This window comes from Schistocerca gregaria, chromosome 2 (assembly GCF_023897955.1).
Source record: "Schistocerca gregaria isolate iqSchGreg1 chromosome 2, iqSchGreg1.2, whole genome shotgun sequence".
NCBI classification, from domain to species: domain Eukaryota; kingdom Metazoa; phylum Arthropoda; class Insecta; order Orthoptera; family Acrididae; genus Schistocerca; species Schistocerca gregaria.
The window spans coordinates 463,675,938-463,820,116 of record NC_064921.1 but is presented as its reverse complement, the minus strand read 5'-3'; the positions used below and the strand labels follow the sequence as shown (position 1 = coordinate 463,820,116).

Genomic DNA, 144,179 nt, shown 5'->3' with positions numbered 1-144,179 from the left:
TGCTCAGAGCAATTCGATCCATTTGAAGCCTTGGTAATGCTTAGGCTATACACAACACATACCTTAATGCGTGTTGCATCTTAACTTTCAACCGATGGTTTCCGCTACTTTCGTTCAACTATCGTATTCTATATCTAGTACGTCATAATACGTAAGAAATTAGTGGTTTCTACGCGGTTAAAATACAGTGGCGTGTCCAAAAATGACTTAACTCAAGTAATTTAGTCCAAATTTCTTAGTGTTCACTTGTCATCTTCTCAATTAAGAAAAAATACTTAAAAAGAATTATATTCAAATAACAGAAGACAAAATTTTTTTAACATATATGGATGGCACATTTCACATCTATTACATGCTATGAAACATGTAACTTCAGAATTACGTGGATTATGTATGCAAGTAGGAAATGAGTTTATTATCTAGTCTGTAAAGACGAGAAAAAACAGTATGGAATATCAATTCCAGCACGATTTGCGTTTCCAAATTGTTTATATTGCTTACATATATTTCTAAACAGCTTAATCATCCTTTCCACTATGCAGGAAGCATACTCACTAAATTCAACCACCTCTAGCAAAGGAAACTGTTCTCTTCACCTATTTTAGCAAGGCGCGTAAGACACAATGCTTCACGATCTGGTACTACATTCTTCCCTCGCTGGTAGTAAAGTTAATAATTATTCCTTGTAAAAATGAAAAAAGAAAAATATGGAGAGAGAAGAAACTTTCTAGACATTATGGTGACTAAGCCTTTGCAAATTTCCTAAAGTATCTTATATTTTAACAAAATTAGTATACAATACGTGTTTCTGATGCACACTAGAGAAAAAAAATCCTCTCGACTACGAAAACTATCTAAATATTCCCTTTGCACCTGATGTGAGTTAGTTCCTGGCAACAAGAAGCAGCTGTGTCAATACCAAGAGATCAGATGGGAGGCCAGCACTAAGCAAAGAAGAAAAATCTGGAAGGCAGGAGGAACATAGAGAATGATTACAGGAGGGAAATTAACATATAGGAAATATTAGAGAAAAGAAATAGTAAGTAAGTAAAAGTAAATTGGGAGATATGATGCTACAAGAAGAATTTGACAAAATACTGAAATACCTGAGTCGAAACAAGGCCACTGTAATTATATGAATTTCCTTCAGAATTATTAAGACCCTTGGCGCAGCCAGCCATAACATCACAATTCCACCTGGTGTGGAGGATACAGGGGGGTGGCGGGGGGCAAATAAAAGTGTCCCCCAGAACAGGGTGTCCCAGGTACAAAGGAACACAACAGAGAAAGGAAATACAGCAAACATGACTATAGCAGATGTTAAAAGTGAACACCATTCATCTCTTGGCATTTTTGAACCCACGTCACAAGTTGCTGACGGCGGATCGAAGCTGGACTGCTGGAATTGCTGCAGTATCATTCGAATGTTTTCCTGCGGTTCTTGAAGACTGTGAGCGTTATTGCGATACACCTTAGACTTGACGGCTTCCCACACTAAGCAATCGCACAGTAACAAACCAGATGACCTGCGTGGCGAGCTACGACCGCGACCAGACTGAACTCTGCTAACGACTCTTTCAGACTTATGTTGTGTAAATGTGCTCTAAGATTCGGCCAGTGGGATGCGTAGTTGCTCCATTTTGTTGGAAATAACTGTAGGTCATTTCCTCCTCCATTAATGCTGCCACAAGTGGTTTCAAAGTGTTGAACATGTAACGCACCGAAGTACGGACCACTTTTATTTGCCCCACCTTCTACATGTGACAGCCTAAATACCCTCAATCTTCAAGAAGAATGTAACGGTTCTTACTTGGAAAGAATGTAGGAGCTGACAATATTACCGATGTGTCAGTTTAATGTGTCATGCTTGTAGAATAGTTACACGAATTGTTTACAAGTGAGAATGAAATATCTGATAGAAACTGATCTCTGGGAAGGTTAATTTGGGCTCCGGAGAAACATAGAAATAGGTTAGACAATACTGTCCCTATGACTATACGTTTCAACTTAACAAATTTCTTCCCAGGTTCGATTACCGGCGGGGTCAGGGATTTTCTCTGCCTCGTGATGGCTGGGTGTTGTGTGTTGTCCTTAGGTTAGTTAGGTTTAAGTAGTTCTAAGTTCTACGGGACTGATGACCATAGATGTTAAGTCCCATAGTGCTCAGAGCCTTTTGAACCATTTTTAACAAATTTCTAAGAATTCGCCCCAGAGGTGATCGTAGTAACACCATGTGAATTCACACAAATGGACACGGCAAGAAACTCCAATCAGCATGCTGTCGTACTATTTTACGAAATACAGGTATAGCACACATCATAATAAAATACTACGAACTAAAGTATTTATGTAATGAATGAAGAGGTTCATATAAAAACCGGATAGTTGGCTGACGGCTAACAAGGACATTGTAGTTTATTGCCTCTAAAAAAAGGCTTTTGTCATCAGTACCGTGAATCAGTTTGTGGAAAGTGACACAAGGAGCGGAACTACGGCGAGATCAGTAACGAAAAAAATATCCGCTGATAATTCTCGTTCTCTGAGGCAAGCTAAACACGACAAAGACACGTACAACCCAAGCACTTCAGCAGTGGCGGCAGGGTTTATTTGAGGAGGCATCTCCTCCAAGAGTGTGTGGCTCTGAAACGTGCTTCCTTGCTGACCACAAGACTAGTCTTCATTCTTGTAGTGTTGAATTCAGTTTCGCCACCAGTGGGGTTGACAACTGCTAGAGGGCCGTTGGTGCTGCAGTGCTTCTACCCAACTCACGTCACACGTTGTAATGGGATTTAAGTCGAAGGACCGGGCAGGCAAGACCAATCTCCTCTCGTTCGAAGCCCTACTCCATGTGCACAGTTCGATGTGGTAGTGCATTGTCACCAACAGAAAAGAAATCAGGGCTGAACGCACCCCAGAAAAGACGCACAGGGGAAGGGAGTACACTGTCAAAATAACGTTTACCAGAGAACGTAACGTGTTCAAAGATCTGAAGGCCAGTATGACCATCCAAACAGCAAAAAATCATGCTTCACAAAGTTCCTGGGTGCACTGCGTCTTCCACTTCTCCAAATATGAGAAAATATCCACTTCTGTCGAACAGAGCCGTTTTAATGAACCAGTGTTATGGTGTGATGAGGCATAATCTTGCATGGGCTTATCGACCTCCATAACTTTGAGAACAGTAGACTCAGCAGTCATCGTTATTGCGACACTGTAGTCCTCCACCATGTGAATCATGTTAGGTTGCGTTCAGCCCTGATTCCGTTTTTATGGTGACAGTGTGCGAACGTATCGAACAGCTCAGCTGGAGGAGTTCTTAAACCGAGATGATATTAGGCGAATGTGCTGGCCTGCACGTTCCCCCAACGTGCATCCCACCGAGCACGTGTAGGATCATTGGGGGAGAGATATTGCAGCAGGTCCACATGGACCAACGACCATCTAGTAGCAGTCAACTGTGTTGGTGGAGAAATGGAGCGCCTGTCACCAGAACTTCTTACCAAAGTTGTGGCTAGCATGGGAGCACGCACCAAAACATGTACTAAAATCCGTGGTAATCACACAGCCCGTTAATGACAGTATCCTGTCTTCTGTAATATCCAGGGAGTAGTCATGAATCGCTGTGGCTTCAGTGTAATTATTATCTTTGAATATGTTATTTGGCAGTTAAACACCCTGCGAAAGTTACTTTCGTCTTTAAGTTTTGCACATCAGTGTAGATATGAGTATTAACATGTACAACAAAACTGGAACCTTATAATATTGCTGTCGGCGTCACACAGCAAGACTCTCCAGATTTTATAATAAATGTTTAAAATCTTATCTATAATATTTCTCAAGTTTCTTATATTTCATAATTTTGAAAATTTAAAAATTGATCAGGTATATCGGTCACAAATTATAAGAACCACGACTCTTCGGAAGTTATGTTTTGGGCAAAGTACGAAGATCCAAATTAGTTTCCTTGTGGCAATCCGATCTAATAAGAGATTCCATTTTTAAGCCCCAGGACAAGCATACAGGTTATCGTCATGTCTACTGTAGTTACCGGATGGTTTTGCAGGCTGCTCCCACCAGACCACTTTGTGGATCTAATAGGGAAATAACTTCGACACCGGCGCAAATGAATAATTCACATCTTATGGGGTGCAAAAGACAATATGAGTACTAAATCAGAGGAAAGAAACATGTGAAGTACATGACTTTGTGAGTGATTTGAGTTCTTCTACGGTGTTGTTACACATTAATTGTTGAACAGCCCTTCACGCAACCTGATTTATCTGCTAACTGTTCTAATACACAATCGCTGGCTAGATGTTAACATTAGTAGCATCGTGCTGTAGCGATGTATTTTTACTGGATGTGTTCTGAGATCTGGAGGTGCTGTGAGTGATGTGTAGGTGATATCCCTTGATGACGTCCGTGGCAGCACTCATCAAAACAGCACTCATCAAAACAGCGAGCTCTGCAGAAAGTGGAGTTAGCCAAAGTGTGCTGGTGTGATTATTAGATATAACGTCTCCCACAAACATGTGACCACTGCGCTGTTCGCCACGTGTAGTCGCAAAGACACCGTTAATATCGCAAAATGTACCATATAAATACAACAGAGTGTGTGTATTGTATATGTCGCGGATCTCATCCCGGAGCCTTGGATCGATTTCAGTGAAATTTGGCGCATAAACAGCAGGCATCACAAAAATCGGCAGTGTGGGGTTTGTAACCACCTATCATCAATAGCACCAGAAACATTTTTCCAACTTTGAGACATAATAGCTGGCCTGTATGGCAGGCATATTTTGTAGAAGAATATCAGCTGCGTAACTGACCTGGTTCGCAGGGCAGCCTACATGTCCAGAGCAAGAAACGGTTTCGCAGCCGCAACATATAGGCTGCCCTGCAGAACAAGCAGGCTTTGTTGGAGTAATTTGGCATGTCATATCGACCTGCTTAGTATGACATGTTCAAGAAATGGTTTCCATTTCACAAACGTGGATGTTGAACTGCAGAATAGGAGTTTTGTGTGGCAGCCCAGAAGTAGGGATGGATAGAGCGAAAGTGAGGCAGGAGGGGATAGATCTCAGCTTTGTTCTCGTGATTATTGTGATCCTGCCATAGATTTTCATGTTTCAGAATGGTTACCTGCAGCCCAGAGAGTTGCCGCTGAGCAGCCGTTGCCAGTGTCTGGCATTAACAGACAACCGCGATGGAGGTTGACCCTGGAGCATCTATGAAGTCACTGCCATAGCTGCAGAATCCGTTGCTGCTCTAAGAGGCAATAGGTAAGGTAATCGAGCCTGCATCAGGTGTACCACATTGGGCGCCCTCAGTAGGGCCAGTTCTGTATCCACCTGTGCCGTTGGTTGCAGGTCCTTCCTCCAGTTCCTTGGTATATGTTCCGACAGTTCCCAAGGGAATGTTGGGGCGCGGGTTTGGGGTTACCATCTTCCATCATGCCGCATCCAAATGCATCAGCAGCATCATCGCACAGACCTCTCGCACGTTGTTGTCCTAGCCTACACTACGCGATAATGGTGAGAATATCGGAGTGTGGGTGGGGGTGGTGGGAGGATAGCGATATTGGCAGTATCGTCGTCGATGCACATAGCGCGCCGAGCTGGGCTCTCATCCCCGTGTTAGATGACAGATTTTTATCTCCCGACAGCTCACCGTCTCTAATGCTTGGAGCCACGATGCCACCAGAGGTCACCTTCTGTGCATCATTCACTGCATTCAAGTGTTCCATGAGCAAGTGCTTCGACTCCGCACCCTGCAAGACTTCCAAGGAGAATAAACTATTTTAGCATGTCCTACTAATCTTAAGAACTAGCCAGTGATAGTATCTTATAATTTATAGTAAGTAAAACACTTTGTATTAATGACAATTCAATTATTGTTTGCTCACAGAAGCACTCAAGGATCACAGAATTAAAAAATCTATGTATTTCACGTGTTTCAACTTATACGTATTGTAAGAAAATGTCTTAACCTTTCGTTCAATTCAGTGATGTCTGATGTGTTAAGCTATCTCGTAAACCAAGAACACAACCGATTTTGGGCTCAATACTCGCAATAAAATGGTTACTTTTCATCCGCTGAAACATTATCAGCTCGTCATGCCACTTATGTCTGGTGGAATGCTCGATAGTCTTAGAAACTATACTTATACGAGTGGCGGTTGTTCTGGTGGACATGGCCGACAGAACAGACACCACTCAAATATATACATTTTATTAAATTAATCCAAAGCAGCCAATCAGTTGCAGCAGAACACAGTTTCATTTATCTTTGAGTGTGGTTTTAAAGGATGTAAACCCGTCTTCTTCGGAAACAGATGTAACGTTAGGAAGACGGGCTTATATCAGTCGAAACAATGGTCCAAAATTGATTGAAACCACTTCTTGTTACAAATTGTTGGCTGCTTTGTATTCATTTACTGATGCCTAACCGTTGTTGAAGCGCAGCCATGTCCAATATACAGATTTCAGTAAGAGCGTTACGACTTCTTGACGTTTGTTTCATTGCGGATGTACTAATATCGTCTGGACAACTTTAATAACCAACAGTTTGTGAGTGAGTAGTTAATGGACTAGGGATGCTGCTTTAACTTGGAAATGGACGGTGTCCCGATATCCGAAGCGTTTATGGCTACCGCTCATGAGAATTGCTAAAGCCTGATTCGAGCCCCAGTTTAGCACAAATTTTCAACTTTCGCCACAGCTTTACGCAATGCCCTGCGCGGCTGGAAGTAAGAAATTTCCACCCGTTCCCTCACTTTCCTTCCTCATTCTCTACTTTTTACGAATGCTCACAGAAAAATATCGCCGGGAGCGGAAGGTCTACCTACTCAGTTACAGAATGTGGAGGCATAGATAGTCAGCTATCATGTTCGCCGAACTGCTACAGGGAAGGCGTGTACCTTTCATTTTTACCAAAGGCCTCGCAGTTTTAATTCCCCCAAACTCCAGACACTCGTCAACCAAGATTTTCGACTATAATACTACTGATTGCTTTTTTGAACTGCAAGCTCGTACTGTAACTCTAGGAAGACGTTCCTTAAGGCCAGTTGCTTGGGCCGACACAGACAAGTGCCGTGCCAGATCGCTCCGTGATAAATATATAACGAGCAGTGAGATGAAGAAGGAGAGGAGTTGTGGACGCTATAAAATGGAGTGCGAAATGGAGAAACGGGAAAATTTCAAAAATATTCTTCTGTTTGAGTTCAGTAGAGATGTGAGAACAGCGCGGGAAGACAGAATCACCTGCGTCAGGTGTGGAAATAACGACATTGGAGGAGCAGGACAAAGAAATGGTTTTCTTGTTTTAACGAGAATCATTTGACATTAGTGACTGTCCACGTTCAGGAAGACCTTCAGGGTTTGATACAGATCGTTTAAGTGCATTAATCCACAATGATACAATTCAGTGTATTCGAGAACTGGCTAACGTGATTAACTGTGGTCATTTCTCCAACAGGCGACATTTGTATGCAATAGGAAAGGCTCAAAAATCAAGTGCATGGGTACTGCATGCCCTAAGCCAAAATCACAAACATCAGCTATTGGCCGTATGGGAATCTCTTCTTGCTCCCTGTCAGTTGGCTCGTGACAACATCGATCATTCCTATCCTGTGTTGTTGCTGGTGTCGGGAAGTGGTGTTTTTATTCCAAAATAAGGAGACAAAAGGAATGGTTGAGTCCAAACAAACCAGCAATTCCTCGTACACCTTTGTGCGCCCATAAAAGACAATTTTATGCATCTGGTTGATAAACGACGCTATGGTGTACTACGAGTTGCTTCCCCTAGCTGTAATCTTCAGTGCTGATATTTATTGTCAACAAATGAGTTGGCTTGCAGGCGCAGTCCGAGAACTACGACCAGGAAGACTGCGTGAAGTGATGCTACTTCACGACAACGTCCGCCCACATTATGCTAGACTGACAATAAATGCTGTACACGAGTTGGGTTGGGAAGTCATTCCGCACCCACCTTATTCACCTGAACTTAAGCCCTCAGATTTTCACCTTTTTCGCTCTCTATCGAACAGTCTCCAAGGAACTTCGTTGCGCTCCGAACACGGCTCGACGAGTTCTTCCCCTCAAAAGCACTTTATTTTAACAGTTCCAAAGTCGTAAAGTTACTCTGGAGTTGGCAGACTGCTGGAAGTAATGAAGGAGACTGTATTATTGACGACTAAAGTCCCTGTCATTGTACCTGTAATGTTTACTAAAGCTACATTAAAACGCTACAACCTTATGAACCTACCTGGTTATTCTTCCACACTGAAGTATTAGAACTAGAATTTTCGAGTTCTATCTCTCTCAAACGGCTACAAAATAGCGTCGCTACCAAACTATAATCAAGTATCTAGGTAATAAGTGATGAACATTTTTGTAAACCTCAGTGCCATGTTGAACCTCACGGCTGATTTCCCCACCTCTGGGAGTCATTCCGCATGGAGTGTCGCACTGGAGCTGCAAGACGACGGACGACGCTGTCACCTTGACTACCGGAAGTGTCGCCGTGGTTGAGCTGGTCGCCAGCACGGAATGCAGTGTGGTTTTTCAGCTGCAGCAAGGGAAACCAGTAACGTCTTCTAGAAGCCAGCACAGTCTCGGCGGTTCAGAAGGTGGATGAACGTGCAGCGTGTCGCCAGGAGATGGACTGGCAAGGCGACCTAGTTGTTCTCAGTGGTGGGCTGGTTCAAATGGCTCTGAGCACTATGGGACTTAACTTCAGAGATCATCAGTCCCCTTGAAATTAGAACTACCTAAACCTAACTAACCTAAGAACATCACACACATCCATGCCCAAGGCAGGATTCGAACCTGCGACCGTATCGGTCGCATGGTTCCAGACTGTAGCGCCTAGAACCGCTCGGCCACAGCGGTCGGCTGGTAGACTGGGTTTGAAGCTGTTGGAATCAGCTTCTCCACCGAGAACAACGAGCGAGCTCTAGACAGGGCCGAGAACGAGGGCCTCGAGGAACAGGTGTAGAGTGGTACTATCATCCAGGCATCATTACGGGTTGCACAGAGCACGGCTAATGTGTAAACACAACTGTCTGTAGGAGGTTTGGTGTCTTTTCCCGCACGGAAGGACCGCTATCTCATTGATGGAGCAGAAACAGGCTTCTGCATGGGAAACATGAGCACTGCCTCAGTGCTTATGGCAGCTGATGGTTTCACGCTTGTAGTTTTATGGGTGACACAGTGCACTGTGTGTATGCAAATGGTGCATTAGGTGTGTTTGCTAGTCAAAGTCTCTTCAGATAAGTCAGTGATTGTTGTGTGACAAGTTGTGGGTCACGACAGAAAGAAAAAAACCGAGTGTGCGCACTGTGATTAAGAAGAGTTTTACTTGTCAACTACACTCTGTGATTGTTGTTAATTGTATTAATACCAGAGTATTTTGTAGAAACCACGCCGTATGCGTGACTACAGAGAAGTTATCTTCTTACCTGTTCTGTACCAATTACCAGTTGTATGTTCAAAAGATGGCTCTGAGCACTATGGGACTTAAATTCTGACGTCATCAGTTCCCTAGAAATTAGGACTACTTAAATCTAACTAACCTAAGGCCATCACACACATCAATACCCGAGGCAGGATTCGAACCTGCAAGCGTAGCCGACGCGCGGTTCCAAACTGTAGCGCCTAGAACCGTTCGGCCACTCCAGCTGTCTCCCACACAAAGCAATCGCACAGTAACAAACCAGATGACCTGGATGGCCAGCTAGGACCGCGACGAGACTGAACTCTGCTAAAAGTTGCATGTGTTGTTGTATAAGCTTTTATTAGTATATACACTGACAGAGAAAAATCGCAACACTAAAAATTAATTACTGTAGAGTAATGAAATTTCAGTAATACATTTATCTGTTTGAAGTATTTAAGTGATTAACATCTCCAGATCATAGGTTAATGCAAGCGCGAGATAAGACATTGCAGATGTGAAATAGTGGTACATTACACACTGGTGTATCCACCAAGATACTGAATGGAAGCGTACAAACGTGTATGAATTGTGCAGGTGCCGGACATCAGTTTGTGCAATCGAGTACCAGGCCTGTTGCGTGCGGTAAGTCCTATTTGCAAATGAGGCTGGAGATGTCATCTGATGATGTCCCCTATGTGATCGATTAGAGACAGATCTGCCGATCGAGCAAGCCAATGTCGAATCTCTGCAGAACACGTCAAATTATAACAGTGGTATGTGGGCGAGCGTCATCCTAGTGGAAACCACTCCCTGGAATGTTGTTTACGAATGGCAGCACAACAGCTCCAATCATCAGATTGACGTTCAAATTCGCATTCAGGACCTCACTAGAGGCCCTCACCAGCCGTCACTGGTATCGAGGGAACTCTAACTTTCATCAGAAAATTTAACAGGCCTCCATCTTGCCCTCCCCTGTGTTCTCGCTTGACACCACTGACGTCGCAAAGGATGGTGGTTTGGGGGCAATGGAATGCACGCTACGGGGCGTCTGTCTCGATTTCCTTGAAGTAACCGGTTTGTACCAGTTCGCTGTGGTGCTGTGGTGCCAACTGCTGCTCATTGAGGATTCTTGCTGCAGATGCATTACGATGCGCCAGACTCATACGCCGTACACCATGATCTTCCCCCTGGATAGTGTCGCATGGCTGTCTAGAGCCCAAACTTCTTGGACCGTACATTCTCGTGACCACCGGCGACAGCAATCATGTGAAACGTCCCCTTAGAAAATTATTACAAGACTGTGCTTTAACTGAAACACAATATTTTTGGCGCAACGCAATCTGACTTTCAATAATCCCTACAAAAGAATGGCCCTGATTGACATTAACCTATACCTTTCACAAATCACTTACCTCACCAAAAATCTTCGTTACTCGAACTACTGCAATACAGCGAGCACCACTACTGCCAACTAAATAAAAGATTCAAACTACTGAAGGCACTAAGTACTGATAGGTATAGTTAGCGAATGAAAGATTTTAATAGAGAACAAACAATGTATTTACCTTAATAGTCATAATATATATAGCAGTTCATGACATCCAGTCTTACAAATTTCAAAACTCCGGCATCTCTCTCCTCACGTCCAACACTGCTGGCGGCTCACCTCCAACTGCGCAACGCTACGCGCTGTTAGCATCCAGCTGCCGCTGCTCAACACTACAATGGCAGACAACAATGCAAACTAAACACAGACTGCGCACGGCACAGCCAGTGATTTTTCATACAGAGCGCTACGTGGCGGCGGCGTTACCAATAAAAAAAACCTAAACAGCTTACTTACACATGTATTCCTCAAGTCTTGGGCAGTGTTGCAGAAAGAATACCCAGAATCTTGTAGCCTTGTTACAGGACCTCGTTGGAACTCTGTGAGGTGTTCATGGATATCACCTCACCACGTCCAATCTCAAAGGTAACCAATCATCACTTGTATTTAAAGCATTCCTGATTTCCATCGTCTTAGTGGCGCTACTATCGTGATTCAAATGCGACTGTCGAAAAATTTGAATAGACGGATGTGTTAACATGCCTATTAACTTTTGATTATGTCGCACTACTTCGTCTTGGTGTTACTATTATCTTTCGTTGGCGTATGTACAGACGCTTTGGTAGAAAGTTTAGTGTATCCTCTTATGGTAGCTATCTGATAAAAGCAGTCGTGGCAGACGAATGCGTATTTGTGTGTCACGATCCTCATTAAGCGTAAAAGTTGTTTTGTCATGTAATGTTTTACTGCTAAATTTATCTCTGATATGGCAACTGGGCGTGGCCGAGGGCCAGACATTGTAGATTATTAGCGTTGTTGCACAGTTATGTATATTAGAGAAAAGGCTAAATTTTATACTTTTATTTGACGGAAGGGGAGCCCGAAATCAACTCCACTTAAATCCTATTTTACATTTCCATCACTCTATACTACAAGAGGCGAGCAGAGAGTTCAAATTTGAGGGCATTGCTGCAGCATACATGCGACCTAGTGCGACTCCGATACGAGTACATAAGCACCAATATGCAGACACGAGATTAGAGTGGTTGAAACCAGGTTGGTACGTACTCAGGTACAGTAAGGTTAAGATTGTGGATGGGGCCGTAAACAGTTACTGTACGTTGCACAATCAAACACACAACTTTATTTTTCTAAGAACCACTTATTTACACATTGCTTTAAAAGATCACAACTAAACAACATGGCTGAAGGACTAGTTAAAGGAAACTTGTAATGATTTCTGGGCTGAAGGTCCAAAACCACACTTAAAACAATAACAGCTGATAAAATCAAAGCAATTAAAAATAAGTCAACTTTGAAAAAAAAACATGCAACTGAAAACAGTTAGTGGATGAAGGCCTACACTACACGTCTGGAGGACAGCTATAATTAAAACACATTACTAAACAATTTTTCTAATCAATAAATTTCATTTTAAATTTACAACAGAACGGCCGAAAGCCTAATTAAAGAAATATTAACTTATTGCACGGATGAAGGCCACAAACAAATCTGAAGGCCCGAACAACCAGTCAGACAAGCAATTTAAAATAAACCACTTCCTTCTTATAAAAAAGTTCCTTTAAAGAATGCACATGGCTGAAGGCCTTATTGAAAGGGGTTCACGTAAATCTTGGACTGAAGGCCACACATAACACATCGAACAACTAACGGCGTAGGACCTGGATTACAAACAATTTTAGGTAGAACAAATTTTAAGGAAAATTAAAAACAAAATCAATCTTCAAAATTTTAATTTAACACGGCTGAAGGCCTTTAAGTAAAATTTAAAAAGAATTGAATTACTACACAGGCAAAGGCCTCACGAAATATATCAACTAAAATGAAAATCACAGTATAAAACAAACAGAACAAGTGGTGCTCAGAAGTGTTCCAAGGGTTGGCCTGAGAAGGTGGCTCAAACGTAAGGTGAGGTGAGAGAGGTAGCCAAGAGTTGAAATTAAGTAATCCGATGGCAACCACAACTAGGGACGGCCCAGTTGCCATCCAACAATTTAACCAATTTCCTTCTGTCCAACCAATGGCACAACTATGGAAAATATCGGCCGAGGACGAGGGTACGAACAGCAATACATCTTCAGAAACTGGCGTATAGAAACAGACAATGGAACAATAACCACTCTAAGCAAAATATGAACCAAACAACGTAAAGGGTGTTGAACTACACTCCGTGCCGGACAGCGTCAACACGATGAGGAAAGGTGTACTACCGGAAAACTACGCTGACGACCAGGCAGGTAAACAGGACGTTAACGGCCACAGGGCAAAAAATACCGCTGGTGCACTTCACTGGTAAGTAACAGTCAATTTAATAATTATTAATCACAGTATAGGCAGATGTCTGCAAGATTTCGCTGACTCCAATACATCTTACATTGCTGCTAGCCTTAATGGCCCAGGGTTCAACAGCCCGCAAATGAACGAAGAGATGCCATAATAGTCGAGATTTCATAACGGGTTATCTGATCACTCAACTTTAGCGTCCAGGTTGGGTGGGCAACGAACTTTGTCGCTCTCTCAGCTAGCGCCTCACGATCCGACAGCATGTGCACGCCGCCAGGGGTCCTGGCCCACTCTGTGGAAACTTCCTCGCTGCGCTGTCCCAACGAACTGCCTACCACACACATCACCACGACTCGGAAATACTAGCGGTCACAGCAAATATAGTACGACAGTACAAGTATGGATAAGCGCTGCTGCTGCTGCAACTCAAGGAGGCAAGCGACCAACTTCATTATGCCAGTAAGTAAGAAGAAACAAGATGCCACTCGATGTGACAAAATGCAAACGAACAAACAGCATGAACGCGAGCTGCACACGGCTCAGTGGTATTTGTGACTTTCGGAAATGCATGCAATAAATGTAGAATCGTGAACTATGGCTAAGTTATTACCAAATTTATGTAAACAATATCAACGAGCAATCGTTTAATAACGGCATGATGAAATTTTTTTACATCAAAGAGATATGCAAATTAATTAAATTGTTCAATTAATTATACCCAACCCCAAACTTACCCCACCCTCGGATTATGTCAAACTGGCAAGTGGCTCCGCCCCACCCCTTCCCCCACCTGCCTATTGGCGGGAATTTCGAATTTTGGTTGGAATTTCGAATATTGGCGAGAAATTCAAACTATGGAGGGAGTTTCTAAAATGGCAGGAATTTCTTTGTCCTAAAGCTTTGCTGACATCCATCCACACCCCATCCCCAGGAATTGGTAGGAAATCAAAAAGGGTGAGTGAGCTACCTTGGATTAACAGCATTCGCCCCCCCTCTCCCCCTGCCCACCCATCAACACAGGGAAATTGTCCAAATGCAGGAGGGGAAGGTTAGGTTAGTATAACTTATTTATTTTTAGTGGAGATCTGAAGTAAAGATCAGTCCTAATTCCATAATTAATCATAAAGGTCAGGCCTAATTATACATCTATATGCATAGGACTACACAAGGAGTGCCTAAGATAGCAATACAGCTCAAAGACTGACGATGCCGTACAACTGGTGTTATCCAGCTGGGAAAAATTCACAACACCCAAAATCATTAGTGGACGTACTCAAATTCTACATACACTGATCCTTTCACCTACAATCTGGCGGGAAAATGGATGGATTGGAAACTATTATCTTTATTTTTGGAGGGAATTATGTTCAACTGATGAGATCTTGGTGTTGGACAGAGAGGAGTTTAATGAGTGTATTAGCTGTGAGCATACAGTTGAGGACTGTCTATAGCTGTTTGATGTCATACCTACTGCTGCATTGATTGAGAAACATCCTGCAGACATGTCCTCGAAATTCAGAAAGGCCAACACACACTACCACAACTGTTTGAAAATGCTTCAGTGTTCTAATGATACATCAAAATTGTGAAAAAAAAACAGCACTCAAAACGGTGGGTCATAATGCGACACGTGTAGTGGTAAATGTGAAAAATTATTCTGATAACCCAACTACCGCAAAAACCAATGCAGAATTGATCACGCCAGGAGAAGGGTGCTTGTGTTCTCTTCCACAAGTGGTCACAAACTAAACGGCTTATACCCAGTCTTTCCTCCCCCTACCACTTCTCATCCCTCCCTTTCTACAACGCAGGTAGGGATACAGAACTCTTCTAATCTATTGTTGATGATCCGATAGGGTATCAATCTGGTAACAGAGATATACTGTCTTCAGTTTGCGGAAATCAGTCTCAACTAGACAAAAGACAAATACAGGACGCTTCTCCACGCGCCATTACAAGTATTTAACAGAAAGATTGGCCCAGTCTCGAACAACAACGAATTTTCGGAGAACTCTCCTGATCACTTTCTCATCCGTCACCAACTGCTGTCGCTGAGTGCACAGCCTCCATCCTGCCACTGTGCAATCTGCCCCAGCGGGCAGGTGTACCCAGCGCTGGTTGGAGGTCCAAAGTGTCCAGGCAGTCAGTGCTACCGATTCCGACATACACAACAGGCCAAGACAATTGCTGGCCACGGAAGAAAGCGAGACAAATTACAGCTACTCTGACCATGAGCTACTTGTCTAAAAGGCAGGAAATATGACACATAGCCAGATATCTTTTATCTTGAATTTCGAGAAACGTATTCAGGTTTTTATGTACGTGCTCACACACACACACACACACACACACACACACACACACACACACACACACGAACACACACAATTAATAAATTTCGAGGTTTGCTTCTTATGTTGCTTGATGAATATCCAGACGATATTACAATTCCACACATATGTTGGTCAATATTTCGTGAGGGATACATGCTTTTCCTTTCTCATCCGTTTTCTGACACGTTTCATGCGGCCTACCACGAATTCTTTTCCTATGCTATAGCGTCAGCAATTCAGAGCCTTAATGCTGCAATATCTTTTTCGTAAACCTGGTCCTTGACATGATCCCAAAGGAAGAAATCCAGGGCTGTTCTGTCCGGCGGTCGCGGAGACCAGTTGATGGGACCACCCCGCCCGAACCATCTTCCCAGACACGTTGTATCCAAATGGATACAAGCACCTGACCCCCAGTAAGGTGGAGCACCAAATTGTTGGAAAATTAACTTGAGAATATTCTGAATCTGTGTCACAAGAAATAAATGCATATATCATGATAGCTGTTTCACTGAAGGAGAAATTCTATGATATTATTGAGCATAAGACCGTACTACACGTTCAACTTAGAGCTGTCTCTGACGGCATAAAGACAGCTTGGAATATCTTGAACTCCTAGATCCTAGCACTGTCTAGGTTGAAAACACTTTTCTCATGAAATGTGGCCTCATCTGAGAAAGGGACACGTTTCAAATAGTCATCATCTCCCTCAGTCTCAGCCAGCGTGGCAGCAGCCAGGTCATAATGAGCACTGTAATCTATTGCTTTGATGGAATGCACGATGTTGACTTTTGTACACTGGTGAAAGAAGTTTTTTATGTAGGATGAGGTGCACTGGCAGCTCGGAATCGGCAGCACACGTAAACCTTTGCGGAACGACCTCTTGTGACTCCTCAGTCAGGCGTCTCTCACTGTCTGATCTCTCTGCGCATTCGGTGCAGGCCTACCTGTTCTAGAGAGAACACGGGCACTCCGGTTTTCTTAAACTACGCGAACACATTTTGATACTTTAAACATCTGGTGGCAGTCAGTATTATGCCATCTTGAATTTTCTATTGACTGTTTCTCGTGATGCCAGAGGACACATTGAGCTTTCTCCTCGTTTGAGCATATCTTGTTTGCAAATGTTATCCGATTCCCGTGCTTTTACCTCAATGGGCCTTTTACCAAATCAAATGACAGTAAGAATGTATGAAAAAAAGATATGAATATCTTACATGCAATAATAGATAAAAAGTATTTGTCTATGTGTGCCTTATGTGCCTTATGGATAGGATGTTTCACTGCTGTGCACGGACGCAGGAGGAGCTGGCCACTGTTCGTGAACAGCTAAACGTATTGATGGCCACGGTCAGCTGTCTTCAGGCTGCTGCCTTGGAGTGTGGTGGAAGTGGGGAGTCTGGTGCGTCCATGGCATACCCCAGATGTTACATGCTTCACCCACTATCCCTGCTGTCGAGACATCTTCGCGGGTACCGGGCGCGGTTCACGGCGCACGAGGCGGAGGGTCAATGTGGAGGCTGGCCGTGTGGCATCGCTCGCTCTGCCTGTGAGTGGACATGTGCCTGCTCCTTCAGCAAGGTCCGAGCAGGCACACGGGGGGAGGGGTTTATTAGTCACTGGGAGCTCCAACATTAGGCGGATGATGGAGCCCCTTAGGGAAACAGTTGAAAGGTCGGAGAAGAAGGCTTCACTCTGTCTGCTTGCCGGGGGGTTTCATCAGAGATGTGGAGGAGGCCCTGCCGGCGGCGATAGAGAGCGCTGGGTGTACCCGACTGCAAACTGTTGCTCATGTCGGCACCAATGACTCCTGCCGTCTGGGTTCAGAGGTCATCCTTAGTTCATACATTCGGTTGACGGAGTTGGTGAAGGCGGAAAGCCTCGCTCGCGGGGTGGAGTCTGAGCTAACTATTTGTAGTATCGTTTCCAGAACCGATCGGGGTCCTCTGGTTTGGAACCGAGTGGAAGGCTTAAACCAGAGGCTCAGACGATTCTGCGGAGATCTGGGGTGCAAATTTCTCGACATCCGCTATCGGGTGGAGAAATATATGGTCCCCCTGAATAGGTCAAGCGTGCACTAGACGCAAGAAGCGGCTACAGGGGGGTAGCGGAGTACGTGTGCAGTCCACATGGTTTTTTTTTAGGTTAGTGAATTACCTCCCCCGGCCCGACAAGACGCCTCCTGAGACGCGGCGAGATAGGAGTAGGCAAAATACAACAGGCAATTACAACATTAATGTGCTAATAGTAAACTGCAGGAGTGTCTATAGAAAGGTCCCAGAACTGCTCTCATTAATAAACGGTCACAATGCCCACATAATACTAGGGACAGAAAGTTGGCTGAAACCAGATGCAAACAGTAACGAAATTCTAAACTCAGATTGAATGTGTACCGCAGAGACAGTCTGGACAGCGGGAGTGGAGTAGTATCGAAGGAAATTGATGGAGATCCGAAAAGTGAAATAATTTGGGTGAAGGTCAGGTTTACAGCAGGCTCAGACATGGTAATTGGATGTATCTATAGGCTCCCTGGTTCAGCAGCTGTTGTGGATGAGCACTTGAAGGATAATTTGTAAAATATTTCGAGTAGATTTCCCCACCATGTTATAGTTCTGGTTGGAGATTTTAATTTGCCGGATATAGACTGGGAGACTCAAAAGGTTCATAACGGGTGGCAGGGACAAAGATTCCAGTGACATTTTTTAAAGTGCTTTATCTGAAAACTACCTCGAGCAGTTATGCAGAGAACCAACTCGTGGCGATAACGTATTGGACCTGGTGACAAACAGGCCCGAACTATTTGAAAGAGTTAACGCAGAACAGGGAATCAGCGATCATAAAGCGGTTACTGCATCGATGATTTCAGCCGTAAATAGAAATATTTAAAAAAGTAGGAAGATTTTTCTGTTTAGCAATAGCAAAAGTGACAAAAAAGCAGATTTCAGATTACCTGACGGCTCAACACAAAAGTTTTGTCCCAGATACTGTTGAAGATCAGTGGACAACGTTCAAAACCATCGTACAATATGCGTTAGATGAGTATGTGCCAAGCAAGATCGTAAGAGATGGAAAAGAGGCACCGTGGTACAACAACTGAGTTAGAAAACTGCTGCGGAAGCAAAGGGAACTTCAAAGCAAACATAAACATAGCCAAAGCCTTGCGGACAAACAAAAATTACGAGAAGCGAAATGTGTTGTTAGGAGTGGTATGCGAGAGGCGTTCAATGAATTCGAAAGTAAAGTTCTATGTACTGATTTGGCAGAAAATCCTAAGAAACACTGGTCTTATGTCAAAGCAGTAGGTGGATCAAAACAAAATGTTCAGACACTCTGTGAGCAAAATGGTCCTGAAACAGAGGATAACAGACTAAAGGCCGAAATACTAAATGTCTTTCTCCAAAGCTGTTTCACAAAATAAGACTGCACTGTAGTTCTTTCTCTAGATTGTCGCACAGATGACAAATGGTAGATATCGATATAGACGACAGAGGGATAGAGATACAATTAAAATCGCTCAAAAGAGGAAAGGCCACTGGATGTGATGGGATACCAGTTCGATTTTACACAGAGTACGCGAAGGAACTTGCCCCCCTGCTTGCAGCGGTGTACCGTAGGTCCTAGAAGAGCGTAGCGTTCCAAAGGATTGGAAAAGGGCACAGGTCACTCCCGTTTTCAAGAAGGGACGTCGAACAGATGTGCAGAACTATAGACCTTTATTTCTAACGTCGATCAGTTGTAGAATTTTGGAACAAGTATTATGTTCGAGTATAATGACTTTTCCGGAGACAAGAAAATTTCTCTCTAGGAATCAGCATGGGTTTCTAAAAAGACGATCGTGTGAAACGCAGCTCGCGCTATTCGTCCACGAGACTCAGAGGGCCATAGACACGGGTTCACTAGCAGGTGCCGTGTTTCTTGACTTCCGCAAGGCGTTCGATGCAGTTTCCCACAGTCGTTTAATGAACAAAATAAGAGCATATGGACTATCAGACCAATTGTGTAATTGGATTGAAGAGTTCCTAGGTAACAGAACGCAGCATTTCATTCTCAATGGAGAGAAGTCTTCTGAAGTAAGAGTGATTTCAGGTGTGCCGCTGGGGAATGTCGTAGGACAGTTACCATTCACAATATACATAAATGGCCGTGTGGATGACATCGGAAGTTCACTGAGGCTTTTTGCGGATGATGCTGTAGTATATCGAGAGGTTGAAAAATGGAAAATTGAACTGAAATGCAGGAGGATCTGCAGCGAATTGACACATGGTGAAGGGAATGGCATTTGAATCTCAATGTAGACAAGTGTGATGTGCTGCGAATGCATAGAAAGAAAGATCCATTATCATTTAGCTACTGGAAGCACTTAATTCGATAAATTATCTGGGAGTACTCATTAGGGGTGCTTTAAAATGGAATGATCATATAAAATTGGTCGTCTGTAAAGCAGGTGCCAGACTGAGGTTCAATGGAAGAATTCTAAGGAAATGCAATCCGAAAACAAAGGAAGTAGGTTACAATACGCTTGTTCGCCCACTGCTTGAATACTGCTCAGCAGTGTGGGATCAGTACCAGGTATGTTTGATAGAAGAGATAGGGAAGATCCAACGGAGAGCAGCGCGCTTCCTTACAGGATTATTTAGTAATCGCGAAAGCGTTATGGAAATGATAGATAAACTCCAGTGGAAGACTCTGCAGGAGAGACGCTCAGTAGCTCGGTACGGGCTTTTGTTGAAGTTTCGAGAACATACCTTCACCGAGGATTCAAGCAGTATATTGCTCCCTCCTACGTATATCCCGCGAAGAGACCATGAGGATAAAATTAGAGATTAGAGCCCACACAGAGGCTTACCGACAATCCCTCTTTCCACGAACAATACGAGACTGGAATAGGAGGGAGAACCGATAGAGGTACTCAAGGTGGATGTAGATGTAGATATGTGTGTTTGTAGTCGGGGAAAAATTTACGGAGCATCTCGTATATGATTGCGTTCTCGGAATTGACAATAGGAAACTGGACAAAAAGTACATTATGTCTGTAATAGTGCTATGGGGGTGCGTGGCAACAAGAAAAGAAACGAATGTTACATTTTAGTACCTCTTCCCAAGGCAGTTGCTAACTGAACGTTTTACATGCACGCTGCGTGATTGCAAGTTGATCTGATTAACTGGTTACAGTAATATTCACATTAGCAGATTAATTCCTGAAAACTAATAATCGTAATTCTGGCCGAGAGATGGTAATTGGGAAGCCGCGCCCGGCAGCAGCACACGCGTGATTTAAACGGTGCCGAGTACCGCGCTGGAGAACCATGAGGGTGCAGGGAGGGGAAGGAGACGGGTCACATAAAGTTCGCCGCTGCAGAGTGGATTAACAGCAGCTAAGGGACCGGCACAGAGTTATCCACTCATCTGGCAAGTGGACGCAGTCGCAGCACCGATTCTTGCTCAACATGTAATGAAATGGATGACACCCTGAGAGAGGAGGCCTATTACTAGAATTAATATAGCAGGGAAACAAACTGCGACGGCCTTGTGGCAACAACCAGCATTAACTGACATGCTGAAAGCAATGCAGAGATTAAAATTATGATTGTTTCAGTAGCGATCTTGTAATTTTTTATTGTATTTTTGAGCATCAGGTCACACAATCGCTAAAATATTAGGAAATTAAATCAGAAAATGAACTAAGCTTTATGCAGAAATCCACGCACTTCATGGATACTAGGAGCCTTTAAAACGTACATTGAGGTGACGAAATTCGTGCAACACCTCCTAACATCGGAACGGACCCCCCTTTGTCCTGCATAGTGCGGCAACTCGACGATGGAACTCCTTAATAGAAATTACGAACCATCCTGCCCTTTTAGCCGTCCATAATTGTGAAGTTGTTGCCGGTGTAGGATTTGAAGCACGAACTTACCTCTCCTTTATGTTCCATAAATGTTCTATGGGATTCATCTCGGGCCAACTAGATGTCCAAGTCATCTGCGCGAATTCTCCAGAATGCAGTTTTAACCAATCGTGAGCAATTGTGACCCGACGACATGGTGCCTTATCATTCATAAAAATTCCATAGTATTTTAGAAACGTGAAGTCCATGGTTGGCGGCAAATAGTCTCCAGTCAGCACCATAATGGGGAAACCATCACTTTGCACAGTACCTTGTTGACAACTTGGGTCCCTGTCTTCCTGGAGTCTGCGCCGCTCTCGAACCCTAACATCAGCTCTTGAGTCGGGACATATCTGACCAGATCGCCGTTTTACAGTCGGATAAGGTCCAACACATATGGTGACCAGTCTCGGAGAGGCGTAGCACGCGATGTCTTGGTTGTGCCTCAACGAAAGGCACTCTCATCTGTCATCTTCTGCCATTGGCCACTACCACAAAAATTCACCGCACTGCCCTAATGAAGAAGTCGGTCGTGCGTCCCACACTGATTTCTGCTGTTATCTCAGACAGTGTTGCTTGTGTGTTACCACTGGCAACTGTACGCAAACGCCGCTGCTCCCTGTCCGTAAGTGAAGGCTGTCGGCCACTGCGTTGCCACTGGAGAAAACCAATGCCCGAAATTTGGTATTCTCAGCACACTCGTGACGCTATGGACCTCGGAATATTGTATTCCCCAACTATTTCCGAAATGGACTGACCCGTGTTTCTAGCCCTAACTGCCAGTCCGTCCTAGAATCTATTAATTCCTATCATGCAGCGATAATCACGTCTGAAACCTTTTAACATGAACCACTTGAGTACTTATGACAGTTCGGCCAATACATTGCCTTTTTAGACATTTTGCACGTGGTACTACCGCCATCTGTAATGTGCATATCGCTGTCCCATGACTATTGTCACCTCAATGCTGTGCTTATCATGGCAGACCAAGTGACTTTAATTGAATGCTGCACTACAGTTCAAAGTGGGGCAGACGAAGGAGACTACTCTTCGTGAAGTCACTGTAAACAACGACCGGACCCTTCCACCAATCTTTCAGTTCCTCGGTGATAGGAATCCGCTCCTTAACCACAAACCCAGTCGAGAACGACTAAGTAATCGTCCTCGTAGTTGAGAAGTCGGATTCCTCCCAGATATTCTTTCACATTTCCCAAAAGATGGAAATCGGCTGGTGAAAGTTCTAGACTTCCCGAGCCACATCACCCAAATTGGTGGCAACATTTCAGTATCACTGGACATGACAATACGTATACCGCCACAGTTTCAGCGTGAAGGTTTGTGCTATCTGGAGTCGTGCCATCCCTCTGTAGTACGTTTCCAGTTGCCCCGGCGTTTCACTTTTTAACAAGTTCATTTTGAGATACCTGTTATCCGCAACAGATGAGAAGTTCGTCCGCGAGAAACCGGGAAAAGTGCTCTCGTCCACAATACGCTATTCATGTTGCACGGTAAACTTAGCGTCGGACGATATGCGTAACTTATTTTGTGAAGTTCCTGAACATGTTCCGGGTTTGCTGGAACTAAAGGCTTCAGTTGACTACGTAACAAAGGAAACTTTTTAACTCTTAAACCACAAATACAAGATTAAAAATACTTACCATTTCAAACTAAAAATTTAAAGTAGTAAAAATTATTTAATTACATGTATCCATATTGTAGACGTGCCGTAGAAGTAGGACACATGACGTCTGCATCCAGACGAGAACAGCAAGTAGCCAATAATGGCTGGAGGTAGGAATTTTACAGAAAAATACCAGTATGAAGGAGCGCTAAATCAAACAACGTGTTGACAAGTTCAAACTAGAAGAAAAAAGGACAACAACAAAAAGCAAGGTGTGCAAAAAGGAAGGAGAGACAGAATAATAGACCTAAAGATAGCTGAAAGAAAGCTTTGTCACAGTAATCTCTTCAATCATTAATTTTTTTAGTTACTGAAATTTTCACGTCTTCTACACTTGCATCTGCATTCATACTTCACAAGTCCCCGAATGGTACGTGAAGGAGGGTATCTTGTACCACCACTAATCACTGCCTTTTCTATTCATGTTCCATTCACAAATAGAGCAAGGGGAAATCGGCTGTCGATACGCCTCCATACGAGTCCAAATTTATCGTATCTTATCTTAGAGGTAATAAGGCGAAATAGTCTTTGGCAGTAGTAGAATCGTTCAGCAATAAGCTTCGAATGCCGATTCTCTAACTATTCTCAGTAGGGGTCGGCAAAAAGGACGTGGTCGTCCCTCCAAGGCTCCCTTCTTGAGTTGGGGAAACATCTCCGTCATACTCGCATATTGATCAAACCTACCGGAAACGAATCTAGTAGTAGACTTCTGTGTTTCTTTCTACGTCTTCCTTCCATCTGATCTTGCTGAGATCCGACGTACTCTAGCAGTATTCAAGATGGGTCGCACTAGTGCTGTACATGGGGTCTCCTTTATCGACGACCACACTTTAAAAAAGTTCTCCAACTAAACCGAAGCTTACGTGCTCTTTCCATGTCATACAGCTTTACAAAATTAGGCCAAGATATTTAATCGTCGTGACTGTGTCAAGCATAAGGCTACTAATCCTTTATTCGAACATTGTATGGATTGTTTTTTCTCCTCACCTGCATTAACTTAGCCGGCCACTGTGGCCGAGCGTTTCTAGGCGCTTGAGTCTGGAACCGCGTGACCGCTACGGTCGCAGGTCCGTATCCTGCCTCGGGCATAGATGTGTGTGACGTCCTTAGGTTAGTTATGTTTAAGTAGTTCTAAGCTCTAGGGGACTGATGACCTCAGATGTTAGTCCCATAGTGCTCAGAGCCATTTGACCCAATTTTTCATTAACTTAAACTATCAACATTTAGAATAAGCTGACATTCATCACTTCAATTACAACTGTTTTCTAATCAGAACGACACTATCACCCAACCTTGGGGTACTCCTGATGATACCATTGTCTCTGATGAAGACTCGCCGTTGAGGACACTGTACTGGGATATGATACTTAAGAAGTCTTCTGGTCACTCACGTATCTGCGAACAGTTTTCGTTGTGCTATAGATTCATTAACAATTTGAAATGGGGCACCGTGCCGAACGTTTTTCGGAAACCTAGGAATATGGAATCTGCCTGCTGTTCTTCGTCCATGGTTCGCACGATATCATGTGAGAAAAGGGCGACTTGAGTTTCGCACGAACGATGCCTTCTAATTGTATCCCAAACGTCATCATGTAGGAATATAATGACATACATCGAGGTAGTTATAAATCCTCCCTACTGTATGATCTCAAACTTTTGAATAAACACAAAAGACAGTTTTATTACTATCTAGGTTAAAATGTCTTCTATACCAGATATTACATTACCTTCGCAGTTGGCCAGTGCATAATATGGATAGACACCTAATTTTATACACGTCTCCCTTGAGCATGTATTGTTTCTTTACTTCACATTTAATTTTGAACCATGTTGTCAGTACGAAAGACTTATTCTTCGTGTAGAAGTGCAGCCACTTTTGATGGCAGATCAGGTTGTGTCCTTCAGTGTTGCAGTGGATATGGAGTCAGCAATACACGGGTAAGTTTTCCTTTATTCATTGACTAATAAACGCCATACACCAATACACTGGCAGTTGCCAAGGAGTGGTACGTGTCTCAAAGATGGTTTGTTATACAGCCGCATTCCAATACTGAATACATTTTCAAACAGTGCGCTCGCCCGCGCGCGCGCGCGCGCGCGTGTGTGTGTTTGTGTGTGTGTATGTGTGTGTGTGTGCAGTTTTCTTTTTTGTTTTTGTTTATCATCTATCTATTACGTCCTTTTCGATATTAGAGTCGACATATCGACGGATAGTGGCGAACCGTATGAGCATGCTTTCACTGAAGCATTACAAAGGGTTTACCCACGCGATTTCAGGCACAATTACTGTTAGCTGAAAGCCCCTTACTGGGTAAATAATATATTTCTTTTCTGAAATGCAGATCTTTTCTGATTGTTTACGACTCTGAAGAATCTTTTTTATGTTGGAGTTATAAACATCGATGCTGAAGGTACGGCCCCAGTTGTGGATGCAAATGAAAATGAGTACAGCCGACATTTTGCCGCGAAAGGCAAAGGTCCTGAGTTCGATTCTCGGTCCATCAAATAGTTTTAACCTGCCAGGATGTTTCAACATTTTCTTTGTTTAGAGCCCGTGCATATGCATATGTGTCCATTCATTATCTAACATTCATTTTCGTACTTTTTCGTTTCGAGATTGTGTATATGAATGCATGTTCATTCATTGTTTAGTGAGTTACTTTTCATACGTGTTGAATGAGGTTGACGAGCATTTCGCAGAGGTAGATCTACTGTTAGCACTGTCACCATCACTACCATTAGCGTACTTAGCTGAAGATATACCACGCAAGTACTAATATTTTCTTCTATACGTATAATACTGAATGTGGATTCTCTATTTCATAATTCATTCTGAATGTAGGATCCTACATTTCAGAAATGCTTCACAGTTTGAGGGAGCAGTTAAATGCTGTGGCTTAAGCTGAATGGGTACCAGAACAGAAGAATTCTCCCACAGATGACCGTCGATGTAAGTACTATTTGGTTCAAATGGCTCCGAGTAGTATGGGACTTAACATCTTAGGTCATCGGTCCCCTAGAACTTAGAACTACTTAAACCTAACTAACCTAAGAACGTCACACACATCCATCCCCAAGGCAGGATTCGAACCTGCGACCGTAGCAGTCCCACGGTTCAGGACTGCAGCGCCTAGAACCGCACGGCCACCGCGGCCGGCGCATGTACTATTTGTTTTACTGTTCTTTTTCTCAGTAATTTGTATGTATTATGTACATGATTTCACATATTTTATGTATTAATTGAATGTGTTGTAGCCTATACACGGGAAGAAAAATAGATAGCTCCAAAAATGAAGCAAAAGGAGGGTCCACAGCCAACGAGGCAAATATAACTCAAATAATGGAAAATGGTGCGTGTGAAGAAAACTTAAAATTTAAGGACGAACTAAAATTTTTAAAAATGTCTAAGAAAGACTGAAATGCGTGCGAGAGTACTAATGGCAGAATGTGGTGACTAATAAAAAACGGAAATATTTTTCATTCCTTTCACAGTCAAAGGATTCGTTTTCTCTTATATTCCAGTTAAACTCCAGTATCGTGAAGGCTAAATCCCCCTCTTTTAGTCGATATAAAAAGAAGAAAGATAAGCAGTTTTCTTCTTTTATTAAAAAATGTATTTCATGCTTAAGGATTCTTGTTATTCACTAAAATCCCTCCAAACTCCACCATTTCCCGCTATAGAAAATGCTGTGTGTTAGTTTGTGTGTGTGTGTATCTGTGTATTTCTAATATAACTCTTTCTTCTTTTATATGCAAATCTGAAATTTCTGAAGGTGACATCTGAAGAAAAGCTCTCAAACACAATACGTATCAGTCTACATATGCAATGATTGTGTGTGCGTTGGTTTATATGATGCTACTGGCACACATTTTTATAATCTTTTTACAGTGACAGAACAAATGAGCTCCAACCACTCACCACTACTACCACCACCACCACCATCACCAGCACCACAACCAACGCTGGTTGGCATTGACATAACCCTACACCTAGCTGTTCATTTCACCCATATAGAGCCCAAAGTCTTCAGGGGCCAGTAATATCGAAGACGACCAACAGCAGAAGCTCCTCAACCTTTCCTGCTAGAAATAATGTCAATCAGAATAATCAGTTACACCAGCGTAACGCCACAGTAGTATGAGGGCCGTTTAGAGATGGGATGTTGAATGCCTGTATCGAAATTCTGATTGGGAATTTAGATCTGATCATGGCCTTACATGCTTAGCAAAGTGTTTGGGAATGTGGGGTCTTAAAATATTGAGTGATACGCAATATCCTATAATTAAGGGTTCCATTCAGTTGTTTTCTGAATTCAACATGACAGCTGGAGAAGGCGAACTTGTAAGTAGAGCCATCAGTCTGCAGAGGTTAAATAAGGTGATAGAGAAACTCACAGCTTGCTCACTGGTGTGATTAGTCAGTAATGAATCAGATTTAGGTTAGGTTTTTTTATTGCAGGAAGGAAAGACCGTAAAAGCCCTATTTCACATCCTATGGTAAAATTTTCACTCACATGTTTCTGATCCCATGGGTGGAGGCTCCTTACATATTGAATATTCAAAAGGTATTGTCAGTAAAAAGACTGTTATTAATGTGTGGAATACAGAGACTGCCCGTCTTCCGAGAGAAATAATCTGCTCCGCCTATAGTGTATGCATCAGTTTAATTTGAGAAAGACTGAAATTTATAGACATTATGTTTTAGCATTATGTTTTCTCGTAAGGTTTCATGATATTACAGATTTGAGAGGCAACGCCCCTAATTTTCAATTAAGGCATACAGCGCGAAGAAGAAAGGCAATTCCGCGAATATGCAAAGTAGCATGAAAAACAAATTTATCTTTTTACTCATATTGGACAGTTCGAAACAGGAGCATTGATTGATTAAAAACATGTCCAAAATAATTTCTTCTCAGTTTTCTTAAGATGGGCATAGATATATTTGTAGTAGGTCTATGAACCCATTATATACTGACGATCATTTGACAGAGCATTTGATCGAATGCTCTAGCCAGTAGCTGGTACTTGTTGATGTGTCTTCAAGGCTAACAGTTCCTTGAAGTCTGATATCCTTCAACACTATTGTAGCCGATGCCAAAATTGAACGCCTACTCATAGCTGTGGTGGGCCGTGAATAACCCCACACCTCTCATACAGTTCTCAAAGAATCACAAAAACTGTTCAGTGCATCATCTCTTGTTGTGTGCTTGTGTGATTGAACCCTTAGTCTTCATACATCGGAGAAAAAATATAAACATAAAATAAAAATAAAAAAATAAAAATAAAGAATTAAAAATTGCGCTCTAAGTTTACAGCACTTACACACACACACAGACAGACACACACACACACACACACACACAGAGAGAGAGAGAGAGACAGAGAGAGAGAGAGAGAGAGAGAGAGGATGTGATTTATCACAGTGAGGTTTCTCTAGTTGTGGAAAATGTGGAAAAGTTTAACAAATCTGTTAACAGTTTTATTTGTGAGCCGTCACTAGCAAATTCCTGTGGAAGAAACGTGCTTAATCCATGACTGGCTAATTTCATGGGCCAGCCCACAACTCACACAACTAAAAATATAGTTTCCCTCATTACATACCACTTTTCTTCATAATTTGCATGGACATGAGGCTCATTTAATCACTGAGCTACTGGAAGATTTGAAACTGCACAACGCACAGGTTAATGTCATAATTGTGAGAGCTGATAATTTCTTTTGATTTTCTAAGAGTATCACTGGCGATATAATGCTGCAATTCCTGAACTGGTTCAAAATTATGCAGACACTGTTTCAAAACTTGCTGTATCTGTGGATCAGTAGAACATGCGTCTTACATGTGTTGCATATCCCGATGATGTGAAGTATCAGCTTATTATGTGCAACGAGATATTACTATGTGAATATATGGATTCTGTGGAGAAACTCAACGAAACTATGCTACCTGATACACCTAATAATCTAGGAAACTTACTAACAAATGCTGAATATATACTTGTGGTGAGTGTTTCGCTGGAATTTTATATCGTACTCTTAGGAAAATATGCTAGGCTTTAAAAGGACACTACTGTACACTTCCTAGCAGAGGTTTTCGAAAAATTCTGGAGTGTGTGATTGATGATATATGATTTGGACCCTACAATTAACTGCACCACACCATGGATGTGGGATACAGTGTTCAAGGACACAAAGGTCGAACACGAATTTTTAACTGATTTCTAGGACTTTTTAAATGCATGCATAGAGAATGCAAGGTTTGATCGATAGGAAGTGATAAGGCACCACCCCAGTGCATTCGACATATTTAGATATCCGACTGACAGACTTTACATAAGAAAACTAGGAAACATTCAGAATGATTTAGGTTATTGGCTTGATGAAAGATGAAGCAAATGGATCACACATTGTAGAGTATGTAGATCTATGATCGAAAATATACACATACTGCACACAAGAAGCTCTTAAACACAATACACAATAGACCTAGAACAGTCTAATGGAGTGAGTCGTTCAACCAGTAGAAGTTAACGATTACCAAAAGTGTTTACCTGCTGGTATCTGTGCACCACACATAGTGTGGCGGATTAGTTTTCTACCTAAGAGTGGTTTACTCAGTCAGAGAATTAAGAACTGGACTGTCATGTCATGAAGGTAAGTGCTTTCTTTGTGATGATGAAATTTAAACTCTGCCATACTTGTACTATTTACTTGAGTACATGAGAAGTATGAATGTCTTGTGTGTGTGTACACGTAAGTTTTCATGAACCTATAGTATATATGGCATGCTTACAGTATATGGAAATGTTTATGTTTGGTAGAAAACAGTTAGATATGGAATGCATTCTGTTCATGTGAATGACTAGTGTTTTACAAATGTTCAGATGTGAGTGAAATCTAATGGGACTTAACTGGTAAGGTCATCAGTCCCTAAGCTTACACACTACTTAACCTAAATTCTCCTAAGGACAGATGTACACATCCATGCCCGAGGGAAGACTCGAACCTCCGCCTGTATCAGCCACTCAGTCCATGACTGCAGCGCCTGAGACCGCTCGGCTAATCCCGCGCGCCAGTGTTTTACATGGAAAAGAGCTACATTTAGAACGCATTCAATTCACATGAATGGCTAGTGTTTCCATATATTTTTGTTGCTGTCTCTATAGATAGTAGATTGTTTTCTTGCTCCTCGTCGCTCAACTGAAGTACTTTCTCAGCATTAATTACAAAAAGACGTTATGCTGTGCTGAGTAGACTACATGACTGCATACTTAGGTGTTATAACTTATTTTCAGGTACATAGTATACATTTCTGAATTATGAGTGTCTAACGTTATTTGTTGTCAGTGTTTGAGACTGTGTACATTTTAAGTGTAGTGATAAAATGTACTGCCTGTGAATGATGTTTGTCAGTCTGACGTCACACATTGACATCTTTGATAATATAAATGTATAGGTATTTCGACAAAATGTGATGTATGTGAGCAATTAATTTTTTACAAATTCTAGTACAAAAGTTCATCTTCTTATAGTTTGCTTACTATATATTTACTTCATAAATCTTAATACATCTACACTCCATCATGTCGAGTAATATGGTTGCACATCGCTACTTTTATTTAAAAAATTGATCTGCGTGCAACGAATGTTGAGAAAAGAAGAGGGTAGTTATATTGTTTAACAAATTCCGTCCCTATTCTTACTTTGTCTTTTTCCCGCATTCGTTATATCTGTGTGATACTTACATGATCTGGTGAGGTACATCCATTACCCAGTGTTAAAGGTTGCTATAAAATCCCTCTATTTCATGTTGGAAATCAGCAATTTTCGAATAAAACCTGAATTGAACTTTGAAAATTTTAATTTTTCTGTAAATACTGTTTATTTTTTGGGTTAGAGAGAGGGGGATAACTCCTTTGAACAAAAATGTTCCGTAGGTTACTGCGCATCCCTTTATATACCCTCACTCAGTTTCCAGACGGTACACAGCTTCTGCTTTATAGAGGAATCGAGTAAGACACTGATTGCATACACAAAGTGATCGAAATTAGGTATCACGCAGTAGGTAAGCAAAACACCTAACAAACAGATAAGGCAGTTACGATCTTAACTGACCGAGGCTACTACGTAACGCCCCGTAGTCTACACCGTCCGAACAGGCCAATGGTAAGGACCTACCGCCGTCTCTTCCTCAGCCGATAGGCGTGTCTGGGTGCGGATACAGAGTGGCGTGTGTCTCTCCTGGCCTCTGTCAGCTTTCGTAACTAGAGCCGCTACTTCTCAGTCAAGTAGCTTCTGAACTGGACTCAGTAGGAGTGAGTGCACCCCGCTTACCAACAGCGCTAGGCAGACCCGGAAAGTCACCCATCCTAGTGCTAGACAAGGCCGACAGCGATTAACTGCGGTGATCTGACGGGAACCGGTGTTACCACTGTGACAACGCTGTTGGTACCATAGTCAAAGCTAACTTATTACATACAGCCTATGGTGTGCTATGGTAGCTTTGCAACTCTAGTAGTTGCAGTAGTAGTGCGTTTCAAAAGCCAAGTGGGCTGACCTGTGTTCAGCAGACACTTAGAAAGTAACAAACAATTGTGCACTCGGAAAAATACGGTGTGCGATGTGATTTAGACTGCAGACTTTTCTAAGGTATATAGCTTAAGACTGGTCTCTTTGTTTAATACGGTATTGTGATAATAAGTTCAACGAATTTTAGGAGCACGTGAGCTACTGCAAGGTAACTAGCTAGCCGTAGAAGCCTGACTCAATTTGCTCTGACCACTTCACGGTACATCACGTGGAGCCAGTGCAACGCAAAGCCAGAAAGTGTAGGTGAGATATACGGACAGTTCGCACCGTACCCGGCACCGTACTTTTGCCACAGGACGGGACGCGACACACTCATCAGGGCCGGCGCGGCATAATGTAAATCCGGCGCGGTTCATTTCCATTAATTGGGTTATGGAGCAGTGGGGGGCGGCTGGTGCATCTGGATGCGGGAGCGCGACCCGGCCCGGGCCCGCCGCGTGATTAGAGAGCGCCGCGGCCCCTTTCATCGCCTCGTTGGGATTCCGGCTGTAGCCCGTCTTTTATTTATTGCCGCACTGATCACAGACGCCGTGCCCCACCTGCCGGGTGGCCAGCGAGCGCCGACTCGCAAGCTCCTCGTACAGCACGCAGGCCAGTCGCGTATTGTCTTCGTGAGGCTGTTCTACTTGTAGACGATGGAAATGTTTACGCAGTCGTTGCCACAACCGTGCCGTGTGAGCACACTGTGGCGTGATTCAATTTCGATAGATGCCTCTGGCTGGCAGCATCACTGACAGTGGTAGAGTAAAGCCGAGTATCCGTTGCCAGAGGGAAGAGCGGTGACTATTAGAACCATTTAAGAGCAACCGCAGGGGAGGTTACTTCCTCTGAGTCATCGGTTGTCAAGCGGGTAGTAAGCGCCGTGACGTTATCGCTGTTAAGATCTTGGCTGGCTGCTGCCTTTTGAATGTTAATCACAGCGGGTTCGTGATATGCTTTGTCGGCCGGCTCATTGGAGATATACCAATGTGGATTTTATTTTGGTTTGCTGCCTGAGCACCTATTTGTACCTATATTGGGGTCATTCGGAAGAAGTCTATGTCCACTGTGGCCACTGTCAGCCAGTTACAATGGACTGAACTCTAGGGTGACGGGTGGATATGCTCAATCAACTGCAGCCATTGGTGAGGGGTGTGTATTGTGTATTGAACTGGGGAGTCAGAAACGACGGAGAGGCTTCGTCCCAGGGTAGCCCTCAGTGGTGCACAAGACCACAACAGGCCACAGCAGTCCACCCACCCTATCGCCGCCCCTCACCGAACCCAGTGTTACCACACGAGTGTGATGCCAAATGTTTGCGTGGTAGAGTAATTATGGTGTGCTCCGTACGTGGAGACAATTTTTGCGCAGTAGTCGCCGACATAGTGTAACTGATAATAAGGGGAACCAGCCCGCATTCTGCGAGGCAGATGGAAAACCGCCTTAAAAACCATCCACAGGCTGGCAGACACAACGGATCTCGATTCAAACCCGCCGTACGGGTTTGTACTGGGGACCGGGACGCGTTCCCGCTGGGTAAGCAGCGCGTGAGACCTCTCGGCTAGCCGGGCAGTCTTGGTGAGGGGTTCTTGTCTCAAGTTCCTACTTCCTGTAAATTACGGTGAGCGTTCAGTTAACCTCCCAACCCTTATAGCTTACGTGTGAGAAGACTGTTCTATTACATACCATTCTTGTTATCGAACGTCGTCTGTAAAGCAGTTTTTCTAAACTTTCGAAGTAATCTCACTCAAGTCCTTTACTGTGTGTTTTAGAATATTAAACTGGTAGCCTCTTGCAAGGATTTGGCGGCGCTAACTGGTCTTATCTAAATGAAACAGTACATAGCGTAATTTCAGCCCATGGTTCGCTATTCTTCAGTATTTTTTGATATTATAACTTTCTCTAAAATTTGTAACCAGTTACTTACATGTTACAGCGTAGTTTGAGTACATATGTGATTTCCATTATGAACTCTGCTTAAACTGTTTTCAGTAAAACAAAGAGCCTAAAGCGTTTGCTCTCTCTACTAACAGTCTTAAATGACAGCCTAAAAACTCAGCTCACCAACCAAGTTGAGTCTTCTTCATAAACAGAAGGAAGAAGTTCTGGCCCCACATGGCAGCAACTGATACTATTTTAAGTGTCATCAGCCTGTGTAGTTGGATTGACTTTTTTGCCCCAATTAACAGCAATGTTTTATTTTCCAGTGAATTCTGGATGTTATATGCATGTTTAGCATTTCTGAAGGTTGCTAAAGCTAAAATATTGAATGTACTGTTAAACGCCAAGTTGTTGTTGTTGTTGTTGTTGTTGTCTTCAGTCCTGAGACTGGTTTGATGCAGCTCTCCATGCTACTCTATCCTGTGCAAGCTGCTTCATCTCCCAGTACCTACTGCAACCTACATCCTTTTGAATCTGCTTAGTGTACTCATTTCTCGGTCTCCCTCTACGATTTTTACCCTCCACACTGCCCTCCAATGCTAAATTGGTGATCCCTTGATGCCTCAAAACATGTCCTACCAACCGATCCCTTCTTCTAGTCAAGTTGTGCCACAAACTTCTCTTCTCCCCAATCCTATTCAATACCTCCTCATTAGTTACGTGCTCTATCCACCTTATCTTCAGTATTCTTCTGTAGCACCACATTTCGAAAGCTTCTATTCTCTTCTTGTCCAAATTAGTTATCGTCCATGTTTCACTTCCATACATGGCTACACTCCAAACAAATACTTTCAGAAACGACTTCCTGATACATAAATCGATATTCGATGTTAACAAATTTCTCTTCTTCAGAAACGCTTCCCTTGCCATTGCCAGTCTACATTTTATATCCTCTCTACTTCGACCATCATCAGTTATTTTACTTCCTAAATAGCAAAACTCCTTTACTACTTTAAGTGTCTCATTTCCTAATCTAATTCCCTCAGCATCACCCGATTTAATTTGACTACATTCCATTATTCTCGTTTTGCTTTTGTTAATGTTCATCTTATATCCTCCTTTCAAGACACTGTCCATTCCATTCAACTGCTCTTCCAAGTCCTTTGCCGTCTCTGACAGAATTACAATGTCATCGGCGAATCTCAAAGTTTTTACTTCGTCTCCATGAATTTTAATACCTACTCCAAATTTTTCTTTCGTTTCCTTTACTGCTTGCTCATTATACAGATTGAATAACATCGGGGAGAGGCTACAACCCTGTCTCACTCCTTTCCCAACCACTGCTTCCCTTTCATGCCCCTCGACTCTTATGACTGCCATCTGGTTTCTGTACAAATTATAAATAGCCTTTCGCTCCCTGTATTTTACCCCTGCCACCTTTAGAATTTGAAAAAGAGTATTCCAGTCAACATTGTCAAAAGCTTTCTCTAAGTCTACAAATGCTAGAAACGTAGGTTTGCCTTTTCTTAATCTTTCTTCTAAGATAAGTCGTAAGGTCAGTATTGCCTCGCGTGTTCCAACATTTCGACGGAATCCAAACTGATCCTCCCCGAGGTCTGCATCTACCAGTTTTTCCATTCGTCTGTAAAGAATTCGCGTTAGTATTTTGCAGCCGTGGCTTATTAAACTGATAGTTCGGTAATTTTCACATCTGTCAGCACCTGCTTTCTTTGGGATTGGAATTATTATATTCTTCTTGAAGTCTGAGGGTATTTCGCTTGTCTCATACATCTTGCTCACCAGCTGATAGAGTTTTGTCAGGACTGGTTGTCCCAAGGCCGTCAGTAGTTCTAATGGAATGTTGTCTACTCCGGGGGCCTTGTTTCGACTCAGGTCTTTCAGTGCTCTGTCAAACTCTTCACGCAGTATCGTATCTCCCATTTCGTCTTCATCTACATCCTCTTCCATTTCCATAATATTGTCCTCAAGTACATCGCCCTTGTATAAACCTTCTATATACTCCTTCCACCTTTCTGCCTTCCCTTCTTTGCTTAGAACTGGGCTGCCATCTGAGCTCTTGATATTCATACACATGGTTCTCTTCTCTTCAAAGGTCTCTTTAATTTTCCTGTAGGCCGTATCTATCTTACCCCTAGTGAGATAAGCTTCTTTGCACTTCCTGTCGATCTCATTTTTGAGACGTTTGTATTCCTTTTTGCCTGCTTCATTTACTGCATTTTTATATTTTCTCTACTTTCATCAATTAAATTCAATATTTCTTCTGTTACCCAAGGATTTCTAGCAGCCCTCGTCTTTGTACCTACTTTATCCTCTGCTGCCTTCACTACTACATCCCTCAGAGCTACCCATTCTTCTTCTACTGTATTTTTTCCCCCTATTCCTGTCAATTGTTCCCTTATGCTCTCCCTGAAACTCTGTACAACCTCTGGTTCTTTCAGTTTATCCAGGTCCCATCTCCTTAATTTCCCACATTTTTGCAGTTTTTTCAGTTTTAATCTACAGGTCATAACCAATAGATTGTGGTCAGAGTCCACATCTGCCCCTGGAAATGTCTTACAACTTAAAACCTGGTTCCTAAATCTCTGTCTTACCATTATATAATCTATCTGATACCTTTTAGTATCTCCAGGGTTCTTCCACGTATACAACCTTCTTTCATGATTCTTAAACCAAGTGTTAGCTACGATTAAGTTGTTCTCTGTGCAAAACTCTACTAGGCGGCTTCCTCTTTCATTTCTTAGCCCCAATCCATATTCACCTACTATGTTTCCTTCTCTCCCTTTTCCTACACTCGAATTCCAGTCACCCATTACTATTAAATTTTCGTCTCCCTTCACTATCTGAATAATTTCTTTTATTTCATCGTACATTTCTTCAATTTCTTCATCATCTGCAGAGCTAGTTGGCATATAAACTTGTACTACTGTAGTAGGTGTGGGCTTCGTATCTATCTTGGCCACAATAATGCCTTCACTATGCTGTTTGTAGTAGCTTACCCGCATTCCTATTTTCCTATTCATTATTAAACCTACTCCTGCATTACCCCTATTTGATTTTGTGTTTATAACCCTGTAGTCACCTGACCAGCAGTCTTGTTCCTCCTGCCACCGAACTTCACTAATTCCCACTATATCTAACTTTAACCTATCCATTTCCCTTTTTAAATTTTCTAACCTACCTGCCCGATTAAGGGATCTGACATTCCACGCTCCGATCCTTAGAACGCCAGTTTTCTTTCTCCTGATATGTTAGTCTCACGAAAAATCTGTATCTTAAGGCTCGGATTTATTGTGAAGATTTCAGAAAATTTTCCTTACCATATTTTATTGAATTAGTTTATTGCTATTTTAGAGGTTTTACATATTGTAAATTGTCGTCCGTACAAAAGAAAAAGTGATGCTAAATAAAATAGTGATGGTAGTTGCTTACTCTTTTTGCAACGTTTTGATGTGTCAATTAAATCAAGGCACATTATCCTACCACTCCAACCAACTTCGTACCGCGTTTGGACTACGTTCGTGGCACCTACGCGTAGTGAAACTGACAGACGACAATTAATACTGACAGAAACTGAAATACTCTATGCGTGAAAAGACCTCTGTAAACGATCAGTCTGTTCATCTTCACTAGTCTCTGAAATAATTTGACGATCACCTCTGTCTAACGTTTTTGTCAAACATAGACTTCGTTTGACCTGAGAGATTTTTTCACTGACGGCTGATTTGAAAAAGTGTCGGACCGTCTTTGGACTGTTGTTTGGACGCGACATTTAGCAAGACAGAATTTCACAGTTTTGGCTCAAATGGTTCAAATGGCTCAGAGCACTATGCGACTTAACTTCTGAGGTCATCAGTCGCCTAGAACTTAGAACTAATTAAACCTAACTAACTTAAGGACATCACACACATCCATGCCCGAGGCAGGATTCGAACCTGCAACCGTAGCGGTCGCTCGACTCCAGACTGTAGCGCCTAGAACTGATCGGCCACTACGGCCGGCCACAGTTTTGGAAACGAAGATCAAAGGACTATGTAAAACAGGGAAGGTATTGCGTCTTTCGCAGACATATTACATAGAAATATGTTCAAAAGGAAATACGACCGGCAGTGCAGCATAATAAAAAGGAAATCCAGTCTCCGGTTCGTACAAGGAAGATGTACACGAGGTGACAACAGTCATAGGCCACCTACAAATATCGCGTCGGACCTCCTTTTGCACTGCGTAGTGTAGCAGCTTCACATGCCATGGCCTCAACAAGTCACTCGAAGTCCCCTGTAGCCGTACTACCTGTATGACAGTCAGTGATTGTGATGTGTTGTAGGTGCAGGATTTTTTGTATGAACAAGCATAAAAATGTAATCCGTAAATGGATTCCAGTGGACTCCAAGTAGCCGAACATAACCATTTCCAGTCAAAGACGGGTTCAGTTGGACCAGAGTAGCCAGCCAAATCCAAGTAAACGGAGCATACACCTTTATGGAGACGTCACCAGTTTGCACAGTGCGTTGTTGACAACTGCGGTACATGGCTTCGTGGGATCTGTACCGCACTCTAACCCAACCATCAGCTCTTACAGTCTTAAATCGGGACCCATTTGACCAGCCCACTGTAGTCTGGAGCCCAACCGATATGGTCACGGGCCCAGGAGAGGCGCTGCAGGCGATGTCATTTCCCACTGATCGTCTGCCGTAATAGCCCATTAATGCCACATTTTGTCGCACTGTTGTAATAGATAGGTTGGTCACGTGTCCCACATTGATTTCTGCAGCTATTTCAAGCAGTGTTGCTTGCTTTTGATCACTGACAACTCTACAAAAACGCCGCTGCTGTCGGTCATTAAGTGGAGGGCGTCAGCACTGCATTGTCCGTGGAGGGATGTAATACCTGAAATTTGGTATTCTCGGCACACTCTCTACACTGTGGATCTTGGAACACCGAATTCTCTAATGATTTCCGAAGTGGAATGCCCCACGCATCTAGCTCAAAGTAGCACAGCGCACTCAAAGTCTGTTAATCCGCGTCTTGTGGCAATTATCATGTCGAAAACCTTTTCCCATGAACCACATGAGTACAAACGTTAGCTCTGCCAATGCACAACCCTCTTGTATCACAAGTATGCCTCCATCTGTAAATGTGCGTATCTCTATCCCATGACTTCGTCACCTCAGTATATATATTCGCATGTTCTGGTACTTCAGTAAAATTACTTTTTCAAGGGTACAGTTATCTCTCAGTTTCACATAATGCCTCTACCAGAATCATTCTTTCTTCTTTACACTCCGCATTGCCAGATATTCCCGCTAGTATCTAAATACTTCATGACGGCGTCAAACTGCTTCAAATATGAGGTTAAATTTCACAAATTATTTTCGTTCGTATGCGCACTTGTTCGACAGACCTACGTCAGCAGGTCGTGGTGTTGTGGTTTGCATTACTGACTTTCAGTCACGCACCCCAACTGCGATTACCTGCCGGGTCGGGGGCTTTATCCGATACGAACTCTGTGTGTATGTGTTGCTGTCTGTGTGATGTGGTGTGGTATATATATATATATATATATATATATATATATATATATATATATATATATATATATATATATATATATATATATGTATATGTGTGTGTGTGTGTGTGTGTGTGTGTGTGTGTGTGTGTGTGTGTGTGTGTGTATTGTCCTCATCTTCGGATTAGATTAGATTCAGTTTTCGTTCTATAGACTCAAAAATGAGATGACTCTCGTGGGTGTGAACATCTCAGAAAGTATAACACAGAAACAGAGAACATTTTAATATTGTCAGAATATATGAATACATCACACTAAACTGGAGCTACTAATATTTAGAGAATAATACACTGTCAGAGTTATTCACTCTTAACTACTTTATCATACACAAAATCCTAATCTTCACTGTTGTGACCAAGTGCTGTTAAAACTGAAATCTAACAGACTTTTTTATTTAAGCTGGTATAACAGTCGTTGTTAACGTATTCATCTACAGAGTGGAAGCAGTTACCGACCAAAATCTCTTTCAAATTCTGTTTGAACTGCACTTTATCTTAATCCAAGCTTTTAGTTGTTGGTGTCAATTTATTGAAACTGTGTGTTCCTGAATGTTAGACCCCTTTTTGACCAAGGTAAGTGATTTTAGATCTGTATGTACATTGTTCAGGTGGTTCAAATGCCTCTGAGCACTATCTACTATTCAGTCCCCGTTCATCTACATGACTACTCTGCAATTCACATTTAAGTGCTTGGCAGAGGACTTAACATCTGAGGTAATCAGTCCCCTAGATCTTACAACTACTTAAACCTAACCTATGGACATCACAAACATCCATGCCCGAGGCAGGATTCGAAACTGCGACCGTAGCAGTCACGCAGTTCATGACTGAAGCGCCTAGAAGCAATGTGCCTCCGCGGCCGGATGTAGATTGTACTTGTTGGTAGTACTGATATTATGTACTGGTATATTGGTTGGAAATAGAGGCATATTATTTGCAAAAAATTTCATTAAGGAACAATTAGACTGAGAAGAAGCGCTTAGAATGCTGTGTTCCTTCAACAGGTTTCCACATGATGTTCTTGAATTTACATTACAAATAAGTCTTACTACAAGCTTTTGCACTATAAAAACTTCTGCTCACTATGACACATTACCCCAGAATAAGAACCTATATGATATAATAAATTGAAAGTAAGCAAAATGTGCAAGTTTTTCTATATTTATATCTCCTACATCTGACACCATTCGCGTTGGAAATACAGACTTATTCCGGCACTTCAACAGTTCCTAATTGATTTTGTTATCGAGTTGTAGTCCCAGAAATTAACACTGTCAATCTCTTCTGTCTGCACGTCTTCACATGGTATGCATGTTGTGGGAAACCTGTTACAGGTTCTGAAATGCATATAGTGATTCTTTCCAAAGTTTAATAACAGCCATTTCTACATCTGTATTTGACTTGCTTGTTATTGCAATGTAGGATATATTATCTGCAAACAAAACGAACTTAGCCTCTGGAAATTAATTGACGAGGGGCCATTAATGTATACAAGATAAAACGATGCTTATTCTACAGGTATTTACCAACGATACCCTTTGTTTCTTGTTAGTTACGTAAGTCTAAGACCTTTTTGCAGCATTGCTGGTAACCGCGTAGTATTCTAATTTACTAAAGAGAATGCTGTGATCCACACAGTCAAAGGCTTTTGACAGGTAACACAAAATGCCAATAGACTCTAATTTTTTATCTAATGAATGGAGTACAGTCTCATTCATTTCATCATCACCGACGCGGAAGTCGCCAAAGTTGCGTCAAATAAAAAGGCTTGCACGAGAAAAAGATCCCATTCCAAATATGCCATATATAATTTTTATTATTATTACATTCCCATGGATAGCAAACAGCAAATTCGAAAAACGAACGTTTCCAGAAGGCTTTAGTAAATACTAATCGATGCCTGTGAAACTTCCTTACATCCCTTCCGCGGAAATTCCCTGGCATTGCGTAAATCTCACCTGTGACCGCGATCAAGATCCTCGCCATTCTGGAGCCCAAGAAAAGTTACGAGGCCTACTGCCAAGGAGATCAGATAAGAAACGTTCACTGCAATCCTGATTAAATTTCTGCACCTTTCCGGTATTAGAAACAGCCTCAGTAACAGTTCGAACCTCGCTTTTTAGCTGGGAGGTGAGAGTTTTGATTGTTTACATAAACGGTAACCTAAATGTAAATATCTCTAAGCCGTCATATGCTCTTTTACATCACATTCACTTTGTTTGCGCTGAGCAACATAAAGATGACACATTAGGAGCCAAGAAATGCAAAATCAGGCAAGATATCTATTATTTCTCAACCAAGACTGTTTGTATTCTTAAATAATTTGAAACTGGTTATTGTACCACGGTACCACAATGGAATGGAATGACGTTTATAAAATAATGATCTTTCCAACAGTGTCAAACTTATGCCACCTTTTAACCATCAGAGTGAACTAGAGAAACACCACCCATCTAATTATTACAGAGCAGTAATTTTTTGACCGATGATTAATATTGTTTCACAGTCCCTGTCCCCCCCCCCCCCCTTTCTCTCTCTCTCTCAATCTATCTCCCTCACACACAAACTATTGCCATGGTTGTGTTGTATATTCTTTCCATTTCTAAGCTCCTGTAAGTGCCGAATACGCCATATTTAATTAGTTCAGTGTATATTTAATGTACGTGATTAGCCGGCCGGGGTGACTGAGCGGTTCTAGGCGCTACATTCTGGAACCGCGCGACCGCTACGGTCGCAGGTTAGAATCCTCCCTCGGGCCTGGATGTGTGTGACGTCCTTAGGTTGGTTAGGTTTAAATAGTTCTAAGTTCTAGGGGACTGGTGACCTCAAAAGTTAGGTTCCATAGTGCTCAGAGCCATTTCAACCATTTTTACGTGATGTAAATAAAAAGGAGCCAGTGGCCACTGAAAGGAGTTAACACTATACCTTGCGCAATTATCCCAACATGCAAAGTATGTTAGTAAAGTAATGAGACTGACTTTTTTATCTAACCAAGTTTTATTTTCCTTCAGACAACAATATTGCTCCCTTCCAAGTGTTCCCTTCAGCAGATATACACTGGGACAATTGTTGTTTCCAATATTGATGGCAGCGCGGAAAAGTGTCAACTGGTAGGGCCTTTAACAGGTCGATCACATTCTTTTCAGTGTTTTACATAGACCAAAATGTCATCCCTTTATCACTTTTCGAATTTCGAGAAAAGAAAAATGTCAGAAGATCTCAGGTGAAGTGAACAGGCGGCTGTGGCACTGCAGGAATACCTTATGGAATTAAAAAATTCGGTGCTGAAAGTGGCACTGTGACATGGGGCGTCATCGTGACGTAGCATCCACTTGTCTGCTGTGTTCCGTCCCACGCGAGTCACCTTGTCCCTGAGCCTTTAAAGGATACCTTTGTAAAACACTTGGTTGTCAGTTTGTCATGGAGGAAAAAGTTCTATATGCACGGTATAATAAAAAATCTGCATTTGATTCGATCTTTGATTTGTTCATTCGAGCGTTTTTCTGTCAAGGAAGTGTCTCAGTGTGCCACTCGTCACTTTGCCGCTTTGTCTAAGGGTCGTACTAAAATATCCAGGATTCGTCACTTGTGATCGCACGACTGAAACATTCGTGTCCATTAATAACCCTCTCAATAAGATCAACGCACACGTTTCATCGACTCGCTTCTGCTCAGTTGTGAGGTATTTGGGCACCATTTTGGCATGAAACTTCCACACGTGCTAAATTTCGGCCAAAATTTCACGTAAGGTGGAAGCGGTTAACAGGTAACCTAGAAGTCTTATTTTTAAATGTTGGCCTGATCTCACAAAAGCACGCCCAGGTTCGACGTTTTCATTGACTGTTGGAGTGTAATTATTCACATTAGCACTTGCTGTTGTGCAGGTAACATAAAATGTGTATAGTGGACCTTCCCTACCGTTTGCTACCGATAGTCGTACATCAGCTGTTTCCATGATTTGGCAAATTTACTTTATTTTAAACTTTTCGGCTGGAGGACGTTTCAGTCAACATACATGCTAATTAATCCAAGTGACAGGTGTCGTGTGCGCCATCTGACTGCGTACTGCGTAAACGATGTGCCATTTGTTATCGCATTTGAGCTCCGTGTATCGCATTTTTTGAGAAGATTCTGGTCAAAAACAGCATCTGCTTAGGCAAACGTGGGAAACGGCCTAAAAATCACACTAAGGCTTACTGGAGCAGCAAATAATGATCGTATACTCTCTCGTGAGGTTGGGTACGGGACTGGATCACCTCCCCGTCACGCAAGCTAACGCACTGAGCGTTACGCTACAGGAGCACGTGACGTAAAATAATATCTGATAGAGCTTAGGTTGTGGTAAAGTCCCACCGTTTTCAGTTTCTCTAATATCGTGGTCAATGAGGGGTAGACTTTCTCGCGATTACGGATTGAAGTCATAAACTGGGATGTTGCTTAAACACATTAAAATTCCATCTCTATCTGATTATTTTTTACGGAGAAATTTACAATTTAACATAAACTAAGACTGCAGGATATTATCCACAGCATGGGGCAAGGCCCGGCAGTGCGGGTCACTTGAAATAACCCCTTTGAAACCTCCCCTTAGAAAAAATTATGAATGACTATGCTGATAAACCCCTTACGTTATTTGATTTTCAAACAGCTGAGCAAAACTGAACGTACTCAGACATTTCTCCCTTTACTTATCCTGCATCGTCACTAAACTGACACACAATATTTTTAGAGCAACGCAATCTGACTTTCAATAATCCCTACAAAAGAATGGCCCTGATTAACATTAACTTATACCTTTCACGAATCACTTACCTCACAAACATCCTCGTTACTCGAACTACTGCAATAGAACGAGCGCCAATACTGCCAGCTAAATAAAAGTTTCTAACTACTGAAGGGACTAACTACTGATAGGCATAGTTAGCAAATGAAAGATTTCGATAGAGGACATACAATGTGGTTCAAAAATGGCTCTTTGCACTATGGGACTTGACATCTGAGGTCATCAGTCCCATAGAACTTAGAACTACTTAAACCTAACTTACTTAAGGACATCAGACATACCCATGCCCAAAGCAGGATTCGAATCTGCTACCCTAGCGGTCGCGCAGCTCCAGACTGTAGCGCCTAGAACCGCTCGGGCACTCCAGCCGCCAACATTGTATTTACCTCAATAGTGTTCAAAAGTCATAATGTATATACCAGTTCATGACAACCAGTCCTACAAATATACTGTCTCTGATGGACACACGTCCAGAGCATCCGCTCTCAAAACTCCGCCATCTCACTCCCGACATCCACCACTATTGGCGGATCACCTCCAACCGCGCAATTCTATGCGATGTTCACATTCAACTGCCCGACACTACAATAGCGAATATTGCAACAATGCCAACCAGAGACAGACTGCACACAGCACAGTCAGTGATTTTCATACAGAGCGCTACGTGACGTTACCAATATAAAAACCTAAACAGCCTACTTACACCTTTAACATTGTTTTATTGTAGTATAGTTACCAAACACAATACTGAACTAAAATGTCTCTAAATGTGAACATAATGCATAAAATTCTTGTACAAAAGTAATAGCTTTTCCTATACGAAGGCAGCATTTGTAAGGAAAACTGAAGGATTTCAGTTACTGAAGGTAAGCGCTGGTTAATAGTGTGCATTTTAGATCGTCTCATTCTTCGCTGAAGTCGTAGGCTCTTGTTCTTCTTCTTCTTTTTTTTCTTCTTCTTCGGATACATCTTCTCCAAATTGTAAATCGATACCTATATCTGAGGTACTCTCATGACGTGAGTAGTTTGATTCAGACCTCGAATAATAATCAACTAGTTTTTTTATCTTTTCTTTCTTACACTGGTGTAATGTAGTCTAGCGTAGTATCTTACGTCGTTTTATTTCTGTAGCACGCTCATTTCTTTTTTTGGCTCTTCTTTTCTTCTCAGCTGAAAAAGTTTTTTTCCCCTCATTCATCTTCCATTTGTTTTTAATTGGCTGGTTCAAATGGCTCTCAGCGCTATGCGACTTAACGTGTAAGGTCCTAAGTCGCCTAGAAGTTAGAACTAATTAAACCTAACTAACCTAAGGACATCACACACATACATGCCCGAGGCAGGATTCGAAGCTGCGACCGTAGCGGTCGCTCGTGTCTAGACTGTAGCGCCCAGAACCACACGCCACTCTAGCTGCCTGGTTTTAATTGGGTGTCGACTTAAAAAGGATTTCACTTTCTTATCCAGGAAGTTTTCCCTAAATATTTATTTTGGGCAGTGGAATTATATCCTCACGTAACATAATCGTATGCAATATGTTTGAATGCGACCTTTAGTGGCCTTACCGTTGAAGAGTTGTCGTCAAATTTTTGGAGCTGCGGGGGATTTACCCAATACTCCTTAAGCGAATTGCCCAATTTCACCATTTTTTGCAAAGTGCCCCACAGTTTAGTTTGGGAACCAACTGGAACAATTATTTCCAGGCGAAAGTGAAGTTTAAGTCCAGTGCTGTCAATAAGTAATTCGTTTATTCCTCTTTTCAAACCTTATAGTATGCAGTGTTCAAGTAAAACATTAACAAAGTTACATTCAGTAGTTAAAAAGAGAATTATCTGATTTTCTCACCACCGAAACGACCTGCCGGGACAAAGTTTCATGGCACAATAATTTACAATAAGCCAAACCTGCCACCTGGTGGTCTACTCCTGAATCGATGGTATTCAGTTCAAAAATTCAGAACTGGTCTTTACACCACAAGGGTCTTTACCAACACCTACAGTATAAAATGTGAATAGTTTTATAAAGTTTTGTATTTGTTTATCAAGTTAGAATGAATCAATATTTTTTTATCCATTTCTGGCGCATAAACTAATAATCATTGTACAGCTGGTGAGTGACAGTGAGGTAAGAATTACTGTAAAAATTGTATTGTTATCCAGACCGACGTTTATGGCTTTTTTGATGTTCCATATGAGCGAACGTGTGATACAGAAACATTTAAGGAAGCTACTATGAAAGTTATTGGAAATAAATGTTGCAAAAGAAAAGTAACAATGTAATACGACTCCTTCGCTTTTACTCTGATCCACTGAAAACGGCTGAAACACGTTCTGGATACTTCTTAATAGACACCTGCAATCCCAACACAGTGCTCAATTTGTGAGGTTTCCCTCTCATTAGTTTCTCTTCATTTCTGCACTCGGAAGCAAGAAACCGAGCACAGTTTGCACTCTATTACGAGGTGAAGTTTCATCCTGGCGAATTCCGAGAGAGGTGCTCTTCGGGACCCATTTGTCGGGATGTCCTCGGAGGTGGGACGTGATCAGAATGTTGACCACCACCGCAGGGCTCTTGCGCCGAATAATTTGTGTCGTCTTTCCTCCGAGAGACTGCAATTACTTACTTAAGCCTCTTTATTGAGATATTTTTTAATAACTGAAAGGAGACTGGTAATGAATTTTTATGAGCCGTTGGGGGCAGGAATGACAGACCTCTTAGAGATTCCCCGCACGCATTAAAACTTTTATTACGAAACCCCTAACTCTACCGAATACCGTAGTCTGTCATCCACTCACATTTCACGAGTAAAAAATTTCTCGTTAAGGTGGAGCGCAAGTTCTGTAAGAGGATTATGGCTCAGTGAAACGGATAATACACGTGCAGGCTTTTCTAGTATTAGCAGAGTAATATAGTTTACATGTGCAAATTTTACTATGTGTGACCAACCGCATTTATAACACTTTACTTCGAAATGTATTTACCGTACTTGCGTGTTTCAAATAATACCTGTAGAACTTCAAAACGATGTCTTACTAGAAATTTCATCAGAACTACTCCGAGTAAAAGCATCTCCTGAAATTGTAAGTTCCACAGTTAACATGTGTTGTATTACAATTGTTACGTGGAAATTTTTATTTATCTTACACCCAGTTTAGAGTCAGTCGCCCATTTTTGTCGCAAGACAATGTTGCGAAGTGTCTTTTGTTTTTCAGTCACCAGTCCTTCAATTGACATAATGCCTTTCTGTATCCATTCCTACACTGTGTAAAAATTGGCATCTCTTTTCACCTACGTCATCCCTTAAGGCCCGTAACGTGTGATAAAATCCTTCTGATTTTTCACTACATCAAAGATTTCTCCGCCCCCTTGTTTCCTCCTCCAGTGATAAGGTGATTATTCTAGGATGGCGTGGCAAATGGTGGAATAATCTCACTTTCTCAATGAAGTGCTTTTTTCCATTAACAGCATCCTCTGGTACCTCAATGGTTATGTGTTCTCTACATCAATGAAATTATTTTCTAATACAACGCCTAAAATGATTCAAATTTTTGTCACATAGTATGCAAAAAACTGGTGATTTCTCAAACTGAGGAACAAGAAAGAATGGGGTGCTGCAAGGTTCGGTCTTGGGTCCTCTGCTGTTCTTAATATATATTAATGATTTGCCATTCTATATTCACGAAGATGCAAAGCTGGTACTTTTTGCTGATGATACTAGTATAGCTATCACACCCGACAGACAAGAATTAACTGGTGAAATTGTGAACGATGTTTTACAGAAAATCATTAAGTGGTTCTCTGCAAATAGGTTCTCATTAAACTTTGACAAAACACAGTATATACAGTTCCACACAGTAAATGGAATGGCCCCATTAATATATATAGACTTTGATCAGAAATCGGTAACTAACCCTTTCGCGGCTACGGGCATACATGTATGCCCGGCAGTTAGAAGACCAGACGGCTACGGGCGTAGATGTATGCCCAGCCGGCGGGAAGTCCAGGCGGCTACGGGCATACATCTACGCCCGGCAGGCGGGAATACCAGACGGCTAATGGCATACATATACGCCCGGGCTCGGGAACAGGTAAACGTTCACAATAGAGCGGCTGCTGGCTGTTGTCCACTTTTCAGACAACACTTTCATTGTCTGGTCTTCTTTGTAAAGTGAGAAAGCACTTTAGTTTTCCCCTCCCCTGCACACTTTCTGCTTACGAGTCTAACAATCGGCCAGTCCGTTTTTCGCTTCTGGTGAGACGACAGCGTTCGCGTGTGTAGACTTTGCCATGTCGGGACACAGTTTATCGGACAAGGAAATCATGGATATCCTCATGAATAGCAGTGACGAAGATTGTAGTGATACTTCGGAGCTTTCTTCCGATGAAGAGTTGGATGCTCCTGGACTTATTGCTGAATCCTCGGTATCACGAACAGAAGATTCTTCCTCTGAAGACGGAAAAGAAGATAGAGTAAGTGAAACTTCGTCAGGAAAAAGAAAGTATGACTGGACGGAGAATCATCCTGTGACGAAACGACACCGTTTTGTGAACACATTTAGCGGGTTAAAGGTGGACTTCGAAGAGTCAGCAAGTCATTTAGATTTCTTTTTGTACTTCATGTCCATGGAATTTGTTTCTGCCATTTGTACACAGATCAATAATTATTATAAATTTATTACTGAAAAAATGACGACAGTGCCCAGTAGATTAGCACGCTGGAAGCATATAGAGCCATCAGAATTTTATTGTTTCCTAGCATGTTCTCTGCTTATGCCTAGAAGTAAAAAGTTAGAAGTGAATGAATATTGGTCGACAGATTCTTTGCTTCAGACACCAATATTTTCTAACATAATGGCCAGGGACCGGTACAAATTGATTCTGCGTTTATTGCACTTCTGTGACAATTCCACCGCGTCTCAAGATATTCTTGTAAAGATACGTCTCATTGTAGGTCACACAAGAAATAAATTCCGCGAGGCAGTAGTACCCTTTGAAAACCTAGTGATCGACGAAAGTTTGCTACTTTTCAAGGGAAGGCTCCGATTCAAGCAGTACATACCAAATAAACGTAGTCGTTTTGGCATTAAAATTTTCGTCCTTTGTGACGTAGAAACGAATTATATTCTGGATTATATTATCTACACTGGTGCTGCCACGGAAATAGAATCTGGAAATTCTGATTGGGGAAAATCAGGCGATGTTGTTGTGAGTTTGTTATTGCCATACCTCAACAAAGGTCATACCATTTATTTGGACAATTGGTACTCGAGCCCAGAATTATTTCTATGGCTCCACAAAAAATGTACAAACGCCGTCGGAACAGTACGAAAAAACAGGAAACATCTACCACCGTTACCAGACAAGCTGAAAAAAGGGGAAGTACAGTTCAAATCTTGTGGAACATTAATGGCACTAAAATGGATGGACAAGAAAGAAGTGTGGATGCTTTCGACCGTAAATGGACCAGAGTTTGTGGAGACACAGAAGAAAGAACATAGAACAGGCCAAAACAAATTGAAACCCACCTGTGTCGTCAGCTATAATAAGTCAATGGGTGCAGTGGATAAGACAGACATGCTATTATCTTCTGTACAGTGCATCCGAAAGACACTGAAGTGGTACAAGAAAGTATTCTTTCATTTGACTGACTTGTGTGTGCTGAACGCAAAAACTGTTTTTGAAATACAAAAGCAACAGAAGATACCACTAGCGAAATACCACTTGGAGCTAATCCGTCAATTGCTTGACAGATTTCATAGTCAAACGTGTAAAAGTGCGATCCCATGGACAACCAAAGAAGAAAGCCCTTTCCGACTGCAGAATAAAGAGGGACATTATCCAGGGTTCCTCATAGCGACGGAGAAAAAGGAGATTCCCCAGAGACGCTGTGTAGTATGCACTGCTCATTCACAACGAAAAATGACACGCATAAGATGCAAAAAGTGCGATGTGGCTCTCTGCATGGTGCCATGTTTCGAAAATTACCACACGCTAAAGAAATATTAGCACGTTTTAGTAACTTTGTACGTTTCAAATAGATAAAAGTAAAAAATAAAAAAATAAAAATAAAAAGCAGATGATGATGATGAGTCCCATACTCCGTTTACCGAGCGTAGGGGAGCGACGCGGGAGACCCGCGCCGCCATACAAGGCAAGGTCCTAGTGGAGGTGGTTTGCCATTGCCTTCCTCCGACCGTAATGGGGATGATTGATGATGATGATGAAGACGACACAAACACCCAGTCATCACGAGGCAGGTGAAAAATCCCTGACCCCGCCGGGAATCGAACCCGGGACCCCGTGCACGGGAAGCGAGAACGCTACCGCGAGACCACGAGCTGCGGACAAAAAAAAGCAGATAAAAGTAAAAAAAATGGTTTTTAACTCAGCCAGCGGCAGTCCAAAGCCTGCGTCGAAAATGAGGATGGGAAACCATTAAAGTAAACCGTACTGAACGTGACGGGCTGAAAAAGAAGACAGCGAGCTAGAAGAAGGTAGGCGTTTACTATCCAATTTCTTACTGTGGAGAATCGACTTTAGGTTTTAATTACAAACGAAGGCAAGGGCCTATCGCAAAATGAGTTATGCAGATATATTCCTTGTTTAACTTTTAGTCCGATTGCATGACAAAATTAGGTTTTAAATTTCTGTAATTATTATCTATTTAAGACCGTAGTAAGAATATTGTTCGAGATTTGGGCGTTTTCGCTACGCACAACTCTATTTAAAACTATATATCTTGAAATACATTCATGTGATGATAGTGGAATTTTAATATGTTTTAGGCACATACATCGACGGTGTAAATCTCTAGTTAGAGGATTTTGGAATTACTATTAAAAAAGTTCCTATCATTTTTCTAAACCAACCATTTTTCAGCCCATAATAAACATATAACTGAAAGTGTTGGCTATTTTCGAAGCTCTCTTTCGTTGTTATCACAAACTATAACCAAAGTGACCATACAGAGTATAGTGTTTTTTTAAGGCGCTGCTGAACAGTGGTTCTGTGCACGCGGCAACACGCGGGAAGCCTGCGGCGGCCGTAGCCTGCAGCGGCCACAGGGCTGCGACAGTCGCCGCCGGCCAGGCGCGCAGTGCGCTTGTCCCTGTCACCCGGCCAGGCAGGCAGGACGCTCAGCCTTCCAGCCGCGAAAGGGCTAAGGTAGAATATTCAAAATTTCTGGGTGTATGCATTGATGAGAGGTTGAACTGGAAAAAACACACTGAAGGATCTGTTGAAACGTTTGAGTTAAGCTACTTATGCTCTTAGGGTCATTGCAAACTTTGGTGATATCCATCCGAGTAAATTAGCTTACCACGCCTATTTTCATTCTCTGCTTCCTTATGGCATCATATTCCGGGGTAACTCATCATTGAGTAAAAGAGTGTTCATTGCACAAAAGCGTGTAATCAGAATAATTGCTGGAGCTTATCCAAGATCATCATGCAGACACTTATTTAAAGAGCTAGAAGTCTTCACTGTAGCCTCACAATATATATATATATTCACTTACGAAATTTGTTATTAACAATCCGAACGAATTCGAAAGTAATAGCAGTGTATATGGCTACAACACTAGGAGAAAGGATGATCTTCACTACTCAAGGTTAAATCTAACTTTGGCTCAGAAGGGGGTAAATTATGCTGCCACAAAAGTCTTTGATTATTTACCTAATAGAATCAAAAGTTTGACAGATAGACATATAGCATTTAAAAGGAAATTAAAAGAATTTCTTAATGGCAGATTCTTCTACTCATTAGATGAATTTTTGGATGTAGTAAGTGGGTAATTTCCAAACCCCCCCCCAAAAAAATAAAAAAATTAAAAATACTGAGTGTCATGTAATATTTTGTCTAATGTAATATCTTGTATAGACACTTTTTTTTAACGTAACACTTTCCACATCATTACGAAGTGTCGTATTCATGATCTATGGAACAAGTACTAATCTAATATAATCTAATCCAGCTTTCTCAGTATCGAAATTCGCTTTCACACAACTCTCTGCTTCTACTTTCTGTTTCTCAAATATGTTACCTGATTCCATGTCAACCTTCAAAGCCAGAGAACTTCTGCCAGCACACTTATTGACATTTGTGTTAGTGTTGGGCATGAACACATCATCTAACTATCCGCTCTCTGCGCAATTGTCCTCACTCCAAATCATAATTCATATAATCTGCACTGGTGTCTACCTGCATTCTCAAATACAGTTCCATTCTCTCTCTTCTTCTCCAACCACAGCACTTCAGTACACTGAAACCTTATTAATTTTGATACACGGTTGGATATTCGTGTACGCACCTGTAGTCACAAAAATACTGAACATCAGTATTTGACTCTGTACTTTTCACCGTTTACGTTTCTTCGTGCTTTTTATGCAATGCATTTATTACTCTTGAATGCCACAGCCGGATTAACATGTCTACTAATCAAATGGTGACGAAGTTCACTCATCTGTGTCTCACTGACAAAAGATCTTTCAAGTATTCAATACGTGCTCATAAGTCACTGTTACAGAAAGTTTGATTACGAATAAAAGTCCTGTTCTAAGAATTTAGGTCATATTACTTCGCGATGTTGATACCACGCCGTGGCACGACCTGATACCGATATTATCACCACTAATTGCTATCTTGCGGGCTCTTTTCGGTCACAACTACAGATAGAGAAGGTAGTACCACTACGTAACACTTACAGCTGTCACATTACACGCATACAGGGTGTTACAAAAAGGTACGGCCAAACTTTCAGGAAACATTTCTCACACACAAATAAAGAAAAGATGTTATGTGGGCATGTGTCCGGAAAGGCTTAATTTCCATGTTAGAGCTCATTTTAGTTTCGTCTGTGTGTACCGTACTTCCTCGATACGGGATGCTCTACCTGTGCTGCTAGAACATGTGCCTTTACAAGTACGACACAACATGTGGTTCATGCACGATGGAGCTCCTGCACATTTCAGTCGAAGTGTTCGTACACTTCTCAACAACAGATTCGGTGACCGACGGATTGGTACAGGCGGACCAATTCCATGGCCTCCACACTCTCCTGACCTCAACCCTCTTGACTTTCATTTCTGGGGGCATTTGAAAGCTTTTGTCTACGCAACCCTGGTACCAAATGTAGAGACTCTCCGTGCTCGTATTGTGGACGGCAGTGATACAATACGCAATTCTCCAGGGCTGCATCAACGCATCAGGGATTCCATGCGACGGAGGGTGGACGCATGCATCCTCGCTAATGGAGCACAGTTTGAACATTTCCTGTAACAAAGTGTTTGAAGTCACGCTGGTACGTTCTGTCGTTGTGTGTTTCCATCCCATGATTAATGTGATTTGAATAGAAGTAATAAAATGAGCTCTAACATGGTAAGTAAGCGTTTCCGGACACATGTCCACATAACATATTTTCTTTCTTTGTCTGTGAGGAATGTTTCCTGAAAGTTGGGCCGCACCTTTTTGTAGCACCCTGTATATCGCTATGCGATTTTGTTTAATTTTCTGCTACTAGTTCTCGTTATTTTATTTAAAAAATGTTCAAATGTGTGTGAAATCTTAGGGGACCTAAGTGCTAAGGACAAACACACACACCCATGCCAGCGGGAGGACTCGAACCTCCGCCGGGACCAGCCGCACAGTCCATGACTGCAGCGCCTGAGACCGCTCGGCTAATACCGCGCGGCTGTTATTTTATTCAGTGTACTGGACATGCACTGACGTGACGAAAGTCGTGGGATAACAATGTGCACATGAGTCCTGATTACATTTGGTAAGAACTGCTGATCCGGTTCGAGTGTGGCGAACATTACACGAAGCCATAATCCCAAGATGTCAACGATGCACTGTGCAAGCTGCTGATGGCTTCATAGTGGCGTGCGCTGTGTTACCATGAGGTCGTCTGAGTACTGTGGTCCCAGATATAAAAGGGTTGCGTTACTGAAGCTGTCATTTGTACTCAGGTGATTTATGTAAAAGAGTTTATGGCCGCGCGACGGGAATTAACGGACTCTGAATGCAGAGTGTAAGTTAGAGCCAGACACTTGGGACATTCCATTTCGGAAATAATTAGGGAATTTAATATGGCGAGATCCACAGTGTCAAGAGCGTGCCGAGAATACCAAATGTCAAGCATTACCTCTCATCATGGACAACGCAGCGGTCAAGAGCCGCCACTTAACGAGCAGTGACATTGCGTAGATTCCACCGACAGCAGACAAGTTACACTGCGTGGAATAACAGCAGCGATCAGTATGAGATATACAACGAACGTTAGGACAGTGCTGCGAAATTTGGTGCAGACGACCTACACTAGTGCCGTTTCTAACAGCACAACATCGCCTGCAGTGCCTCTCGTGGGCTCGTGACCATGTCATTTAGACCTTATATGACTGGAAAAACCGTGATCTGGTCAGAATAATCCCGATTTCAATTGATGAGAGCCGAATAGCAACCTGTGGTCTAGGGTAGCCGGCACTGTAGCTCAGCGTGTTCGGTCAGAGGATTAGCTACCAGCTCTGTAATAAAAAACTGAGGAATCTACCAACGATGAACGTGAAGGGTGTCAAGGGATGTCCATCCCCAACACCTACAATGGACAGTATCGAACAAAATAAGATTAAAAAATGGTGGGTAGCGTCTTTGATTCATAATCGAAACGTCCGTGGTCCAGGGTTCGAATCCCACCGCTGCTTAAATTTTGATTAATAATCAGCGTTGACGGCCGAAGACTTCCAGCATAAGAAGTCACCCTCATTGTGCCAACGGCCTTGTCAACAGGGCGGAGGAGCGAACAGAGGATCAGGGCACTCTCTTGTCCTAGCTGTGAGAAACTGCCCTAAAGGCAGGAGAACCAGAAACGATCAACGGCATGAGGATGCAAAAGGCAATGGAAACCATTGCATTAAAGACACGTAACGTGTAACCACAGGACATGTGACCTGTGATTGAAGAAGTGTCATAATGATCCCTCCATAGGCAAAAGCTTCCGGAATCGTCCCCCATTCGGATCTCCGGGAGGGGACTGCCAAGGGGGAAGTTACCATGAGAAAAGACTGAATGACCAACAAAAGGATAACGTTCTACGATACGTGGCGTAGAATATCAGCAGAAAATCTGAAAAGGAAAATTCAAAGGCTCAATTTAGACACGGCAGGGGTCAGTGAAGTGAAGTGGAAAGAAGATAAGGATTTCTGGTCGGATGATTATAGGGTAATATCAACATCAGCAGAAAATGGTATAACCGGAGTAGGGTTCGTTATGAATAGGAAGGTAGGGGAGTGCGTTTCTGTGGACAGTTCAGTGACAGGGTCGTTTTTATCACAACGGAGAGCAAATCAACAGCGACAACGGTATCCAGAATGAGATTTTCACTCTGCAGCGGAGTGTGCGCTGATATGAAACTTCCTGGCAGATTAAAACTGTGTGCCCGACCGAGACTCGAACTCGGGACCTTTGCCTTTCGCGGGCAAGTGCTCTACCAACTGAGCTACCGAAGCACGACTCACGTCCGGTACTCACAGCTTTACTTCTGCCAGTATCCGTCTCCTACCTTCCAAACTTTACAGAAGCTCTTCTGTGAAACTTGCAGAACTAGCACTCCTGAAAGAAAGGATACTGCGGAGACATGGCTTAGCCACAGCCTGGGGGATGTTTCCAGAATGAGATTTTCACTCTGCAGCGGAGTGTGCGCTGATATGAAACTTCCTGGCAGATTAAAACTGTGTGCCCGACCGAGACTCGAACTCGGGACCTTTGCCTTTCGCGGGCAAGTGCTCTACCAACTGAGCTACCGAAGCACGACTCACGTCCGGTACTCACAGCTTTACTTCTGCCAGTATCCGTCTCCTACCTTCCAAACTTTACAGAAGCTCTTCTGCGAAACTTGCAGAACTAGCACTCCTGAAAGAAAGGATACTGCGGAGACATGGCTTAGCCACAGCCTGGGGGATGTTTCCAGAATGAAATTTTCACTCTGCAGCGGAGTGTGCGCTGATATGAAACTTCCTGGCAGATTAAAACTGTGTGCCCGACCGAGACTCGAACTCGGGACCTTTGCCTTTCGCGGGCAAGTGCTCTACCAACTGAGCTACCGAAGCACGACTCACGTCCGGTACTCACAGCTTTACTTCTGCCAGTATCCGTCTCCTACCTTCCAAACTTTACAGAAGCTCTTCTGCGAAACTTGCAGAACTAGCACTCCTGAAAGAAAGGATACTGCGGAGACATGGCTTAGCCACAGCCTGGGGGATGTTTCCAGAATGAGATTTTCACTCTGCAGCGGAGTGTGCGCTGATATGAAACTTCCTGGCAGATTAAAACTGTGTGCCCGCGAAAGGCAAAGGTCCCGAGTTCGAGTCTCGGTCGGGCACACAGTTTTAATCTGCCAGGAAGTTTCATATCAGCGCACACTCCGCTGCAGAGTGAAAATCTCATTCTGGAAACATCCCCCAGGCTGTGGCTAAGCCATGTCTCCGCAGTATCCTTTCTTTCAGGAGTGCTAGTTCTGCAAGTTTCGCAGAAGAGCTTCTGTAAAGTTTGGAAGGTAGGAGACGGATACTGGCAGAAGTAAAGCTGTGAGTACCGGACGTGAGTCGTGCTTCGGTAGCTCAGTTGGCAGAGCACTTGCCCGCGAAAGGCAAAGGTCCCGAGTTCGAGTCTCGGTCGGGCACACAGTTTTAATCTGCCAGGAAGTTTCATATCAGCGCACACTCCGCTGCAGAGTGAAAATCTCATTCTGGAAACATCCCCCAGGCTGTGGCTAAGCCATGTCTCCGCAGTATCCTTTCTTTCAGGAGTGCTAGTTCTGCAAGTTTCGCAGAAGAGCTTCTGTAAAGTTTGGAAGGTAGGAAACGGATACTGGCAGAAGTAAAGCTGTGAGTACCGGACGTGAGTCGTGCTTCGGTAGCTCAGTTGGTAGAGCACTTGCCCGCGAAAGGCAAAGGTCTCGAGTTCGAGTCTCGGTCGGGCACACAGTTTTAATCTGCCAGGAAGTTTCAGCGACAACGGTAGTTGAGGTATACATACCGAAGTTGCAAGCTGAAAATGAAGAGATGGAGGAAGTGTATGAGGATATTGATAGGGTAATACAGCATGTAAATGGGGATGAAAGTCTAATAATCATGGGAAACTGGAATGCAGTTGTAGGTGAAGCAGTAGATGAAAGGGTTTCAGGAGAATACAGGCTTAGGACAAGGAATGAGAGAGGAGAAAGACTAATTGAGTTGTGTAACAAGTTTCAGCTAGTAATAGCGAATATCCTATTCAAGAATCACGAGAGAAAGAGGTATACTTCTAAAAGGCAAGGTGATACGGGAAGATTCCAGTTAGACTACATCATGGTCAGACAGAGATTCCGAAGTCAGATACTGGATTGTAAGGCATACCCAGGAACAGACACAGACTCAGATCACAAAATAGTAGTAGTGAAGAATAGGCTAAAGTTTAAGCTATTCATCAGTAAGAATCAATACGCAAAGAAGTGACCTAAGGAATGGAGAGCTATCCTTGAAGTTCTCTAAGGCTATAGATACAGTAATAAGGAATAGCTCAGTAGGCAGTACTGTTGAAGAGGAGAGGACATCTTTAAAACGGGCCATCACAGAAGTTGGAAAGAAAAACATAGGTACAAAGAAGGTAATCGCAGAGAAACCATGGGTAACAAAAGAAATACTTCAGTTGACGGATGAAAGGAGGAAGTACTGTACAGGAACGTTCCGGGAAACTCAGGAATACAAAAACAGAAGTCGCTGAGGAATGAAATAAATGGGAAGCGCAGGGAAGCTAAGACGACATGGTTGCAGGAAAAATGTGAACACATGGAAAAAGAAATGATTGTCATATGGACAGACTCAACTTACAGGAAAGTCAAAACAACCTTCGGTGACATTAAAAGCAAGAATGGTAATATTAAGAGTTCATGGGGAATTCCACTGTCAAATGCAGAGGAGAGAGCGGATAGGTGGAAGGAATACATTGAATGCCTCTATGAGAGGGAAGATTTGTCTAATGTGATAGACGAAGAAACAGGAGTCGATTTAGAAGAGATGGGGGATCCAGTATTAGAATTTAAAGAGCTTTAGAGGACTTGTGACGACTCTTGGCAAGACATTTATAAAATCGTTATAATGTATAAAAATAATAAAAATAAACATTTATTTGCATTTCAATTATTTCATTACTGTATGAAAGGTTGTAGATCATGTATAAAAGGAAATAACAACTTTTCATTTTTATGCTTGTGCTATATTTATGTATTTATATTTCACAAATAACGTCTGTGGTCGGCGAATGTGTGTATCAAAGGAGACAATGATAATTAGAAATAATTACAAAGATGCACATATAATAGCCTATAAATAGTGGAGGTTAACACATTACTGTCTCGGTCTTCTTGTAGCCGTTGAAGTTGTAAGAGCCTGTGACTCCCTCTTGAATGCTTAGGTAGCCTTCATTTGTCCTTTGATCGATAAAGACGCCATTGGAGACCGATATTTGTAAAAGGTGTGTGCTTTCAATGTATGTTGATGTTTTGAACATAGAAATTGTTAAAATTATTACCTGCATTAATTTATTGCTAGCTTGCCCAAGATTTCATTCCAAATTCTTTGCCGTTTTCAGCATATTAGGAATTTTTCGTGACGCAGAGTTATGCAACGATCGCGGGAATCGCTGCCACGGCAAATTCAAATTAAATTGAATGAAAGCAGTATTCCCGCAATCTAGCGAGCAGGTAACGGTACATTAAAATTATCTCTTTCAGCTTCCTGGAGACTTCAGAGGGAAATTGGGGATTTTATTATGCCATTTTCAGGTGGACATGAGCAGCTGCTATTATGTTATCAGTTACGTAAATAATTTATCAGTGATAAAATTTTACTTGTGTGTTGTCAAAGACTGCTGTGCAAAATCTGTTCTGGCTGATAACATAAGAATCAAATATCATCTTTTTTTAGTTTCATGTTATCATGTTAGTCGTGGCTGTTAATAGTGGTCATATATTTAAAAAAATCCACTGCAGCTTTTACGTTTAGTGAACATAACACACTGAAACTTCCGTACAAGTAATCAGAGTATTTTCAGTGCATTCAAGATATGAAAGTAGCGAAGGGCATTTTTATTAAATAATTAGTTACAGTAATTATACCATGTTCCATATCTAACAAGCCAGATCAGTGTTACATAAAAATAGTTTTCAAAATAAAGATCGTACGTCCACAGCAGGAAATCTTTCAGTGTTATGCGTATCCCCATATAATAGATCAAAGTGCATAAAGTGAAAATATTTTCAGCTGCAGAAACTAAGAATGAGAATTGTATTTTATCTGTCGTGCTCGCAACAGTAAGAAATATAAAATTAATTATAATATTACGCCATATACTCTGCACATAAAGTAAAAGTTGTATGCTGTGAGGATTACGTGACAGACTTAAGATCAAATAAGGCAGAAGAGATAGATAACATTCCATCAGAATTTCTAAATTCATTTGGGTAAGTGGCAAACGACTGTTCACGTTGGTGTGCAGAACATATGAGTCCGGCGACATACCATCTGACTTTCGTTAAAGCATCATCCACACAATTCCGAACACGGAAAGAGCTGACACGTGCTAGAATTATCGCAGAATAAGCTTAACAGCTCATGCAACCAAGTTACTTACAAAAATAATATACAGAAGAATGGGAAAGAAAATTGAGGATGCGCCAGATGACCATCAGTTTGGCTTTAGGAAAAGTAAAAGCACCAGAAAGGAAATTCTGTCTTTACGGTTAATAATGGAAGCAAGACTAAAGAAAAATTAAGACCCGTTCATAGGATTTGTTGACCTGGAAAAAACGTTCGACAATATAAGATGGGGCAACATTTTCGAAATTCTGAGAAAAGTGGGGGTAAGTTATAGGGAGAGACAGGCAATATATAGTATGAACAACAGCCAAGAGGGAATAATAAGAGTGGACGACCAAGAACGAAGTGTAAGACAAAGATGTAGCTTTCGCCCCTAGTGATCAATCTGTACGTCGAGGAAGCAATGATGGAAATAAAAGAAAGGTTCAAGACTGGAATTACAATTCAAGGTGAAAGGATACCAATGATACGATTCTCTGATGACATTGCTATCCTGAGTGAAAGTGAAGAATAATTACACGAGAAGCTGAACGGAGTGAACTGCCTAATGAGTACACAGCTTGGACTGAGAGTAAATCGAAGAAAGACGAATATAATGAGAAGTAGTAGGAATGAAAAGAGCGAAAAACTTAACATCAGGATTGATGGTCACGAAGTGGACGATGTTAAGGAATTCTGCAACCTAGGCAGTATAATAACCAATGATGGACGGAGCAAGGAGGAATCAAAAGCAGACTGGCTACGGCAAAAAAGGCATTCCTGCCCAAGAGAAGTCTACTAATTTCAAATATCGGTTTCAATTTGAGGAAGAAATTTCTAAGTAAGTACGTCTTGAGTACAACACTATATAGTAATGAAACATGGACTGTGGGAAAACCCCAACAGAAGGGAATCGAAGCATTTGAGATGTGCTGCTAAAAACTATTGTTGAAAATTAGGTGGAGTGATAATGTAAGGAATGAGGAGTTTCTACGCAGAATCGGAGAGGAAAAATAATATATAGAAAACACTGATAAGGAGAAGGGACAGGACTATAGGACATCTGTTAAGACATGAGGGAATGACTTCGATGGTAGTATAGGGAGCTGTAGAGGGCAAAAACTGTAGAGGGAGACAGACTGGAATACGTTCAGCAAATTGAGGACATAGGTTGCAAGTGATACTCTGAGATCAGGATGTTGGCACAGGAGAGGAATTCGTGGCAGGCCTCATCAAACCAGTCAGCAGACTGATGACTCAAAAAAAAAAAAAAAAAGGAAAAGAAAAAGAAAGCTCCGTTCTCAGTATCGATTGAGGCACTAAACGTCACGCATATTACTCGGGTGACCTTTCTGCATCGCTGACACGGGCTGTGTTTACATCTAGTGGATAAGTACTCTGGTTCCACTAAAGCTATCATTGTCGAGAAATGGTTATGTTCGGCTGCTGGGAGACCATTTTCAGCTATTCATGGACCTCATGTTCCCAAACAACGATGGAACATTTTATGGATGACGATGCTCTATGTCACCGGGCGTCATAGTTCGCCATCGGTTTGAGGTACATTCTGGGCAATTCGTTGGAGTAATTCGGCCACCCAGAGCACTCGACATGAACATTTATGGCACGTGATCGAGAGGCCAGTTCATGCACAAAATCCTGCACCGGCTACACTTTCGCAATTATGAACCGGTATAGAGGCATCATGATTCAATGTTGCTGGAAAGGTCTTCCAACGACTTGTGGTCCACGTTGCACTACGCTGGGGAAAAGTAGATCTGACACGAGATTAGGAGGTATCGTATGGCATTTGTCACCTCAGTGTATATGCCTGGGAAGAAAGCTTCCCGTTTTTCCCGCTGTGAAAGTGCGTCCCCGTGGTGGTTCCAGTTACAGTTTGTCGGCATGAGATGGTCAGTGAGCCTCATTAGGAGGGTCGTGCCCTCCCAGGCAACTGGGCAGTTGGGCTGCAGCCTGCTCTGAGCCCTTGCAGGCAGGGCAGAGGACGCCGGTCCAACACTTCCATAGTTATTGAGCAGTACATTTTTACCTACTCTGTACACGCATTAAATGACTTGTAGGGAAATATGTAGCGAAATCCTTACTGCGTCGCTACTTACTTACTTTGCCAACAGAACTTATGTTATTTAATTGATTCTCATTTGTGGCCTCCTTTGGGCTCGTAAACTTCGAATTAGTGAGCTGCCCAGGTGAGGACATCTTGTTGTGTTTCCTCCACACAGTCTTCCAGATAATCTGGCAACTACACACAGTGTTACCGTCATTTTAAAAATTCACTTGAGCTTTCAAACCTGTTATGTCTCAATTCTACATGAGCAATTACGAGCACATAGTTATCTTCCTCTCTCAGTCTTAACTTCAATTCTCATACCCCTTACTGTCCTAAAGCTGTTCCATAAATACGCGAGCTACAAATAATAAACATAGCCTCTGTAACTATTGTATTCCTAAGCTAATGGTCGCACTGTGAAGATGTTTCGCTATGCACAGTGGCCAAAGTCTGCGATCATTTACTTAAAAATTCAGAAAGAGTGGTTTCACCTACCCCAGGTCTATAACTTGGCTTTATGTGGTTTCATGGTTCCGTGTGGTTATTATTAAAGTGCAGCTACTCACTGAGACCCAGTGTGAGCTGTGACTATTGTACGGCATCGAAACTTGATAAATAGGCTACTCTTTTAATGCGGAATCGATTTACGCCGGAAATAATTAGTTCCAGTTTTCGGCAACCACATCCACAGCATCTCGTCGACGTCTCCAGTGCTCATACTGCACAAATTAATTGTGAAAGCGGCGATCAATAATATCATCATTATGCATTTCTCACTTTCACTTGCTCTGCCCACATCTCGTTCCTAGTCGGTTATATATATAACAAATTTCTATATGGTTCTCTTGTATTCACAGCGCCAGATTTGAACCTGATCACCAAAATTGGAACTAAGTTTTTCCTGCTTAAATGGACTCCGCATTAGCGCATTACAATATCTACCAAGTTGCGCTACCAGACGGTTATCATAGCCCACACAGGACCTTTGTGAATATCTGAATTTTAATTGAAAATACCATCTACGACGGCTAACAGCCTATTATAACACACATATGGTAGCTTTTCCATTATTAATTTTATTTTGTGGAATTTTTCTCTATTTTATTTTGGAGAAGATTTGCTTCCTCTGCACTGATAAAATTAGTGCAGTGGATAATGAACTAGACCTACATTCAGGAAGTTGGTGTTTCACATCCTTCTAGATTTCGACTTTCAGCAAATTTCTTTCCCCTCCAGTCGATGACTTCGTCGTCGATGTGGCATTAAGCCACTATCTTCCTTCTTCGTCTCCATCATAATGATGAGTGCCTTGCTTAGTTAGTTTCTTTCCTGGACAGAAAACCGATTCAGTCTGTCTACTGTATCTACTACAATTGTGAACTACACCTAATTGCTACTGACCTAACAACCAAAAATGGCTCTGAGCACTATAGGTTTTAACTGCTGAGGTAATCAGTCGCCTAGAACTTGGAACTACTTAAACCTAACTATTCTAAGGACATCACACACATCCATTCGGAGGCAGGATTTGAACCTACGACCGCAGCGATCGCGCGGTTCCATACTGTAGCGCCTAGAACCGCTCGGCCACTCCGGCCGGCACCTAACAACCACTCAGCCTAAGTTAAAGCTTACAGCTTTCTTCATTTGTATTCATGTACTGAAATTCGCTTTTCGGCGCACAAATGAAACAATACAGCCAACAAACTTCAAATTTGCTTTGCAGTATCCTTAATTCGGGCCAGTCTTGGTTTTACTTCGACTGTCTCCGCCCGTTCTCGTAATTATTAGTATGATTTTTCTAACATCTCAATCTCCAGTGATACGGAAACCGACTGAGGAATTGGCGGGGATAGTTTTCGTCTGGCAGATAGTCCCACTTGGGAGGATCGTTGTAAGCACATCAGATGGGGATAGACGATGGGCCGCTACAGGAAATAAATAACTGACCAAGCAACTAGCAAGGCAGTTCGTATCCTGTTACCAGAGCATCTGTCCCAGCGATTCGCAAATAAATCTCTTATCTCGCTTTCTGGACATGGAATTTCATTTGCAGCTCTGCTTCATGGTGTTTATTGATGATTGAGATTATTCTAGTCTTATTGTTATATGAGCTCACTTTGCTCCAACGCTTAGATTTGAGTCTCTTCTATGTTTTCGACCAGCGAGTTAGTATCAATTTTAGTAGCCATCCTCGAAGTGGTCCACGGCATTGATCTGTCATATTTTGTCACTCTACCACATAAACATTCGAACATATTATTCAATAATACATTTCAATGATATTTTTCAGGTCTACAAATTCCGTGCAACTTTCTTCGTTCCGAATTAAGTGCAAAACTGAGATTACTTTACAGTCTCGGTTATGTAAGGATATATTGTTTAGTAAACTATTTTAATATTCTAGTCTCATAACGCCTTTAATGCGCAATATATATTATCGTGATTATACTCAACTGTCTCAAAACGCATACCCTGTTGTAAAGATTGTAATGGCCGAAACTTCAAGGAAATTTTCTCTGCGTGGGCTACAACTGTTTATGGGAATTTCGGTTGTCCCTGGCCGATCTTAAGCACAAAATGAGGTTCTCTGGCTATTTCGAGCATCGCGACGACGTCCTAACGACGCTCGGGTGTCATTTACTTACTTAGCGTCGGCAAGTTCTCTCGACATAAACCTTAACCCATTAACGCGCACGGCCCCTTTAATGGCCCACAATTATGCAGCGCGGTATATAATGCGCTTATAGTGGCGGTGCGGGTTGCGTAAATTGCGCAATATCCGTCGCCAGCCGCCTTGAGCGCCAGATTACTGTCCGCTAGTGATTCACGGCGGGCGAACTGCGGGTGGCACGGCGACGACTAACCTGCCGAGTGCAGACGGAGACACGGTCTGGACACTTACGAGGACGCACACCGCTTCTTTTTATTCCGAATCATCAGTCCTCTGACTGGTTTGATGTGCCACTTGACGAAATCCTCTCATCTCAGAACAGGACTTGCAGCCTACATCCTGAGTTATTACACTCCTGGAAATGGAAAAAAGAACACATTGACACCGGTGTGTCAGACAAACCATACTTGCTCCGGACACTGCTAGAAGGCTGTACAAGCAATGATCACACGCACGGCACAGCGGACAAACCAGGAACCGCGGTGTTGGCCGTCGAATGGCGCTAGCTGCGCAGCATTTGTGCACCGACGCCGTCGGTGTCAGCCAGTTTGCCGTGGCATACGGAGCTCCATCGCAGTCTTTAACACTGGTAGCATTCCGCGACAGCGTGGACGTGAACCGTATGTGCAGTTGACGGACTTTGAGCGAGGGCGTATAGTGGGCATGCGAGAGGCCGGGTGGACGTACCGCCGAATTGCTCAACACGTGGGGCGTGAGGTCTCCACAGTACATCGATGTTGTCGCCAGTGGTCGGCGGAAGGTGCACGTGCCCGTAGACCTGGGACCAGACCGCAGCGACGCACGGATGCACGCCAAGACCGTAGGATCCTACGCAGTGCCGTAGGGGACCACACCGCCACTTCCCAGCAAATTAGGGACACTGTTGCTCCTGGGGTATCGGCGAGGACCATTCGCAACCGTCTCAATGAAGCTGGGCTACGGTCCCGCACACCGTTAGGCCGTCTTCCGCTCATGCCCCAACATCGTGCAGCCCGCCTCCAGTGGCGTCGCGACAGTCGTGAATGGAGGGACGAATGGAGACGTGTCGTCTTCAGCGATGAGAGTCGCGTCTGCCTTGGTGCCAATGATGGTCGTATGCGTGTTTGGCGCCGTGCAGGTGAGCGCCACAATCAGGACTGCATACGACCGAGGCACACAGGGCCAACACCCGGCATCATGGTGTGGGGAGCGATCTCCTACACTGGCCGTACACCTCTGGTGATCGTCGAGGGGACACTGAATAGTGCACGCTACATCCAAACCGTCATCGAACCCATCGTTCTACCATTCCTAGACCGGCAAGGGAACTTGCTGTTCCAACAGGAAAATGCACGTCCGCATGTATCCCGTGCCACCCAACGTGCTCTAGAAGGTGTAAGTCAAGTACCCTGGCCAGCAAGATCTGCGGATCTGTCCCCCATTGAGCATGTTTGGGACTGGATGAAGCGTCGTCTCACGCGGTCTGCACGTCCAGCACGAACGCTGGTCAAACTGAGGCGCCAGGTGGAAATGGCATGGCAAGCCGTTCCACAGGACTACATCCAGCATCTCTACGATCGTCTCCATGGGAGAATAGCAGCCTGCATTGCTGAGAAAGGTGGATATACACTGTACTAGTGCCGACATTGTGCATGCTCTGTTGCCTGTGTCTATGTGCCTGTGGTTCTGTCAGTGTGATCATGTGATGTATCTGACCCCAGGAATGTGTCAATAAAGTTTCCCCTTACTGGGACAATGAATTCACGGTGTTCTTATTTCAATTTCCAGGAGTGTAGATGGATGCACTCATAGCTCTAACTTTCCCTACACTTTTTACCCTCTAAAGTTCCCTGTAGGACAAAGGAGTGTCTTCTCTGCTGTCTTAACACAAGTCCTATCATCCTGTCCCTTCGACTTGTCAATGTTTTCCATGTTCCTTACCTTATCAATCCACATGTTTCTCAACACTCATCTGTAACGTCACTTCACAAATGCTTCGATTCTCTCTGTTAGGGGTTTCTCCACAGTCCACGATTCACTACCACACAATTCTGCGCCCTAAACGTATACTCCAGAAATTTTTTCCCAAGGCCTACATTTGATACTATTAGACTTGGTTTGGCCACGAACGTCCTGTTCGCCCATGCTTCTCTAATTTCATGTCATCCTAGATTCCTCCATCATTGGGTTATGTATCTTCAAAGGTTACAGGATTCCGTAAATACCTTGACTTTAAGCTTCTCGTTATTCTCATTTCTGGTACTGCTCATTATTTTCGTCTCTCTTCGGTTTTCTCTCAATCCATATTCTGTACTTATTACAATATGCACCACATTCGACAGGTCTGAAATAATTCCTCACTTTCATCAAGTACATCAATGCCATCAGCGAATCTTATCGTCAACATTCTATCCCCTTAAACTTTAATCCCAGTCCTGAATCTTTCCTCTATGCGTGTACAGATTAAACAGTAGGGGCGAACGACTTAATTACCTGTCATAAAACCTCTTCAATGCGAGCATTTCGTTCTTAGCCTTCTGATATTATTGTTATCTCTCAGTCATCAAACATTTTGAGTACGACCTATCCTTCCCTATTGCTTACTTTTCTCAACATTTCGAAAACCCTGCACTGTTTTGAACCTTCCAAAAGTTTTTCCGGTTGACAAATGCTACGAACGTATCTTAATTTTTTTCAGTCTCGCTTCCATTACAAGTACAACGTCAGAAATGGGTCAGTGGTGGTTGTAACAACAACGACGCTGTACTATTGTACATATAAGTAAATTTTTGTTCCTTCTGATTTTTCGATAAACTAGTGTAATTGATGTTCTGATTTCATTTCTTATTTGTTTCATCTCATTGTATTAAGAAAACGGTAAACAAGTTTCAATGTAAATATTAATATTTATGTCAAATGTCAAGCAACATTGTAATACAGTCAAGGAAATTGAATTAAGAACACCGTGAATTCATTGTTCCAGGAAGGGGAAACTTTATTGACACATTCCTGGGGTCAGATACATCACATGATCACACTGACAGAATCAAAGGCACATAGACACAGGCAACACAGCATGCACAATGTCGGCACTAGTACAGTGTATATCCACCTTTCTCAGCAATGCAGGCTGCTATTCTCCCATGGAGACGATCGTAGAGATGCTGGATGTAGTCCTGTGGAACGGCTTGCCATGCCACTTCCACCTGGCGCCTCAGTTGGACCAGAGTTCGTGCTGGACGTGCAGACCGCGTGAGACGACGCTTCATCCAGTCCCAAACATGCTCAATGGGGGACAGATCCGGAGATCTTGCTGGCCAGGGTAGTTGACTTACACCTTCTAGAGCACGTTGGGTGGCACGGGATACATGCGGACGTGCATTGTCCTGTTTGAACAGCAAGTTCCCTTGCCGGTCTAGGAATGGTAGAACGATGGGTTCGATGACGGTTTGGATGTACCGTGCACTATTCAGTGTCCCCTCGACGATCACCAGAGGTGTACGGTCAGTGTAGGAGATCGCTCCCCACACCATGATGCCGGGTGTTGGCCCTGTGTGCCTCGGTCGTATGCAGTCCTGATTGTGGCGCTCACCTGCACGGCGCCAAACACGCATACGACCATCATTGGCACCAAGGCAGACGCGACTCTCATCGCTGAAGACGACACGTCTCCATTCGTCCCTCCATTCACGCCTGTCGCGACACCACTGGAGGCGGGCTGCACGATGTTGGGGCATGAGCGGAAGACGGCCTAACGGTGTGCGGGACCGTAGCCCAGCTTCATTGAGACGGTTGCGAATGGTCCTCGCCGATACCCCAGGAGCAACAGTGTCCCTAATTTGCTGGGAAGTGGCGGTGCGGTCCCCTACGGCACTGCGTAGGATCCTACGGTCTTGGCGTGCATCCGTGCGTCGCTGCCGTCCGGTCCCAGGTCGACGGGCACGTGCACCTTCCGCCGACCACTGGCGACAACATCGATGTACTGTGGAGATCTCACGCCCCACGTGTTGAGCAATTCGGCGGTACGTCCACCCGGCCTCCCGCATGCCCACTATACGCCCTCGCTCAAAGTCCGTCAACTGCACATACGGTTCACGTCCACGCTGTCGCGGCATGCTACCAGTGTTAAAGACTGCGATGGAGCTCCGTATGCCACGGCAAACTGGCTGACACTGACGGCGTCGGTGCACAAATGCTGCGCAGCTAGCGCCATTCGACGGCCAACACCGCGGTTCCTGGTGTGTCCGCTGTGCCGTGCGTGTGATCATTGCTTGTACAGCCCTCTCGCAGTGTCCGGAGCAAGTATAGTTGGTCTGACATACCGGTGTCAATGTGTTCTTTTTTCCATTTCCAGGAGTGTAGAATTGAAATGTAACGAATGTTGGAACTGTTGTAAGATGTTTAAAATTGTAATTGTTCGTCTGATCCATACGTAGGCAATGTGAATACCCGGCCTGTCAGGGAGCGGTAAAAGGTGGATGGCGGACGAGCGCGGGAAAATGCACGCGGGCACTGCACGGCACAACAGGCTCAGTAGTAGTTGGAGTTTGGCATTGGTCTGAGCAACACCTTCTGGAGCGAGGAAGCTCTCCTGGAAGACGTAGTTTCACTGAGCCTCGGGTATGCTGTCCCAACGCCCATACAGCATGGCAAAATTCCATAGGCACTAAATGGAAAAGTATTGCGATGCTAAGAGGAATTAAAGTGCCGATACGTCAAGAGCCATAGCTGTGGTTGTATGTGTGCTCTGTGACTCGCCATCTCACCGCTCGCCAACCGCCGCATCGATACAAGCACGTTGAAACTTTTAGTACTGTATTCGCATGGACAATAGAGTGAACTGTTCAATAATAACCTAAATTTTACCAGAACTTTCCCCTCATTTAATTATCCTCACAATTAACCTAGACAGGGTCCTTTCCAAATGTTGTGCAATCCGAGTGTCCCGAAATGAAAAATTAAATTTTGTGTTAATAACAATTACTTGCAGACCTAGTTATGTTAGAATGGTGTTTAAAGAACTGTTTTGTTAATGAACCAGTAAATGAATAACGAAGTTCTAACGTAGTTGAAAGATAACTTTAATATTGATATAGTAATGAAGTTTAATCATTGCGAGACAGATATAAAGGTATTTAAATGAGAAGTAAATAAGATAAAAGGAGCAGTAACTAATATACTGGAAATCTTGAACGCACGGTAATTTCAGTAATCACTGTTTTTAATACAGTGATCATAACAGTTTCAGAACCGCCCCCCCCTTTTTATTCATTTGAATTCTGAAGTGTTCTAAAGTGGTTTGACCAGCAAAAGTTAAAGTCAATATATAAGTCAAAATTTATCAGTGTTTTATCTTTATCAAAATTGCCATTTTGTGTGTGCCACGAAAGTGCTATTGCTAGGGTAACCTATGCCCGATTTTAATCAGATTAATAGACAGTATGAAGTTTTGAAGTATACATTATAGTGTAGTGTTATGTATTCATGGTTTTTCCATATCAGTACAGAAAGCGAAACTATCAGTTCAATAGATCTTCTGGTTCTAAAATTTTACTATATTATGCATTATCACTACTTGTTGTTTTGCATGAATATACACCAACTTGTACAGGGAAGAAACTCAGTTAATGCCTAATTAGGCTGGGGACCGCATTATTATTAAATTGGTAGCATCTTCAGTGTTGCTTTTGGTCCATCCTGACGTGTAATTGCATTTCGAACTTACTTGACGGATCATTGTTATTACAGAGTGGATGTAAGTCTGATTCACCACCATTCAGGTACACGCGGTCGATAACTATACGAAAATCCTTTCTCATAAGGTGAAGCCCCTCACTTACCACAGTACAGGCTTTAATGTGTATTGTGTGCCCCATGTGCACGTTACATGCTCTTACCTCTTATAAAGCCAAATTGGTCGTCATCTATCCCTAATACCCATTTCCTTTATTCCATACATTACTCCAGTCAGCAGTTGGAACGTATCAGCTGTTAAGCTGATTGTGCGATATTTCCCTCGCTTTTCTTCCCTTTCTGTCTTCGAAATGGTGTGGATCATATATTTCCCGAAGTCTGACGGTATGTCGCCTGTCTCATTGGTTCTACACATCATCTTAAACTGTCGTTTGGTTGGCTCGTCCCACAATGATTTTAGATGCCTCTGGCTTATTTGATCTCAATTCTTCCAAAACTCTTTTAAATTCTTACTCTAAGAGGCCTTCTGTACGCTCTTCCACTTATCTGCTCTCTCTCGACTGCGTTTAACAGTGGAATTCCCACTGTACTCTTAATGTTACCGCCCTTGCTTTTAATTTCACCGATTGTTGCTTTCATTTTTCTGTATGCCGAGTCAGTTATTTGTTCCCATTTTGCCTGTAGGCATTTCACCTTGGCTGTCATGTACCTTCTGTTTATTTCATTCTTAAGTGATTTACATTGCTTTATTCCTGTCCCTCCCTGAATATTTCTGTACATCCTTCTTTCGTAGATCAGTTTATGTCTTTCTTCAGCTACCCAAGGTTTCTTCGCAGTTGCTGGCCTGTATCTATGTTTGCCCCGTAACTGCCGTTTTCAGATATGCCCATTCCTCTCCATCTGAACTGCCTACTCTGGTGTTCCTCATCAAATTATCCACGTTCTTAGCGAAATTCAGACGGAGCTCATCATTCTTCAGAATTTCAGTATCCCACTTCCTTACACACTTATTCTTATGGAAGATTCTAATGGAATTCGATTTACTGTTCATCATACCCACCCAGTGATCTTAGTGTATATCTGATCCTTGATACACCTTACAATCCAGTATCTAATGGAATGGTTAATATATCAAATGGCATGGTTAAGTTACGGAGTGGCCGGATGCTCTTCCTGTCACCAGCCCGCTGGATGAGCTGATGGTGATGATGAAGACTAACACAAAACCCCGTCCTGAGCGGAGAAAATCTCCGACACAGCCCGGAATCGAACCCGGGTCCCTTTGCACGGCATTCCGTCGTGCTGGCCACTCTGCTATCGAGGCGGGCAACAACAACAATAACTCTATTTCTATAAAAATCATACCATGATAAGGAGAAAAGTGTGGTACTACTTCAGGACACAAAGTAACTTCGTTCTTCCTAGGTCATGTCCCGGCAGAGAAAAAAATACAGCCTTTTCCTTTCCTCCTAGTACCTTTCTGTCGTGAAGATCAAAGGAAGAACATCATAATTGAAGTCGCCGTGCTTTTTTCTCTGAGCATCCGAGACCGATTGGATAATGAAATCTCGTCAATAGATAAATGCGTGAAAAGCTATACTGGGCCGCTAAAATGGTTCTGTTAAGAGGATACCAAATTAAACCTATGATAGGCACTACATTGTATTTAATCTACTTGTAAACAGACCACATTGAAAGTCTGATTAAAGAAGTTGGTGAGCCGGCAGCGGTGACCGAGCGGTTCTAGGCGGTACAGGCTGGAACCGCGCGACCACTACGGTATCAGGCTCGAATCCTGCCTCGGGCATGGATGTGTGTGACGTCCTTAGGTTAGTTAAGTTTAAGTAGTTCTAAGTTCTAGGGGAGTGATGAGCTCAGTTTTTAAGTCCCATAGTGATCAGAGCCATTTGAACCATTTTTGAAAGAAGTTGGTGAAGATTAGGTAAGAGGGTTATTTCTTTTAATGAAAATGCTTCGATCGTTCACGAAGTCAAACCAAAAGCCAAAATGAAAAGCGCTCTATTTGTAATTCTTAGCTACACTTTGCAGCCAATTCTCTACATAGTCGCCGGTCACATTTAACCTATGTCCTAGCTTTGTATCAACTTTCCAGTACTCTCATTATAAAAGGAGACATCTTTGCTTTCCGCCTATTCTCTACATTGGTCTGCATCTCATTGTCCATGCCAAAATGCTGTCCTCAAAGCCAGTGGTTCACGTGACCAAAGAGATGAAAATCAGAGAGAGCCATGTCTGAGCTGCATGGTTGGTGACGAAACACTTCCCGTAGATAACGCTGCAGGTGCGCCTTTGTTACATCCGCAGTCCGCGGTACAGCATTGTCGTGAAGAACAATACTTGACAACATTATTCTTCTCTTCTCTTCTTATGAACTGTTCTGTGTAGACAATTTTCTCGAATCGCCCGATATACTCCCTTCCTCCAGTCACGGCTTGTCTCATGAACGTCTGTACATTCTGCTTCGAAGTTCTGGCATCATTGCCGCACTTTGCTGTTACGCATGACACGTTATGTGGACTGCATGATATCAGAGGGAACAACGCAACATGAAGAAATCACTTCGCTCTCAGCGCGAGACAATATTCTAGACATCTGTATGGAAAGAAAGTGCGACGTTAAGCGATCGGAGAGCATATTAGAGACACTGCCTAACGCATCCCAACAAAGCTGCATCGAAATTCCATTGTGATTTAAATTTCGTGACCGATAAGATCTTGAAAAAAATATAGTCCTTATGGCTGTAAGGTATGTAAGTGAGACAAGTAGAAGAAGTAGTTGTTTATATGTTAACTGTACTTCGCGTGTATTGTGGACTTGGGTTGGACTGCGTTTCAGATCCTTGCGCTGTGTCGTATTGGCTCCGATTTTCTCTCCTTCAGGACACAGGATTAGTATGTTCTTCGCGTTCTCGTTATTTGTTGCCTCTTGTACTGTAGATTTGGCCTGTAAAGTTTTTCATTTGTTCTTCATAGCAACCGAAACTTCACTGTAATGATCTTAGGGTCAGAAGCGCTGTTTACCATGACAACAGTAAGAACGAGGGGCCTTAATCTCTGTCGGACAGACGTGTTACCGCGTCTCTTTTTATCTTTCCAAATGCATTGAGTACGTGGTGCGTATAGAAAGCACGAAAGAGCGGGAGTTCGGGGTATAACAACGTGGCTGCAGCAGCAGTAACCGTCGCCGACTGCTCATGAGTCGAATGCCTATTGGAGCGGAACGAGTCGCTTATTGGGCCGCCTCCATTAGTGCCTGCCCTGCCTTCCGCGGCGCGGCGTGCTCCCTTTATACCCCTCGGGCATGGGGAGAGTCACTAAAGAGCGCAGTCGGAGCGGCGCCAGCGAGGGCCGTTGCGCTTACAGCGAGAGGCGATAAAAACGAGTGTCTGGGAGTGGCTGTGGGTGGGGCCGCTAAATAAGCGCCACTAAAACAGCGGTCCCTGCCTGTTGCCTGCCGAACTACCTGCTGTGCCGTACTGTACTCTGGTGCCCGCCTTTACTAGAGGTCCGCAATGCTGCTGCACTGCGGGCGACCAGTGCCGCAGGCTGAGCACAGTCTCACTCGTGCATTCTGTTATTCTCCACACATATTCCGCAAAACACTGTCAAGTGACTTCCCACTTTACCTCATATGTGAATATCCTCCCGTACCATTCGCGTGTGAAGGGCGTAAAGAATGGCTTCTTACACTACTGGCCATTAAAATTGCTACACCAAGAAGAAACGCAGATGATAAACTGGTATTCATTGGACAAATATATTATACTGCTACTGATTGTGATTAAATTTTCAAGCAATCTGGGTGCAAAGATCCTGAGAAATCAGTAACCAGAAAAACCACCGCGGGCCGTAATAACGGCCTTGATACGCCTGGACATTGAGTCAAACAGAGTTTGGATGTCGCGTACAGGTGCAGCTCCCTATGCAGCTTCAACACGATACCACAGTTCATCGAGAGTAGTGACTGGCTTATTGTGACGAGTCAGTTGCTCGGCCACCATTGACCAGACGTTTTCAATTGGTGAGAGATCTGGAGAATGTGCTAGCCAGGGCAGCAGTCGAACATTTTCTGTAGCCAGAAAGGCCCGTACAGGACCTGCAACATGCGGTCGTTCATTATCCTGCTGAAATGTAGGGTTTCGCAGGGATCGAATGAAGGGTAGAGCCACAGTCGTAACACATCTGAAATGTAACGCCCACTGTTCAAAGTGCCATTAATGCGAACAAGAGATGACCAAGACGTGTAACCAATGGCACCCCATACCATCACGCCGGATGATACGCCAGTATGGTGATGACGAATACATGCTTCCAACGTGCGTTCTCCGCGATGTCGCCAAACACGGATGGGACCATCATGATGCTGTAAACAGAATCTGGATTCATCCGAAAAAATGATGTTTTGTCATTCGTGCACCCAGGTTCGTCGTTGAGTACACCATCTCAGGCGCTCCCGTCGGTGATGCAGCGCCAAGTGTAACCGCAGCCATGGTCTCCGAGCTGAATGTCCATGCTGCTGCAAACGTCGTCGAACTATTCGTGCAGATGGTTGTTGTCTTGCAAACGTCCCCATCTGTTCACTCAGGGATCGAGACGTGGCTGCACCATGCGTTACAGCCATGTGGATAAGATGCCCGTCACCTCGACTACTAGTGATACGAGGCCGTTGGTATCCAGCACGGCGTTCCGTATTACACTCCTGAACCCACCGATTCCATATTCTGCTAACAGTCATTGGATCTCCACCAACGCGAGCAGCAATATCGCGATCCGATAAACCGCATTCGCGATAGGCTACAATCCGACCTTTATCAAAGTGGGAAACGTGATGGTATGCATTTCTCCTCCTTACACGAGGCATCACAACAACTTTTCACCAGGCAACGTCGATCAACTGCTGTTTGTGTATGAGAAAGCGGTTGGAAACTTACCTCATGTCAGCACCTAGTACGTGTCGCCACCGGAGCTAACCTTGTGTGAATGCTCTGAAAAGCTAATCATTTGCATATCACAGCATCTTCTTCCTATCGGTAAAATTTCACGTCTGTAGCATGCCATCTTCGTGATGTAGCAATTTTAATGGCCAGTAGTGTATAAATTGAGGTGACAGAAGTTATGACATACCTCCTAATATCGTGTTGGTCGTCAATCTGCCCGGCATAGTATAGCAGCTGTACCTATCATGGAGTGTACAACGGTTTTGAAGTCCCCTGCAGAAACATTGAGTCATGCTAGCCGTAGATAACTGCGAAACTGTTGCCGCTGCAGGATGTTGCACACGGATTAACCTGTCTGTTATATCCTATAAATCTTCATTGGGATTCATATCGGCCGAATTTGATGACCAAATCATTCGCTATAAATGTCCAAAATGTCTACAAAGCAATCGCAAACAACTGTGGCCCGTTGGATGACACCGTGGTTTGGGAACATGAAGTCCACGAATGGCTTCATATGGTCTCGCAGCAGGCGAACACAGCCATTTACAGTCAATGATCGGTTCATTTGCAGCAGAGGGCCCTGTCTATTCCGAGTAAACACAGCCTATACCATGATGAAGTCACCACACGCTTGCACAGTGGCTTGTTGACAATCTGGGACCATAGCTTCGAGAGGTGTGTGCCACACTCGAACCCTACCACCAACTCACACCATTTGAAATCGGGACTCATCTGACGGGGCCAGAGTATTTCTGTCGCTACGGTCCAATCGACATGGTCACGAGCCCAAGGGAGGTTCTGCAGGCGACGTCGTGCTGTTAGCAGGCACTCCTGTCTGTCGTCTGCTTCCATAGCCCATTAACGACAAATTTCGCCGTGCTTCCAAACAGATTCGGTGGTCGTTTTGATTTCTGCGGTTACCTCAAACTTTGTTGCTTGTCTGTTAGCACCAACAACTCTACCCAAACACCACAGCCCTCTGTTGTGAAATGAAGACAAATGACCACTGCATTACCAATGGTGAGAGCTAATGGCTGAAATTTTAGACACACTATTGACAATGTGGATCTAGGAATATTGAATTCCTTAACAATTTCCAAAGTGGAATTTCCCTTGCTCTAACTGCACCTACTATTGCGCGTTCAAAGTCTGTTAATTCCCTTCGTGTGGCCTTAATCACGTCGTACGTCTTTTCACATGAAACTCTTGACTCGAAATGATAGCTCCGCCAGTGCACTGACGTTTTATACCTTGCGTACGCGATACTACCGCCATCTGCATATGTGCACTTCGCTATCAACTCAGTGTAGTCTCCCGTGCGTCCTATAATTAGAATAATCTTTGTGGTACGTACGGGATCGATACATTGGCGCCTTGTTCGTAGATTATTCTTTTAAAGTTGGATCTCGATATCATTTAAGTAGCCTTTCGCGTGGTGGTTGACGTGTATCTTCAAGCATTTGTCAGTTCAGGCCACCTAGCAATTCCGTGTCGCTCTCTTTAAGTAAGATAAACTAGTGACTATTAACGCTTCGATTTTTCGTATACACTCAACGTCCTCTTGGAATACTACCAAGCGTGATTTCCAGTCACTTACTATTATTCTAGGAGGTGTCTATAGATGTTTTCTAAGCAACCTCTTTTGTAAACTAGAATCAGTTTTCACTCGGTTATGGAGTGTGCGATGATTTGAATCTTCCAAGCGGATTAAAACTGTGTGCCGCACAGAAACTCGGACATGTAAGCGTTGCGTTTCGCGGGCATGGTGAAGATCACAGGTTCGATTCTCAGCCTGGCCGGCAGTATTTATCTGCCAGTGAGTTTCATATCAGCACATATTCCGCTGCAGATAGGAAATTCAGTCTTAAACAATTCGCTTAGGCTGTGGCTAAGCGATTTCTCCGAAATATACTTACTGGCAGTTGCACAAGTACCACAAGGCACGCATGTGAAATTTTGTGAAGGCTAAAAGGAGGAAGAAAAGATACTGTCGGAATTAAAGCTGTGGGGGCGGTTCGCGAGTCGGGCATTGGACAGTTCAAACGGTAAGCATTCGCCCGCAAAAGGCACAGTTTCTACGTTTGAGTACTAATACAACACCAAACTTTAATGTGTCAAGAATTTTCTTTGTAAACTGCGGGAACTTTTAATTTCATTTGGAATTCATTACGGGACTTTGCTCCATTCGTGAAACATACCACTGCAAAACGGTAATGCTATGTAAAGTTTCTGCCCGTAAGTTATTGGTTGATTTTATTGCTTCAAGTCAATATACAAACTACTATGTTCGTTGGATTCATCAGAAATTATTTAAGGCTGTAATGATTATTAATTACTCATTACATTTAAATACTTAAGTCCGCCCCTTTTTCAGAGGTTGCAATGGAAAATTGATTATGTTTATGCGTAAATCTTTTCACGCAATATTTTGTTTCAATAAAGCGCCAAGTGCTCTGTTCCGCGAACACATAGGTTTTACCTGGCATCGATCTACATGAACGGATTTCAGTGAAAAAAATTGTATGTCTGCGAGAAATGATCAGTAAATGTAGAAACAAGGCAAGAAGAGCTTACAATAAATGGGTAGACTGGGTATTCTCGCCACGGTCAAAATCGCCATGTCGGTGCTACGACACGCGAAATGGCACTACAATTTCTCAAAGAGAAGATACTGCACACAACAGAACAGAACTATAACTTATAATAAGTTATCACCATAGAATATTAACCCGTAAACTTTTATCTGTATATTACACTGATTTTGGAAAGTGTTTGGGTTGGATGCAGATAGACTACAGCCATATCAATTTGCGAAATTAGCGATGAAATTAATTTAGTAAACGTGGTGCCTCATACCTTAACAAAGAAAATTTTTGAAGTGAAATTTACTGATAAATCTCCTTAGGTACTGGAAATAAAAACTGGTTACGACAATGGGATGCATTTTCAAGGGTACCTTTTAAGTGAAATTTTTTTAACGTAACGACAGAAAACTGACACAAAATATTCATTAAGTGTAAGACGGAAATGTAATGAAATCCAGGTCAATTGCTTAACATGTATAACCAATAAGGCAAAATTTTTAACAAATCCAACGAATTACTCAAAAAATATATTGCAGAAATTACAGAATAGAACAGGTCTCACAATTTTAGCTGGAAAGCTAAATACTTCACAAACATAAAGATGCATCACAAGATACAGAAAAAAGACGAAAAACAGAAATATGTAAATACAGCGATAATTGAATACTTGAAAATAACTGCAAATGCTAAGGAGGCCTGCAGGTTCCACTTTTTGTATCTGACCACTAACGCTGCCCGAGCTATGTCCTCAGCACGTTACAGGTGTCAGTAGTGGTCACAACAGTGTTCTGCGTAGTTGTGAATGTAATATTTCAGATCTAAGTTAATCTGAACGTGAGCGGATTGTTGGGGCTTGTACGGAGGGTGTACAAAAGTAGCCGTAGTGTTTGGTGTATCACGTAGTATTTTATCGAAGATTTATACCGCTTACAGGGACAGCGAAGAAACATCATCGCTGTCATAATGCGGACGAAACTATGTGTAGAGTGATCGTGATAGACCACTGAAGAGGACTGTGACGAAAGAGAAGAGGACGACAGCAGTAACAATTTCTGCAGATATGAGTGTCGTATTCATAACTCCTGTCAGCACAAAAACAACATGAAAGGAGTTGCATAAACAGGCAATTAAGGGCGAGCTGGAATTCCAGTACATGTCATCAGTGATCCAAATACTCGTAATGAAAAAACGGGGTTGCCGAAGCCTTATAACCTGTGCTATCTAGCACTGAAAGAAGATCATTTGGTCGGTTGACTGTTGTTTCGCACTGTTTCTAACTTCTGGCCGAGTTTATGTCCCTATAGTGAAATATGACAAGGGTTCTGCGATGATTTGGGTACCCATATCGAGCTATTCCAAGTGTCCCAAAGTAACTATGCAACGTCTCATTACCGCCAAGGATTATTTGACCATTTTGGCTGATGAGTTCGTATTACGGTACAATGCCAGAGATGATGCTGTGCTCCAAATTGACATGCCACTGTTCACACGGCTCATATAACCCAGGACAGGTTTTGTGAACACGAGGACGAATTGTCACGTGTTCACTGGCCACTACAGCTACTAGGTCTCAATATCACTGAGCCTTTGTGATCAACTTTGGATAGAAGTGTGCGTCATCGCTATCCACCTCCATTATCGTTACCCGAACTTGCCACTATTTTGCCGGAATAATGCTATAAGATTCCATTTAAAACTATACAGGACCTATATTTATCCAATCGGGACGACTCGCAACTGCTTTGAATGGCAACTGATTTCTTGCACTACATTAGTCAAAAAAATGTTTTGTTGTTTTAGTGTTTCCATGTTTTTGTCCAATCCTGTGTCTTATGTTTATTATAGAACGACTGTGTCAGAATGGTCCACTAGAGACATAATTCAACAAAATGAGTACCTGCTATAACAGAATATATTTACATATTGTATGCATACAGGTTCATATATCCCTTTTTTCACCTGCTATTCCCGATAAATGTTTCGATTCGAAAGTTACATCATAATCGCTGTAAAGAATCACTTGAAGAGTTCCGTAATTAGGATGTGAATCAGTTGCCCATGAAGGTGGTTCTTTGTGCCAGTAAACTTTTCGTAAAAGAAATTTATTTTTTGTAATGGATACATATTCTTTTCGGTAATTTGTAATTATTTCTGTTTCTTTCAAGCAGCTGGAGACATATAGAGATATGCACTTCTGCATGTTACGAATCTGAAACAGCAAAACAAGATGCCATGATGCTATAAGTATTCTATCAACATGCAAATATTTCATAGCTCTGCACTTAGTTTTTCACTAGCCCTCATACGCTTCTCAGTTTATATAGCAACATAATGTCGACTGCTTCCCCACGTCATAACGAACAGAGTAAAATTAATCATGGAATCCTTGACAGTAGACTATTGCAGCCGGACGTAGTGGCCGAGAGGTTCTAGGTGCTACAGTCTGGAACAGGGCGAACGCTACGGTCGCAGGTTCGAATCCTGTCTCGGGTATGGATATGTGTGGTGTCCTTACGTTAGTTAGGTTTAAGTATTTCTAAGTTCTAGGGGACTGATGACCTCAGTTGTTATGTCCAGTAGTGCTCAGAGCCAGACCTATTGCACTGAAGTACGTATCGGAACTGTTGTTGTTCTTGTGGTCTTCAGTCGCAAGAATTTTTTGGGTTTAATGCTGTTCTCCATGCTACCAAACCCTGTGCAATCATCTTCATCTCTAAGTAACTACTTTACCAACATCCTTCTGAATCTGCTTACTGTCTTCATCTCTTGGTCTCCCCTTATGATTTATACCCCTCACGCTTCTCTCCAGTACTAAACTGAGGATCTCTTCACCTTTCAGAATGTGTTAACCCAACAGATTCCTCCTTCTTGACAGGTTTTGCCGCAAATTTATTTACTCTCCGTTTCTCTTCAGTACCTCCTCATTAGTTACGTGATGTACCCATCCAATCTGCCGTAGCACCACATTTCAAAAACTTCTATTCTCTTCTTGTCTAAACTGTTTATCATCCCTATTTCACTTCCATACATGGCTACCCTTCACACAAATATGGTATTTTCAGAAAATCAATACTTGATATTAACAAATTTATCTTCTTCAGAAACGCTTTTCTTGCCATTGCAAATTTACACTTTATATCCTCTCTACTTCGACCATCATCACTTGTTTTGCTGCCCGTATAGCTAAATTCGCCTACTACTCATTTCCTAACATGTTACCCTCAGCATCACCTAATTTAATTCGACTACATTCCATTATCTTCGTCTTGCTTTTTGTGATATTCATCTCATATCCCCCTTTCAATACACTACCCATTCAGTTCCATGCTCTTCCAAGTCCTTTGCTGTCTCTCACTGAATTACAACGTCATCGGCAAACGTCAAAGTTCTGCATCTTCTCCCTACACTTTAATTCCGGCTCCAGATTTTTATTTTGTTTCCTTTACGTCTCGCTCAATGTTCAGATTGATATTGAAGATAGGTTACAACCCTGTCTCGCTCCCTTCTCAACCACTCCTTTCTTTCATGCCCATCGACTCTTATCACTGCCGTCTGGTTTCTGTAAGAGTCATAAATGGTCTTTTGCTCTTTGTGTTTTACCCTGCTAACATCAGAATTTCAAAGAGAGTATTCCAGTCAACGTTGTCTAACCTTTCTCTACGTCCACAAACGCTAGAAACGGTGTTTTTCCACTCCTTAACCTGCCTTCTATGAGAAGTCGTACGATCAGTATTTCCTCGGGAGTTCCTACATTTCCCCGGAGTCCAAACTGATCAGCCCGGGGGCGGCTCCTAACAAGTATCCCATTGTTCTGTAAAGATTTAGTATTAGTACTTTGCAACTGTGATAGTTCGGTAATTTTCACACCTGTCAGCCCCTGCTTTCTTACGTGTTGGAATTATGACATTCTTCTTATAGTCTGAGGGTATTTCACGTGTCTCATATATTGCTCACCAGATGGAAGATTTTTGTCATGGCTGGCTCTCCCAAGGCTATCAGTAATTCTGACGAGGCCTTCCTTTTACCTCATCATACATTTCTTCGACCTCTTCAATATCTGTAAACCTTGTTGGCACATAAACTTGTACTACTTCGTTGGATGTAGGCTTCATGTCTATCTCGCCTACAATAACGCGTCCAGTATGCTGTTTACACTAGTTTATGTGCATTCCTATTTCTTTATTTATAATTAAACCTACGCTTCTATTACCCCTATTCCAACTGGTATTTGTGTCACTTAATTCACGTGACCAGAGATCCTGTTCCTTCTGCCAACGATCTTCACTAATTCCCATTATATACAAATGTAACCTACCCATTTCATTTTTAAAAAAAATCTGACCTACCTGCTATGGATCTCACATCCGTAGAACGGTAGTTTAGTGTCTCCTGATAACGACATCGACCTAAATAGGTCTCGTCCAGAGACCCTAATGGCGAACTATTTTAGGTCCGGAATATTTTACCCAAGAAGATGCCACATACTACAAACGTGAAAACCAACACATGTAATTAAAAAATTCGGGCTATCGACGGGCTATTATACGCAAAATGTCTATATTTCGCTTTCTCTGTGTACCACGTGAAATTATTATGGTTTCGTTAGAAATTACAACGACAAGATTTGTAGTAAAACACGATTAAATGGCAGCACTACCGTGGTAATGCGGGAATGTTTATATGCATGCGATTGCTTAACACTTAACTACAACCTGTGTAAAATAGGTGTACGTGAAAGCTGCATCATTAGAATCACAATGCAAAACATACAAAAGAATCTTGGAAAGTGTAAAGGAATGAAAATGTGTATCAAAATATATATAAAATATCGGAAGTAATAGCTTATTTCCTTACTGGAATGAAAGAAGGTAGGTCAGCAAAATAGCTATCCATACGTACCTAGAAATAAGATTGGATACCAGTAATAAAATATTAAATGGAGACATGAAAAGAAAACAACTAGGAACAACTGACAATAACTCTTTCAGAACTAAGATCTTTGGTTTAGAACGCTGTCAAGGTATATAAAAATCAAGGAAAGAACGTAGGGGTAAGACGGCTGAAAAGTCGAAGAAGAGAAGAAGGGAACGAAGAAAGTAGAGGATTAAAGATGTTACTCAATCCGAGATGTTCCTTATGTAGATAAGACGAGAAAAAGAAAAACAGCTAATATTACCATGATGGGGCTTGTAAGACGAAAACCGATTACCCTAATCAATTAATGCCACACAACATCCACAATTTTGTGTTTTTCATTTCTAGTTACGTAGTTATTTATCTGAGTAGTGACGAAAGTATCGACTAACGAAATATTGCTTTGTGACAAGGAACGTAACAAGGCGATTGTTGGTAGCTGTGTGATGTCAGAGGACAGTGAGCTCTGCCTAAGGCTCTGCGACTGCTAGACTCGGCGTGGGAGTTGTCGGCCGCTCGGCTGCCGGCTTAGGCGGCGCGCATTCCGGGCGTCTGCAGGAACGACCGGGGCCTGGCCTACGCACGCCGCCTGTGGGCACTCATTACGGATGGAGCAGTCGGTCCGAGTTCCTTGCATCCGTGACATTTCTGGCGCCGACAGGAATGCTCTTCGTTAGAAATTCAACGGCGCTCGTCGAGCGGAATTCGGAAGAGCTTCGCAATGCCGTGTACCCTAAAAATACGAGCATATGAGGGTGAGTTCAGAGGCAGCCTGTTATTGATTTTTACGTTCGGAATTTGTAGCAAACCAGGTTTTAATTAGAAAGCGAAAAATGAATGATCTGAAAACTATAGAAAGTGTAAAAATTTTGAAGCTTATTTAACAAAAATTGCCAAAAAAATGACAAGGGAATCACATTGTAAATTTTAAAACAGAATTTGTAGTATATTTCAAACGAAACACTTTGTTCAGCATGAGAGAAACTTATGAGGAAAGTCTGAGAGCCACCTCTGAAAAACGATTTGCTATGAATAAGAAATCATAGGTAGAAAATGTCACAGTTAAGATCACTTATCTAGAATTCTAAAGACTTGTTAAATCTATCGTTATGGATGGTGAATTGAAATAACTGGCTAACAGAAATGTACGAAAACCTGACGTAATCCTCATAAATGAATAAATCATTTAACATAGAATAAAATTTAGAACCGTAATTACCCATAACGAATAGGCTCATAGGCTCATGAGCTTTCTCGTCAAGTTAGTGGATGGACGGAAATCGTAAGAAGAAACACACAAGACATATTGGGAGGAAGAGAAGAAAAAACATATTAAGCTCAAATGGGCAACGAGAAATAAATGAAAATTATGTGTCACGAAATAAAATCGCAGTATTCCAAGTGCTGACAGGATTACGATTAAAGTCTGAAAATATTCTTTTTTCTGAACTGAAGAAAAGTTGGCGCGTTATACCTCCTATAATGGACAGGCTGTGTAAACGATAGTTAAATTCGGTTTTCGTCGTCATGGGAGTACTTCTTTAATGATACGCAGCACGAAAAACTATCTGATCAGGAGTATCCAGACACTTATTAGTGGACCGTTATATGTTGTGTGTCTGCCCTTCGCCTTTATGACGGCTTGGATTCCCCAAGGGACATTTTCAATGGTGTGCTTGAATGCCTTTCGAGCTGACACGTCCAGATACCAGCAGCAGTGCTGTACTCCCCATACTGCGTACTCTCTTGCTTGGGTTAACATGGGTAATTGAATGCTTTTCTATCTACAGTAACCCACAGAGCCAATCCGGTGTATTCTGCATATGATAAGACACTGTATTCTCTCTTCAGAAGCCTTGTACATTAATCATTGTTCCTTAATGTCTTCTTTCGTTGATATAAATACCCGACCATACTTCTTACAAAAATTCTTTTGGAAACAATTTATGTCTTTCTAAATGGAAAATGGATTACAGTTTATCCTTACACAATATGTGATCTTTCACTCTCGAAGGAATACGTTCAATCAGGTGCTGGAAGGTTTCTGGGTAATGGCAGTCCATTCTTCACGGAGTGCTGCACTGAGGAGAAGTATCTATGTCGGTCGGTGAAACCTCGCACGAAGTCAGCGTCCCAAAACATATCTATAGGGTTCAGAGTACCCGTGGTCTAGAGATAGCGTCTTTGATTCATAATCAAAACATTTTCGGTCCCGGGTTCGATCCCCGCCATTGCCTAAATTTTGATAAATAATCAGCATTGGCGGCCGAAGACTTCCGGCATAAGAAGTCAGCCTCATTCTGCCAACGGCCTTGTCAAATAGGGCGGAGGAGCGGATAGAGGTTCAGGGCCCTCTCTTGTCCTAGGGGTGGGAAATTGCCCCTAAAGGCGGAAGAATCAGCAATGATCAACGACATGAGGATGCAGAAGGCAATGGAAACCACTGCATTAAAGACACGTAACGTGTATCCACAGGACATGTGGCCTGTAGTTGAAGAAGTGTCATGATGATCTCTCCATTGGCAAAAGATCTCGGAATAGTCCCCCATTCGGATCTCCGGGAGGGGACTGCCAAGGGGGAGGTTACCATGAGAAAAAGATTGAATAATCAACGAAAGGATAATGTTATACGAGTCGGGGCGTGGAATGTCAGAAGCTTGAACGTGGTAGGGAAACTAGAAAATCTGAAAAGGAAAATGCAAAGGCTCAATCTAGATACAGTAGGGGTCAGTGAAGTGAAGTGGAAGGAAGACAAAGATTTCTGGTCAGATGAGTACCGGGTAATATCAGCAGCAGCAGAAAATGGTATAACAGGTGTAGGATTCGTTATGAATAAGAAGGTAGGGCAGAGGGTCTGTTACTGTGAACAGTTCAGTGACCGGGTTTTTCTAATCAGAATCGACAGCAGACCAACACCGACAACGATAGTTCAGGTATTCATGCCGACGTCGCAAGCTGAAGATGAACAGATAGAGAAAGTGTATGAGGATATTGAAAGGGTAATGCAATATGTAAAGGGGGACGAAAATCTAATAGTCATGGGAGACTGGAATGCAGTTGTAGGGGAAGGAGTAGAAGAAAAGGTTACAGGAGAATATGGGCTTGGGACAAGGAATGAAAGAGGAGAAAGACTAATTGAGTTCTGTAACAAGTTTCAGCTAGTAATAGCTAATACCCTGTTCAAGAATCACAAGAGGAGGAGGTATACTTGGAAAAGGCCGGGAGATACGGGAAGATTTCAATTAGATTACGTCATGGTCAGACAGAGATTCCGAAATCAGATACTGGATTGTAAGGCGTACCCAGGAGCTGATATACACACAGATCACGATATAGTAGTGATGAAGAGTAGGCTGAAGTTCAAGACATTAGACAGAAAGAATCAATACACTAAGAAGTGGGATACGGAAGTTCTAAGGAATGACGAGATACGTTTGAAGTTCTCTAACGCTATAGATACAGCAATAAGGAATAGCGCAGTAGGCAACACAGTTGAAGAGGAATGGACGTCTCTAAAAGGGGCCATCACAGAAGTTGGGAAGGAAAACATAGGTACAAAGAAGGTAGCTGCGAAGAAACCATGGGTAACAGAAGAAACACTTCAGTTGACCGATGAAAGGAGGAAGCACAAACATGTTCCGGGAAAATCAGGAATGCAGAAATACAAGTCGCTGAGGAATGAAATAAATAGGAAGTGCAGGGAAGCTAAGACGAAATGGCTGCAGGAAAAATGTGAAGACATCGAAAAAGATATGATTGTCGGAAGGACGGACTCAGCATACAGGAAAGTCAAAACAACCTTTGGTGACATAAAAAGCACGGTGGTAACATTAAGAGTGCAACGGGAATTCCACTGTTAAATGCAGAGGAGAGAGCAAATAGGTGGAAAGAATACATTGAAGCCTCTATGAGGGTGAAGATTTGTCTGATGTGAGAAGAAGAAACAGGAGTCGATTTAGAAGAGATAGGGGATCCAGTATTAGAATCGGAATTTAAAAGAGCTTTGGAGGTCTTACGGTCAAGTAAGGCAGAAGGGATAGATAACATTCCATCAGAATTTCTAAAAATCATTAGGGAAAGTGGCAACACAACGACTATTCACGTTGGTGTGTAGAATATATGAGTCTGGCGACATACCATCTGACTTTCGGAAAAGCATCATTCCGCAGACGGCAAGAGCTGACAACTGCGAGAATTATCGCACAATCACCTTAACAGCTCATGCATCGAAGCTGCTTACAAGAATAATATACAGAAGAATGGAAAAGAAAATTGAGTATGCGCTAGGTGACGATCAGTTTGGCTTTAGGAAAAGTAAAGGCACGAGAGAGGCAATTCTGACGTTACGGCTAATAATGGAAGCAAGACTAAAGAAAAATCAAGACACGTTCATAGGAATTGTCGACCTGGAAAAAGCTTTCGACAATATAAAATGGTGCAAGCTCTTCAAGATTCTGAAAAAAGTAGGGGTAAGCTATAGGGAGAGACGAGTCATATACAATATGTACAACAACCAAGAGGGAATAATAAGAGTGAACGATCAAGAACGAAGTGCTCGTATTAAGAAGGGAGTAAGACAAGGTTGTAACCTTTCGCCCCTACTCTTCAATCTGTACATCGAGGAATCAATGATGGAAATAAAAGAAAGGTTCAGGAGTGGAATTAAAATACGAGGTGAAAGGATATCAATGATACGATTCACTGATGACATTGCTATCCTGAGTGAAAGTGAAGAAGAATTAAATGATCTGCTGAACGGAATGAACAGTCTAATGAGTACACAGTATGGTTTGAGAGTAAATCGGAGAAAGACGAAGGTAATGAGAAGTGGTAGAAATGAGAACAGCCAGAAACTTAACATCAGGATTGATGGTCACTAAGGCAATGAAGTTAAGGAATTCTGCTACCTAGGCAGTAAAATAACCAATGACGGACGGAGCAAGGAAGACATCAAAAGTAGACTCGCTATGGCTAAAAAGGCATTTCTGGCCGAGAGAAGTCTACTAATATCAAATACCGGCCTTAATCTGAGGAAGAAATTTCTGAGGATGTACGTCTGGAGTACAGCATTGTATGGTAGTGAAACATGGACTATGGGAAAACCGTAGCAGAAGAGAATCGAAGCATTTGGTGCTATAGACGAATGTTGAAAATTAGGTGGACTGATAAGGTAAGGAATGAGAAGGTTCTACGCAGAATCGGAGAGGAAAGGAATATGTGGAAAACACTGATAAGCAGAAGGGACAGGATGATAGGACATCTGCTAAGACATGAGGAAATGACTTCCATGGTACTAGAGGGAGCTGTAGAGGGCAAAAACTGTAGAGGAAGACAGAGATTGGAATACGTCAAGCCAATAATTGAGGACGTAGGTTGCAAGTGCTACTCTGAGATGAAGAGATGAAGAGGTTAGCACAGGAAAGGAATTCGTGGCGGGCCGCATCAAACCAGTCAGTAGACTGATGACAAAAAAAAAAAGGATTCAGGTCAGGACATTGTGCAGGCCAGTCCATTACAGCGGTGTTAAAGTCGTGTAACCAATCCGTCACATGCCGTGGATTGTGAACAAGTGCTCGATCGTGTTGAAAGATGCGATTGCCGTCCCCGAATTGCTCTTCAACAGTGGGAAGCAAGAAGATGCTGAAAACATCAATGTAGACCTGTGCTGTGATAGTGCCAAGCAAAACAACAAGGAGTGCATACCCCCTCCATGGAAAACATGACCACACATTAACACCACCCTCTCTGAGTTTTACTGTTGGAAGTACACAAGCTGACAGATGACGTTCACCGGGCATTCGCCATACACACACACTGCCATCGGATCACAACATTGTGTACCGTGTCACTCCACACAAAGTTTTTCCACTGTTCAATCGTCCAATGTTTACGCTCCTTACACCAAGCGAGGCGTCGTTTGGCACTTATCTGCGTGATCCGTGACTAATGAGCAGCCGCTCGGTCATGAAATCCAAGTTTTCTCACCTCAAGCCTCACTGTCATAGTACTTGCAGTGGATCCTGATGCAGTTTGGAATTCCTGTGTGATGGTCTGGATAGATGTGTGCCTATTACACGTTACGACCCTCTTCCACTGTCGGCGGTGTCTGTCAGTCAACAGACGAGGTCGGCCAGTACGCCTTTGTGCTGTACGTGTCCCTTCAAGTTTAAATGTCACTATCACATCAGAAACAATGCACCTAGGGATGTTTAGGAGTGTGGAAATCTCACATACAGAGGTATGACACAAGTGACACCCAATCACCTGACTACGTTAGAAGTCCGTGAGTTCCACGGAGCTACCCATTCAGCTCTCTCTAACATGTCTAATGACTACTGACGTCGCAGATATGAAGTACCTGGCAGTAGGTGGCTGCACAATGGACCTAATATGAAAAACGTATGTTTTTAGTGGTGTCCGGATGCTTTTGAACACACAGTGTATATAGCAGGATCGTTTAGTCTGTCTAGCTGAGAAGGGGTTGTCCCTTAAAGTTTAAAATAAAACTCAATCATCGTTTAAGAACTGCTTTCTTCGTTCCACTAAGACAACCAAACACAGCGTCGTTAATTCGGCGGGCCAGATACTGTTTCACAGTTCTTCCGCATGATATCGAAATTTAATTTCACTTTAAAATGTTTTCCTCTTAAAATTTCGGCTAATATCAGCGATGAGGGTGTGAGATTTGTTTCTCTTCAATACCCCTCTGTCGACTTCGTTCTCAAACAGCCGGCCGCGGTGGTCTCGCGGTTAAGGCGCTCAGTCCGGAACCGCGTGACTGCTATTGTGGCAGGTTCGAATCCTGCCTCGGGCATGGATGTGTGTGATGTCCTTAGGTTAGTTAGGTTTAAGTAGTTCTAAGTTCTAGGGGACTGATAACCGCAGATGTTAAGTCCCATAGTGCTCAGAGCCATTTGAACCATTTTTCTCAAACACACCTATAATCTGAAACCGTTAAGGTTCTTGTGCTGGAAGTGAAGTTCGAGTAACGTATTTTGTGAATATAGCTACTTCATTGTAGTCTATGAACTGCTGTAATTCTAGTGCTTCTATTATCATTTTACCTATTAACTTGCATGTTCGACAACTTTGTTAAATGTATACATTTATCTTTATTTATATTTGTGCCACTACAACAATGTTATGTCTTGAGTTTATTGTTTGTACTACATTTTTCTTATTTAACTTACAGCTGCTGAAATGGTGGTTAGCTGCTGGAGGCCAAATAAATAAATACACTCCTGGAAATGGAAAAAAGAACACATTGACACCGGTGTGTCAGACCCACCATACTTGCTCCGGACACTGCGAGAGGGCTGTACAACCAATGATCACACGCACGGCACAGCGGACACACCAGGAACCGCGGTGTTGGCCGTCGAATGGCGCTAGCTGCGCAGCATTTGTGCACCGCCGCCGTCAGTGTCAGCCAGTTTGCCGTGGCATACGGTGCTCCATCGCAGTCTTTAAGACTGGTAGCATGCCGCGACAGCGTGGACGTGAACCGTATGTGCAGCTGACGGACTTTGAGCGAGGGCGTATAGTGGGCATGCGGGAGGCCGGGTGGACGTACCGCCGAATTGCTCAACACGTGGGGCGTGAGGTCTCCACAGTACATCGATATTGTCGCCAGTGGTCGGCGGAAGGTGCACGTGACCATCGACCTGGGACCGGACCGCAGCGAGGCACGGATGCACGCCAAGACCGTAGGATCCTACGCAGTGCCGTAGGGGACCGCACCGCCACTTCCCAGCAAATTAGGGACACTGTTGCTCCTGGGGTATCGGCGAGGACCATTCGCAACCGTCTCCATGAAGCTGGGCTACGGTCCCGCACACCGTTAGGCCGTCTTCCGCTCACGCCCCAACATCGTGCAGCCCGCCTCCAGTGGTGTCGCGACAGGCGTGAATGGAGGGACGAATGGAGACGTGTCGTCTTCAGCGATGAGAGTCGCTTCTGCCTTGGTGCCAATGATGGTCGTATGTGTGTTTGGCGCCTTGCAGGTGAAATCAGGACTGCATACGACCGAGGCACACAGGGCCAACACCCGGCATCATGGTGTGGGAAGCGATCTCCTACACTGGCCGTACACCTCTGGTAATCATCGAGGGGACACTGAATAGTGCACGGTACATCCAAACCGTCATCGAACCGATCGTTCTAGACCGGCAAGGGAACTTCCTGTTCCAACAGGACAATGCACGTCCGCATGCATCCCGTGCAACCCAACGTGCTCTAGAAGGTGTAAGTCAACTACCCTGGCCAGCAAGATCTCCGGATCTGTCCTTCATTGAGCATATTTGGGACTGGATGGAGCGTCGTCTCACGCGGTCTGCACGTCCAGGCGCCAGGCGCCAGGCGCCAGGTGGAAATGGCATGGCAAGCCGTTCCACAGGACTACATCCAGCATCTCTACGATCGTCTCCATGGGAGAATAGCAGCCTGCATTGCTGCGAAAGGTGGATATACACTGTACTAGTGCCGACATTGTGCATGCTCTGTTGCCTGTGTCTATGTGCCTGTGGTTCTGTCAGTGTGATCATGTGATGTATCTGACCCCAGGAATGTGTCATTAAAGTTTCCCCTTCCTGGGACAATGAATTCACGGTGTTCATATTTCAATTTCAAGGATTGTAGTAAATAAAATACTTGCTTTATAGTTCTGAGATTACTCTCGAATTGCCATCAAGATGAAATTTAGACTCAAGCAATAAAATGAAGCTAAGTTTCTGAGTTTTGCAAATTTGGTCACGTGAAACAAATTGAATTGTCTCTCTTTCTAATGGCTGAGAATACTAACTGTTAGGCGAGGCTGCAGTAGATAATTCATCGTGCTTCATATATATATAACTACCTTACTCGCTAATAATTTCAAACTAAGAATTCAAAGATCAGCAAAAACAACTGAAGTCACTTCCCTGAGCTATAGAGCCTAATTACACAGCACTAACATTAATCAGAAGTAGCTACAACGGAAATAATTTCTGTCTTGCTCGTTGGTTTAATCGCTGCCCTGCTCAACAGGCGTAGTCATAGCACATTTAAAATAACAGTTTTTACTTACAGTGCAATGAAATAACATCCGGTGCTCATTATAAGCTCAAGAGTTTTTGTGAACGCATTTACCTGAATTCTTTACAAACATCAGATTTATATTAATGCGCAGAGATGTTGCTGACAATGATAACATGTAGTTCACGTCGTCGCAGACCGTCTGTGCACCTGCGATTAGTGACCCACACTGCTGTCTGCTGGGTAGGTGGAATACCTCTGTGTCACTTGGCTGGATGTCCGCCGTGCGACATGAAACAGTCAGAAAAAACAACAACAATTTAGTGCACACAAAAAATTGATCTGAGCACTATGGGACTTAATATCTGAGGTCATCATTCCCCTAGAACTTAGAACTACTTAAACCTAACTAACCTAAGGACATCACACACATCCATACCCGAGGCGGGATTCGAACCTGCGACCGTAACGGTCGCGCGGTAGCAGCCTGTAGCGCTTAGAACTGCTCGGCCACACCGGTCGGCTTAGAGCACATACCACACGTAAAAATACAAATTAGATCACATAATTTTTTTGCTTACTTGATATGGCTGAAGCGGAAAATAAGGACGGTGCAGCTATGTAAAACACGGAGCACCACATTCTGGAGGAACGTCATCATGTTCTTCCTCAAGAGCCGAAATCAGAAAACGTAATGATGGACGTTGTGATTTCGAGCGAAGTCGACGTTCCAACTAATCCCAGAGATGCCTCGTTAGGTTCATATTCGCACCTTTGAGCTGTTCCTCTCCGGTAGGAATTACATAGCCCTCTAAAATATGATCATGCCCTTCCGCATTTAGCGTTTACTTGAGTGCAATAATGGGACCACAGTTTAGCCTCGATAAACACCCACATATCGCAACAGTACCTCCTCGGTACTTCATTGTTGGTCTACATACGATGACAGGTGACGTTACCGGCATTCGTCAGATCCAAACCCTTCCATTGGATAGACGCATGACATAGCGTTATTCGTCACTCCACACCATTCGTTTCTAGTCATCCACTGTCATGTGGTGTCGCTCTTTTCATTATCTCAACCATCGCTTGGCGTTAACTGCAGAACCATGTAGTTCATAAGGAGCTCTTCGACCATTATTCCCTAACCTTTTAACTCCCTATGCACAGTGACTGTATTAGCTGGACTGCTGGTAACACTTTGGGACTCGGAGTGATTCTTTCCGTTGATTTTAGGTCATTTTGTGCAACACCTTCCGCAATTCTCGACTGTTCTTTTCCATCACTATAGGAGGTTTGCCTGCTCTTTGTTTAGTTGTGATCGTTCCTTTCCGTTTTCATTTCAAAATAACATCACCAACAGTGAAGTGAATAGCTTTATAAATTGACAGATTTGTTACTTAGGTGGCATCCAATGAGTAGTCCACGTTCGCTGTCAGTGAACTCCACTGATCCATTCCTTCGGCTGTTTCTGCATCTCTATTCTCAACGCAATACTTTTCGCCTCCTTTATACTGGCTATCCACCTTTCGTTAAATCTAGCTGTCTATTTCGCCATACAAAACCGTGTTCAGATCCTTTTGATCAGATTGCGTATTTCTTCCGTACTCTTTTCAACCTGTTATTTCTCTTCACTTACTAATTAAGTTTGGAAAAGGTGGTACAGCAGATAGAGTCCAACATTGAGTGAGCGATCTACATCTACGTCTACATGGCTACTCTGCCAATCACAGTTAAGTGCGTGGCAGACGGTTCATCGAACCACCGTCACAATAATTCTCTTTTAATCCAATCTCGTACAGAGTGCGGAAAAAGCTAACATCTACATATTTCGTTGCGGTGGCTGATTTACATTATTTTAGTATGGTGATTGTTTCTTTCAATGTGGATCAGCGTCAACAAAATATTTCCGCATTCGGAGGAGAAAGTTCGTGATATAAATTTTGTGAGAAGATTTCTCCGCAACAATAAAGCCTTTGTTTTAATGATGTCCTCCCCAAATTCATTATCATTTCAGTGACAGTCTCTCCCCTATTTGGCGATAATCCAAAACGTACTGCCCTTCATTGAACTTTCTCGATGTACTCCGTTAATTCTCTCTGATCTGGTACGGATCCCACACAGCACAGCAGTATACTGAAACAGGACGCGAAAGCGTTGTATAGGCTGACTCTTTAGTAGATCTGTTACATTTTCTAAGTGTGCTGCCAATAAAACGCAGTCTCTGGTTAGCCTTACTCACAACATTTTCTATGTGTTCCATCCAATTTACGTTGCTCGCAATTGTAATTCATAGATATTTAGTTGAATTTACGGCATTTAGATCTGACTTATTTATCTTATAACCGAAGTTTAATGGATTCCTTTTAGCACTCATGCGGATTACTTCACACTTTTCGTTATTTAGGGTCAATTGCCAATTTTTGCACCATACATGATATCTTTTCTAAATCGTTTTACAATTTGTTTTGATATTCTGATGATTTTACTAGTCGATATACGACAGGTTCATCTGCAAACAGCCTAAGACGGCTTCTCAGATTGTTTCCTCAATCGTTTATATAGATGAGGAACGGCAAAGGAACAATATCACTATCTTAGAGAACGCCAGAAATCACTTCTGTTTTACTCGATGGCTTTCCGTCAATTACTACGAACTATGAGCTCTCTGACACCGTGATTGTAAAATGCACGCAAAGTTAATTAGAACCTAATATGGCGTCGTTAGACTCGCTAGAGGAGTTATCAGGTGTTGAGCTAACTTTCAACGTCTGTGTACCCCACACACTTCGGCGACTATTTACAAAATTAAGGGTAGGGAGTATCTGAGGGCAGAAAGTCACTCGAGAGTGTGGAGATCGTCCTAGCGTACGTAGATGTTATAAAAGTGGAGACAAAGTACACCGACAAAAATCGGTCAACTGTACAGGCCTCTTCAGGAACATATTGAGAAGAGGATATCCGAAAGCGTCATCCTACGACGTTACAAAACATTCAAGTTACAGGGGCCGACGTCTAGCACTACTTCTGTCTCTCGAGTGCAAATATTTGTTTTCATACACTTCAGTATTACTGAGGCAGATGTGTGCCCATTCGACGTCTTCTAACTTTCTAAGTAGCGTCAAGCCTCTCTTCTTGAAATTCCGCATGCAATATGCTACACTGAAGAACCACGTTTGCTACTGAGCGGATGGCACAAGCATCTTTTCCCGATAACCTCGACTTTCTTATCCTCTATTTGTTCCTCAAATTACCAGACAGTCTCTCAGACTTTCTCCGTACCCGGTTTGTTACTACAGATATTTCACTAGCGACCATAAACTGGGTGCCTGTAAAACTGACTCATGCGCCACCAGTGCCTTTCAAAAAAATGAAAGTTATTATCAGAATGCTAATAACTTGCCATTCTACTCACCAAAACTTTTATTGACCGCTATTTCTTTGCTCAGGTGGAAAGATATCTGACAGAGAGTTCTTTATACGTTCTTCGGCCATTTTAATGTAATTATTAATTTTGATACTTGGAACAAAATTTTGAATCTGATTAAGCTGGAATTAGGAAACACGAAGGAAATCAACCTAAAAGAATAAATTCGTGCTAAACTAATCCGAAATTTACATATCTTCTGTTACACATCATCGTCTACAATTTCAGAGGTCTGGTCTCTATGTTCCATCCAGTTCTACTTCTTACAATATATATGTTGTTGTTGTTGTGGTCTTCTGTCCTGAGATAGGTTTGATGCAGCTCTCCATGCTACTCCATCCTGTGCAAACCTCTTCATCTCCCAGTGCCTACTGCAGCCTACATCCTTCTGAATCTGCTTAGTTATTCATCTCTTGGTCTCCCTCTACGATTTTTACCCTCCATGCTGCCCTCCAGTACTAAACTGATGATCCCTTGATGACTCAGAACATGTCCTACCAACCGATCCCTTCTTCTAGTCAAGTTATGCCACAAAATCCTCTTCTCCCCAATTCTATTCAATACCTCCTCATTAGTTATGTGATCTACCCATCTAATCTTCAGCATTCTTCTGTAGCACCGCATTTCGAAAGCTTCTATTCTGTTCTTGTCTAAACTTTTTATCGTCCATGTTTCACTTCCATACATGGCTACACTCCATACAAATACTTTCAGAAATGAACTTCAATACTGGAAGTTAACAAATTTCTCTTCTTCAGTAACGCTTTCCCTTGCATTGCCATTCTACATTTTATATCCTCTCTACTTAGACCAGCATCAGTTATTTTTCTCCCCAAATAGCAAAACTCCATTACTGCTCTAAGTGTCTCATTTCCTAATCTAATTCCTGCAGCATCACCCGACTTAATTCGACTACATTCCACTATCCTCGTTTGGCTTTTGTTGATGATCATCTTATACCCTCCTTTCAAGACACTGTCCATTCCGTTCAACTGCTCTTCCAAGTCCTTTGCTGTCTCTGACAGAATTACAATGTCATCGGCGAACCTCAAAGTTTTTTTTCTTCTATATGGATTTCAATACCTACTCCGAACTTTTCTATTGTTTCCTTTACTTCTTGCTCAATATACAGATTGAATAACATCGGGGAGAGGCTACAACCCTGTCTCACTTCCTTCCCAACCACTGCTTCCCTTTCATGTCCCTCAACTCTTATAACTGCCATCTGCTTCCTGTACAAATCGTAAATAGCCTTTCGCTCCCTGTATTTTACTCCTGCCGCCTTCAGAATTTGAAAGAGAGTATTCCAGTCAACATTGCCAAAAGTTTTCTCTAAGTCTACAAATGCTAGAAACGTAGGTTTGCCTTTCCTTAATCTTTCTTCTAAGATAAGTCTTGAGTCAGTATTGCCTCAAGTGTTCCAACATTTCTACGGAATCCAAATTGATCTTCCCCGAGGTCGGCTTCTGCACGTTTTTCCATTCGTCTGTACAGAATTCGCATTAGTAATATGCAGCCGTGACCTATTAAACTGACAGTTCGGTAATTTTCACATCTTTCAACACCTGCTTTCTTTGGGATTAGAATTATTATATTCCTCTTGAAGTCTGAGATTATTTCGCCTGTCTCATACATCTTGCTCACCAGATGGTAGAGTTTTGTCAGGACTGGCTCTCCAAAGGCTGTCAATAGTTTTACTACTCCTGGGGCCTTATTTCGACTCAGGTCTTTCAGTGCCCTGTCAAACCCTTCACGCAGTATTATATCTCCCATTTCATCTTCATCTACATCCTCTTCCATTTTCATAATTTTGTCCTCAAGAACATCGCCCCTGTACAGACACTCTTTATGCTCCTTCCACCTTTCTGCTTTCCCTTCTTTGCTTAGAACTGCGTTGCCATCTGAGCTCTTGATATTCATGCAAGTGGTTCTCTTTTCTCCAAAGGTCTCTTTAATTTTCCTGTAGGCAGTATCTATCTTACCCCTCATGAGATAAGCCTCTACATCCTTACATTTGTCCTCTAGCCGTCACTGCTTAGCCATTCTGCACTTCCTGTCGATCTCATTTTTGAGACGTTTGTATCCCTTTTAGCCTGCTTCACTTACTGCATTTTGTATTTTCTCCTTTCAACAATTAAATACAGTATCTCTTCTGTTACCCAAGTATTTCTATTAGCCCTCGTCGTTGTAGCTGCTTAATCCTCTGCTGCTTTCACTATTCCATTCCTCAGAGCTACCCATTCTTCTTCTACTGTATTTCTTTCCCCCATTCCTGTCAATTGTTACCTTATGCTCTCCCTGAAACTCTGTACAACCTGTTTCTTTCAGTTTATCCAGGTCTCATCTCCTTAAATTCCCACCTTTTTGCAGTTTCTTCAGTTTTAATAAACAGTTCGTAACCAATAAATTGCGGTCAGAGTCCACATCTGCCCCTGGAAATGTCTTACAATTTAAAATCTGGTTCCTAAATCTCTGTCTTACCATTATATAATCTATCTGAGACCTTCCAGTATCTCCAGGCTTCTTCCATGACACTACCTTCTTTCATGATTCTTGAACTAAGTGTTAGCTATGATTAAGTTATGCTCTGTGCAGAATTCTACCAGGAGGATTCCTCTTTCATTTCTTAGCCCCAATCCATATTCACCTACTACATTTCCTTCTCTTCCTTTTTCAACTGTCGAATTCCAGTCACCCAGGACTATTAAATTTTCATCTTCCTTCACTACCTGAATAATTTCTTTTATCTCATAATACATTTCATCAATTTCTTCATCATCTGCAATAATGGAAAGAGAGAAGAAAACAGTATGAAATATGAGGACCATGTTGATACAAACACAGGACAGAATATATATTCTGTTTGGTCCTTTTATTTCATACTATTTTCTTCTCTCTCGTCATTAACTGAAAAGTTTTTTTAATTTGACGTTATTTCATTTCTTATTTTATCCAATTCATTACAGCTCCTTACATATGTTATGATTTCATTTCTGCTGTCTGTATACATACTCCTTTTTTTGCTACTGTCTACGATTCGGAGTACGAGGAGGAGGAGATCGACAATGGTGCCCTTTCAGATGGAGCCTTAGGGGGATGGGAAAGGAAATTGGCCATCCCATTTCTCACGAACCATCCCAGCATTTTCCTGAATCTATTTAGCTAAATGACCGAGAACCTAAATCAGCTTGGGTTTGAGCCGCTGTCCTGAACGCGAGTTGAGTATGCTAACCACTGCGCCATCTCACTCGGCCCATGATTCGGAGCCACTTACTAACTATGACTATATCCACAACTTCATAGGATGTTATTTGCGCTTTCTTTCTTGTTTTTATACCCACAGTTCATCCAATATTTCCGCAGAGAGCTTGAAATTTATTGAAATTTTTTTTAAATCTCTTTGACATAATAAAACTAATATTCCACTCTAGCTAACTGAAGTAGGATACTTTTTCAGAAATTTCCTTCTTTATTATAGTTTTCGATCTGACTAGAATATTTTCTTTGAAAACCGTTGTCTTACCTGTACATATAGTTAAATTGTACTGTACTACGTTTGAGCTCAATCTATGTACTGCTTTTCTCGTAAATTATGTTCTGTTTCTAGCATTATCATCTGGTCATCAGAATAGTAATTTGATGACATGCTAGATGGTGATTTAAATCCAATCTGTATTAATCTGTACATCGTAACTGTATCGTCAATGTGCTGTACGAAGTAAATAAAGGACTGACGGACTACGTCCTTGTCAAACACTTTGGTTTATTAAAATTTCGTATGACATTTTCGAACATGAACTTGTAACTATATTCGTATTTACTTATAGACTCTTCATGAGATCAGTAAGGCGTTTACGAAAACTTTTTATTTTTAATATTTTACACACAGAGGTTTTTTTTACCTTATCAAAGGCTTCCTCTGTATCAATGAATGCTAAATGTATTTCTAAGCCAAATTCTCGACGCTTTTCAACAATTTTGTGGTGTTAAGGAGCTCGTGGACTTGCGGTAGCGTTATCGCTTCCCGCGCACGGCGTCCCTGTTCGATTCCCGGCGGGGTCAGTGATTTTATTTGCCTCGAGATGACTAGGTGTTGTGTGTCTTTCATCATCATGTCACCCTCATTCACTCGCAAGTCGCCGTAGTGGCGTTAAAGAACTTGTGGAGCGGCGGACGAACCGCCCCTCGAAGGGTCTCCCGGCCACCAATGCCATACGCTCATTACATTGCTGGAATAAACACGTTCTAAGGTTAGAAATAAGTTTATTAACTATTTCAGAAATTCTGTCCAGAGTTCCACAAATTTCGGATCATGAATCTTTACCCTATAAAGCACGACAGCCGAGGTAAAACTCAATTTAACTTTACTGCGCATCCGCACTTCACCAAAATATTTTAGTAAGTTGTTTCAAATACAAAAATTAAAATGGTGCAGTCGCAGTACAATAATAAACGGCGGTCCAAATTAGACAAGATGGTCAAATAACGCAACCCAAAGAACAATAATTACCACAGGAACTAGAAAGAAATGTTTGAAATATTCTTAATCTGAAACACACGTCAATAAGCCCCCTATATAATCAAATATCAGTACAAAAACAAATACGACAGATTGTGACACCGGCACTAGTAATCAGTAAGAGTAATTTACAAGTTCTTGCATTTGACGTTGGCGTCGAGAGCATAGCACGAGTTTCAGTAAAACAGCTTTTAATTCTCTGACCAATAGAAGCCTCGTTCTGACAAAATTCATGGTTGAGCTCCCTTTCACCAAGATGCTTCAAAAACTGTCTTGTTTATACGCGCAAGGTGTCTTTCGAAAGGCCATACAAAGCGGTGTTTGGAAAAAGAATGCTGAAAGTATTTGCACAGGTGCAAAGACCAACATCTACCAGTAAGACGGTGCATAAAATAACATCTTTAAGAATGCAAATCAAGCACTTCAGATCAAGGCAGACCATAGAAAATTTCAAGTCATTCCAACAGAAATCTAATAAATAAACTCTACCATGATCCAAAACAAGAATAAAAAAGCGTCCACATGGTTAACATGGCGTCTTTAACGCACAAAAAGTAGGTAATAGTTTAAGGTAATAATTCCAATGCCAGAGTGACATATTACTCTGAATGCAGCCCGCCGTCTTCCGAAACACTCTAATCACAAGAGTAGCACAAAGTTAACTCACTCGGCAACTTGAATCTAGAACAAATGATACTTCCTTTTGCTGCAGTGTTTTCTTCTGGTGTGAAAAGTTCCTGGTCACAGAGTCATTCAGTGACCATAATTTCACCTTCACCTTCATAATATCAGGTGGTAGCATGGAAAATCACAGCCTACAATAGACATTTGCCAAAATCGCATACAAAGTGGAAAGACCATAACGTCTACAGCAACCACCTATTGCGCAATAGAATCAACTATATAATTTCAAGTGGAAAATACCTTGTCCACTATGATCGTCCTTATTGGAAACAGTTCCTCGAAATTCTGTAGGCCGTAACGTATGTCCATCGCGTCGTTTCAACAGAAGACGTCAGCCTCAGAAAGAGATCAGCCTCTTGCCAACGGTACAGAGAAACAAATGCAACAGAAATACAGAAAGCCAGTTAATAAACAAGAAAATCTTAGGTACACAGCCACTTCCTATTCAACTCCTAACACTCAGCAGGATAAAGAAGTCACAACTGTCGTATGACTTGCCGAACAATTTATTCAAGACATGCAAGAGTAGATAAGATACTGACATAAGGTACAGTATACGAAAGCGCAGTACGAGTTACTCAAGGAACACGACCGCAAACAAATGCGATTAAGACACAGAAAGTCACTTACTAAACAGAAATATGGTTGTGACAAGCCAGTTCTAAAAGTATGTTTGTGCCACACATTTTCAACATATATTCAAGGGCCATTATTTAGCACTTCCTAATAGCAGGCCAAAACAGAAAAGCTTTCACAGAAAATGAAGTGGATAATGCGGCAGAAAAACAATAAATCCAACTGTTCCTTGTAACTCCGCTATACGGAGCCACACAGCATAATTACTTCGACGCTCAACAGAGCCTGATTCCACAGATTGACGCCAAAGACAATACTGAAGGTTCTGCAGCAGAGTGGCACCTTTTCTACTGATAACGGGCGCGGACAGGTGTCCTCAGGGCATTAACACTCCGCTCACGCAGGAATAACAACTCTTCTACCTAAAGCAACCAGTTGTACTGGTTGCATGGCACAGATTGTCGTATTATACACATATTATCATTAGACATATAAAGCTTGAGTGTTCTCAGATTATTGCGTCAGATAGGGTTTGCAATCTCTGATTAACAATTTCCCCTAAATTTTATATCATGTACTTAGTATACTTGTTCCTCTATAATTTTTTTGTCCTTCCTATAGACTTTTTAAAAGATAGAAAAGACTTTAGCTTTTTTTTGTTCTTCAGATATGGAACAGTTATTTGGAAAAAGAATAGTGGACGGAAAATTCTAAAATGCTTCCTTTATATCTGAGACAGCATTAGTTCTATCTAGGCCAGTAGCTTTTCTCTGTTTTGTTACATTTAGGGCTGCTTTTAATTGTTTTATGTCTATTTCATCTACACAGTTATTATCAGTTTTACGTGACAACTATTTCTCTGTCTTCATAATACGATACATTTCTCTAATGTCGTATCCAGTGATTGTCTGATATTATAGTAATGGTTGCAGCATATTTCTTCGTTTCAGTCATATATTTTTCTCATTGATTCATTGGAATTTTCAACATGGCTCAATTTAATATTTCCCATAATTCTTCAATCCCGAATTAATTTCAAACATTGACAGATCGCATGTAAATCTTTATTGATACAAATCCTTATGCTTTCATAGTTTCTTCCAGGTTTTGATATTTTAGTCTTAGAAGTAATAAGGAGTTAATCAGAGCCTTTATCATTACCTCTGAATACATGAGTATTTCAAACTTGAGAGCTTCTGTATAGGAGGTATTACATGATCAGTTACTTTACTTTTTGTTGTCTTTCTTCCTAAGGGTTCCATCAGTAATTTTTAATTGATTAAATGTAGCAAAACCCCTTAATATTTTAGCATTAGCGTTTAAAATTATTTCAATAAATGTGGTTAGTGTATCTTTCATTGGCACTTTTCCTGTTACTGCATGAAAAAGTTCTAATATTAACAAATGATGAGTTTTGCTACATTCATTTTCATATTGTAGGAGTTATTCATAGAATATTAAAGTGGTCATTAGGAAGTCGTTAAGGAATCACGATAGATTTGTGTCTAAAGCGTATTACTACTACATAGGGCACGTGCCTTTAAAGGGAGTCCGGGCGTGGAGAGAAGTTCTTCCAGTGAATGCGCTCGGGTGAAGTGGGGCCGGAGAATGGGCTCTCCTCTGTGCAGAGCAACTGTTGCTGCGACACCGGCGCAGGCGCGCAGGCCCAAGTGCGCGGAAAATTAGAGTTATCGCTCAGCCGGGCTGAGCTGTCGCAGTGCGAGGGAAGAGAGCGCGACCGGCGCCAGACCGGGAAAAGCGAAGGGTCACCCTAATGAAACCACGTCCAGAGCCTGCTGCGGGAAAGAATGCGAGTTCCCGCTTCCCTGGCAGGTAGGCCTCACGCTTAGCCCGCTGGCAAGTGTATCGCAGTAATCGTACGCATTACTGGACGGTAAGACCCCCACCTTGCGTTGTTTGGTCGCCTGCTGCAAGTCATTCTATTTGACCCCATTTCGGTGATGGCTCGTCTTTTTCCTATCAGATAACAGCAGTCGACGAGACCGCCAGCTAAAAATACGTTCAGTGTTACCCATGTACTGCAAAATTAACCAGACAGTTCAGGTATATAACATAGTTCATTTCAATGAAAGCTTCAACACTTTTGAGTAACGTCAGTGGGCCTTTCGTAAACACTATAGCTCAAAATTTGCTTTAGTGAAGGTTGCTTTTCACAATAATGAGAGTACAGTATCTACACTAACAGACTTTAGGAAAACTTTTCACGCCGTCAACTTTGAAACACTTCATTGGAAAGATACTGTAGTGGAGGTACGCAGATGCAGAGTCTGCATGATTTTGACTCGTTATTTTTACTTGTTTTGATTTGTTGCAGTGCAGCGTAATGAGAGAATTAATTCTATTAAAAACAAAATATACTTTACGTTGCTGGCAGTTAAATAACAATAATCACTGCTACACTTGTTTTGCACCTGCGCCGCACGAAACTGAAACCACTTGAAAACGACCTGTCGTAGTATCAATAAGTATGATAAAAATAGATATGTGTACATGTGTATGAGTGTATATTCCACATCTTCTCCCAAACTAGTGGACCGACTTCAACTAAACTTGGTAAACATATCATTTTCTGTCAGGCAACAACTGGCGTGGGGATATAAACATCCTATCCATCATAATTCAGAAGACATGAGGTCATAAACAATGACTGCACTAATCCTGTTCCCTACATATTTCGCAGACAGTATTCACATACCCTGAAGGTCTCTACACAAATACATCATTGTAGGACGTGTAGTTCAAGAGATATGACATCATAAATACTGAGATACGTGAAAAACTGTCACGTCATCCATGAAGCTAGAAGGAGACTCCTCACAGCTGGCAGCGCTATTAACGGCTTTCAACTGTGAGCTGCAAACGGTTTTAGGCGAAAACAATAGCCTTCTGTAGAGCTACAACGAGGCATTGCCATAGAGAAGTCCACAAAATCGAGTTGTAAACACGCGAGGCATCCGCGTACACTTGTCTGAACATCTAACGAGAAATATTGTTCATAATGAAGTTCTGACTTAAATAAACATCGCAGAGAATTTGTATTTTGCAAACTGTGTTTCTTAATTTGGCACTGTGCATATACACCTTTACATTATGATTACGTCTTTGTACGACTGTTACATAATTTCAAAAGTTATTTCACTATTACGCAAAATGATTTTTTTCATTTAACACTATAACCACAGTTCATTTTTTGCTTTCATTTCTAATAGAAAATTGGCGAAAAAAACATCCGGACAATGTGAGGTTTGTCAGCTAGTTAGAAAATAAAATTGTAACTGGTGCTGTAATTTTTTTAGTTAATTACTTCATCTGCGGATATCCTCGACCGTCGTGTTAAACACGTAAGACAAAAAATTCGACATACTGCCCAGAAAAATGCGACAGTTAATACTTTCAACTAGGGCGATGAAAAACAGAAGCAACCTTTAGTCTGTGGGAAGGAAAAGTTTTCCGGAAAGCATTTTCTTTCTGCAGTGACCCTGGGTTTAGTACTGGGCTCACTATTCTTTTCAAGTTATGTCAATACATTTCGTTGGTTTTGCTCTCCGTTATACACCATTTCTGTGTTGATAACCTGCAAATCTATCTATGTGACACACCTGATAATATAACTACTGCTGTCATCCAGGTATAAGATCTGTTCTCATTGGTTTTAATGGGCGTAAAACATGAGATTTAAACTAAATCAAGAATTAAAGTAATTTTAGTGTCCCATAAGGAATTACCAACTTCTTAATTCCGCCAACAACTGCTTTCTACTCCTCTCGATGGTATTCCAGTACCATATCTGAGAACAGTGAGAACTTCGGTGTAACTTTAGATGAGCATCTCATCTAGGCATCACATCTGTCACCACGTACAAGAAGATTTCGGCATGCCTCTATACCCTCTAAACGTTTCGCAATATGCACTCCTGGAAATTGAAATAAGAACACCGTGAATTCATTGTCCCAGGAAGGGGAAACTTTATTGACACATTCCTGGGGTCAGATACATCACATGATCACACTGACAGAACCACAGGCACATAGACACAGGCAACAGAGCATGCACAATGTCGGCACTAGTACAGTGTATATCCACCTTTCGCAGCAATGCAGGCTGCTATTCTTCCATGAAGACGATCGTAGAAATGCTGTATGTAGTCCTGTGGAACGGCTTGCCATGCCATTTCCACCTGGCGCCTCAGTTGGACCAGCGTTCGTGCTGGACGTGCAGACCGCGTGAGACGAAGCTTCATCCAGTCCCAAACATGCTCAATGGGGGACAGATCCGGAGATCTTGCTGGCCAGGGTAGTTGACTTACACCTTCTAGAGCACGTTGGGTGGCACGGGATACATGCGGACGTGCATTGTCCTGTTGGAACAGCAAGTTCCCTTGCCGGTCTAGGAATGGTAGAACGATCGGTTCGATGACGGTTTGGATGTATCGTGCACTATTCAGTGTCCCCTCGACGATCACCAGAGGTGTACGGTCAGTGTAGGAGATCGCTCCCCACACCATGATGCCGGGTGTTGGCCCTGTGTGCCTCGGTCGTATGCAGTCCTGATTGTGGCGCTCACCTGCACGGCGCCAAATACGCATACGACCATCATTGGCACCAAGGCAGAAGCGACTCTCATCGCTGAAGACGACACGTCTCCATTCGTCCCTCCATTCACGCCTGTTGCGACACCACTGGAGGCGGGCTGCACGATGTTGGTGCGTGAGCGGAAGACGGCCTAACAGTGTGTGGGACCGTAGCGCAGCTTCATGGAGACGGTTGCGAATGGTCCTCGCCGATACCCCAGGAGCAACAGTGTCCCTAATTTGCTGGGAAGTGGCGGTGCGGTCCCCTACGGCACTGCGTAGGATCCTACGGTCTTGGCATGCATCCGTGCGTCGCTGCGGTCCGGTCCCAGGTCGACGGGCACGTGCACCTTCCGCCGACCACTGGCGACAACATCGATGTACTGTGGAGACCTCACGCCCCACGTGTTGAGCAATTCGGCGGTACGTCCACCCGCCTCCCGCATGCCCACTATACGCCCTCGCTCAAAGTCCGTCAACTGCACATACGGTTCACGTCCACGCTGTCGCGGCATGCTACCAGTGACTGCGATGGAGCTCCGTATGCCACGGCAAACTGGCTGACGGCGGCGGTGCACAAATGTTGCACAGCTAGCACCATTCTACGGCCAACACCGCGGTTCCTGGTGTGTCCGCTGTGCCGTGCGTGTGATCATTGCTTGTACAGCCCTCTCGCAGTGTCCGGAGCAAATGTGGTGGGTCTGACATACCGGTGTCAATGTGTTCTTTTTTCCATTTCCAGGAGTGTATTTCCACAGGATGTGGAACGTAACCTTGAACAATCACTCGTTGTACTATATTTCCACTAGTGTGATGTAATCCAACAAGGCAAGTATTGTGAGACCAATAGTCGATGATTGTGTGCTGCATCTTCCACTCAGAACGTGTCTGTGATACATACACTTATTTAGATTGGATGAGGCCACACCAGTTATGTGACTATTACAGGCTATGTTTGCTTAATCGAGATCATTGCGTTTGCATCCAAAAATTTCCCTTCAGAGTTTAAGTACTTATCGACTGATCATAATCTAAACACAAAGTTTCACTTACCTAGCATCCTAGCAGTGACGTATCATAAAACGAAAACAATGAAAGACTCTTTCTCTGTGGCTGCCTTCCTCTTCTAGAACAAGTTACCCGCTTTCAGCGCACAATCAGTGCCCCGTTGCCTTTAAAAAGATACTTAATAGCTTTCTTTTGTCGCCATCATAACGTTTTCCCAAAAATAATTAATGTATTTGACCCGTTTTCCCTCTGTTAAACATTAAAGAAAATGTTCCGTCTTCTCCATGTAACGCTTCCTTTTCTTTACGTTCCTCAGTCAGTCATGCCACAATCTTTACTCCAGTCATTGTTAACTGTGTATTACTACGTTCTTGTCTCTCTCCATTTTCCAACCCATCTGTCTTCCTTTAGTCTCAATGAACCGTACAAAACTGTTTCTTTTCTTCACTATTGGAGCGATTAAATGTGGTCTTGCGTTAGATGCTACTTATAAGATATTTATGATAATGAAGATAACATAATATGTGTATAATGGTTGGTTAGGTATAAGAGAGGGTCGGAAAGTCCAAGTATTTATAAGTTAAATAAGTCAATAAACGAAGAAGAGAAAAGGTAATCTCCAAGAGGGTGATGTGTAGCGAGTCGTTTTCTTAATGTGTTCATTACGACATTATCAGAATGACTTTCGTAGTTACCCATCGACGATGTCTTCTTCTGCTAAAACGTAATCGTAGTTTGTACATACTCAGGACTGAAACAGTGTTAAATAAAAATATTTGACCATCTCATATACTTGGGACTCGAGTTTCATAAACAGTCATGAGTTTCTTTACTAAAATATAATTGCAGTTTGTTCATTCTCTTACCTGAAATAATATTAAATAAAAATGATTAACCAGATCGTAAGAACTCGAATTTCCACAATCAGTCTCGAGTTTTCAACAACACCACCACCGTTGTCTTTCTCCGCTAAAACATAATCTTAGTTTCCACGTACTCAGGATTGAAAGGGTGTTGAATAAAAATACGTAACCTGTTAAATCCAGCCTAGTCGTCAAATATTTGGCGTCTAGGATAACTGCTTTCCCAGATCGCTAGACAACATTCAAACAAATAATGAGTTTTATTACGAAAGGAATACATGACAATACCTGACATACTAAAAATTAATGTTCTTCAGCATAAACTATTCTAAGTCGGTGCTATACAAGTGCCTATCCTTGAAGCTACTCTTCAACTGGGCCGCGACCAGTCGGGCGCTTGTGCCCTCTTCACATAGGGGCCGTTGCGGTCACGTTGTCGTCCTGGAGAGCGGTCGGTCAGTGTGCGATTGTCTGGCGTCTTCTCACAGCCATCTCTTCTCTATCGTTCCCGACTAGCGTGCCGGCGCTTGAATTTTCGCCGTAATATAACCAACTCATACAACTGGAACTTCAGTTTCCTTAATCAGTCAGACTGCATCAACACCACCGCCGATGTCTTTCTCTGCTGTAACTTGTACATCCTCTTTGTACTTACTCAGGACTGAACGAGTGTTATTTGAGTAGCTCTTCCAACTGGGACTCCAGTTCAAACTCATGGTCTTCTAGTTAGCGTTACTGACTCTCGATCGGCGGTCGCTGCGGCAGAGTGTTTCTAGGCCCTTCAGTCCGGAACCGCACTGGTGCTACGGTCGAAGGTTTGAATCCTGCCTCGAGCATGGATATGTGTGATGTCCTTAAGTTAGTTAGGTTTAAGTTATTCTAAATTTAGGGGACTAATGTCATCAGATGTTAAGTTCGATAGTGCTTAGAGCCATTTGAACAAAACCATGGTAGATTTTCATTAAATTATGATGTAACAAGAAAATGAAGACTCATTTTCTATATCACATATTGATTATTTTCCCCGTGAACCTTGCCAGTGTTAGTAAAGAACAAGAAGAATGGTTCCACGAGAACATTACGGAGATGGAAAACAGATTCCAGGGAACGTGGAATACAAACATCGTGTGTGACTATTTTTTATGCTCAAGGGATATGGCGCTGGTGAAGGGAAACAGTTTAGGAAGAAAATGTTCAAATGTGTGTGAAAGCTTATGGGAATTAACAGTCCCTAAGCTTACACATTACTTGACCTAAATGTTGCACCGGGCTCGATTCCCGCCCGGGTCGAGGATTTTCTCCATACAAATTAGTTGTGTGTGTTGTCTACATCACCATTTCATCATCATCGACGCTGAAGTCGCCGATGTGGAGTCAAATAAAGAGAGTTGCTCGAGGCGTCGAACTCCCCAGACAGGGACTCCTAGACAAAAATGCCATACGCATATTTCATTTCATTTGTCCTCTTCATTCATTTCGTGACGGCATAGTGGAAGTTTACTGGTGGGACCGACCAGGTGAGTAATAAATTGCAGGCAGACGTGACGCAGATAATAAAAGATGCAGGTGTAAGTTATCTGTCGACACACTACGGTGACCTCCAGCACCATGAATGAACGCTACTACATGACAGTTAAATAAAGGGAATCCGCTTCTGCTGTGTTCATCAGTGTGACGCATTTCCCCACGCAAGGATATCCTGTGCAAGCCACTTCAACTCTGACAACTACTGAAACAGTCAACAATTTCTACCCCACACACGCCACTGCGGTACGAAAGTAACTTGTCGTTGCTGCATCGGGATGTGTACTGTAGCCCTAGTCCTTCTTTTAGTAAAGCCATGCCATATTGGTTTTGTCCCCGTTGAAATCCAACAGTTTTTTGAGGTCTACTACTTCTTCGCTACCTACTAGACCTACCCATGCATTCTTGAACATTATTCTGTAACAACACATAACAAAAGCAACTATTCTGCTATTGTCTGGTTTGTTTATTTAACATGATACGCATCCACATAAGGCAAAACTCCAAACAAATACTTATACAAATGTCGTTAGAAATATAAAAATGTGTGGTCGAAGCTAACGAATTTGTCTCTCTTTACAAGCGCTTTGCTTTCAACTGCTAGGCTGCATTTGATGCCCTTTTTGTTTGGACCATCAATTTTTTATTTTGCTGTTGAAATAGCAAAACTAATTTACTACACTCGGTGTCTTATATTCTAATATAATTCCCCGTACGGGCTGTTTTAATTTGATTTTTGTTAGTCTTAACCTTCTAATACCTTACAAGATATGTGCCCGCTAGGTTTCTCGCAGTCCAACAGAAGACCATAAAGAGCAACGAAGGATCATCTGTGGGAAATGCCTGGGCCTTAAGGGGCTGATCGTGACAATTTTTTGTCAGACGTCGTCACAGCCGACCAAACATGGGTTCATCATTTCGAACCGGAAACAATACAGCAACAGCAACAGAGACGCCACACCATCTGTCCTCCGAAGAAAAATATCATAGCCGAACACTTAGACGCTAAGGACATGGCGATTGTGCCGGCCAGTGTGGCCGAGCGGTTCTAGGCGCTTCAATCTGGAACCGCGAGACCGCTACTGTCGCAGGTTCTAATCCTTCCTCGGACATGGATGTGTGTGATGCCCTTAGGTTAGTCAGGTTTAAGTAGTTCTAAGTCTTGGGGACTGGCGACCTCAGCTGGTAAGTCCAATAGTGCTCAGAGCTATTTGAACCATTTGAACCATGGCGATGGTCTACTTGGATTCTGAAGGGATTACTCTGATCTCCTCCCTCATGCTGCAGCGATCAGCTCGAAAGTGTATTGTGCTGACGTCAGGAAATTGAAGTAACGACTCCAGCATGTTCGTCACCACAAAAAACCAAATGTCGTCCTCCTCCATGACAATGCAAGGTCTAGCACAAGTCTACAAATTCGAGAGGAGGTTACAAAACTTCATTGGACTGTTCTTCACCCAACCTGCAGCCTGGATCGCGAATGTTCCGACCTCCGTGTGTTTTGCCCAATTAAGATGGCACTTAGCGTCAAGCAGTACTGGTAAGATGGGGAGATTAGACATTGGCTATGACGTCGACTAGTAGAGTGATGGCATGCGGGCATAGAGGCTCTCCCGGTATGGTGGTGTAAGGGCGCTAAATTGAATGGAGTTTAAGTTGAAAAATGGGGTTTGAACACAAAAGTATAATACGGTTAGACCGTCATCGAGAGCACACCGCGAATTCCTGCTACTAATAAGGCGAGTACACCGTTAGCTTGTTATATGGCTCCAGAATGAGATTTTCACTCTGCAGCAGAGTGTGCGCTGATATGAAACTTCCTGGCAGATTAAAACTGTGCGCCCGACCGAGACTCGAACTAGGGACCTTTGCCTTTCGCGGGAAAGTGCTCTACCATCTCGTGATTCGGTAGCTCAGATGGTAGAGCACTTGCCCGCGAAAGTCAAAGGTCCCGAGTTCGAGTCTCGGTCGGGCATACAGTTTTAATCTGCCAGGAAGTTTCAGCTTGTTATATATTTTTGAGAGCTTCAAACAGGAGCGACTGCAGTAATGGATAGGAACTGTAACTGTTGTATACAGATGTGAGCTGAGTTTGCTACCCTTAGCTCATAGCTCCAGGCTGCATTGGCTTCTGTCACACAGCTTGAGGCTGCTGCCACGGGGTGTCAATGTGGGGGATCGAACGCAGGGATGCCAGAGACGTCGAGCATGTCCCATGGGTCCTCCGAACCCTCCACTGTTGTGACAGCACCAGTTGCTGCTTGAACTGAGGTTGACCCCTCACCTGAGGTCGAGTGCATTCCAAAATCTGGCAGGCAGAAAAAACTTTCCGAGGGGTCGATCATAGGGCCTCCCCGGTTCGATCGACGAACAGGTTTCGGGCTTTATCTGTGGCTGAGCCGGATGCAGTCGTCCACGCTGTTCCAGAGGAAACTTCTCGGCCCGCAAAGTCTAAGCATTCACAGAGGGTGGGTTTGCTGGTAGTTGGGAGCTCCAACGTTAGGCGCGAAATGGGATGCCTTAGGAACATGGCTGCCAAGGAGGGGAAGGAAGAAAGTCTGCACTCCGTGTGCATTCCGGGGCGAATCATTCCGGATGTGGAAAGGGTGCTTCCGGATGCCACGAAAGTACAGGGTGCAGCCAACTGCAGGTGGTGGCTCATGTCGGTACCAATGACGTGTGTCGCTTTGGACAGGAGCAGATTGTGTCTGGTTTCGGGCGGCTAGCTGAAATGGTAAAGACTGCCAGTCTTGCTTCCGAGATTAAAACGGAGCTCACCATCTGCAGCATCGTCGATAGAACCGACTTTGGTGCAGATCCGAGTGCAGGGTCCGTATCAGAAGCTCAGGCGGTTCTGTGACCTAGTACGCTGCAGATTCCTTGACCTGCGCCATCGGGTGGTGCGTTACCGGGTTTCGCTTAACAGGTCAGGAGTCCACTACACACAGGAGGCGGCTATACGGGTAGCGGGGGCTGTGTGAAAGGAGCTGGACGGTTTTTATAGGTAAGAAAGGGCTCAGGGAACCACAGAAGAGGGCTGTGTCTAAAAGTGGAAGGTAAAACAAAGTAGGGTGGTTGTAGAGATGATTGGTACTGTACTTGTAAATTGTCGTAATTGTGTTGGGAAAGAACCAGAGCCCTCCAAGCCCTAATAGAAAGCACTGAAGTTCAAATATTTGTAGGTACAGAGAGCTGGCTGAAGCCGGAAATACGTTCAGCCGAAAAGTGCTCAAACAGTTGGTGGTGGAGTGTTTATTGCTGTCAGAGGTAGTTTGCCTTGTAGCGAAACTAAAGTACATAGTTCGTGTGAAATAGTATGAGTAGAGGTTATACCTGGCAATCGGACTAAACTATTAATTGAATCGCTTTTCCGACCTCCCGGTTCAGAAAATATATTCGCTGAACAGTTCAAAGAAAATTTGAGCCTCATTTCAAATAAGTACCCCGCTCATACAATTATAGTCGATGGTGACTTCCATCTACCCTCGTTGTGCTGGAAAAATTATACGTTTAAAGCCGGTGGCAGGCATAAAACGTCATCCGAAATTATGCTGAATGCTTTCTCAGAAAATTATTTTGAACAATTAGTTCATGAGCCCTCTCGAAGCGTAAATGGTTGCGAAAGCAACTTGAGCTTTCAGCAACAATTAATCCTGGACAAATAGTGAGTATTGTGACGAATACAGGAATTAGCGACTACAAGGCAGCTGCTGCTAGGCTGAATACCTTAACACCTACAACCATCAAAAATAATCGAAAGTATATCCATTTTAAAAAAGCTGATAAAAATGCTCTTAACGCTTTTGTAAGAGACAGTCTTCACTCCTTCTGATCTGATCATGAAACTGTAGAAATGTTTTGGAATGTTTTCAAAGAGATATTATCGACAGCAATTAACAATACCACATAACTTAATAAGTGATTGTACTGACCCCCATGTTACACAAAACGTGTCAGATGGTTGCAGCAGAAGCAACGAAAAACGCATGCCAAATTTAAAAGAACGCAAAATCCTCAAGATTGGCAGTTTTACAGAAGTTCGAGATAAAGCGCGTACTACAATGCGAGATGCTTTTAATAATTTCCACAACAAAATTCTGTTTTGAAATCCGGCATAAAACCCAAAGAGATTCTGGTCATACATAAAGCACACCAGTGGCAAGACGCAATCAGTATATTCACTGTGCGATAACAACAATGAAGTCACTGATGACAGTGCCACTATACCACACGGGATTCCGAAACTCTTTCACCAAAGAAGACGAAGTAAATATTCCTGAATTTCCATCAATTACAACTGCCAAGATGAGAAACATAGAAGTAGATATTCGCGGTGTAACAAAGCAGCTGAAGTCACTTAATAAAGGCAAGGAATCAGGTCCAGATTGTATATCAGATTCCTCTCAGAATAAGCTGGTAAAGTAGCTCCGTATTTAGCAATTATATACAACCACTCCCTCACAGAAAAATCCATACCTAAACACTGGAAAATTGCTGAAGTTACACCAACACTCAAAATGGGAGGTAGGAGTAATCCGCTGAATTACAGGCCTATATCATTAACGTCGATTTGCATTATGGTTTTGGAACATACACTGTACTCGAACATTATGTAGCACCTCGAAGAAAACAATTTATTGACATATAGTCAGCACGAATTCAGAAAATAACGTTCTTGTGAAACACAACTAGATCTTTATACTCATGAAGTAATAAGTGATATCGACAGAGGTTGTCAAATTGATTCAGTATTTTTAAATTTCCAGAAGGCTTTAGACACCGTTCCTCAAAAGCGTATTTTAACCAAAGTGCGTACTTACGGAGTATCGCCTCAGTTGTGCTACTGGATTCGTGATTTCGTGTCAGAGAGGTCACAGTTCGTAGTAATAGACGGAAAGTCATCGAGTAAAACAGAAGTCATATCCGGCGTTCCCCAAGGAAGTGTTACAGGCCCTCTATTGTTCCTGATCTATATTAACTACATAGCCGGCCGCGGTGGCTGAGCGGTTCTAGGCGCTTCAGTCAGGAACCGCGCGACTGCTACGGTCGCAGTTTCGAATCCTGCCTCGGGCATCTATGTGTGTGATGTCCTTAGGTTAGTTAGGTTTAAGTAGTTCTAAGTCTAGGGGACTGATGACCTCAGATGTTAAGTCCCATAGTGCTCAGAGCCATTTGAACCATTTTTAACTACATAGGAGACAATCTCACATCCGTATTAGATTGTTTGTAGATGATGCTGACATTTACCGCCTTGTAAAGGCATCAGATGATCAAAATGATTTAGATAAGATATCTGTATGGTGTCAAAAGTGGCAATTGACCATGAATAAAGAAAAGTGTGAAGTTATTCACAGGAGTACTAAAGGAAATCAGCTAAATTTCGATACTGCGAGAAGTTACACAAATCTGAAAGCTGTAAATTTAGCTAAATACTTAGGTATTACAATTAAAAATAGCCTAAATTGGAACGTCCACATAGATAATACTATGGGTAAAGGAAACCAAAGACTGCGATTCACTGGAAGAACACTTAGAAGGTGCAACAACTCTACTAAAGAGACTGCTTACACAACGCTTGTCCGCTCTATTCTGGTGTATTGCTGTGCGGTGTGGGATCCGCATCAGGTTGGACTGATGGATGAGAGTACAAAGAAGATGAGCTCGTTTTGTATTATCATGAAATATGGGAGATAGTGTCACAGACACGTTATGTGAATTGGAGTGGCAATCATTAAAACAAAGGCGTTTTTCGTTGCGACGGGATCTTCTCAGGAAATTTCAATCCCCAGTTTTCTCCTCTGATTGCAAAAACATTCTGTTGGCACCCACATACATAGGGAGAAATGACCATCACGATGTTGTTGTTGTTGTAGTCTTCAGTCCTGAGACTGGTTTGATGCAGCTCTCCATGCTGCTCTATCCTGTGCAAGATTCTTCGTCTTCCAGTACCTACTGCAACCTACATCCTATTGAATCTGCTTAGTATATTCATCTCTTGGTCTCCCTCTACGATTTTTAACCTCCACGCTGCCCTCCAGTGCTACATTTGTGATCCCTTGATGCCTCAGGACATGTCCTACCAACCAAACCCTTCTTCTAGTCAAGTTGTGCCAGAGACTTCTCTTCTCCCCAATCCTATTCAATACCTGAGGAAGTACTTACGCGATCTACCCATCTAATCTTCAGCATTCTTCTGTAGCACCACATTTCAAAAGCTTCTATTCTCTTCTTGTCCAAACTATTTATCGTCCATGTTTCACTTCCATACATGGCTACACTCCTTGCAAATACATTCACAAATGACTTCCTAACACTTAAATCTATACTCGATGTTAACAAATTTCTCTTCTTCAGAAATGCTTTCCTTCCCATTACCAGTCTACATTTTATATTCTCTCTTCTTCGATCATCATCAGTTATTTTGCTCCCAAAATAGCAAAACTCCTTTACTACTTTAAGTGTCTCATTTCCTAATCTAAATCCCTCAGCATCACCCGACTTAATTCGACTACATTCCACTGGTGATCCCCTGATGTTTCAGAACATGTCCTACCAACCGATACCTTCTTCTAGTCAAGTTGTACCACAAACTTCTCTTCTCCCCAATCCTATTCAATACCGCTTCATTAGTTATGTGATCTACCCATTTAATCTTCAGCATTTTTCTGTAGCTTTTGTTGATCATCTTTTATCCTCCTTTCAAGACAGTATCCATTCCGTTCACGATAAAATGAGAGAAATCAGGACTCGCACAAAATAATTTAAGTGCTGGTTTTTCCCGCGTGGCGTTCTAGAGTAGAACAGTGGAGAGACAGCTTGAAGGTGGTTCATTGAACCCTCATGCCAGGCGCTTTATTGTGAATAGCAGAGTAATCACGTAGATGTAGATGTGTTTGGACCATGCATAAAGCCAACCTGCTTCAGGAAAAAAAAAACGTGTTGGTTATCTTATTGGACGCCCCTCGCAGTGCCGGCCAGGTGCACCTACTGGGCCAGCGGGCGGCTTGTGGCGCTGTCGCTGCGGCCCCCTAGCGGCGGTCACTCCGACTGGGGCGAGCCCGCAGGCTGCTCGCCCCGGTGGCCACACAGTGCAGTTTGCAGTTGGCCGGCGGCGCATAAAACGCTGCCAGCCAATCAGGCGCGCCCACCTGCCGTAAAGCCGCGGCCCGCCGCCGTTTTTCATCCTCCGCCCCCGCCGCCCCCGCCTGCGCGTCTCCCTGGAGGAGCCGGCATTAAGGCGCGCCTGCCTTGTCGCCGCTCCCCCGCGCAAACTTACGGCGAATAAATTGGAGCCGGTCCGGTGTGGTGTGGCGCCGCGGGCTGACTTTTACTGCCAGCTTGTCGGAGTAATGCCGGCCGCGGCCCATCGCGGACTCTCCGCGCCGGACCGAGGACACGGGCTCGCCCCGCTCCTGTTTCCTTTTGGTGCGTTTTACCGGCGCAGCGACGCCCTTACGTCGGCTTTCCCTTATGAAGGATAAATTGGAGGAGGACGTAAAACACTGTAATCCTACCACGTGAATTTTACTGCAGCCGAGCTCCCACCGTCCCTTCTGGGCAGCACACCATAATTTCGAGACAGCCCTGTGTGACTTCTACTTGGAAACCCATTTACGTAGCGTTAGCAAGAGCAGACCCTAGTGCTCCTCCTTTCCTGTTAACAACTTCAGCCACTCCCGCAACTCTCATCAGTCATCTTTTAATACAAGCTACTTTTACAGTAGTTCTCTGATACAAATTATCCGAATGAGATTAACAACAGTTTGCAGAATTGTTCAATCGTGTGTACTTTAATGATACAAATATACTAAGTAGTACTTTCCCTTCTACATTACCTAAAAATAAATTCGTTTGGCTGAACAGCTGAGAGCAAGTCCTTCAATTGTAAGTTAGCTCAGAACATTGCCACGTTTTTAATGTCTCAAAAAAAAAAAAAAAAAACAAAAAAAACTTATAAGCGCTAATAGATCTCACGATCTAAGGGTTCCGTGCAAACTGAATTATGTGCACTAACGGGAAAAACTTACAACACTAAAATATACACTACTGGCCATTGAAACTTCTACACCAAGAATAAATGCAGATAATACACGGGTGTTCATTGGACTAATATACTAGAACTGACATGTGATTACATTTTCACGGAATAGATCCTGAGAAATCAGTACCCAGAACAACCACCTCTGTCCGTAATAACGGCCTTGATACGCCTGGGCATTGAGTCAAACAGAGCTTAGATGGCGTGTACAGGTAAAGCTGCCCATGCAGCTTCAGCACGATACCACAGTTGATCAAGAGTAGTGACTAGCGTATTGAGACGAGCAGGTTGCTCGGCCAACATTGACCAGACGTTTTCAATTGGTGAGAGATCTGTAGAATGCGCAGGCCAGGACAGCAGTCAAACATTTTTTCTATCCATAATGGCCCCTACAGGACCTGCAACACGCAGTCGTGCATTACCCTGCTGAAGTGTAGGGTTTCGCCGGGATCGAATAAAGGTTAGAGCCACGGGTCGTAACACATCTGAAATGTAACGTCCACTGTTCACAGTGCCGTCAATGCGAACAAAAGGTGACCGAGACGTGTATCAATTGACAACCAATACTGGGTGATACGCCAGTACAGCGATGACGAATACACGCTTCCAGTGTGCGCTCACCGCGATGTCGCCAAACACGGATGCGACCATCACGAGGCTGTAAACAGAACCTGGATTCATGAGAAAAAATGACGTTTTGCCATTCGTGCACCCAGGTTTGTCGTTGAGTACACTGTCGCAGGCTCTCCTCTTTGTGATGCAGCGTCAAGGGTAACCGCAGCCATGGTCTCCGAGCTGATAGTCCATGTTCTTGCAAACGTCGTCGAGCTGTGCGTGCAGATGGTTGATGTCTTGCAGACGTTCCTATCTTTTGACTCACCGATCTAGACGTGGCTGTACGATGCCTTACAGCCATGCGGATAATATGCCTGTCATCTCGACTGCTAGTGATACGAGTTCTTTAGGATCCAGCACTGCGTTCCGTACTACCCTCCTGAACCCACAGATTCCATATTCTGCTAACAGTCATTGGATCTCGACCAACGAAAGCAGCAATGTCGCGATACGATAAACCGCAATCGCGATAGGCTACAATCCGACCTTTATCAAAGTGGGAAACGTGATGGTACGCATTTCGCCTCCTTACACGAGACATCACAACAACGTTTCACCAGGCAACGCCAGTCAACTGCTGTTTGTGTATGAGAAATCTGCTTGAAACTTTCCTCATGTCAGCACGTTGTAGGTGTCGCCACCGGTGCCAACCTTGTGTGAATGTTGTGAAAGGCTAATCATTTGCACATCACAGCTTCTTGTTCCTCTCGGTTAAATTTCGCGTCTGTAGCATGTCATCTTCGTGGTGTAGCAGTTTTAATGGTCAGTAGTGTGATTAATGTAGAGTAATGAAACTTCAGGAATACATTTGTCTAGTTAACATGTTTCCATTCTTGACATTGCGAGATGACAGGTGATTGTAAGTAAGAGATAAAAAATTGGTAATACGAAATATATTAATAACCGGTGTAACCGGTAGAATGTGGAGTGGAAGCATGCAAACGTGTACGTATTGCGTTGTAGTGGTTCAGGATGTTAGTTTGTGGGATGAAGTTCCACGACTGTTGCACTTGGCCAGTCAACACAGGAACGGTTAATGCTTTTTGTAAACGATGCTGGAGTTGTCCGGTGATGTCCCATATGCTCTCGATTGGAGTCAGATCTGACGATTGAGCAGGACAAGGCCACATGTCGACACTCTGTACAGCATGTTGGGCTACAGTGGTAGGATGGAGAGCGTTATCCTGTTGGAAATCACCGCCTGGGATACTGTTGGTGAAACACAACATGTCGAATCACCAGAATGATGTACAAATTTGTAGTCAGACAGCGTGAGATAACCACGAGAGTACTACTTCTGCCACACTTAAACACACCCCAGATCATAATTCCAGGTGTAAGTCCAATGACAATGACACTCATATGTGACACTCAGATACGTTGGTTGCAGACCCTTCCTTATCTTGCCTCCTTCTAAGCAACACACGGTCATTACTGACACCTAGACACAACTGGCTGCCACCAGAAAACACAACAGACTTCCAATCCGCACTCTAGTGAACTGTCGTTTGACACCTGCAATGGTTTGGGGTCAGTGGAATCTGCACTAGAGCATGACTTGCTCGGAGCTATACTTAAAGTAAGCGATTTGTAGCAGTTTTTGTGGCACTGTAGTGCCAACTACGACTCAAATCGATGCTTCAGATGCAGTACCATGCACCAGAACTATACGCTTCTCGGTAGTGCCACGTGGCTCTCCGGATCCCTTCTTGCGACCATACATACTTGTGACCACCGCTGCTAGCAATCATGTCCTGTGGGTACGTTCCTGCCAAGTCTTTCTGCCATATAGCAGCGCTATTACACGGCCTCGTTCAAGTTCAGTGAATGTTGATAATGGTGTCTTTGTCACCTTGAAGTCATTCTTGACTAACATTAACTCGCCACGTCTAGTCTCAAAGGTGACTAACGTTCACGACCATTACAGCGCGTATTTTAACCTACCTGATTTGCATCCACGTATTGGTGCTACCTAGCGCCCCCCCCCCCCCCCCCACCAGTTATGCGTGAAATTTTAATAGACATCATCTTACAGATGTAGAATCATGCTTCCCAACATTCTACTTCTACATCGATACTCTACAAGGCACCGTACGTGAATGGTACTCTGTACCACTACAGTCATTTACTTTTCTGTTCAACTCGCAAATACATCGAGGGTGAAACTACTACCTATATGCCACCGTATGAAACCTAAACTCTCGTATATCTTTGTGATCCTTACGGCAGCAGAAGAATCTGTCGGCAGTCAGATTCAAACGCGGGTCCTCCAAATTTTCAGAAGCGTCTGCGAAAAGGAAGTCACCTTCCTTCCAGGGATCCCCATTTGAGTTCCAGAAGCATGTGCGTAACATTTACGTATTGTTAGAACCTATCGGTAACAAATCTAGCAGCCCGCCTCTAAATTGATTCGATGCCCTCCTTCAACCCGACCTGGTACGGGTCCTAGATACCCGTGCAGTATTCCAGAATAGGTCGCACCAGCGTACTATATGCAGTCTCCTTTACATATGAACCACAGTTCCCCAAAATTTTCCCAATAAACCGAAGCCTCTCATTCGCCTTCCTTACCGCAGTCCTCGCATACTCGTTCCATTTGATATTGCTTTGCACCATTGGGCCCAGATACTTAAAAGACGTCACTCTGTCAAGCACCACACTACCTATGCTATATCCGAATATTCCATGTTTGTTTTTCCGACTCATCCGCATTATGTTACATTTTCGCACATATTGAGTTTGTTGTCATTCACCACACGAACTAGAAATGTTGTCTAATTAATCTTGTACCTTCCCACAGCCACTGAACTTCGACACCTTAACGTACATCACGGCATCATCAGAAAACAACTGCAGATATCTGCTCATCCCGTCTGCCAGACCATTTACGTACATAGAGAACAACATCAGTCCTGTCACACTTCACAGGGGCACTCCTGTTGATATTCTTGTCTCTGACGAACACTCGCCGTCGGGAACAACATACTGGGATCTAATACTTAAGAAGTCTTTGGGTTACTCGCATATCAATAAACTTATTTCATAAGCTCATACCTTCGTTAACCGCCTGCATTGGGCCACCGTGTCAAATGCTTTCCGGAAAGCTATAAATACGGAATCAACCTGTTGTACTTCATCCATAGTTCGCAGTATACAAATGTTGTATGCGAAAACGGCATGCTGAGTTTCGCAAGAGTGATGCTTTCTAAAATCACTCTTATCCGTGGAAGTAAGATTTTTTCAAGAAAATTTATTTTATTCTAACTGAGAATGCCTTCAAAGATTCTGCAGCAAACCGATGTTACGGATGTTGTTCTGTAATTTTGCGGATCCGTTCTTTTACCCCTTTTACAGACAGGAGTCACCTGCGCTTTCTTCCAGTCACTTGGGACTTTGTGCTGCGCGAGAGATTTGCGATAAACGTAAAATAGGTATGAGACCAATGCCGTAGGGTACCATTTATAAAATCATATTGGGTTTCAATTCTTGACCTGGTGACATACTTGCTTTCAAATCTTTTAGTTGTTTCTCTACGGCAGGGATGCTTATTACTGTGTCGTCCATACGGGAGTCTTGCGACGGTCAAATGACAGTTTGTACGATTCTCCTGCGTGAAATATTCATTGAACGCGAATTTTAAAGCTTAGGCTTCCGTTTTGCTATCTTCAACTGGCACACTAGACTGGTCAACTATTGACTGAATGGAAGAGATCTTTTCATACACGCACCAATTTCTACTATACTCTCTTAGTCATTTTTGCGCTCTCTTTTGAAACGAGAGTGCCACGCCCACTCCTTCTTCAACATCTTCCGAATTTAGTTACTCAACCGTGGTGAGTATTTACCATCCTTTATTTACGTACAAGGCATATAACCCACCAGGCACTATTAACACTCTTGTTGAACTTTGAACATAATTCATTAATGTTCTTTTCACTCGAACTAAGTGAGACGTTATCAACTGCTTATCCGCTCTATCTAGCAGAAACACTCCCCTAGCCTTCTTTACTGATTTATTAACTTTCGTAACTACAGTTGCTATAATGACAAAATGATCGCTGATCTCAGTTTCTATGCTGACACTGTCTATAAAATGGTTCTAACGTCTCTGAGCACTGTGGGACTTAACTTATAATGTCATCAGTCCCCTAGAACTTAGAACTAATTAAACCTAACTAACCTAAGGACATCACACACATCCATGGCCGAGGCAGGATTCGAACGGTATTTACAAGATACTGATCATAGTCTTTCTTTTATTCACTCTAGAACTGTCACAGAGGAATCGGGTAGCCAGTAAAAACGTCCAGTAATGAACTTTCTTTCACTTACACCTGTTAGCCTATGTGCGACCAGGTAACTTCACTGTCGCATTCCACTTCGACCTCTTTACAGACAATGTTTTTGCCAATGGCAATGAACACTGCCCCTCCTATGTCCTCTAATCTGTCTTTCCGATATACAGTACATTCCACTGCTCGCTAAATACCTCAGAGCTTTCCACAGCGGGTATCAACCGGCTCTCGGTCTCTATAATTATTTGATTGCGAGAACTTTCCTAGAGGGCAGTAAATTAGGGAAAGCTTTCGTTAGCGCCGCACAGCTCCTTCATGATGTTGCGATTTTTCCATCTGTGTATATAGGTACTATAAGGAGTATAGACGAATTTTGAATTTCTCGGTGAATCTTGAAGATGCAAAGTCTGAGGATGACAAGTAGGAATCTCGTTGAAACGTTGCCACAGAACGACACCTTGACTCGACTGCTAACGCGAAAGGCTTCATCAATGTAAGGACTGTTCAAACAAAAAGTTATGAATCCTCCTTACAACCAAACTGGTCGAAATTTGCGTATGTCGCTGTGAGATGAAGTAGAGAGACATCTATGGAGACGAATGTAGTATCCGGCGTGGTTGTGCCCATATGTCATCTCCCCATATAAAATTCAAAGCTGTGCCCTCAACAGGCAAGGTGATAACGTCATTTTAGACATCAGAGGTCCGAAATTCATCGAATTCCTTGGGCACGAGATAACCATTCACATCCATGTGTACTGTGAGGCGCTGCGTAGCGCCAGCCATTGTGGCCGAGCCGTTCTAGGCGCTGCAGTCTGGAACCGCGCGACCGCTTCGGTCGCAGGTTCGAATCCTGCCAGTGGATTCAGAATCCTGTCAGTGGCTATGACGTCATAAACTCTGGGATGAGTGGTGATGTAACTCTATAAATAGATATATGATAAGGTAAATATCAGTAAATTTTATTTGAAAAATGCATACGTGGACAAGTACTTGTGTAAGAAGCTCACCCTATACTCTTCCAACGATTTCCACCAAATTTGGTGCACGTTTTAGTTGCGATGTGAAAAGATGCACTGTGGGAGTAAGAACCAGCAGCCTTGTATTGAGGTGGAGGTGATAAAGTGGAGAGAGAAGGAGAGAGGAGGCGATGAATGGACATAGAGCAGGTGGAAGAGATGAATACCGATCGGGAGGAGGAGGATATAGTCATAGAAAGGGAACAAGGGAACGAACAGAGAAAGGAAGGAGGAGAAACAGACAAAAACAAGGCCTAGAGAGTTATAAGAAGGAAGGAATAGAGAAATGGGGAGGAGGAAAATCATTGAGAACGGGAAGAAAAGGAGAGAGGTGGGGAGAAAACGGCTATAGAGAGAGGGTAGGAGGAGATTTGTAAAGAAAGGGGGCAGAGAATATGAAATTCTGGAGAGTAGCTGATGGACAAAGATGGAAGTAGATGGATAGAGTGGGAAGCAGCAGATGGGCAGAGGTGGGAGAAGCAGATAGACAGAAATAGAGGGGATGAGCAGATGGACAGAGAGAGGTATAGGACGAGATGGACAGGGAAAGGGACAGAAGCAGGTGGATTGAGAATGGGTGGGGGGAGACAGAGAGTGGGTGAGGGGCGAAGGAGGAAATGAACAGAGAGATGGGAAAGGAGGAGATTCACTAACAGTAGAGTGGAATCAATATATATCCAGGAAACATCGGGTACTCAAGAAATAATGTAATAAAGTCAAAGTCAATTAAGTCAGAGGAATCGCTATATGTCGAATAGACGTTGAAAAAGAAATGTCATAGAGAACTAAAGATATTCTTGGTATTATTGACGAAAGAAATAAGTGGGTGAATGCATTTTATGTGAATGCAAGCCAGCTGTTAGACTTGCTGATGATAGGTATGCATGATATCGTGCCGATATTAATTGATGCAGTCACAGATTGCACAAATTGGTATACCAGCTAGAACTGAGTGGAAGGAAAATGACGGGAAAATACCAGAAAAGAAGTGTCTGAAATAATGCTTTGGGTTCTATCTGTAACGATCCGCGGCTCCATGCGACATTATATGCGGAGCGCGTAGTTTCACTCACACATGCTGCAGGGAATTAAATACCCGGCAATGCGGCTGGATCGCCTGTTGCTACCTCTTTGCTGAATCTTCGTACACTGATTGTCAAACACAGCACTTATCTCATATTCTGGACCTCGACTTTCAATGTAACAATGATTTTGTTCTTCTCAAGACGTTTTTATCTTTGTTAATAGGTATTGGTTTGAGCTGACGTTGCTTCTAGGTTTCAACTCTCTGCTGCATTCATCTGTCATTGACTTAGAGACGATGTTTTTCCGCATGTTACTTGGTTCGGAACAGTGACCCGCCAAGTTTGGATCAAGCTATTAAAAACATTGACGACTTCCACTTCTGTAAGCATAAAAATTAAGTACAATCGCAGTACTCTGAAACTACAACATTAAATTTGTCGCGCAGCGTTTTATGGTCAAACACTACAACTTTCGATGAACTGAGAAACTTATTTAGTATACGGACAGTTGGAAGAAGTAATGGCAGTTATCGTCAATTTCTTGTTGGGTGTTAATGTAAGTGTTCAGTTCTTTCCATAGAATTACTGAAAGGTGTAGAATGCGGTAATTGATAGCCTTCGTGAAAAGGCGTCATGAAATTTTATGTTATTCAATGGGTTTGTAATATATAGGTCACGAAATATATGAGGCAGATAGCACGGAAAATGGGTGGAAAGTGAGCCACCGAAGCTATTTTGTGGATTACCAGAAATAAATATGTCCAGGAAGATCTATAAATTTAAACTGGCCGTGAAACTGCTCGCCAAACACCAGTCTTAATACTGAACAATGGCTTCTCAACCGCTCTGTGTTTGGGAGTGGAAATCCACTTGCACTCTTAATGTTGGTGTCTTGGGTTCTATTTCAACCGAAGGTTGTTTAGACATTTTTATGTGCTGAATCGGTCCTTCTAACGACCATTTGTTTTCTGGTTTGCTCATATTTTTCCAGTACCCATTTTGTATTAGCTTCCAAGCACATCCTATTTATTTTAGTTATAAGTGACTTAGTGTGTTCTCTTCTTTCCTGAGCATTAGTTTACTTCCTTTCTTTGTCGATAAGTTGAGTATTAAAGTTGTTCATCGCAGTTGGCTTCCTAGTACCGATATTTGTCTATATACCTTTTGTGACTGTCCTCTTTAGGGATTTTCTATCCTCTACTATAAACCTGTCTACTGCCATGTTCATTGTCGGAGTATCTATGCCATTGGAGAACTTGAGACATACTTCAACGTTCTTCAGTACTTCCCTAACGTACTTCTTCCCCCATTAATTCTTAATGGTGATTCTCCTAATGTTAAGCCTAAGCTTCATCGTTAGTAATTGTAATATGAGTCTATATCTGCCCTTCGACAAGCCTTAAAATTCAATACCTGCTTGCAGAAATCTTGTCGCAGTACGATGTAATGTTGTGTCCTCAAGCCATTTCTACTGCAGCTATTCCTCTTGCGATTTTTTGCACAGTGTATCCGCCATTACAAGTTGAAATTGATTGCACAATTCAGTAGCCTTTCTTCTCTCTCATTCTTACTCTCGATCTCGTACTTTATCGTAACTGAGTCTTCTATTGATTCCCTCACTACCGCGTTCCAGACCCTCATGATTATAAGGTTATAATTTCTCTTCACATTCTGAGTGACATGGTCAGTTCCTCATATACTTTCTCTAACTGTTCATCTTCTGATTATGTCATCGGGGTGTACACCACAACTGTTGCTGTTGACGTTAGCTTATTGTCGTTTCTGATGACAATAATTAGCTCTAGGACATTCTGACAGTAACTCACTCTCTACCCTACTTCCCAATTCGCAACGAATACGAGCCGCTTTATACTATTTTCTACTTTTGTTGTTATTATCCTAAATTCATCCTGACTATAAATCCTTATTTTGTTTCCATTTTAATTTAAAGACCCTAATAATGAATTTCATTTTTCTAATTATCTAGCTTCCTTACTTCGTTAAAGCTTCTGCCAGCCCTCGCTATGACTCTTAGAACGTAAAACTTTCGTTGATTATTCAAGCTTTTCGTCATGGTACCGCTTTTCTAGAGAGGCAAGCAAACCAAAACATAAAACCTTCAATAGTAATTAACACCTCAGCCGGAACCAGCAGTGGTTCTGCCTGAGAATCAGGACTCACGGAGGGGCTGGCAGAAATGATTTAACTGAACGTCATTTACCATGACATTTTATTAACATAGTTACCGTAAACGTATATAAATATAATGAACATTCAAGTGTAATACAATTCTTGTTTTTACATCAATGACACGTAGTAAAGAAAAAAAGGAAGAATCAGCCAATACAAGGACCAGGACCAGGAACTGGATAACTCGTACATAAAAGTAAAGAAAATAAAATCGGGCACACGCCTAACATCAAAACAACAATATTACAGAAACTACAGCAGTTAATACTCAAGCAAATCCTTACGACTACAATATGAAATCAATACAAGTGGACAAAGTAACTAACTAAGGCTGCGCTTAACGGTGCGTTCACAAACGTTCATTCAACGGCCAACCTGCGTAGACGAGGCCCGCACCGTCCGGTACAACCAACGGGACCACACCCACTCAATGGACCTGCCGGCGTAGGACAACGGACAGCCCAACAAGGACCTCCACACAAACGCCGATCCATAACAGCCACAATCAAATCACAGTTGAATTCTATGGCACGCACACATCGCCATTAAGTTTCTATGCACGTGATAACAAGGACGATTCACCACACAGATGAACGCATAACTAAGTGACACACCATGAGCAAGTAATTTCTAGACAGTAGAGACAATTTGAAGCTCCTCAGAACAAGTGGGTATAACAACTATACTGCTCAGTGGTTAAAACGATTTCTTCCCATTAGGATTAATAGAGTTGGGATGACCAATAATGTGGAACACCGTATTCGACTTAGTCATGATATCATGATATTCCTGTTAGTCAGTCATCCCGTAGCGTTTGCCCCCTCCCCCCCCCCCCCCTTACCCAGAAAGACATGACGTTGCGTGTTGAGATTGAAAAGTTGTTGGGCGAATGGGGTTATCCGGCCGTCTACGCCGTCCTATACATCTCCAATATTTTCAGTTTAGGAAAGTAATGGATCAGGGGTTTGACCTGAGGTGTGTTTCCGTTTGTTAGAAAAGAATGTGATGTGAGAATTTGTTTCTTTGCGAGACCTTCACCACTGTTTTACTTGGTTTGCCTGTGTGGGGTACTTCACGTCCCTGGACCTCAACCAAGCCTGTTATCAGATGACCCTGACGCAGGCTTCTAAGGCTTCTAAGGCTGTTACGGCTTTTACGGCTTTTACTACGTACTGGAATTTGTGCGAATACAACCGTGCCCCTTTTGCTTATCTACAGGAGCTGCACTTCTTTCGCGTCTGTAGGATTCCTTCTTTGGTGACATAAAATTCTAGTTCGTATATAAGTATTTAGATAACGTGGTCGTATACATCAAAGTCTTCTCCCAATACCTGGAGCACCTCTGGAAGGTATTGGCAAGGTTGGAAGGAGCATGTTTAGCTGCGAAGCCATTCAAGGGCGATCTGGTCTGTCCAGCGTTTTTCTGCGTATTTGGGATAGAATTCGAAATGGATTTTCATCATATACCAACGATAAGGATAAGTTTGGCTCAGGCGTTAAACCAGTAGCGCTGTTCATGCCATATCTTTGCTTATATTTTATTACATTTTGTAGTTACGTTTTAACGTAGAGTATAGAAAGAATTTCGTCGCTGGAAGGTAGCAATAACGTAGGATCATTAGTTGTACCCATCCTACAACGCACCACGTGGTGGTAGAGCAGGAGATCAGTGGGATAATAGCACGGTGGAAACAGAGAACAAGTGGCGATTCATCTCTAAGGATGGGAGCGAAGAAGCGTATCTTTCATTATCTATACGTACTGTTTAAATGTTAATTTACGCCTCCTTAAGTACTGATGACGTTACTTACAAAGACTAATTAGAAATTTGATCCTGTAGTGATAGCCGTCGGTTGATAAGATGCACCAATCACAACTACGCACTGAGACTGCGGGGGCCAAACTTTTAATATAGCTAACTATTAGGCTACGATCGGGTTCCATGAAGGAGAATCCGCGTGTGAACTGAGTTCTCACGTAAAAGCGTACGATTTATTATATATTGCCTCGGATGATGTACGTGATATGTTAATCTTAGTAGTCTACGATCCGTTTCTGAGTGGCAACATTTTATTTCGCATAAATAAAGAAAATTTCGTTAAAAGTTGCGTCGTATCAAGATAACAAGTAAGAAACTTGCTGAAACACTGCCGGAGAACGGCGCATTGACTTGGCTGTCAACCCGAGAAGATCTTATCATATATGGGCGACCTCATGTAGATTCTCGTATAGTGTGAAGAATTTTTTTTTTTTTTTTTTACTTCTTACGGTGCTCAGGAAATAAAGATTAGCACCTGGCATCTGTGAACCTTAATGACAGACAGGCTCTACTGGTTTTACAATCGGATAAATGAAACAAAATTAGTTGGGATCTTAACATCTCGCTGTTTTCATTATAGTACATTAGAAAATCTCATTTGCCACTTTGTTATGCGCTGCTCGCTGCATGCACGTTATCGCCCGCGGGGTGCTGAGAAGATTCAATTGGGATGATGACTACAAGCTTTCTGAGAAGACTGGAGGAAATTAAATTTAATGAGTGTAGATGCGGCATTTAAAAATCCACTTAAAACGTTTCACTTGGCTTATCTTTTCGTGGCAAATGTTACATTCAGCATTCCACTGTGCAGTATATGACGGTTACAGTTCGCAATTTTCATGGAACTTCTAATAGACAGTGAATATTGGTAAATGCCGTATCATTCCACTTATCATTCCTTGTGTAATACTTCGATTGCTGAATAGCTATCATAATCATTGCACTTGGCATCCGTTAAACCCTCGTAATTACACATTAGGAAATAGAACGATGCACCATGAGGGAATTATCTGAATAGGATGGGAACCGGTAGATGCGATGTAAATGTACACAAAAAAAATCGCAATATTCAATAATTTATTCAAGAGAAAGAGCTTCACAAATTGGGCAAATAAAAAACGTGGTGGTCAACCTTTGGCCTTTATGCAAGCAGTTATTCTGCTTGGAATTGTTTGATGCAGTTGCTGGATATCGTGCCAAATACTATCCCCACAATGTTCCACATGTTCTGAATTGAGGAGAAATCTGGCGAACTTTCTGGCCAAGGCTGGGTTTGGCAAACACGAAGACAAGCAGTAGAAACTGTCGCTGTGTGCGGACGGTCATTACCTTGTTGAACAGTAAGCTCAGGAGGGCTTGTTATGAAGGGTAACAAATCAAGGCGTAGAATATAGTCGACGTACTGCTGTGCCCTAAGTCTGCCGCGGGTATCAACCGAAGGAGTTCTGCTATAAAATAAAGTGGCACCCCAGAGCATTACTCCAGGCTGTCAGGCCATTTGGCGTGCGAGAGTCAGGTTGGTATCACACCGCTATCCGGGCGCCTCCAGACCGGTCTTCGGCCTGGAATATCATTGACTATAGGAGAATTGTCTTCAGTGATGAGTTCCGCAGCGAACTGAGCTCCGATGATCAGCGAAGACGTGTATGGACACACACTCGACAGTGGTGGAATACCAGCCCGACTGCTGCCTGCCATACCGTCCGACAACCAGGAATGATGATCTTGGGTGCCACTTCTATTCATAGCAGGATCCCTTTGGTTGTCATCCGCGGCACACTTACATCGACTGGTACATCGACGATATTCTACTCCTCGTTTTGTTGCCTTTCATAACAAGCCCTCCTGGGCCAACATATGAGCAATATAATGTCCACCTGAACACGGTGAGAGTTTCTATTGCTTGTCCTCGCGCTTGCAAAACCCTGCCGGCGGGATCCTGGATATCGCCCCAGCTGAGAATTTCTGGAGCATCACGGGTTTTTGACGATTTAACGCCCAATGCAATATGATTTGGCACGATATCCCTCAGGAGGACATCCAAAACCTTATCACTCAATGCCAAGCCGAGTAACTGCTTACATTAGTGCCACACTGACAAGACCAGTGTGTGAAGCTCTTTCTCTTGAATAAATCATCCTATTTTCTTACAATATAATCGTTTGTTTCTCTGTAGATGTACATCACATCTACCTATTTCCGTCCCTTTTGAATAATTCCTTCGTAGTGCGTCGTGTCTTTCTTATGTCTTCGAGTTTATTATAACACATTGAGCACCAAATTCTGTGGTAGTTAATGGGACAGCACGGATTAGCGTTTCCGCACCGTGTGTGTGGAGACTTGTGTTACGTGTATAGAGGCTACTTCAAACCGGGCCATTCTTGGCACTGTGGCAAGTCGTGTACCGTTTTCAGCAGAACTGGGCTACATGTAGTTGATTTGGAAACACCACATAGGCTTTCGTTGCACTATTTAACACTTCAAATGTGTGCAGGTGGATAGGAGACCAGCCTAGGACAAGAAAGGATGCTAACATCTGAAGGGAGCTTTTTCAGTAAAAGAGTTAAAAGTTAGCTCATTATATTGAGTAAATGGAAAATATACGTATGCGCTCAAGTCGGCTGTCAGACCGGTATCTCTGCATGGCGGTCATGAGAAGATGTAAATTTCAGTGTCGGTGCAAAATCCGAGAAATGAGGGAAAGTGTCACACTATTGTTAGCTGAGATATCGTTTAGTTGGAGCTTACGCCCATTGACGGTGGCCATCAGTCAACAGGCGATTTCTCTTCCGCATTGCCGAGTGGTTACCATGAGTCGCTGAACAGTGAAAAGGTGCCGGTACATCACGTTGCACACGAACAAACAAACTTTGGTGAAGCGACGATCCGGCTCATAGGCCAGAACGGATTGTACTTACACATTGAGTGAGAGTATTGACGTGAAAAATTCGAAATATAATAATAAATTGCAATATCAGATACACTCTACAGCACGATCTTTACACAACCATCCGCACACGAAACTAAGTACAAACTCAGATAATGCCTTGCAAAGTAAAATTAGCGCCCGGGGCCGACCAATTTAGACACTCTCGCACGCCGGAACGTGCGAAGCAAACGACGCTCGAAGTTTGAAAATCGTCACCACTTAATAGAGTACCTGCGATTGACGTGATAATGGAAGTGTGGTAGCCAAGAAGTGAAACACGAACAATTAGAGCAATCTTTTACGAGCAGACTACAGAAGTGAACGCTGTTTCAATCACCAAAGTTCCTACTTACATGTGTCCGGAAATGCTTCGTTGCCACGGTAGAGGACATAATGACTGAATCGTGAAGGGATTGCCGACAATAATAATAATAATAATAATAAGTCATCATGGTAAGAATTTTAACAAGTAGAACCTGGAAAACTATATGGAGAGGTACAGTGCTCGACGCTTTCGCTAGACCAATATGAGGTCGCGGGCAGTAAGAAACCACAGATTTCAAGCCAGCTGATTGAAAATTGCTGGTAATAATGCGAAACTGTCAAGAGGCTATCAATGGAAGAACAGGAACGAATCACCAGTTCAACAGTTCCTTGTGCAGACGGGCCTCGGGTGTCTATCACCCGAAAGAAGAAAATTATGTGAATGAAAGAATCTATTCAAGTAAGCTTGTACACGAAGAAGGACTTGGATTCTTGTCTGTGCGTACTGTGCGTAGTTAGTCTTTCATGGCTTTCTTGTACCTATGACTGATTGTCACTTACAGTATAACGGAACTTGAGGGTTCGATCTGAGCAATAAGAAACTGGACCTTATCATAATTCGAGTCAGATAGGGCAGGCAGGCTGCTTGTTCTAGTAATTAAAGTATCCTGTAGGCCTCATCTGCGCCCTAGGCTCATCGAAAACAATGGCCCAATGTCTACGCTCTTCGACATGTTCATGTCAACTCGGGAAGGAGCCATAACATTAGACCCGGGTATCACCCCAGAAGCTCGTTTCTTCATTTCTACTTCCCTAGCCTGGTACACGAGACTCTCTGTTTGCAACTATAGACCCTATCGCCGACTTATTCCCTTACATGAAGCCGCTCTGGTGCCAAAGAGTGAACCTAAAAACCCACATCGCCTCCTCTTCGACTGAGGTTTTCACATAAGTATTTTGCGATCTCTGGCTGGTGTCAGATGTAGGGACGAGGCTTCGATTCCTGGCTGAGTACCGTATCTCAGAAGTAAGATGTCTCTGAATACGAAAGATAGGTTTTTCTCTTAGAGGAATTAGCAAGCTTAAGAGGTCTTCAATCCGTCAGCTGCCCCGCGCCGCAGAACAACTAGAGCGCTATCAACATCTCGTCGCCAGTAAACACTGAAGGCGTCGTTGGAAATAATTATATTAGGCGAGGTCGGCGCAGACGATACCCGTATCAGCAACTCGAGCATTCCAACCTTTTCCTCCAAGAGGCGCTGACACAGCAGGTTTTACCTAATCAACAAACACGCTGAGTGAAAAACTGCCTTTCATGGAAAGAAGTCCGTGGCTGCGAGGAAGGACGAATAGTCCTTAACCTGAATCTGAAAGATATTGAGTACCCCGCCCAATAAATAGCTTTATCTGACGCATTCAAGTTAATTCCGAAAGCTTTTGAGGGAAATGAAGATGATCTTAGGGAATTCGTAACTTAGCATTTTATATTTACTCCAGGCCGTATTCACAGTGCACCACTAAAATTAGAAAAACTAGGATTTGGGGAGCCGCACGGAGTACGTTATTCGCACTTGATTTGACCACAATCCGGGCAGATGTGAAGCGAATTCTATGGGAGAACTATGAGTCGAAATGCACTATGGATTACCAGAAGTGTTTATTATTCTAGAGTAGACAGAACAGGACGAAAATATGCTCGAATGAGCATGTACAGTGGACACCTAGTAGCAACAATTTGGAGAAGCTTCCCTGGTGGTAATGAGAAAATCAGACATTCTGGGGAGCCAAGCTCTAATTGGTAAACTAGTATTAATACAAGGCCGTCGGCATCTCCCAGAAGCATTTCCCAATCCGACAGTTCATCGGAACAAAGAGCAGCAGCGCTATTATTGTTGTTTTGATAAAACAGATTTACGAATAGAGGTCTTCTCATCTTGTCCAGACACGTATTGACAGTCTGCAATTGTAATGCACACTGACGCTTGTCACACTTCACCGAACAAGTACCAGCTCTTAACGGCAAGTCACGACACTACACTACCAACAACGCAAATTCTGCAGCAGTACAGTCTGAACATCATTCTTATGATGTTGAGTAGTCCCACGGTAAATAGTTTTATATCTACACTGGCTCAAACTGGGAAAGTTTCATCATAATCAACCTTTACATCGGGCGATCGATGAAAGTAGCAGGGGACACTGAACGAACTTAGAGCCCAATAAATCGGCTACTGCGAAGCACTGGATCGGGATTAGTCATTCTTTGCGGCATGACAGTGGCGAAATTCTAGCGTGGGTGGTGAAGCAAGCGTTAGAAATTTGTTTGGTGATTGATATAGCTAATAGTGACAGCGATTCTCGCCAGGAAAAAGCATGGATAACCCTGTTTTCTTTCATAAACTCACAACTCAAGAGATATATAGATATTACAGCATGGATCAAGAAATAATGGCTACGCATGGCTCTTTTCCGCCGAACGACATCTCTGATGTTTTTGCATCTGTATCCGCACGTGCCGAGGAGTTGTCCGTGAGTTCGAAACGAATGAAGGTTTATTGTAACTTCAGTAGGCGACTGAAACATCGTGTGAAGAAACAGAATTTCTATGATGGCAAGCAAAATGTTAATGGATTATTCACGGCACTGCAAACACCTGACGACGCCCTTCTACACTTGTGTAGGCCATTTATGTGTTATCAGCCACCTAACGGGAGAATACTGTAGTACTATTTCTCTCTAACGCATATTAAAAGGAATTTATTTATGTTTTGGGGCAAAGCGATGGAGGTACCCAGACGCCGCTAGGTGAGGCCTTTTGAAGGCGTGAGTGATAAGAGGGTGTGTGTATAGCGGTGACCCCGGGCGCGGCTGATCTGGGGGCAGGCAGATACCGGCCTGCGAACAGCCCGACATTTCCTCGCCGGCTTCTTTATCGCAGAATAAATGGTCGCAGCTCACCTCGCAGGGGACGGCCCGGCCGCCTCTTATGCAAAGAAACTCGCCTGCGCACCGAGCCGTGATATATTGTGCGCCTTCCGCCGCCGCGGCGACAATGGGCCGGCCGCCCCCTCGTCTTCCCGGGCAACGGCGAGGTGCGACGGCGGGGAAAATCAGAAGTCCCCGCCTCGCGCCAGAGGCCTACACGCCTGCGAACAACGCTACGCAAATAATTTCACGCCGCGCCACACAGCTGGGGAGGCGCAGCGAAGGAGTTCGCTGCCGTGGAGGGAGCCGTCTTTTGTTCGGAGGCTATCCCCGCTGTTGTAGAAACGAAGACGTGCTACAGATCGCCAAACAGGTTGCTCGCTGTCACACAGTTCTCCGGTGAAAACGCAGAGGTCATATTCACCCATCGAACATTAGTGGATGAAACTGTAGCGCACAGGTACGTGCCGTCGTTGAGTGGCTGTAGCGACGTCAAGGACGACTCAGGCAGGACTTCTGTTTCATGGAACGAACGCAGAAATAGACTAACAAATCTGTATACAAGTTAAATGAGTTGGAAAAACAACACTACAGTCCATAACTAGCCCGACGTTCTGGCCCTGACGAATCAATTGTTCCCAATCGACAGTCATATCATCCTCTACCAATGACGTTATCGGATGCATTAGGACTCCTACAATTTGAACTTAACATGTTTTTTCGAAGGTGTATGATATTCATACATTTTTACATATAAGTCATGATTTGGGTAGGAGTTTCTAATTAAAGGTCTTGAAGAAATCGTCGTGCATATGGGAGGCAGATCGGCTGTGAACTACGTACTACCCGTTGTAAAAATGGTTTTCGCGCACGATTAGATTTACAGTGACTCAGAACGAAGAGAAAGATAGGCCATAAATTTCCTCAGCGCCAACTGGGAACCAGGACCTGGCGCCCAATTGTGTATTAGAGGTATATGTTACTAAAAGCAGTTATTAACAGGTAACCAGTTGTGTACAACTGCGTTTCTTCCACCAGTCGCAAAACGTATAAAGAAGCAGTTCATCTCAAAATTTTTTGACTCCAGAGATATTTTCGCAATTGGCAAACTGTAAGTGGTTATTAATGGGTGAAAGGTAACCTGAAAAGTGATTTGTATACAGAAAGTGGAGGCAGTTAGTGTTGTAGTATGCAGTCTGCTGTAAGTTTCGTGTGCCACGAAATTTTGCTGGGTCGCCATCAACTTTAATTAAAATTGATAAAACCTAATATAAGAAATGAATTAGTCACTGAGTTGCTAAGCATAACTATCTACATGACTACATCTACATGACTACTCTGCAATTCACATTTAAGTGCTTGGCAGAGGGTTCATCGAACCACAATCATACTATCTCTCTACTATTCCACTCCCGAACAGCGAGCGGGAAAAACGAACACCTAAATCTTTCTGTTCGTGCTCTGATTTCTCTTATTTTATTTTAATGATCATTCCTACCTATGTAGGTTGGGCTCAACAAAATATTTTCGCATTCGGGAGAGAAAGTTGGTGACTGAAATTTCGTAAAAAGGTCTCGCCGCGACGAAAAACGTCTACGCTGTAATGACTTCCATCCCAACTCGTGTATCATATCTGCCACACTCTCTCCCCTATAACGCGATAATACAAAACGAGCTGCCCTTTTTTGCACCCTTTCGATGTCCTCCGTCAATCCCACCTGGTAAGGATCCCACACCGCGCAGCAATATTCTAACAGAGGACGAACGAGTGTAGTGTAGGCTGTCTCTTTAGTGGACTTGTTGCATCTTCTAAGTGTCCTGTCAATAAAACGCAACCTTTGGCTCGCCTTCCCGACAATATTATCTATGTGGTCCTTCCAACTGAAGTTGTTCGTAATTTTAACACCCAGGTACTTAGTTGAATTGACAGCCTTGAGAATTGTACTATTTATCTATCACGTTGATAATGATAAAGAAATCCTAATGGATATATGGTATGAGTATATGGAAACGTTTAAGTACAAACGTTAAATCAAGTAATTCAGAGCAAGCAGGAGCTTAAGCCTCAACAAAACGAATAAGATAATCAGACAAAAGTGTACAAATATAAGGCCTGCATTTTGTTCTTGGGAAACGCGAGGTGGAATGTATTAAAATTAATTAAAATTAATTAATGTCCTGCGTCACTCAGCGCTGACACTAGCTCAGAGTCTTCACTTTCATCGGAGACAACGTTGTAGTAGATGCTGTAATGCAACTGTCACCTAGGAGGCGCCAGAGTGGAGCCACTAAGGCAGTCATCACTGTCACTATCGCCGAACGTCGTCAGCAGGCAGCAGGCAGCCACCTGTCACGGGAGTTATCGCGTGCGGTGCTTTGCTACAACACACTGTCACCGTCATCGTGGGACGCTGCTTCCCCAAAGACCATTACCGGGGTTTGAGCCGAGGACCCTGGCATGCCGACGTCAGGCACCTGTAGCCGGGATGGACGCTGAGACGGGGCACTGACGCATCCCGTTGCTGCGTGTGCCACGCAGGAGTGCTGGTTCTGCAAGGTTCGCGGGAGAGCTTCTGTGAAGTCTGGAAGGTAGCAGACGAGATACTGACAGAAGTAAAGCTGTCAGGACGGGGCGGGAGTCGTGCTTGGGTAGCTTAGATGGTAGAGCACTTGCCCGCGAAAGGCAAAGGTCCCGAGTTCGAATCTCGGTGCGCCACACAGTTTAATCTGCCACGAAGTTTCATATCAACGCACACTCCGCTGCACAGTGAAAATCTCATTATGGAAACATACCCCAGGCTGTGGCTCAGCCGTGTATCCGCAATATCCTTTCTTCCAGGAGTGCTAGTTCTGCAAGGTTCGCTGGAGAGCTTCTGTGAAGTCTGGAAGGTAGCAGACGAGATACTGACAGAAGTAAAGCTGTCAGGACGGGGCGGGAGTCGTGCTTGGGTAGCTTAGATGGTAGAGCACTTCCCCGCGAAAGGCAAAGGTCCCGAGTTCGAGTCTCGGTGCGCCACACAGTTTAATCTGCCACGAAGTTTCATATCAACGCACACTCCGCTGCAGAGTGAAAATCTCATTATGGAAACATACCCGAGGCTGTGGCTCAGCCGTGTATCCGCAATATCCTTTCTTCCAGGAGTGCTAGTTCTGCAAGGTTCGCTGGAGAGCTTCTCTGAAGTCTTGAAGGTAGGAGACGAGATACTGACAGAAGTAAAGCTGTCAGGACGGGGCGGGAGTCGTGCTTCGGTAGCTTAGATGGTAGAGCACTTCCCCGCGAAAGGCAAAGGTCCCGAGTTCGAGTCTCGGTGCGCCACACAGTTTAATCTGCCACGAAGTTTCATATCAACGCACACTCCGCTGCACAGTGAAAATCTCATTATGGAAACATACCCCAGGCTGTGGCTGAGCCGTGTATGCGCAATATCCTTTCTTCCAGGAGTGCTAGTTCTGCAAGGTTCGCTGGAGAGCTTCTCTGAAGTCTGGAAGGTAGGAGACGAGATACTGACAGAAGTAAAGCTGTGAGGACGGGGCGGGAGTCGTGCTTGGGTAGCTTAGATGGTAGAGCACTTCCCCGCGAAAGGCAAAGTTCGGGCATACAGTTTTAATCTGCCAGGAGGTTTCATCATGGACTACATTTTTCAATTACACGTTTATAATCCAATGTTTCATTTATCTGTCATAGTATTTGGCAAATAAAGAAAAACCCCTTCTTTGTTAATTTTTACGTTTTTCCGGATTACCAATTTTGACCCTTGCCTGAAGGTATCTGCTTTGAATCAAAGTGTAATTTCTTCGAAACGCAGTCTTCATCAAGCCAAGTCTCCAAGTCTTGCAATGATATAGTGTACACAGTAATTCGATTTGGTTAAGAAGATGACTAATCGTAAGAGTTGAAATCGGTAAATCGAATAAACGTATGAAGTGTCCCAGACTGTGGTTTTCTTTATGTAACTGAAATTGGTCTTGGTACCCTCAGACGTCCTCATTTATGACATATACTCTCGTCCTGATCGTTTCCGGAGTTACTTAAATAGACGAAGCTTTTCACATTCCTCCACAAAGTAACATATTGAGAGATCAGGTGCCCTTGGTGGACAGTGGTGCAATGTGTGATCGAAACGCTCCACACAGCAGAGTCTTATTTAGGTAGGTCATTGTTAAGAATTGCCCTTACATGCAGGCGAAAGTGCGAGGGTGCTGTGTCCTGCTGAAAAACTTCACGGTGCTGCCGACATCTCGACTCGATGGTCACTGGTTAGTGAACGAAGAAGTCTACGAGAGACCTGGCTGCCCTAAGGACGGACACTTTATACCGGCAACCCAACGCACCGGCAACTTGCAACTTCTACTGTGGTAAACGTGTAGTTTCAATGCGTACGTTATTGTTCAATCATGATCTTATGAAATCAGATGAATCTACACTGTACACCGCAACCTTTTACGAAACGGAGTCATTCTTTGGCATTGCGACACAGAAGTTTAAAATTGGGCTGAAATGTGCCTACAACCTCCCTCTGTAATGGTGGTGCAAACGGCTGGCGCTCTACGAACGTCACCCTCCTGCTCTCCGACGCTTAGAACAGCGAGATGGCAACAGATGCGGAAAATGTTCAAACCTCAGAAGTTCATGTCAGGTGTATGGTGGGTTAGTAATAAAATATTGGCACTAAATTTCATCATTACTGTTCCCAACGCCACCAAGAACGTGAAGCCGTAGTAATCTTTCTTACCCATATTTCTTTTGACGCCTCCACAATGGAGGACAGAATTTCGAGTTACAGCGTTTGCTTCACGCGGTTTTCTTACAGCAGGCCGAGAAAAACATTGCAGACATACTGACACTCAGAATCGGCACGGAAGAGCGCCGGTGATTGGCTTGACTGGCGAAACGAAACCACTCCTTCCCTTGACGCGTCAACTCAAGCAAATTTCGCACGATCGGAATCGACAGCTCGCTGTGTGAAAAGGGGAAGACTATTGACAAACTTTGACGCTGTTGACAGACTACGGACGCTAAGGAAATACTGGGCCAGCAACTCTACTGAATGTCATTGTACTCCTTTGGGGTGCATGCGACCGTGCTTCTTGCTTTGGTGTGTAGTACTGAACCACTTTGGACCGTTCAAAACGGCCCGACAAGATTTGGGCGCAATCCGAAGCAACAAAACTTGCTTATGCTCATTCAGCACTCCTGTTTCACACCCTCCTGTGACGTGATCAGGGGATGTGCGGCAACAACACTGTAAGTAACCTATTTGTATGTTGGCAGCGCAATAGACTGTGTTAATATCGCTGACAGCGCTCTGGGCCCTTGGAAAGAGATTCTGTGGTTGGACGGCCTAGTAGTTAGCGAGTGGATAGGGAAGTGTATGGACACGATATTCTTAGTGGAGGCTCTTTGTTGGTAGGACATGCATTGTAAAGTGAGATGAAATGATGTGTTTAGAAGAAAATACGAAGGAAATGTATGATGACGTATTTTTGATTGGTAATGTTTTGGCAGTGGACTTATTGACAACTATTTAATTTTTGGAACTGGCTATCATATGAATAAGGTAAAATTTTTTAAATACATTGTTTGCTTCTCAACAAAATCTTTCTTTTTGTTAACCATATGCCTCCTAGTAGTAATTAGAATCTTTTTATTTAGCTGGCTGCTGTAACTGCTTGCTGTAATTGTTGTAGTTCGAGTGATGAAGATTTTCTGTGAGATAAGTGACTTACGAAAAAGAATGGGGTTTCCACTATCGGAATTCGTGACTGAAATGAGTTTAGGCAATTAACAGAGTTGGAGGTAGTCTCATATTTCTTTAGTTTCATTTTCTTTTTACTTGGATTACTGTTAGGATTTTTTGCAATTCTGGGCCATTCTTTTGTGTTAATTATTGGTAGTCATATTGTCATCTGTAGTAGTCAGATTGCGTTGTAATGTGTGTAATAAATGAATAGGTTAAATTTGAGTTGTCTTTGTCAGGGAAAATTCTGTATGTCAGTATTTGATAAAAAAATAATTAAAGAGTAAGTTTCAACACATAATTGAGTGAAACGTTAAAGATGCTCTGTAAGACCCCAAGTTTTACAGCACCTTCGATGTCACCCGCTCAAGTTTATAGAACACTTTAAAATGCATTTCTGGATAGAAAACCTGTGCCGAGACACCTAGGCACTTATTTGAGGGTATGTGGGATAGGAGAGATGTTAAGGGGTTGTCAGTTCCAATTGCTTTCAAATTTCATCAAATGGTTTTGAACGATCCCTGTACAACAGAAGGTTGGTGGAATCTCTGTTTAGAGTGTTTGTAGCCCAGCGATGTCCATAGAGAGGGGTTGAAACGTCCGTGAGGTGTCAGCTGTGTCAAAGATTGTCAAGAATATCGTCCTACTCTTCATCGCACTGTGAACTGTCATTTTCGGTCTCAAAATGTGTGGCAAACAACACCTCAAGGGAAGGACTGATTTCATTGGCCCCCCTTATAGCCACGCTGGGCGTATTCTGTCATCCATCGTGGAGGATTCAAATGAAAGGGTGAAATGTCTGTAAGACGGGGTTTGACGACCTCTCGATCATGTGACACGTCCGTGGTAGAGTTGGGAGAATTATGATGAAATTTGGTCCAGTGTGATATCATTAATCTGCCTTAAAACTCACATGAACGTCTGAAGTCCAGGCAGTGTATGCTCAATACTATGGAATCCCTCATATTCAAACTGTCTTATAATTCCGAATTATGAAAAAAACACGTAAAAAGTCTTTAAATTTCGTTAGAGTATAACATCTTTCAAACTACTCTGAACTGTTACACCCTCTATTATTGTTACGCAGTGTGTTGATCTGCCATTGTAGTTTTCATTAATAACTAATTACTACGGAGCAAAATATGTGTGCAATGTAGGGTCTTAATGTAAGTGTACAGGTAGAAGGTGATTTTTATTTTCACATAACACATCACTACACAATGCTGCATTATGGAGTAAATAACCATCATCTAGTGAACCCACTTGCTTCGAAAATTTTAATATTGCATTATGCACTGACAGATTCCTTGAGGAGCTGGATGCATAATGTAATACGGAAAAGTTGTCGTAGGAGTAAGCATTAATCCCTGCCATGAACACGGAAATCACATATCTTAGGAGAATGAAGGATGTGTAGTTATCTGGTGGTTACGCAGCCCATGCTAACAGAAAATCATGTTTAAGAAAACAATTAGAGCTACATGAAGTAAAAAGCGGACGTGGAAAAGGTAGCCAGCAAATTAATATTCATTGTAAATCATAAAATGGACTACAGTCGTAAAAATTATTTATTTCTAAAGCGAAAGCACTACCCGATTTCAGGGAATACGTCTCATTTTCAGGTGGATACTAAAACGTGAGTCCACAAAATACGCATAACTAAGGTTAAGATAGGTCAAAATATGACCTAGAATTGAAGATGATATTCCCTTGCATGTCATGTATCATGGAGGCACTATTTTAACAAATATAACCTATGTCCATCTTTGTGGACTCACATTTTAATGTGATCCTGAAGATGGTACATGTGTCTTGAAACTGAGTAGTGCTTTCCGGTTTGAGAATAAATAATTTTACAACAGTAACAGATTTTAATCATTTGAAATAACGGAGGGCTAACTGAGTCAACACTCTGCAAACTGTAGCTTGCAGGAGAAACTAATAATGACGTGGACAGCCATCAACCGCGATAAATGTGATTGCGCGTATTTTTGAATTTTGAAGAGGAATTGTTTTAGCATCACATCAAAGACGTGGAAGCTCCTTCAATATGAAGAATTTAACATTTGGTAACTTCCATCTTATATGACAATGGCTAGGGCACAATTGACAAGAGATCGGGCGACTTCTTTTGATGAGCAATCTACGGAGTCTGCCGCCCCTCCCGGCACAAGTGCTGCCGGCGTCCCTGATTGCCACCGCAACGCGGCTGCCCGGCCGTCTTCGCTTCGGCCGGTCGTTCGGCTCGCTCCTCCGAGCCTAAGTGCGGCATAAAGCGTGCCGTTCGGAGTCGCCGGCCACCTGGACGTGACCCGGCGTAATTGAGACGGATCCTCCCGGAATTAAGCCGGCAGCGACAGCGCGCAGGCCCTGGCTGTACACACGTTTGTCCTCTTCATAAAAACTTTTACGGGGCCGGGCCGCGGTGCCGTGTCGGCTAACGCCCGTCCCCGGCCGTAAAAACCTGCACTAACGCTGCTTTATTACCGCGCACAGGGCACAAATTTGCTCGGATAAGGTAATCCCGCGGTCTTTCGCACGGCTTCCGCTTATAATTTATTTCGAAGCCTCCGAAATGCCTTATTATTTTTTTCTTCCTCGCAGCGACGGAGCTGTGAAATGTGGAAAGGGAACGGAATTGGTCTACTTGCCACGACTCATATCTCGAGTTCTACATGTTTTTTATTTCGTCAAGTCGAACAGATCATTCTATGCCTTTAAATTTACGTCTCTAAAACTGCGATATTTTATGCTTTTTTTAATCTTAAGTATTTAGTACATTGGTAAGAAAAACTTACTGACGGTAGGAAATTTCGCATGATGTGTCACTACCAAGTAACACAGCTGAATGAAACAGGCACCATACGCACAAACAACTGCTACAGTATAGATCAGAGGTTGACTCAAAGAAACACGGGAAGTCACCACGATGAATGATGTTCAGCTTGATCCTACACTACTGGTCATTAAAATTGCTACACCACGGAGATTACGTGCTACAGACGCGAAATTCAACCGACCGTAAGAAGATGCTGTGATATGCAAGCTTATCAGAGCATTCACACAAGGTTCGCGCCGGTGGCGGCTACTACAACGGGGAAAGTTTCCAACCGATTTCTCATACACAAACTGCAGTTGACCGGCATTGCCTGGTTAAACGTTCTTGTGATACCTCGTGTAAGGAGGAGAAATGCGTACCATCACGTTTCCGACTTTGATAAAGGTGTGTTGACGGCACTTTGAACAGTGAACTTTACATTTCAGATGTGTTACTACCCGTGGCTCTACCCTTCATTCGATCCCTGCGAAACCCTAAATTTCAGCAGGATAATGCACGACCGCATGTTGCTGGTGCTGTACGGGCCTTTCTGGATACCGAAAATGTTCGACTGCTGCCCAGGCCAGCACATTCTCCAGATCTCTCACCAACTGAAAACGTCTGGACAATGGTGGTCGAGCAACTGGCTCGTCACAATACGCCAGTCACTACTCTTGATAAACTGTGGTGTCATGTTGAAGCTTCATGGGCAGCTGTACCTGTACACGCCATCCAAGCTCTGCTTGACTCAATGCCCAGCAGTATCAAGGCCGTCATTACGGCCAGAGGTGGTTTTTCTGGGTACTGATTTCTACTGATCTATGCACCCAAATTGCGTAAAAATGTAATCACATGTCTGTTCTCATATAATATATTCATCCAATGAATACCCGTTTATAATCTGCATTTCTTCTTGGTGTAGCAATTTTAATGGCCAGCAGTGTACAAAAGGCCCTACATTGTTCTTACATGTATTTGTGAACACCACGGGCACCAATGCATCCTGTGCAATGTGCTAACATACCAGAACACTGATAAGGAGTTCTTTGGTGTGGAGTCCTATTCCTCCATCAGCGCATATGACATCTGTTGGATGGTCGTTGATGCACCTAGAGGGGCTGTAGTACGTCTGCCCAGAGCATCCACACGTGCCCCATGGAAGGGAGTAGAGTGTTCAGAGGAAGAGGCACTCCTGTCCATTCGCAGAATATCCTCTCGGTCCAACAGCTAGACCACCTGCGCTGTTAGTTGCCGTCCCGCACTAACTTCCATAAAAATGTAATCAGGTCCTATAATTCACCGTATTAAAGATAAATGTCGGGAAGGCATACAGTGCAACAGTAAAACTGGCCGGTAAGTGTACCGCGCTGAAAGATTTGGTCGTCAGTAAACCCGTGCAACATTACCCCCAGAACCGTAACGTCTGGAGCACCAAAGCGATCATGTTAGACAGTGCTGGCCATGCTTCCATATGGCGAGATATGGGAACACGTTATATACCCAACAATGTTTTGGACATGATCGTTTTCGTGGTACAGGTGGAATGGTGAGGATAGAGAAACGTTGCGCGTGCGTACTATCTTCCAAATCTTTGAACGCGGTGCAGTCACCGGTGAAAGTTATTTCACACTGCAGTCCTTCCCCATATGCGTCTTATCAGGTGTTCATTCGGCCCTGACTTCAAGTTATTCGACGTAAAAACGAGACATCATCTAATAGCGCTGGTCGAGCTCGGAACGAGCAGATCTTCGGCGAACGGAATGATTTTCCTGTTTCCTCCACTTATTTCCGTCGAACACGTCAGGGATACGCTGGGGA

The 144,179-nt window shown here is 43.0% G+C and overlaps 1 pseudogene; it reads right to left on the bottom strand.

Annotated features, from left to right (window-relative positions):
• Window positions 1-31,514: 31,514 nt before the first annotated feature.
• On the bottom strand, window positions 31,515-31,633 carry LOC126337266 (5S ribosomal RNA; annotated as a pseudogene).
• Between the last annotated feature and the right edge of the window lie 112,546 nt (window positions 31,634-144,179).